Below are 144,179 nucleotides of genomic sequence, written 5' to 3'. Positions count from 1 at the left end.
GATGCTTTATGATGATATCTAGTTATTTTGTATTTGGACATATATATTTTTTTATGATTATATGATGGACATATTGGATTCTGGATGCTTTAATGTGATATTGCAGTTACTTACTCCACTCTTGCTTTGGGATGTTTTATGATGCAGTGAGTGATTTAAACAGATTATTTTAATGTGATTAAATAAATGGTTATTAATGTGATTTAATGAATTTATTGCTTCAGCTATATTGTTATATGCAATTACACTTGATCGTGTTGTTTACTGTGTAGGATTTATATGCCTAGCAGTGGCACATGGAGTTAGTGATTTGACTATCCTTACCTAGTCAATGTCTTCCCTCTATTGTTGACATATCCTAATTAATTGATTAATTAAACCCTCTAGTGATTTAATAAGTCTGGACTTGTTTGCATTATGTGATTAGACCCATGAGCATGTCTATGTATTTAAAGGTTCGCAATTATTGTGAAAGTTATTAAGGAATGTTGTGATTTAATAGTTTTTGGGAATTTTATATCTTAAATTTAATTATTTTAATTACTGACAGCTTTTGCTGTAGTTGAATTCCATCTAATTGGAATTGCTCAATTTTTTCTGGGTTGAGAAGGGTTGTTTTAGTGAGCCAGTTAATTTCCTAATATTATTTTCCACTTTTGAAAGTGAATATATATCCCAAAAGTGAATTATTTCCTCACTTCTCACTTGCGAAAAGAAATTTAGAGAGCAAATTCCAAAATCCTCTTTGAAAGATTTACTATTTTGTTCAATGTAGGAGCTATGGGCGTGGGATCATCACGAGGTTGAGCTCGTTGGATCCAACTTGAGGAGACCTTCATTTGCTGAGATTTTCGACAGTGACTGCGGGTAAACTATTTTATTGCATGCATTCTCGTTTTAACCCTTTTGGCTATGAGGTAGGGATCTCTCATTTTATTGTTATCCTCTATTTGAGTGTCTGTTTCTAGTACTAAATTTTTTGGAGGCTGATAACTAGTGTTCCCCTCCATTTCTACATGTTAGCTCTACCTGGTTGGGCGAGTACAAGCGTATGTCCTTTTATGGACGTGAGGGTTTGGGGTTTCGTACTGTCATGCTAGTTATTTTTGCATACGGACTCTGAACCCATATTTTATTTGATATTTATGATTTTTATACTCAATTACATAATGGGTTTTACTTTTGAGATTTTTTTCATTTTTGGTTTTCACCTCAATTTGTGTGCCACCTAGTTTTCTAAGGTTTTCTCTACATGGAAGTTGGTCATGGATCTAAACTATTCATAGGGGGATATCTATTTGACCCTTGATCTATTTCATTTGTATTTGATGTGTTTCTCATCTAGCCCTTGTTGGTTATGATCTTTGTGTAGTTGGTGTGCCCACACACAAGCATGTGAGCATGCATTGGTCAGGTTCTTGCAAGGCCCAAACTCCTAGTTGATATCGTTGGAGTCACATTCATTCAGGGGTTTTCCTACAAGCACTCATCATGTGATGACCATGGGTATGTAGGGTAGACATGGAGTGGCTTCTCTAATGTACCCTAGCTCAAAAGTGGTTGACAAGGTAACGTGAAGAGGTTTTTAACAAGTGATAAGAACAAAATTAACAAATGGAAAAGAAATAAACTTAATGAAATATAAGATTAAGGAACACTTGGCCTCCCTAGGGAGTTGATCGAAGGTGTGTGTGTCTGGCTTCCTGACGGAGCTGATTGAAGGCATAGTATGTGGCCTCCTGCTGGAGTTGATCAAAAATACATTCTGAGTCTGGCCTCTCGAGGGAGTTGATCAAAGGCTTGAATTACTTACGCTACCCGATGGCACGTAATAACACTCCACTAGAGTCCTTGCATAGTTATCCTTAGTAAGTCTGACCAGTGACCTATTGTACTACATTATCTTCTAGGTCATATAGACATTTTGTATCATGTAACTATTGATTGGCATGTGTGTTATCCATGGGTGATTGTCTTTTGTGATTGTGGTAGGATCACTATCACCATCAGCATGGTGGGAGTGGGCCTATGGGTTCGATGTGGTTGGGAGGTATAGCTACCTTTACTACTAGGAACCAAAGTACAGAGCTGGCCTTTCTCCATGTTTTGTTTTGGAGTTCGATGCTCACATGGTTCTTTGTATCTTCTCGAGTATGTTTTCATGTGATTTCTATCATTTTAGTTTATAGAGATAGTTGATTTATGCTCATGTATGTTCACTATGAAGTTTCTTTCTGCATGATTACACTAGATTCTTAGATCAGATGTATGGTTGAGATGTTAGTTTTATGTGATCTCCTTAGGCTTTCAAGTGTTTACTCCTCAACTATTGTGGATCTAGTATTCCCTAATGTGGAGGTTCTAACTCTTTTCCCCTTTAAATTGTTCATCGGACTACTTCTTTGTAATCTTGGGCAACAAAAGTTCAGCATTGGTTGATACAAGAAATGTATCACACACCTTAGAGAGAAATATCATGCAATACTAGAAAGTATCGCACAGCGGTAAGAAGTTCTATCATGCGAAACTAGTAAAGTATCACATGGTAGTAGTAAGTTATATCGTTCAATACTAGAAAGTATCACATGGTAGTTATAAGAAGTAGCACGTGATATTAGAAAAGTATTTCCCGATAGTATTGTGAAATGTTGTATGACACTAGAAAAGTATCGCCTAATTTATTTACAAAAACCTCCTCAAGAAAAAAAATAGGTTTCTCTGAACTTATTGGTGTAAAGTCAAAGGGTGTTTTGGGTACCCTCTGAGGTTGCGCCCCTTTCTAGGCCTCAACAAGTCAAAGATTATTGGTTTTGTGGTTGTGTAAAATTTCATTGTTGGTTTTGATCATGATGGTAAGTAGTGATGCTTGGAGAGTCGTTGGATGTTGGGATTGCTTGGTTAAGTCTTCTGCTGCGATCATTTGATAGATTGCATGTTGATGTTGTTTGAATCCATGCTTATTACTTCAAAAAAAATGTTTTTCCTTTTATTTATCCTTGTTCCAAGGATCTCCAGGTGGGGCATTACATATATGTATTAAATTTCACTTGCAAACATTCCCACTAACCAATTAATAATTTTTATGCTTAATACTCCATCTCCTGGATCTTAATGATATCCTTTTGATCAATCGACCTAGTGAATCCACTAGAGAATTTTCTCTCAATTCTACACCTCCAACTATATTGTCTAGTAGGTTCTCATTTCATATGGGATATACTTGTTGTGATACAATTAATTTTCAATTATTAAATGACTAATAATAGTTACCACAAGTAACTTTGTAATAGATTATTATAAATAGACAATAAAGAAAATTTGGATAAAAATATGCATAAAGGACAAAATGTTTAATGATGGTAATGGAGAAGGTAATTTAAATTTATTATTATTAGCTTCATAGAATATTAGCTCAAGGTACCACTTGAGGTTTTTAATCATGCAAAACAAATATCACTAAAACACAAATATGGATGGAAATAATTTAATTGACATAAATGAATGAAATTAGAAATAAATGCACTACCCATGAGATACAATTTTAGAAGAGTGGATTAAAATAAATTTCACAACGATAGACAAGTAGGCTTGAGGAGATATTTGGCATTTATATTCGCCAAAATTAAAACTATTCTCCTATGGTGTGAAAGTATTAGTGATATTGTCCAAGGGTTTAATTGGTTGAAGCAATGAGTTTTGGTAGTGGAGGCCCCAATAAAAATCTTGAGAAGGGCATCTTTATGGAATTCTAAGTTGTGACTCTTCATCTTCCAATTGTTGTTTGTAGTGTGGCTCCCATAAGGAGCTTGGATAAGTTTGTATGTCTCGTGTTGTTTCTCGAATGAGCACAAGAGTTGTAAATGATCTACAATATATATTTTTTTAAAAATTAGTGATACTGAAGAAATGGTCATGATTTAGTATATAATATAGATGGATCTGTTGAGTACTCCTTGTCAATAAGGTGATGTATTGACTCATGCATTATTTACATAGTACTTAGACACTACTAATTACCAAATGTTGATAAATAATCCATAAATTTAAAAAAATGAATAAAGTTATTTTGCAAAGAAGAGAAGAAAATGAGATAAGGTTACAAGATGATTGAATAATATGGGAATGAAATATGAAAAGAGACAAGATATGATGCATATATGAAAGAAACATGATGAGAATGTGACAGATACATGATGAGAATGTGAAAGAGTAAATATTGAAGAGTAATTAAGTGTATATCATGCAAAAGTGTGGAGAATATAAATGAGTGAATATAAGGGTGATAAGAAAAGAGAAAATAGAGAGAGAAAATATATGTTAAAGCAATAAATTTAATAAAGGAATTACAAGAGACATTATATATTCTCTTGAAGAAAGTATGTATATGATCCCATCTTATATTGTCTATTTTTCTATCATTATAACTGTTATTTTTTGACTTAGAATATTATTTCACATTAAGAGTTCAATCTACTAATTAAGGTCATCTCATATATCATATTATAGTAGAAAATATTTCACCTTAAAAGTAAGTGAAAATAAAAACCAATTTTGATGTTTATTTAACATTGTGGATGTGTAGCATGTTATGAATATTTATTTCCAAATATGACTTGCTCCATGATCATCATCAAACATTACAAGTTTGCGGTATATTATTGCTTCATGTATATAACTAATAACTTTACAATGAAATACAAATTATTTAGTATGGTCCGAACACTTTTTGCTAATAGATTATACTTTTCAATAGAAAAAAATAGTCCCTCTTTCAACATTAACTTCTAAGATTCTATAAAAAATTCTTTCCCAATCTCATATATTTATTATAAATACTATATTTTGAAATAGATATTTAACTAGGATAAATCAACCATTATTACAACACTCTGATAGGATAAGATAAATTAATTAACTTAAAATAATTAATCTCACTCAAGCTAAACAGTGAGATTAATAATAAATGTTTATCCCAAAATAATAACTATTAATCAAACTAAACCCTACAAATAGCATATTAATAAACATGGTGATCAAAGAATTGAAATATAGAATCAAATGGAAACAATTTAATGCTCCAAAGCATCTATTGGTTTTATGCACTTTATTGAGTTGTGGCACTTACAGGTGATTCTAGTGGCATCTTGACACAAAGATTGAAAATTTTGAATGTAATTGATTACAAAAGACTTTGATAAAAAAATTGCATAAATTTGATGCAAATAAGAGATGAAAGATGATGGAAAATGAGAAGTTTATATAGAGATTCAATCAGTCAAGATTAATCCAAAAAAAATTAAGATTGATGTATAAAATAATTTGAGATTAGAGAGGTTTTGTTGGGATAAGGTGACTCAGCCTTACCACACTTTATTGCTTTATTTTTGCTTTCCTGGAAAGTTGCTAAATGAAGCTAGATTCTTCCACAAGAAAAGACTTGGAGTAGAAAAATAGAAAGCTTCTATTTTTTGGTGATTTATTCTCTTATGCTTTTTTTTTATGCAATGGTTGTGCATAAGGAAATTTCTCTAATAATTGGTAGATGCATTTAATGTAGACACTTTAGAACCTGTTTCCTCTTGTATGAAAACTCTATAAGTACAAAGCATTGTTGCAGAGAATGTAGAGAGAGATGAGAAGTTATTTGCACAGCATTATGCTGCCAAATTTTATCTAGAATGGAGCAAGATGTAAATCTCCATGTGAAGGCTGAAAATGTATTGTAACTTCTTGTTGAATAATACATTAGCTTGATGGTTTGGAAGGTGGGGTTTTTTACCTGGAAAAGTTTTCCCCACATATATCTGTGTTCTCTATTCTGTCTCATTATTTTAGTTTCATGATTGTAGAATAATTATCTATATTTGATAATGCTGTTGAAATTTATTTAGATTGGTAAATTGCAATCACTTTCCTTTAAGGTTTTAATTGTGGGAAATCAACTATGTATGTTTCTACTTTTATGGCATAGTAGTATGCACTTGTATTTGCTCATTAGAAGTTGTTCAATGAACTATTGGATACAGGATGTGCATACTGATCTTAGATGAATTCCTGGGATGCTCTCATTTCCCTTCAATTAGTATCAGAGCTTAGTTTTGTGAATTGCATGTTGCTTGCATGTGAGGATTCACAAAGTATTTGGTTCTAGGTATTTCTTCTATTAAGATTTCTTAGCTTGCAGAGCGTAAAGAAGTTTGTTTTGAAGAAATTAACTAATAAATAATCCTTTGATGAGTGGAAGTCTTGCAATTGATTTATTCTTTTAGGAGACAATAGACATTTCTTGAAGGATGGTGAAGGTAGAGAAAATAGAGTTGGTCATATTCAAATGACATTGATTTGGAGCTTTTGGTTGACAACAAAATAACTTTTGATGCATGGGTATTTGAAGGTATCTTTTTTGTTACCTAGAATGCATAGAGGCTATGGAGTTGATCATTGGATGATCTGGAAGCTTTTGGATAGCCTATATCTCTTAGATGCATGTACTAGTAGTGGTTGTGGAATTGGTCTACAAGTAGGCCTGGAGTTCCAATACTATGTTCTCCTCTTAGATGTTCATACATGCATGACTTGGATTCTTGTTTGTTGGATCTGAGGGGTTTATAGATTTTCCTTTTTTAAAAATCTATGGTGATGTTCATCTATGATAATCCATTATTTTGGTTTCAATTGTTTGGTATTTTATTTAGATTTTGAGTCTTCCAGATGAGAAGTGGGTGTGGATGTGCATGGGTGTTCTTAAACACAATGTTTTTGCATATTTTGCATGCTGAAATAAAAACTTCTAGTTTTTTGTGGATCTACTGAAGAGCTATTTTCTAGACTCTTGTTCCTTTAGAGTGGTACCAGATGAGATAGTTGTAGTTCTACATGCATGCATTCTTTGTGCATGGTGAGAGGAGGTTTCTTTCTTTCTCTACATGGAGATGTTGGTACGTGATCATTCACTCAGCATTTTTGTGGTGATGCTTTGTTGGACTCATGGACTATGGTGCTTGATGTGGACATAATTGGCAAATCAGATTTGTGCTTGATCTAGTGTTTGATTCATGTTGTCTACATGATTATTCTCTTTGATCTCATTTGTCTATGTCACTAATGTGACAGTGGTTTGCATGTTGCAGTGGATCTACAAGTTATGCAATCAGATGGGTAGGCCACCCATTTAATTGTAGTGGGATAACTTGGATGTGGACTATCTATATCCACTAGATTTGATTCAATGTTGGTGCAGACTGGTTAGCTAGCCTTGTTTTTGGTCACTTGTACATTTGTGTGGTTGCTTTGAGATGAGAGGATGGATGATATTTGAGTACTTGGATAGTCAGTTATGGAGTCCTAAAGCATTGTGAATTTCCTTAGTGTGAAGATCTTGGTTTCACCTAGTGTTATGTGTGGACCTAGATGATTTTCAAATTTGGAGGATGGGGTGTCATATGCTTGGAGAGCTTGGTATCATGCTTCAGTGGGAGCTTTAGCAATGGCTGTATTTTTCTATCATATGGTGATGGATGATCTACTTTAGTGTTGCAAATGTTGGAGGATGCCTTAGATCTTGTTGCTGCAAAACGGTCTTTCACATTTGTTGGTTCACTAGGTGGAGATGTTATCTTCATGTGATTGGATATGTTGACATCTTTAGGATCCAAGGGGTCCTTGGTAGAGATGTTGTTTATGCTTTTATTTAATATGTTATCATGGTGGCTTTTATGTCATGATTTTATCTTTATTACCAGTTTAGAGTTGTGACATGATACAATTATTTGATATGATTAGATGAAGCATGTTATCTCTTTGGAGGAGATGGTTTAGATGATGATGTCATGTTTATGTTCCTGATTGCATGTTTGGAGCTTTGACATTGATCTTGTTTTAGTTTCTTTGTATTGAGTACTTTGATCATTTTCCTGATACTTCATGACAATGCTATGTTGCAATGGAGTTTTGCATGGAGTGATTGATTATAGGTGCTTGTGGATACTTAGAGACTTAGGTTAGGCTAGAGTTCTCTTGAGATGAGAGACATGTTGTTGAGATGTATACTCTTGATGAGATTTCAATAGACAATCCAAGGAGCCTACACTTTTTTGGACATGAGTTCAATATAGACTTATGAGGAGATTGTTCTTGGATAAGTCACAGGGTGACTTGCATATCTTGGAGGAGCATTCCCATTCCCCACTCTTGGTCTACTCGGTAGTTTATCACTTGAGAGGTATTTCCCAATGTTACTTTCAGGTGCTTTTTCTTTTCTTCCATATTCATGGATCTTGAGCTATAGTTAGATGGTTTTGGAGGATTCATTATGAGAGATGGATAACCTGATTATCTCCTTGAGGTGTATTTTCATTTATGATGGAAATAGGAGATGGTAGTGGGCTGATTTCCTAAAATGGGAATGGAGTTATTTGATCTTCTTTGAGAGGCTTACATCCATGTAGATTTATGATATCATGTTATGTTTGACCTCTTGAGGTTGAACAGTTTTAAATGTTGTTGTGGCTTTTCTCTTGGGATTGTGAAAGAGATCATACTTGGCATAGTTGACATTTAGAAGTTTTTGTAGAAGGACATGTTGCATGCTTATGATTTGTAGTTTCTTTCTTTGGTCTTGGTTATCTTCTTTTATGTTTTGGTTCACATAACATTGTTTTTGAGATTTGTTGAAGCTATGGTGGTCACTCTTTTGTGGTCATTTGTTATCACTTGTACTTCATTGTTTTTGTGATGACAAGGTGGTTCCTTTATCTCTTTTCTTTTTTGGATGTGGAGAACATAGGAGAGTTGTGGAGATTGGATGAGAGAGATGTTTCTTGTAGTGCTTTTTCTACAAGATTTGCATATCTTTGTGGATGGTCCTTGGTACTATATGATTGCACTTTCTTTGTGTTGTTATCAGTAGACTCAGTATGCTTTTGATTTTTCAAATTTGACATTACCCATGCAATGAGAGTTCTTGTATGTGTTTGGTCTTCATCGACTGGTTTGCACATAGAGCTTGAGGTTGCAGTTTATGGGTTAGTTATGTTGTTGGCATGAGTTTTCTAGTGTTGGATACCTTTGAGGTATGGGCAATTGGATGGGTTAGCATTTACTATGGATGTTATTTTCAATCTCATGGGTTTATCAATTGGATTGGACAAATTAGTTTAGTTGTTGTTCTGGCTGATGTTTTATCTTATTTTCTAGAGGATGACTTCACAGTTTTGTTGGGCTAAGAATTTGATGTTTTTGGTGCTTCTGTGTAGCTCATGAGCACAATGGAGTGGTGGCAGTGTGTGTAGCCTTTGTTATCACATGGATCTTATGCTTGTATTATTTGGACAAGTGTCTAATTGGAGCATAAGAGCATATGTCATGATTTATGTTGTTTCATGGATGGTTGTGATTATATAGTTTCATCAGTTTGAATCCTGTAAGGTCCTCATCAAGTGTGAGATTGTTGGGACAAGGTGACTCAACCTTACCACATTTTATCACTTTATTTGCACTTTCCTATAAAGTTGCTAAATGAAGCTGGATTCTTCCACAAGAAAAGACTTGGAGTAGAAAAATAGAAAGCTTCTATTTTTTGGTGATTTATTCTCTGATGCTTTGTTTTTATGCAAGGGTTGTGCATAAAGAAGTTTTTGAAATAATCTGTAGATGCGTTGAATGTAGACGTTTTAGAGCATGTTTCCTCTTGTATGAAAACTCTGTAAGTACAAAGCATTGTTGTAGAGAATGTAGAGAGTGATGAGAAGTTATTTGCACAGGTTATGCTGTTGGATTTTCTCTAGAATGGAGCAAGATGTCAATCTCCATGTGAAGGCTGAAAATGTATTGTAACTTGTTGCTGAATAATACATTAGCTGGATGGTTTGGAAAGTGGGATTTTTACCTAAAAAGGTTTTCCCCACATATATCTGTGTTCTCTATTCTGTCGCATTCTTCTATTTTCATGATTGTAGAACAATAATTTGTATGTCGTAATGCTGCTGAAATTTATTTAGATCGATAAATTGCAATCACTTTCTTTTAAGGTTTTAATTGTGAAATATCAACTATGTTTGCTTTTGCTTTTATGGCATAGTAGTATGCACTTGTATTTGCTTATTAGAAGTCGTTCAATGAACTATTGGATATAGGATGTGCATACTGATCTTAGATGAATTTTTGGGACACTCTCATTTCCCTTTAGGTTTTGGGTAACATTCTAAAAGTGAAAACTTTTAGTACTTGCTAGTAGGTTAAGTACTATTGTGATACTTTTTTGATTTTATGCTTTAACTAGTGATTAAATTTTTTGGTTTCTACAGCTAGAAAATTAATTGATTTTAAAAAAAATTATCGAACTAATATGTTGCATAGCATAGATGCATGATTGTTAACATTACAATTTTAAGAAATTTTTTTTCTAAGATTTGATTGGTTGAATTCATTTAGCTCTTATACTGGCTGGTGGATTGTAAAACTAAAAATCTTATATTGGCTCGGTAGACTGAAAAACTTAAAACTTTTGAGAGTTAGTTTTTATTAAGCTGAATATGATTCATTAATGTTTAATATTTTTTAATCTAACTAATTTGGTTTAATTTTTTTCATATTTTAATATTGTATTTTTTTTCTAATATAATATTTGTCATTTAATTAAAAATACTAAAAAGATATCTTTCGTATATTTTATAATAGTTTAGGAAATACTATTACATATTATTATTATAAAAAATATTATTATTTTCATATTTTAATATATTTCTAATATGATATTATGAAATGACATATATACAATAGAAAATATATATTAATAATTATATTTATAAATAAAATTATAATTATAATTATAATTAATATCATCATAGAAAACTATAATTATCTAATATTTTAATTAATTAATATATTTTACAAAATATAATAAATTTATTAAATTAAAATTATGTTTATATAAAAGCTAAAGGCAAGTACTTTTCATTTTGAACTCAAGGTTGGTTTTGGGAAATAGGAAAGAAGATAGAATTTGAGGAAATATCTTGGATTTCAAGATGAAGTTTCCAAAGTGCATATGGGGAAAAGAATTTTAGTTTTTATTTTGGAGAGCTATTTAATTTAAAAAATTTGATTCTTTTATTTATGAGGAATTTTTTTATTTTTAGAAATTGTAATTACTTTATACTTTTTATTTTCTAATTTTTTGGAATCTCAATTGAACTAAAAATTGAATTAATTAGAAATATGGAAATATTATGAAATTAACTCAAAATTAGATAAAATGGAATTAATTGGAAATTGACAAGAAATTGAATTTAATTTGGAGGAATAAATAGATTATTTGAGTTATTAAATTCAAACTATAAGACTTAGAAAATTGAGCTTAATTAATCAATAGAGATTAAATACTTAAGGTTAATTGATTAAACAATATTAATTATTTAATTAAATTTAGGAAAATGATTGAGTGATGAGAAGATTAGGTTTTAGTTTAATAAAGGTGATTTATTATTAATTAAAGAACCATCATTTAATAGAGAAATAATTAATTATTGAATATAAGCTCGTGAGCATGTCAATTTTTAGGTGTCTACAATTTTTAGGACCTCGTAACTAAATGCATAGTCTATTCTATTATATGCACATTTAATTTATAATTTATGACATCTATGAGCATGTGATTTTTTGTGAACAATCTAATCATAATTGTGTGCATGCACTAGTATTATCTTCAAATATATGAAAGTTTTGCTAGTGTATTAGCAATGTTAAGTTCTATCAAAGTGATTTAGAAACCACTAATATTCTAATTAAAATATTTGATTTAGTTCATACTTCTAAAAAAATTAATGGGGTTCATTAAACATCATGACATATTTTCCCTATATATTAGGTTGATAATGATTTCATTATTGGATTTCTTGTATGTAATGAAGTGTGTAAACTTGTGTAGGTTTAATGGACAATGGGGTGGCTCGTGGGAATGTGATCATGGATCTAACTTAAAATTACTTTGCTTCACGTAAGGAAGCAATGAGATTCTTTGTTTTATCATCTAGGCATGTAGACTCAAAGTGTTTAGAAGTGGTCAAATGTATTTCCATATATGTATTATTATTTATTCTATATTTTTTGAAGCATCTCATGATTCAGTTGTTTATTTTAACTTCTCTTGGGGGAATGTAATGGCCTTTATATTATTTGAATGACTTTAAATGCCCGCATTCATAATTAATTATCTTTTTATTAGTAATGTGTAGCCAAGACTACCATAAGAATGTGTGTGTGTGTGTGTGTGTGTGTGTGTGTGTGTGTGTGTGTGTGTGTGTGTGTGTGTGTGTCTATGTTTGTGTGTGGAAAAGTAAAATAAAAATGTGTTAGCTCATAACTAGGGGTGCATTAAGATGGTCCCAAATTAGGAACAACTATAGAAAGGAGTATTTTTGCCAAAGCCAAAATGGTTACCATTATCATTTACAATAATATAATCTAAGATATTGTAAAGGAAAACATAATTTCTTACAAAATCTTGCGAGCACAAAACTAGCTAAACACCATGCCTTGTGGATGAATAAAAATAATTAATTTTCTATATTTTCTTCTTTATTAGATGACCTCAAACTCATTTGATGTTGATAATAGTGTTTCCTCCTTTTTAATTTCACCTGTCAAGAATATTTTGTATTGCATCTCTCTATTTATGGACCTACTTGGTTTCCCACAATCACAAAATTCTCCAAATGATTTGGAGAGAAACTTGTGGTGCACTATGTTTGTGTGTGTGCTCCATTATCATGTAATTGATCCATTATCAAGGTGGAAAGTATGTGTAAACCCCCTCAAATGTGGGAGAATAGGCCTTTGTGTCTTTAGAAGGTTCTTGAGATTGATTCAAATCTTGAGACGTACAGGGAATGACATAATGTTGAGGTTCAACCCCAACCCACTCATAAGGTTGAACACGTGATGTTCTTTGGAAAAAAGAAGCAACAAGAGGGTGTTGGCTTGTGATACAAAGAACATACTAATACAAAGTCCAACAACAAATCCAACAACAACACAAAGTCAACTCAAGGGGTTCTGACGGAAAACAAAAATAAAAGAAAAAGGAAAAGAAGCCATTGCTCAAATAGAGCAATTCAAAACTAATGTCATAGGGAAGGCAAGTGAGAAATGACCAAAGCCTACAAAGAATAGACAAAAAGGGAAAGCCCACAAAGAGGGTCGACTCACACCACAAAAGACAGAGGGCATGAGTTCCTTCTTCGCCTTTGGAAAATTTTCCAAGCGATATAATCATTAGATTCCCCAATAAAGGAGACACTAGTAGGGTAATCAACAACACACAAACTACTAAAGAGCTGAAGATGTTGAGCCACATTAGAAAAACCATGATGCAAGGCCATAGAAGAAGATAGAGTATAAGTACCCACCTAGCTAGAGGATCGAGCACAAGTTATGTTGACTTGCCCATGAAAAGATATTATTGACATCAGGATGTGAGGTGATCCATTGAGAAGCATCTTCTATATTTGATGGAAATTTTCTTATAGTCCAATTGCTTACAACCTCTACTACTTATCTTCAATAGCATTTTAGCATGACAACCTTTGGAATAATTCATTTTAGCAAATATTTAAGCATGGGTGGTATTCTAGAAATCAATATTTCCTTCAAGATGAAATGATATTTCCCCTATCTAATCTCGATGGGCCAGAGGCAATCAAGTTCCAAAAAAATCAGATATGATGATTGTACCCAAAAATAAGTTGAAGTAAATATTTTTAATACATAGATCAAAGGTGAGTAACCATGGTTCCATAAACAAGAAATTGCTTTGGAAGATCCAAGGATAGTTCTATAGTACCAACTTTTTAGTCAAATTATAGAATAAAAAATCGCATGGCATAGGGGCTAATCTAATTTTCACCCTCCATATATTATTCTACTTCTTAGCAATCCTTGAATGCAAATCACATGATTTTGGCAACACCATGATGAATCTAAAAATTAGGTCGTAATCTTATAGAAATTCTTCCTAATCCTTGGCCAATTTATCTAGACTTACCTTGAGAATCGAGAACAAAGAATGGATAGGAAGAAGGGACATGGTTGGGAAACATTGCTAAAGTTTGAGTAAGTCAACCCATTAATGGAACTATAGAAACCATCACCACTAAATTGTTGTGCAACCTTGAAGTTCCTATTGGTCACATAAATGTTTAGCAAGTTTGTTTTACACTTTGGAGGGATTAAAAATTAGGGACTTTTTAATCCCTTTGAAACTAAGGCATCATGCCTCAAAGACTCCCAAAACTTCAATTCAGAGTATTGAATTGAATTAGGGAAATCATTGAAATGGATCACTATATCTTAAACACTAATAAATCCCCCTCCACATTTTAAAATCAGACTATCCAACATTGTTTAAAACTCCTAAATTTGTACAAAACAACCTTGATTAGTTAAGTTGTTGGAGTAATAGGCATCATTTGTAGTATAAGAAGCAATATACCATAGAGAATCCCCTTATGTTTTCAAACCTCATGGAAGAGCACAACAGTCATCGCCCCAATTCCAAAAAATATTTGAAAAAAAAAAATGTGTACAAAGGCATAGCAAAACTATGTAGTATTAATCAAATTATGTCTTCTCATAATTATCTTATCGATCTTTGTAAGGAAACTTGCAACCAAAAATATTATTGTTTCTGCATAACTCATAATAGATCTAAAATAAATATGTAAATAAAATTCACATGCAAGAGAATAGATAACATACCCACACAAAAAAATTGACACAAGATATACCCTAGGAAACCCTCATTGAGGAAAAAACCCAGCCTCCAAAAGCATCCATCACCATGGGTCAAAGCACAAACTTGTGTCACCCTTTTTTGAAGGAAAAGGCTAACAAAAGTATAGTTGTTCACCTTCAATGATATAAAACTAGTATTATTATTTAGAATTTAAAAATGAAGTAAACTAATGAAATGTATAGAAATTGATCAGGTTTAGGATTATAATTTTTAGCAATTATTTGGATATAGAATTGATATATTATCATAATTTTTATAGAGATTTTTTTAGTTGCTAAAAAATACTGAAAATTTGGGGTCTAGTTCCCACCACAAAACTATATGAAAATAAACTTATTTCTCTTTGATCTCAAACTATGTTATAGATAGCATATATATCTAGAACATTCAAAAAAAAAAAATTTGTCTTTAGAATTATATATTCACTTTTATAATCATTCAAAGTTAACTCACCTGAAATCGATAGTTTTTATCTCCCACCACATTTTTCAAAACAAATCTATTCTACCTAGAATAAAAATTATACATTCTAGAAGAGGACTCTCTTTTCTAAAACGTCATATAAGTTTTAAATTTTTATGATATGATTTACAATTTTTTTCTTTCTCAAAATTCACATCTTTTCGAGTGTTAAAACATGTGCTTGTAGAATTTTTTAATTATAATATACCATATCTAATTAAAACACTATAAACTCTATATGAAAATATTCTTGACTTTGGGCTCTATAAAATGGTGTTTCTAAGTTATTAAAAATATATAATAAAAATTTGTAAAAGTTATTGAAACATCAGTTTTTTGAAATAATTATATTTCTCTAATAATTGGATTAAAACTAGTATAAAACATTAATTTAATAGACATTTCCAATTGGAAAAGTGTGATACCATATATAACTTAGCTAGAATGAATTTATCTAAATCATATCTTTGAACAAATTGATTTTTAGATAGAAATACTCAAATTCAATCATTTTAATTAGTCATACTGAAAGGTGACACAGCTTTGTACTTTTACCCCCATGTATTGTTCAACAAAAATATCATTGCAATACAACAATGGAAGCCTTCAAATCCATAGCCACAACCAAGAAATCCATGTGAACAAGCATGAGTCCAAACATTCCATGTCATGCTTCCAACCTTCACAAATGCTCCCTTGGCTAACCTATCAAGCATTGTCTTGCTCAAGTTTCTTTTTTGCCTTCTTATCCTTATCACTATAACTACCCTTGTGGTTATTTATATAGTAGCAAGCTCCCACAAAACCACCAAGTGGTATTACATAACCATGTGCTACCTAACTCATTGATCCCACATTTAATATTGAAAATTTACTTTATTCCCCAATATTAAATAATTACATCAAATATTATCACAATGTTACAATACAACTCATCAAGAATATCCCATGAGAATATCTACATGTTGCACATCTATCTAGGTTCTCCCAGGTGCAACATTACATAATAAGATAAAATAATACAATATAAAAAATATTAAGCAATGTATGCAACACTCATTATCTCAACAATCTTCTCTATTATAATTTAATGAATTTAATCACTATCTTATTTACAAAATAGGGTTTTTATATTGTTGGCATTCTTTATATATTCAAATTTCTCAAGTTAGATTTTTAAGAATTTTATTTTTTTGTAAATACAATTAAATATATGGTTTTGAGAGAATTGATCTTAGAGAAAACAAGCATTGGCTTCCATTACTACCTAGGGTTGATTATTAGAGGTATTTGGGCATGCTGAAGGTAACATAATGGAGGGTTTTTGATATATTTTTATGGAAATGGACATGTTCTTTTTGCTTCATGTGATTTTCTCGCAAGATATCAATTCAAAATAAAATAGGGGTTAAAATTTATTCAAGCAAGAAGAAATATGAAGAACGTTCATCAAATTGCCCTATCAAGATCCAGCAAGTGATCTAATTTTGAGACAAGGTAATTAATACTTATCCACAATATTCTAATTTTACATTTGATCAAAATCCCATTTGGCTAGACATTCTACTACATTGTTGCACTCCTTAGAGATATGAGTGAAAGTAAAAAAATCTAAAGAAGCATACATATTAAGGATTTGGTTAACAACCAAAGATAAACTACAAGCTAATGTGTCAACTAGTTTCTCTAAAGTTGAACAATATATGAAGCCTACACTACCATTTCATGTTATATAAAATGAAATGGAATTTGGTAGCTTATGTTTTGTTTATTTAAGACATAACACATTTCATTGAATACTTATTGTAGAAGTGTTGTGCTATTTCTATTAGGATTCTATCATGCATATTTTGAGTAAAATTCAATAGCTTGTGTTTCTTGGGTAGTGATTCACAAGAACTCATCCCTCATAAGAATGAATGGGAAATGTAGTGCTCATTGCAGCTAGATGATGCTCCCAAAGATAAAAGATTAGGCCTTCCAAAAATGTCCCCATCACAATGGGGTTCCAATTCAAATATGTTTAACAATCAAGTTTACTATAAGATTAAACCCGCTTAGCTTCCTATCTTGTTTTTAAAACCTTTAGCAAGTGGTGTGGCTTGCAAAACATTCATTATAGAGCCCCTTTAGCTAATCGATTGATAAGTAGAAGATATTTAAAGTGTTCAATTTTCAATACAAACTCATTGGCTCATGTTTCATGCCTATAGGTCACAAGAACCCATATCTTATCTCATGAGAATGAACAAAATATTAAGAACTCATTACATCTAGGTGATGATCACATAACTGAAGCATTGGTCCTTCTCAAGAGGTTATTCATCCTAACATAACTTCAACTCAAGCATGTTTAATCATTTTTCTCCCAAGGTTAAACCCACTTGTCTGGCTACCCTATTTGTGAGACATTTAGAAAGTGTTGTGTCCTATGAGCATTCATCATAGAACCCCTTTAGCTTGTCAAATTAAAAGGGGGAAATATTTTTCATAGCATGTCAAGTTGTGATATTTCTATCATGATTAAATTTTGTAAAAGTGTTTTTGACTCTGAATGGTTTTGATGAAACACATTTTTCTTGAAAACACTTAAGAATCGTACTAATCCATAAATTTAAATTGTTAAGCTCCTCATTCATGATTGTTACTCCTAAATATCTAACTAGTTTGAAATTTCCCACTCTATTATAGATTAGCCCAAGATTTAAGTTCCCTTTAGATATTTAATATTTCTACTTGCCACTATTGATTGATCTCTCTTAATTGTTATATGAATCTAGAGAGAAGGTCAATAGAAAAATATTTGGCATAGTTATGGTCACATAGATAAGAATCCATAATAGTTCTATATTACATGCATGTAAAGACTCTTTAGCATCATCTAATATTAACAACATATTTCAATTTGTGAATTTTGTGTTGAATGATATGCCATTTTCATTAATGTCAACCATCAACATTGTAGAGATTGTTAGAGATTAATGTTATGGTGGTGTGATCTCATCATTGTCTAATTTTCAAATATATTTTTTGTGCTAATGTATCTTATGGTTGGATGTCAACCATCATTACTATCAATGTTTTCACTAACTATGTTATATTTTTATTGATAAATATAATGGTGATGTTTTATGTTGAAAAACACACACATTGGTGTAGAATGTTGATGATGAAATTCATGTCTGGATGTCATGACTTATTGGTTGTCAAAGAAGATGTTCTCATGATGATATTATATTAAGATAAGGATTAGAAGTATTAAGAGGAGGCTTAGAAGCATGTTGATGAAGACAATATGATGTTGAAACAAGATATTTTTTATTTCTCCCATGTGAGAAGATGATGTTACAAGGGTTTGTAGTCCTTGTAGGGTTGATGAAGTGTAAAATGCAAAAAACTTCTTTGAAGACTCTCTAAAAGAATGATTTATGTCCTTCCACACTTAATTTTATGGTTGTGTGGTTTGGTATTAAGATTTTATATGATGTTGATGTCGCACTTATACCTTTTCACGTCTTTGTTGTTAAATAAAATTGATGAAGGGTACTCCCCTTACTAACACAAACACATACAATAGAATAGAGAAATAACAATAAATTAAATGAATGGGAAATCAGCTTCTTATTATCTCCACAAAAATGAAATTACAAAATTTAGAAATATGACATGCAAAGTTGCATGGGTATTTTTTTTTTTACAATATTATGCAAACAAGAGCCACCATATGCATCCCAAGAACTTACCTATACAACCCTAGAAGTCTTCCTTATATAAGCAATTGTTTACTGCCTAAAAAGGTTCTAGAATTTTTAACCTTAAACTTTGAAGTCAAAAAAAATTTAAAAATATTATATGCCCCCAAAAGAAATTCACAAATCAAAAGAAATTTTGAAGAAAAATCATTTTCATCCATTTCAAGTGGCACAACATTTGGGGACCATAACTCATCGCTAGTTTCTCTAATCGACTAATGTTGTGAACTACTCTACAACATCTAAATTGTGCAAGCTCTAGTCATCTAAGGTTTGACTCCTTTTTGGAGCCTCTAAATCCTTTGAAACTAAGTTTAAAATTATTACACCATGTTGTGATACCAAAAAATTTCAATATCTTCAAAAATCGACTTGATCTTACAATGAAACTTTAATAGTTGTATAATATATCCAAAGTGAACCTTTAGGGAATATATCACAATATTTGAGTTCAAATGACTAACTAAAAAAAGTAAGCTTCCAAAAATATTAACTCTACACTAAGATAACCCTTATTGTAAAAAGGCAAACCAAAAATATTTTTGGGTGAAGCAAGATTTTCCTTTCACTAATATTTTCATGCATCAAATAGCTCAGATAATTTGAGAAGTGACCTTGTCACAGCTCAAGTGTTCAAAGGAAAATCAAGATAGATGACCTCTGCCCTTATCAACCATGATGAATCTACAACAACTCTTCCTTTCCATTTGACCAAATAATTCTCATATGTCCTACTTCTTGTGCCTATGCCAATATGACTATCTAAAATGTCTTAATTCTATTCTTTAGTTGAAGTAATTATTAGAATATTTTGTTGTGTTCCTATGACCTCATCTTCAACACCTCCTTCATGATCCTCTATTAGATCTAAAATGTTAAACATTGGTCAATTTATTAGACAAATCTACTTCATAGGTACTTCTCAATTCATGCTTTTGCAATAACTTGCATGGTCCAAAATTCTTCATCTTCTAGTTATTGTATGTTCACATAGGTAATCTCCCCCTCCTCAAATGAGCCATGACTTCATCTCCAATATAAAATTCTTTATGCCTCATTTTCTCATCTTCAATGGCCTTGTGTGCTGTGTATTCATTTTGGCAATGTGTTTCCTTATCTCCTTGTGCAAATTCTTCTAGTGTTGTACAAAATTTTTAGCTTTGGTACTACTTGTCTCCCTCTTGTCCAACTTCCTTAATTTGGAAGCATTTATGGGACTACTTCAATATAATATATGAAATGGTGATTTACCACTACTCCTATTGATAGAATTATTGTATGTGATTTTCACTAACGGTAAAATTAGATTCCATCCCTTTGGCTTCCCCAACCAAACATCTCAACAAGTTTCCCAAATTCCTATTCACCACTCATTTTTGTCCATCAATTAGTGGATGATGTGCTCAACTAAATTTTAAATCTACTTATAACTTCTTCGACAATGTTCTCCAAAAGTACCCAAAAAACTTGGTGTATTGATTTGAAACTATGCTCTTTGGTTGACCATGCAGAATCACCACTTCTCTGCAAAATTATTTTGCCACATGAACAACATCATTAGTCTTCTTACAAAGAATGAAATGTGTCATCTTTTTGAAACTATCAATCACCACAAGAATTAAATCATGCCCTCTTGAGTACTTCGTAAGCCAAGAACATAGTTCATATTGATATTCTCTCTTGGTTTCATTGGTACATGTTGGCTGATATAACTTTGTATTCTACTTTTTCTCCTTTTTCCATCTGACATACTCTATGGCTTTGTACAAATTTATTATCATCTTGTTGTAACTATGACCAGTAATAATTCTCACTAACTAGGTAAATAGTTTTATTTCAACCAAAATGTTTAGCCAACCCCCCATTATGCTTTCCCTTGATGAGACTCTCCCTCATTAAACTCTTTGGAATGCACAATTGACTGCCTCTAAATAATAGACCATCCTAGATGATGAAATCCTACCACATAATTATGGCTAGAGTAATGGGTTTTATACAAGCATTCCAAGCTTAATCAAAATCACAATCCCCTTGATACAAATTTAGAAGTTCCTTGAACCCAACAACCTCAATCAACATCTTTGTTAGAAATATTTGTCTCTTGCTAAGAGAATTTGCAACGTGCTTAGACTTCACACTCTTATGTTTAGAATAAATGTGTAACTCTACAAAAATTGAACTCATTTCAAGTACCTATGATTCAACTTTCCTTGACTATTCAACTATTGCAAAGCTTGATGATGAGTATATATGAAACACTCTTTAGATAAAATGTAATGTCTCCACTTCTTCAATTCTTGAACTATAGCATAAAACTCTTTGATCATAAACAAAATATTTACTTTTGGCATCATTTAATTTCTCACTTAAATAAATAATAGGTCTACCCTCTTCACTCAAAATAGCTACAATGACACTACTACTAGCATCATGGTGATGAGGGCACAACCCAAGACAAAATGAACATAACAGGAAAGGAGACTTTTATTATCAAAAATTATATGCTAGTACATTCATTATAGAAAAAAAAGAAAACTCAACTATATGCCCTATAGACTTACAACATAGTCATATTTTGGAGAAAAACCCTTCTAATAGTACCTTCTCCCAAACTACACAAAATTGCCTTTACAATGCAAGAAATGACCTTAAGTAACCCGAATTGGGTTTAGGTTAAGAATAAATTTTATAAGATGTCATTTGGCATCCACCACCAATGTAGAAGGTTCTAGAAGACACATCAAAAGTCTGTACAAAATTAGAAGAATCCAAAAATGGTAGTCCAAATTCCAGGAGGCATTTATTTTGATCTGAGGCTCTAGTCGACAAACAATTTACATTTGTGGAAATCTCTTTGAGCATTATATATGTCTATTTCTCGTCTCCCATTTTTCAAGCCTGTATGAGGCCATTTAGTGCCTTAAATCTGACTTTGAAGCAATATTAAGAGGTCTCCAAGCAACTAAAAACTATAATAACTTTCAAATCATAAAGCCTTTTGACCAGGTTCTCTTTCTAGAGTGCTTGAAATTACAAGTACAATCATTCCACCAACTTACACCCTCTGAATCATCATAATTATGGCTCAATTAAAAAATAACTCATTTTCTACAATAGCACATATCTCAAGGTACTCAAAAACACTAACCCATAAAACTAATAGTAGAACTATGAGAGGTGGAATCTCTATTTGGCCCAAATGGGCACCTAGAGTACAAACACATTAAACAAAAACTAACACTTAGCATATTTTTGGGTGATAGAGGTTTGCCCATACACTACTGTATGCTCCTACATCAAAAACTGAGTTAAATTGAAAATTGTCTTTGTCACATTATAAATGGTTAAGGAAAACTCAAATGGACAACCTCTATCTTGGATAACCAGGTTGAAGTTTCCACTAGTCGTCCCTTCCACTTTATCGAGTACTCATGCTGCATGCTTCTGGTAATCTAGCCCACACAACTGTTCATAATTTCTTCAATCTACTTCTTAGAAGTAGGAATGGGACATGGCTCCAATATCAACTCCTCCTCTACACCATCTTCATGATATTTTGTTAAGTCTATAATATTGAAAATAGGGGAAATATGGATCCCATCTAGCAAATCTACTTCATATGCATTCTCTGAATCAGGTTTCTTCAAAATCTTGTAGGGGCTAAATTTCTTCATCTTCAGCTTATTGTAGGTTCCCATTGAAAATTATTCCTTCCTCAAGTACACCATAACCAAATCCCCAACCTGGAACTACTTATGTCTCCCCTTTTGATCTTCTCAAGCCTTATATTGCAGATTCATCTTAGTAATATGTGCACATACCTCCTCATTTAGGTTTTTGACACATCAAAAAAAGTCTTCTACCTCAACACTAATACTCTCTCCTTGCCCCATATTTCTCAACTCTAGTGCAGTCTGTGGACTCACTAGTACATTTGGGGGTCATTTTTTACCTAAATTTTTGAGAGCATTCCAATTTGACTTGTCAAATTCATTTTTTTAAAATATGATCTTGATAACGTCAAAATTTTGACGATAACTAAGTTTATCATTGAAATTTTGATGTTGTCAGGGATATAAACAAAAAAAAGAAAGGTAAAAATGTATTTATTCATGTGAAAAAGTGTAGGCATGAGGCTTTAGAGTCATGACAAAGACCTTTATAGAATCGTTCAAGGTAAGGGGTAATGGATTAACTTTCATTCTCATCCTCTTTTGTTTGGAACTTGCTTTCAAGGTAAGGGTTCATGGATCCATTTTCATTCTCATCCTCTTATGTTTGGAATTTTCTTTCAAGGTAAAGGTTCATGGATTAACTCTCATTTTCGTTAGATACATTACCATAATCATTTTTTTAGCACTTGCTTTCAGTCCAATAGGAGGAAAGGACAATTGCCCAACTAAAAATGGCCCAGTGGCCAATTCCTCTGCTCTATTGTATTTTTTACAACAATTGCACCAATCTACATTGCAAACATTAGGCTCCTCTGGCTTTGATCCAAAGATTTATGTCCATTTGCCTCTCCACTATACTTTGTTTGTCACTACACAGGCTTTCTTAGCCTTTCCTTGGCCCATACCAAAAAAAACCCTCTTTGATTTTCTTAGCAAGTATTTTGGATAGGCAGAAGATAATGTGGGTGTTCATTCTCTGCCAGATTTTGTCACAGAGTTGGATGGATTTTTAATGGGCATTAAAAAGTTGTGGAATATATTAAGTAGGAAAGTTAATAAAAGTGTGGGCAAAGAACCTAATGTCCATACCCTTCTATTGTTACTAGAGGCTCTCATTATCCCCGGCTCATGCTTTAATGAAGTTTATTACTAGGACAATTACTGGATAATAAGGTATTTCTAAGATTTCTATGCTTCTATCTTCTATAATGTATAAGAGTTAATATTATATCCATAAATTGATAATCATTCATAACCACAATTTTTTTAAATATTTGCTTGACAATCCTCATGATTCACTATTTTCTTTCATTTAGTTAGTTGGGAGACTATCACAACCATGAATATATTTTATTTAGTATCTTCATAAAATTGCACACCCTCAATGAATCGGCATGTCGATTAATCCTGACTTTCACAACTAACTATTAAGTTGATAAACACTTTCAACTGCAATTGTTTAAGTGTCAATCATAGCAAGCACACACTATTAAATTAACATTAAGTAAACCTTTCCATCCTCAAAATTTTAAACAATAAAATTGAATATATTGTTAAAGCCCAAAGCATTGGAAGTGTAGTAGCAAGCCTAGAACATGGTTAAGGCCATGAAGCTCTTTAGCTATTTGTAAGGTGCTTGCTAACATGCCATAACTTCATCTTACTAAATGAATATGGTCTACTACAATAGTAGGTGGCTAGTAAATAGACAATTACCGAATATGGTCTACTAGACCAGTAGAAGGCTAGAAAATTGACAATTAAGGAATGACACATGATTTTATGGATTTATGAAAATTTGGAGTTATTTAAGAAGACAAAGTTTTCTCTAAACAAGTTCAATTTATGTTGTGTCAGAATACCCACCAACTAAAATATGAATGGAATATCTTCTAGCTAAGTTATCAGTCCTTATATGGGTTTGGTTACATGTGTAGGAATATGATATGGTGGTTTGCTAATGGTTTTGTCCCATGTTCCATAGGACTTGGTCATGGTTGTACACATATTTATAAATATTCTAGCCATGTAAACAAAATTAATCATATTATGGACTAAATAAACAAATTCAACCATAAAATAGCACCAAAGGATGACAGTCTAATGCTATGAGCCAAAAAATTAAAGTGATGTATAAAGTTATATCTTCTAGTAAATATAAGATTATAGATAGTAGGATAATAAAGGAAAATTAGTCACAATAATGCTTCATCTCCATCTACAAAAATAGCTAATCATCATAGACTTACAGACAAATAAAGAAATTGAAGCTAGTTGTAATAAGTATCACTCCCTTCTTTACAAGATACAAGACATGCTTTCATTCACACAATTTTTGGGTATCAAATCAAATGTAAAAAGTAAACAAAAATATAAGTATAGTAATGAATCATTGAGAGAACTAAAGAATTAATTGTGCAAGAACAAGAAAAGGAAAAGGGTCGTTGTTTGCAAATTGTGAACTACAACTCATCCAAAATCAATGTAAAAATCAATCATCATGTGGTATCCCTAAAGAAGAAAAAAAACCTTCGATCAAAAGGAGGAACATAGTACACCATTGAGACTTCATGTTGATCACAAAATGGATCAAATTACAATCATGGCCTAGCCCATTATAGATGTTGAAAACATGTAACCAAGGTATGACATTTATTCTGATTTTTTTTTTAAATAGTTTTGATCATGAGGTAGCATCCATTTACCATGAACTCAATAACATGGTTGAGTCTTCCTATGTTCATACTCAAGTTGATAGTGGTGCACATGAGATATATATTATGCACTCAAGGTATAAAGGTCATGATTTTGTTCATTACACTATCGAAGATGTTAAAGGGACACAAGATATGTGTATGGGTGGTTACAAAAAGTTGAGAAGGCCAAACAAGAGATCTAAGAAGGCCAATTTTACATGTTTTTATTTATGATTGTTGTATAATGAATCTATCATTGTAACTAATGGGTTTTTCAATTCATCCTTTCATAAGGATTTTGACTAGAGGGAACTATATGTCTTCGCAAGAAGGCATCTGAAAACATCTTAGGTGGCTTCATCTCTTGCACTATCTCTACTTATTTGCCCTTGAACTAGGTACTCCAAGTAGGTAGATGTTCTATAAATAAATAAAAAACATTCATCTTCATCCTATACCCCTTCTACACAACAAAAATTATGGTTTTCCTCTATAGGGATTAGGAAGGAGACTCCATTTCAATTAAAACCCTAAGCACAGATTAGGGTGATCAACAGACACGAAATAAATTAAAAGTACTTCAAGATTAACTTACACACATAAAACTAATTAGCACCTTTTCTAGGAAGGAAAAATACAACTTTTCATAATATAAGCATGTACCTATTGTAAAACTATAAGATCTTAAAATTGTACTCGTTGTCTACACATATTTTCCCACCCAAAATTGCTTTCTTATTGATTTAAATCCATATGTAGCAACTCCAATGCTTTCCTAGGTTAAATAAAATTCATTTATAAGCTATATCTCTTGACCTTACATATTCATTCCTACTCATTTGATCAAAATAAAACTCTAACACTTGATGTTCCAAATTTGCAAAAAAAAATTCTCAAATTCTCAACCACAATATTTGTTGCATGACAACTTTTTGTCAACTTTTGAAACTTTTCCATATTTCTAATCAAATGCCTTTGAATGCCTTCCAAGGTGATAAAATTTTATATGTAGATGTATGTACGTAAGTAAGTATGTATGTGTATATATGTATGTATGTATATATAGAGAGAGATCTTGTGGATTGTGGACATCAGTGGAGATCTTCCAATTTTGTTGTTGTGCCCTTGTGATGGATGTATATGTATGTACATACATACATACATACATACATACATACATACATACACACATATATATATATATGTATATGTATATATATATATATATATATATATGTATATGTATATGTATATATATGTATATGTATGTATATATATGTATCCATATATGTACATATGATGGGGACACAACCCAAGCATAGAATGGACACAATAGGAAAAGAGAAATTGTATTAATTGTGAAAATAAGTTAGTACATTCAGTACAAAGAAAATAGACTTCAAAACATTCCCTAAGGGTTTACAATAGCACAAAATTAGAGATAATTTCTCCTTTTGGTACCTCCTCTCAAACTCCACTCCGAACTACCATTTACAATGCCAAAAATGTCTTTAAATAGATCCCAGAGGGTTAAGGACTAGGAGTACATTCTAGAAAGTGCTAGTAGGCATCCACCGACCTAGTAGAAGGCTCCAAAAGCCACGTTAGAAGTTGGTGCAAATCTAGAAGAATCCAAAAATGGTAACCAAACTTTCGGCAGGCATAACTTTTGAACCGTAGCTCCGATTGACGAATTGTTTACATTTTTGAAAAGCTCTCAGAGTGCTCTATAGCCCTATGGACTAGATTCCCTTGTCCCCAATTCTTTGGCCTTTTTTGAGGTCATTAAATGCCCCTAACCTGACTTTGAAGCATTCTTAAGAGGTCTCCAAAAATTGAAAAACAGCAATAACTTTCAAACCGTGGGGCCTTTTACCCTGATTCTTTTTCTAGAATGCTCTAAATTACAATTACATTCATCTAGCCAATTTAAAACTTCTAGTTCACCAAAATGATGGCTCAATTACATACTCTCTTTTTTTTGGCATTTACGTATCCCAAGGTGTTCAAATACTCTATCCTAGAACACTAATAGTGGAACTGTGAGAGTTGGAACCTTTATTTGACCCAAATGGGTATCTAGAAATGAAAACACATGAAACAGAAACTAAGTCTAAGTACATTTTTTTTTGGGTGACACAGGATTGCCCTTATACCTTTGGATGCTCCTGCATCAGACACCCAGGGTAGATTGAAAAGTGACCCTGTCACTTTATGAATGGTAGAGAAAATCTCAAATAGAAAACCTCAGCTGCTAAAATCCAAGTTGAGTCCTCTATCGGCCATTCTTTCCACTTGACCAAATACTCTTCATATTGCCTATTTCTGGCACTCCTACCCACACGATGATCCAGAATGTCTTCTATCTTCTCCTTCTTGAAAGCAAGAATTGGAAATGGCTCTAACATCAGTTCCTCATCTGCACCATCATCATGATACTCTGTTAAGTCTATAATGTTGAAAATAGGAGAAATGTGAATACCATCTGGCAACTCCACCTCATATGCATTTCTTGAGTCATGTTTCTTCACAATTTTGCAGGAGCCAAATTTCTTCATTTTCAGCTTGTTGTAAGTGCCGGCTGGAAATCTTTCTTTTTGTAAGTGGACCATGACTAGATCCCCTACTTGGAATTCCTTATGTCTTCTCCTTTGATCAGCCCTAGCTTTATACTCTTGATTTATCTTGGTAATGTGTGCTTGAACCTCCTCATGTAGATGCTTGATATGTTCAGCAAATTCTTCAGCTTCAGCACTTGTCCTCTCCCCTTGCTCTATCTTCCTCAATTCTGGTGCAGTCCTTGGGCTACTTCCATATAAAATTTAGAATGGTGATCTACTGGTACTCCTATTTATAGAGTTATTGTAAGCAAACTCAACTTGTGGTAGAATCAAATCCCACCCCTTGGGCTTATCCCCAACTAAACATCTCAGCAAATTGCCCAGACTTCTGTTTACCACTTCTGTTTGGCCGTCAGTCTATGGGTGATGTGTGGAGCTGAATTTCAAGTCTATTCTCAACTTTTTCCACAGTGTTCTCCAGAAATACAACACAAATTTAGTGTCTCTGTCAGAAACTATACTCCTTGGAAGATCATGTAGTCTTACTACCTCTCTGAAAAACAAGTCTGCAATATGGACAACATCATGAGTTTTGTGGCATGGAATGAAATGTGCCATTTTGGAGAAGCTATCAACCACCACAAATACTAAGCCATTACCCCTTGGTGTCCTCAACAATCCAAGAAAAAAATCCATACTTATGTCCTCCCATGGCTTTGATGGAACAGGCAATGGCTGATATAGTCTAGTATTGTGGCTAAATCCCTTGGCAACTTGACAAACTTGGCAACTCTGTACAAACTTCTTCACATCTTGTGAAATTTGAGGCCAAAAATAAAGTTCTCTAAGAATAGTAATGGTCTTATCTTGACCAAAATGTCCTGCCATCCCTCCACTGTGTTTTTCTTTAATCAAATTTTTCCTCACGAAACTCCTTGGAATGCACAATTGGCTGCCCTTGAATAACATACCATCCTGAATCAGATGGTCTAACCATTTAGTTCTGTCTACAGCAATAGGCTCTTTACAAGCTTTCCACACTTCAACAAAATCAGGATCTTTAGGGTATAGATTCTTGAGTTCATCAAACCCAACTACTTCAACCTGCATTACTGTAAGCAACAACTGTCTCCTGCTTAGTGCATCTGCAACACTGTTAGATTTTTCACTTCTATGTTTCAAGACAAATGTATAGCTCTGCAAGAACTCTACCCACTTCATATGCCTCTGATTCAATTTACCTTGGCTATTTAGGTACTGTAATGCCTGATGATCAGTATACAAAACAAATTCCTTTGGCAATAAATAATGCCTCCATTTCTTTAAGGCCTGAACTATTGCATAGAAATCTTGATCATAAACAAAACAAATTCCTTTGGCAATAAATAATGCCTCCATTTCTTTAAGGCCTGAACTATTGCATAGAACTCTTGATCATTCAATTTTTCACTAAAATATGCAATAGGCTTACCTTCTTGGCTCAATACAGCCCCAATAGCACTGCCACTAGCATCACAATCCACCTAGAACACCTTTCTAAAATCTAGAAGTGCCAACACAGGTTGCTCTGTCACCTTCTTCTTCAACATTTCAAAAATTCTCGCAGCTGTTGCAGTCCATTTGAACTCTTTTCTATCCCCTCTTATTGTGTCAGTTAGGGGTGCACATATTCCACTAAAATTCTTAATAAACTTTCTGTAAAAACTAACCAGACCATGAAATGATCTTACCTCAGTAGCAGACCTTGGAGTAGGCCATTCCAAGATGGCTTTTACCTTCTCTAGATCCATTTTAAGACTTTTAGGTGATATAACAAACTCCAGATAGACTAGCTCCCTTTTTGCAAAGATACACTTCTTCAAATTAATTAACAGTTTCTCTTCCCTTAACCTTTCAAGGACACTATGAATATACAATAAATGTTCTTCCAAATTCTTGCTGAAAATTAAAATATCATCCAAATAGACAATAACAAATTTTCCCAAGAACTTCTTAAGTACCTCATTCATAAGCCGCATGAAGGTGCTTGGGGCGTTTGTCAATCCAAAGGGCATGACTAACCACTCATAAAGACCCTCCTTGGTCTTGAAGGCTGTTTTCCACTCATCTCCTTCTCAAATTTGTATCTGGTGATAACCACTCTTGAGATCTATCTTTGTGAAGTACTGAGCTCCACTCAAGCAGTCCATAAGATCATCCATTCTTGGCAAAAGAAATCGATATTTGATGGTTATACTATTTATAGCTCGAGAGTCTGTACACATCCTCCACTCTTCATCCTTCTTTGGTGCCAATACTGCAGGTACTGTACATGGACTCAGGCTATCCTGAATCAAGCCCTTCCTCAATAGTTCCTGAACCTGTCTATTTAGCTCCTCAGTTTCAGTAGGAGTCATCCTGTGAGTAGCCTTGTTAGCCAAACTAGCTCTTGGGATTAAATCTATCTGATGACTAATTTGCCTTACTAGTGGCAATCCTTTTGGAACATTATCAGGGATAATATCTCCAAACTCACTTAGTAAATCTGAAATTTCAAGTGGTATTTCACTACTACCTTCTTTATCTTTCCTAGGGATCAAAGCATATCACATATGCTGATGCTTCATTCCATCTAAAAACTTTCTTCCATCAACAAGACAAATCCTAACACTGCTACATACCTTTTCACCTTCCTTTTTCATGGGCTTCAGTTTGTGGAAAACTCCATCTTTTGTTAGAGAGTATGTGTTTGCATGACCATCATGTACTACATGCCTATCAAACTACCACAGTCTACCCAAAAATAGGTGGAAAACATCCATTGGAATAACATCACAGAGAACTTCATCATGGTAACTCTCAATTTTGAATTTCATGAGACATTGTTCACTTACGAGGACCTTATGATCATCTTTCACCCAAGCAATCCGATAGGGCTGGGGATGTTTCTCCCTCTTGAGCTTCAGCTTAGAGACCATCTCCTCTGATACCAAGTTATTAGTGCTACCACCATCAATGATCACATCACAATATTTATCCTCACACTTGCATCTAGTATGGAACAAACTCCTCCTTTGTCCTGGTTCAATCTCACCACTTAGTAGGACGCTTTCATTCACTAAAGTCTCTCCTCTTTCTACATCCTCTGAATGTGATGACTGTGCATCCTCATCCACATGAGCAACCCTAGCTTGACCCTCAGTTCTCCTATCTATCCTTTCTTGTCGTTGAGGGCATTCAAAGGCATGATGACCTTCTTCATTGCAATGGAAATAGGTACTGGACGGAAGCCTCCTCTTCCTTATCCACGTCCTCTACCTCTTCCTCTCTGATTTCCAAATTTTTGATCACGGGAGTGGTTGAAACCCTCATTCCTATGGTTCCTACTAGTACCCACATCTTCATTTTTCTTTTGGGTTTCATTTTGGCCTCTAGATGACCTACCACTTCCCCTTCCTCGTTGAGCATGCCCTTTTTGTCTCCTTTCAAACCTTTTATTCAACTTCTCTTCAACTCATAAGGCAAACTAGTATGCCTCTTCAACGCTGGTCATTCTTACCAGACTTAATTCCTCCTGGATGCTAGGTCGCAACCCACTGATATAATGAGCAACCTTCTCCTTATTTGCTTTTGCATGCCCTGCTCTAATCAAAAGTCGATAAAATTCCTCTGTATATTCTTGGACTGATCTTCTTGCTTGCTTTAGCCCATGCATCTTCTTAAACAAATCAAGCTCATAATCCACAGGAATGAACTGCTTCTTCAATTTGTCCACCATGTGATACCACCTTGTGATCTTCTCCTTTCCTCTTCTATTTCTTTCCAATTGAACCTCTTGCCACCAGATTTTGGCATGGCCTTTGCAAACTTAACCCTATATGGGTCCCTGATATCCTCATACTCAAAGTATTCTTCTAGTTCATTGATCCAATCGATCAACTCATCTGGTTTCAGATTTCCTGAAAATACACCCACATCAATTGTAGGTCTTTTCCCAAACTTAGTAATGGCCATAAAAAGCCTTTCCTCTGCCTAATTTAGAACTTCCCTGTCAAATTCTCCTTCTAGTCCAATTTCTTCTTCTTCATTGTCATCTTCACTGTTGTCACCTGCAACAACATTTGTTCCTCTACGGAGCTCCTCCTGCAATGCTTGTACCTGCCCTTGGAGGGCTCTAACCTCCTCAGGATTAATAGCTCTGGCCCTTCCACCACACTCTCTTCATGGAGGCATCTTCTTAACTCAAACCCACAACCACACAATCCTAGTGCAAACTGCCTCACAGTCGGCACTCTGTCTACACACTCAGAAAAACTTGGCTCTAATACCACTTGATAGAGACACAACCCAAGCAAGAAATGGACACAACAGGAAAAGGGAAATTGTATTAACTGTGAAAATAAGCTAGTACATTTAGTACAGAGAAAATAGACTTCAAAAACATGCCCTAAGGGCTTACAATAGCACAAAACTTGAGATAATTTCTCCTTTTGGTACCTCCTAACAAACTCCACTCTGAACTGCCATTTACAATGCCAAAAATGTCCTTAAATAGACCCCAGAGGGTTAAGGACTAGGAGTAAATTCTAGAAAGTGCTAGTAGGCATTCACCGACCTAGTAGAAGGCTCCAAAAGCTACGTTAGAAGTTGGTGCAAATCTAGAAGAATCCAAAAATGGTAACCAAACTTTCGAGAGGCATAACTTTTGAACCGTAGCTCCAATTGACGAACTGTTTACATTTTCAGAAAGCTCTCGAAGCGCTCTATAGCCCTATGGATAGCTTTGCTTGTTCTCTATTTTTTGGCCCTTTTTGAGGTCATTTAATGCCCCTAACCTGACTTTGAAGCATTCTTAGGAGGCCTCCAAAAATTGAAAAACTGCAATAACTTTCAAACCGTGGGGCCTTTTGACCTGATTCTTTTTTTGAAATGCTCTAAATTACAATTACATTCATCTAGCCAATTTACACCTTCTAGTTCACCAAAATGATGGCTCAATTACATAATCCTATTTTTTTGACATTTACACGTATCCCAAGGTGTTCAAATACTCTATCCTAGAACACTGATAGTGGAACTGTGAGAGTTGGAACCTTTATTTGACCCAAATGGGTATCCAAAAATGAAAACACATGAAACAGAAACTAAGTCTAAGTACATTGTTTTTTGGGTGACACAGGATTGCCCTTATAACTCTGGATGCTCCTTCATCAATATATATGTATACATATATGTATACATATGTATACATATATGTATATGTATATATACGTATACATATATATATATATATATATATATATATATGTCTATATATGTATATGTATATGTATATGTATATGTATATGTATACATATATATACATAAATATATATGTATGTATGTATGTATGTATGTATATGTATATATATTTGTATATGTATATATATTTGTATATGTATCTATCTATCTATCTATGTATCTATGTATGTATGTAAGTATATAAACAGAGATATCTTTGCACAACAAAGAGATTAGGCCATGGGAGACCATTTGAGTTGTGAACATAAAATTGGGAATGATTTTATCGTGTTTACTTTTTTTTAAAATCTAACATCAACTTCACATTGTGTTTTAACTCTAGCATAGGTGTTTGAAGTGGTTCCAAATAATAAAATAAAATAATGACATTACCTCTAAACCATGCAAGGGATGTTGAAGTAGTTTCAAATAATAAAACAATGAAATTCGCTCTAATCCAAATAATAAAACAATGACATTCCATCTAATACAAATAATAAAACAATAAGATTCACTCAACCCATACTAAGTGACAAGCCATAACCTAGTTCAATTGGTCTAGTTTCTGATTAGCTACATTGATTACAGATTCCTATAGAATTGTAATCAGACTAGGTACAATAAAATGAACAATTAGTTGTTCCCTGCTAGCATTAACTTGACTGGTCTATTTAGACCCATTGATTATTGTCACAAGCTTTTAAAAATAGTTATATAAGTAGTGAACTAGGACGTATATAGGTTAATGTTACATTAATTGTAAACTATAGCAAAAAGGTTGCACTAGGGTATTACAGAATTGTAATTATAGAAAATCCCCTAATTTTCCCAAGATGGTGAATGATGGTGAAGAGTTGTATTAGATGACTAAAGCTCACCAATGGTTATAGGAATATAGGTACATCAAAACAATTAGAAATTAGTACTACATATTCATTAGAGTGGGTGGTTCAAGGGTCATGATCCTGTGTATACAGGTATGTAGGCAGCCTAGTACATGGTGTATGCCTCCACTGTGTAGATACTTTGGACATAGTTAGGTAGCCTTAGACATAGTTAGGTATCACTTAATCATGTATGTATGTAATTATTCTCTACTTAAGAGTGCCATCGACATGGGGGGGAGGGGGCAATTGAGCATACACCTTTTGCAATACTTCATTTCTATTATTTGCACTCTCTAAAGCAAAGGTATATAACTTTATCACTTGTAACTATAATTCTCAAATAGTACAAACCACAATAGTTTCTTATAATTCTATGGTTATGTATCATCTTAAAATGGAAAAAATTCCATCTTAAGAGCATTTAGCCCTCCAGGAAAGTGGTTTGAGGTCATGTCATGTGCCTTGAATGGGTCTTTGCATGGATCTAGTAGTTTTCCCCTTGTTCTGCTTCTCTCTCTCTATATATTTTCTAGCCTATTTTTGAAAAACTACTCTATGAAGCTGAGGACTTTGGCCTCTAAGTCAAGGATGAGCTTCTAGATCAAGGTCAACCTTGACCCTGACCTAGTTCAAGGAAAAACGTGACCTTGACTTAGTGTAGGGTCAACCTCATCCCTGACCCTAGGTCCTATTTTCAATTTCTAGAAGTTTTGGGATCTTGGGCTTCAAAAAGTTTCTTTTCCCACTTTCAAGTCAGCCATTTCAGGTTTTGGAATGGTAGACTCTTAAATTACATTTAATCTATGTCTATTCATAAGGGTTAAGGTTAAATGGGATTTTATGCTCCTATGTTGGCCTTTTCTAGGATTTAGTACCCTAGATCTCTATATAAGGAAGCCTCCCCTCCCATTTTTCTCTAAGTGAAAAGATGCATTGTGATATTAGGTGAACTATTACCTTTCTACATTCATTATTCCATGAAGTGAAGTTTTGTTAAGCATTCAAGTGTTCAAGCACCCAATTCATTAAGGAGATCTATTGTTAGCCATTGAAGGATTCAATCTCTATGGATCCCTCTTGTTGAAGATTTCTCTATCCATATTCATCCAAGCCTTCTTCTATGGAAAGATACATTCAAGATCAATCTTGGAGATATAATGGCATTTATTTGAGACATCCTACATACATTCTACATACATTTGGAGCATCCATACTTGTGGATTCAAGGATTCGAATCCTCCACAAGGATTTCCACATAAGCAAGGTGAATAGTTCCATTTACTTTGTTTATGCATGCATATTTATTTTTCAATGTTAATTCCAAACTAAGGTTTGACTGAGGAAAACTCTCCATCCAACAAAAAAAACCATTTTCTTGGAGATACATGTGTGAAACAACAAATTGGAGAGCAGAGTTGGATACCCTTTTCATTAAACTTGTGAGATCAGGGAACAAAAATTTTGTCAGAGCAATGTAGGTCAAGGTGGAATTTTTGGGGTATAATTGTGTCTTGGGGTAAGATTGTACCCCACCAATAGGATCAAGGTCAACTTCCCTTCAAAAAGATAAAATATTTATGGGTTTTCTCTATCTTAACATTTTCAATCCTGAATAGGTTGCAAATTTTCCATAAACTACATACAGACATCAAAAATTAGCATTTTCCACATTCAAGGTTAGTATTTATCTTTTATTTATTTTAGGATTTAAGCAGGTACTCTACCATAATAGAAAGATCATACATAACCCCCCCACCTTTCTCCATATTTTTTATCACTTGATCCTTTTTTGCATTGAACACCTTCTTGTGTTTAATCAATTTGGACCATTCCTTTTGAAAATTAAGGTTCTAAGGAGGCTTCCATTTTCTTTATATTCATTTTGGTGAACCAAACACACTTAACCTCTTTTCTTTTGTGTAATTCGATATCCTATTGTGCTTTGTGGTGTTGTATTTCCTTTCATATCATCAGGTATTTTCTTGCATTAAGATTAGATTTAGTTTATGCTCTTGCATTTTAAATTCTAAAACACAAAAAAAAAGTTGCAAAATCTCTTTCAAAATACAAAAATATTGTTGTTTTATAGTTTCTTTCATTTTCTTTGCATTGGTTTATGAGATTTATTACTTATAGTCCTACTTCTAATCTTAGATTTAGATGTAGTCGTAGACTTATGGGCACCTTTAAGCTTGAGTCTTCTTCTCCTTTCCTGAAGATTCTGAATGAAAAATTGATTCTTCCTGATTCTAATCCTCTTATGGAGAAAAATTATTCTCATTCATCTCATGATGAGGATGATGCTTTAAGAGTTCCTCCTAAACAATGTAAAGAAACTCAAGTTTAGAAATAACTTCCTACAATAATCCCTTAAGGAAAGTATTGTGCAAATTCCTATTAAATCCTTACAATTTCATATTCAATATTCTATAAACAATACTATTGCAGTAAACCATGAATATAAAAAATAGATAGAGAAAGAAAATACATAAACACAAAGATATGCCGATGGGGAAAAACCTTTCAGTAAAATAACCCCACCCCTCCAAAACTTGCACAATGTATTATCTTCAACAAAAAGGTTACAACACACTTGCCACATGTCTTGCTATTTTCACCCATCATCATATCTTCCAAAGATAGCTCTTACGCATCATAGGAATCTCTCATAACCATTTTAATCATGATCTCCTTGCACACAATTCAAGATGCCAATACATGCAAGTGGAGTGACACATCAATATGCCAACTAGACATGTACACTCACATTTAATTACATTATTTTCAAAAAATACATTTACAAAAAAAAAAGAATAGGAATTATCCAAGGTTGAGACACCTTATTCCTAACAAACAAGTCAAAAAAATTTCAAACAAACTTGATAAAATGGGTAATTGGCTTCTTCAAGAAAACCATAATCAAGATTCTATTCAAGCTATAAAAGCTCTTAAGAAAGTTCTTCATGATAGTGACCAAGGTGTTAATCTCTTGGATAGTATTACTCACCTTGTGCATTCTAATGATAAACCTTTAGCTCAACAAGCTGAAGATTTAGGGTTGTTTCCTCCTATCACTAGTGTTGAACCTTCTTATGTTCCTCTTCCTAGTGTTCCTACTTACAAACCTTGTTTGGTGACTGCAATGATTCCCTCTATTCCTATGAGTGTTCCTCCTATGTCCCTTCCTATTTCACAACTTTTTAATTATAATGTACCTTTTACTTATTCTACTCCTCTACCAACTATAGTTTCTAGTGTTCCTCTAGTTGTGTCTTCTAGTCTTGCACCTTCTTACACTTTACCTAGTGTATCTAATGTTGTTATTCCTCCTATTTATTCTCATGATTCTACAATTATTAGTTTGGGTCAAACCATGTCATATTTTCAACAACAACTTGCATCCTTGACTCAAAACAAGTTTAGTATCCCTACTTGTGACATGGGAAGTCCTTTGTCTTTAGATATTATTCATACTCTTGTTCCTTAGCAAGCTGATATGTCTCATCTTGAGAATTATAATATTAAGGGAGACCTTGTTCATCATTAAAACATTTAAGATCCTTTGTAGTGATTATGCTCCTGATCATAGGATTTTAGTGAAGTTGTTTTCTTGAACTTTTCATGACAAGGCTTTACCATGGTTTTGTTCTTTGACTCCTTATTCTATTCATTCAATTCCTCAACTTGCTAATGATTTTATTCAACAATTTCAAAACAACATTGGATTGCAAGTATCTTTGACTAATTTGATGCATTCTAAACAAAAATATAAAGAAATTTTGACTAAATTTATTTGTAGATTTCAAATTTACAAAAGGATATTAGAAATAAGATGTCACTTACTGAATTTACCTCTTTTCAAAAATGTTGTGCAGCGCCTCATCATTATCAATTACAAGAGAGTAATTTGAGAGCACCACTCCAATGGGTCCTATTGTTGTTGATAAAAGTGATTTTGCTTCTAATGAAAATAAAGTTTAAAAATTTAACAACTATGTCAAAATAAATACATAGTCAAATGTAGTTTTCGATCAAGTTATTGTTGCATCTCACAATGTTACTTCTGCATCCACTACTTTTTGATTGAATCGTGCATTTACTCCTCTTTCTAAATATTTGTATTCTATAATGAATATGTTGTTAATTACTAATATGATTACTTTACCTCATATTCATCCTCTTTTACCTACTACAATGGCGGCTAAATTTTTTGATCCAAAAGCTTTTTGTCAATATCATCACCAGAATGGTCATGTAACTAAAAAATGTTATTCTTTAATACATAAGGTTCAAGACTTAGTTGATTCTAATACTTTATCTATTGATCATTTTGATGGTAATGGGAATAAATATGTTTCTCCTCCTAATGAAAATTTCCAAATCTATATGAATCATTTACCTACACATAATACTAATACTATTTTTCAACCATCTTCTACGGATATTATGTATGATTCAAAGATGGATGATCTTAATCATGTGGTTAATCAAGTGGAGCATGTGGTTTAATCTGTATCTCCACCTCAATCTCAAGTTTCAGCTCTACCTCAATTGAAACCTTAAGCCTAAATTGAAGCCTCAACCTAAGATTCAACAACAACCTAAGAAGAAATGACCTTGGAAACTTTTGATTACCTTTGATGATTCTAAGACTATTAAATCTTTTGATGGTCCCCTTTATATATATGCTACAATTGTTGAGATACCTACTCGTGGTTGTCATGTTGATCCTACCTCCTTAATCAATGTTATTACACAAGAAAATATTTTTTATGAAAAGTTTACAATGTGATTTTTATGATAAATCAGATGTATGGATTCAAACTTGTAATGGTTTTCTTTATCCATTATTTGGTCCTATTGATTAACTGGTTCAACTTTGTGGAAAGAATGTGAAGACCACCTTTGTTGTTGTTCCTAATTCTGATCAATTTCAAGTTAATCTTTGTTTACCATGATTAAATATCATGCATGTTGCTGCTTTGCCTATTCATAAATGTCTCAAGTTTTTTAATGATGATGAAGTGAAGATAGTTAGTCATAGCTTATATCATACTTCTAGGCTTGGGGATGTTTCTACTATTGACTTCTTTTGGCCTTCATTACCTAATTCATGTCCTCATCGGCCTGATATTCTTTTCCTTTCATATTCAGTCTATAAGTAGCAGAGGATTCTTAAATTAAGCTTAACTCCTAAGGATCTTAATTGTGGTCTTTTGCCTACACCTTTTATACCTCCTTTATCTATGGCTTCTACAATTGTTAATCAATCTTCTCCTATTTCTTTTAGTTTTCTAGTAATCCTGTTAATCCTCCTATAGAACCTATGAAGGATCCTGTAATTATTCGTCCTAGTTCTCAACAAATTTCAAGTAAAGCAAAACATAACCGATCTACTAACAAATGTCGTAAGAAGCGATGTGCTCAGGCTATAGCTTGTAATTCTACTATTCAAAAATAATTATCTTCTTTGGATACAACTATGCATGATGTGCTAGAAGAAGTTGTTGTTGATAATAAGTTACCTGATTCTAATAATTCTATTTGTATCTTATATCCTAATTTGATTAATTTAGATTATGAAGGTACTCTTGATGATACTAATGATGTTAATGATGAATATGAAAGTATTGACATTGATGTTGATTTACCTAATATACTTTCCTCACAATTAACACTTATATAGCATTGAAAAATGTGATTCTCAAAAGGATCCTTGTTTGGAACTGGCTATTATTCCTACTATGTTGGATATAGTCCCTCTTGTGAGTTACCCACCTTCCATAAATAATTAAAAATGAGATGGGGAGAGTAGGCAGTGTGCTTGATTGGCTAGTTCATCATGGTAGCCTTTCTTGTGTGTTTGTCTTTTGTATTGTTCTTCTCTCGTAATATATTTACTAAATGTTGTTAGATTCTTTTATATGATCTTTGTTTCTTCGTTGGTGCAAGGTGATAAAAGAATCAAATTTTTTGTATTGTTCCTCTATATGTATCTCGTTTCTTCTATATGTTGTTGTACTTGTGCTATTGTTCATACATGTTTCCTTATGTATTTTTCTTGGATTTGTGACTTGGTAGCACTTATTATTTTTGGTCTCTAGTTCATGGTTCGAAAATATTCTTCTTTGTATTTCTAATGTGATTTTTCCTCCTTTGTAATTGTAGTTCTACTTTCTTTGGGAATGATGTCAATTCGTTTGCAATAATATCATATATATACATATATATATATGTGTGTGTGTGTGTGTGTGTGTGTGTATATATACATATATACATATATGTATATATGTACATCTATGTATATATGTATATATGTACATCTATACATATATGTATATATATACATATATATATACATATATCTATACATGTATAGATATATACATATATATATCTACATGTATACATATGTATATGTATACATATATATACATATATATGTATTATATATACATATATACATGCATATATATATATACATATATACATGCACATATATATATATATACATATATACATGCATATATATGTATACACGCACACACGCACACACACACACACACACACACACACACACACACACACACATATATATATATAATCTTATGATCATATTGACCCCATAGTAGGTAGATCCCTTTTATGGTCTCTGTATGATAATGTATTATTTCCCATGATTTGTCTTCATCTGGGGGCATCTCATAGTGGAAATGTAATCAGTGGAATTTTTTATGTTTTTGTTTAATCCATTGCTCCTGTTAAAGTGTTAGCAATGACTTTAACATGGGGGCATACGCTCTACTCACTTATTGCACACACGCACTTTTCCATACATATATAGTATTAATTTTAATGATACTTTTTCTTCTTTTTTAGATTAGTGACTAATTCTTAAAGCATGGATTTATATTTTAGGATCTCTTGATCCTTCTAGTTTCAAATATTGTTGATCCCTTAATGTCAAAAGTTTCCTTAATATTGGATCTCTTTTGGTTTTATTCGTATAGAATAGAATTTTCTTAAGAGTGAATCCTAGATGGGTTCGCTAGTGAGTAGCCACATTCACTAGGCAGTTCAATTCCAACTTTCTAGTTGCATAGTTTCCTTGTGTGGTTCACAATGGGACATAAGTTCTCATTGGGCAAGATAATCACACACTTTTTCCTTTTCTCTTTTTTTCTAGAGATGTCTCTCTTACTTTGATCTTGAAGTTGATGAAGACTTGAGTCTCTAGATGCTTGAGGATTTCTTTGTCCATTTTTTTTAATAAGATTATCTTTTTGTTACGATCTACTTTAGCAAGAGTTTTCATTGAGTCCATACTCTTGATAAAGTGGGGGCTTAATGTATTGATTCAGGGAGCTTCCTTTAAAACCATAAACTTGTAAGAAAGAAACAACAACAAATGCGAGAACAAGATATGGACTTCTTATTTTTGTCGCAAATGCAGAATTAAAAAATTCATAAGTACAATATGCTAACCCACATGGGTGCCTTCATTACATTAATCTGCAAGACAAGTTGTGAACTACCACTTTGAGTTGTCCTAGACAATGTTTGGACCTTTCTTAAATAAGAAATTTTATGTTGCTCGACAAGGTTCTAGATGCTCAAACATAATACCTAGGGCTGACAGACCCTATCAAAACATATAGAGTCGGCTAAATACAACTTTGACAATTATTTTAGAAATTTTAGATAGCCTAACTTCAGAAGGCCATAACTCACAAACTGTTGACCACTTTTCAAAAATTCCAACCCATGATCTAGAGGCTCAGAACAACACTGATGCCCTTATGTCAAGTTTTTGGACCTCATCCGTGCAATCTAGGGCCTCCAACTGTGAGCCTAAAGATTTTTCTGCAAATTTTTCCATTGAAAATCTGCAATAACTTCTCTGATACTTAAGCTGGAGCAATGAGATTCTTATGATAGGCTTATATCTCTAAAATGAACTTTCTTGTAGAAAATGAAAACATTCTGAGCTCATATGACAAACTTACTAAAAATAGCAAGTTCCCATAAATAGTAACCACCCTATCTACTAGTCCTTATTAAAATAGAAAAGACTGAAAATAAAATATTTTTAGGTGATGCAAGATTGCCCTTACACCCAGGATGCTCCTGCATCAAACACCCAAGGTAATTTGAGAAGTGACCTTGCCACATCTCAGGTGTTCAGAGGAAAACCAAGACAATTAACCTCCTTCTTTTCTAGCCATGATGAATCCTCAACTAGCCTCCCTTTCCATTTGACTAGATATTTCTCTTCAATTTTGTTTCTTGTTCTTTTGCCAACACGACTGTCCAATATCTCCTTAATCTCTTTTGTAGCAGAACTAGCTGCTAGAATGCTCGACTGCACTTCTACAACTTCATCTTCATCACCTCCTTAATAATACTCTGTCAAATCTAAAATATTAAATACTGGTGAAATATTCAATTTAGCAGGCAATCCACTTCATATGCATTTCTAGAATCATGTCATTTCACTATCTTGCACGATCCAAATTTCTTCATCTTCAGCTTATTATATGTACCCACTAGAAAATGCTCCTTTTTCAAATGAACCATGACTTCATCTCTAATTTGAAATTCCTTATATCTCCTTTTCACATATGCCTTAGCTTTATACTTTGTGTTCATCTTTATGATGTGCTTCCCCACCTCCTCATGGATATTCTTCAAATGTTCAACAAAATCTTCTACTTTAGCACTGCTTATCTCACCTTTGTCTAACTGCCTCAATTTAGAAGCATTTCTGGGACTACTCCCATATATAATCTAGAATGGTGATTTACCAGTACTCCTATTGACAAAATTGTTATATGAAAATTTTGCCTATGGTAAAAGCATATCCCATCATTTTGGTTTATCTCCAACCAAGCATCTCAGCAAGTTTTCCAAACTGCAATTCAGAGGTTCTGTCTATCCATCAGTCTATGGATGATTTGATGAACTAAACTTCAAATTTGTCTTCAACTTCTTCCATAATGTATGCTAGAAATATCAAATAAATTTGGTGTCTCTATCTAAAACTATACTCTTTGGTAGACCATGTAATCTCACCACTTCTCTAAAAAACAACTCTGTTACATGAACAGCATCACTAGTCTTCTTGCAAGGAATAAAATGTACCATCTTTGAAAACCTATCAATGACAAAAAAATATAATCATGCCCGTAGTATGTCCTTGATCCATGCTGACATCCTCCCATGGCTTCTCTAGTATAGGTAATGGCTGATACAACCCTATATTCTACTTCACTCCTTTTGCCATCAAACATACTCGACAACTTTGTACAAACTTCATCACATCTTGTTGTAATTGTGGCCAATAACAATTTTTAACAACCAAGGCTATAGTTTTATCTCTGCCAAAATGTCTAGCCAATCATCCACTATGCTTCTTCTTGATGAGGTTCTCTCTCTTTGAACTTTTGGGAATGCACAATTAGCTTCCTTTTAACAACATATTATCCAAGATCATAAAAATCTAACCACTTTGTCCTGTCATGTGTAACAGGTTTTGTACAAGCCTCCCACACTTCACCAAAATCAAGATCATCTAGATACAAGGTACTAAGTTCCTTAAACCCAACCATCTCTATCTACATTTCTATTAGCCAAAGTTTTCTTCTACTAAGAGCGTCTGCAACTTTGTCAGACTTCCCACTCCTATGTTTCAAAATAAATGTATAACTCTACAAAAACTCAACCCACTTTAAATGCCTTTGGTTCAATTTTCCTTGACTATTCAAATATTGCAAAGCTTGATGATATGTATACAAAAAAAAACTCCTTGGAAGAAGATAGTGTCTCCCCTTCTTCAATGCTTGAACTATAGCATAAAATTTCTAATCATAAATAGAATATTTTCTTTTTACATCATTCAACTTCTCACTAAAATAAGCAACAAGTCTACCTTCTTGGCTCAAAAAAGCTCCTATTGTAGTACTACTAGCATCACAATCTACTTGAAACACCTTGTTAAAATTAGGAAGTTCTAAAACAGGTTGCTCAACAAGTTTTTGTTTCAACAAATTAAAACATTTATCTACTCCTACAGAACACTTAAACTCTTTCCTTTCCCCTCTCATTGTTTCAGTCAAGGGTCCAAAAATGCTGCTAAAACTTCTTATGAACTTTTTGTAAAATGTAGCTAGTCCATGAAAAGATCTTACCTCTTTCACACTCCTTGGAGTAGGCCATTCAAGGTTAGCCTTCACTATTTGTGGGTCTATTTTTAGACCCTCTCCTGAGACTACAAATCCCAGATACACCAACTCTTTCTTTACAAAATTGCACTTCTTCAAGATTATCAACAACTTTTCTTCCTTCAACTTATCAAACACCTTGCAAATATGAATCAAATGCTCCTCCAATGTCTTACTAAAGATCAAAATATCATCTAGGTAAACAATGACAAACTTACCTAGAAACTCCTTCAGTACCTCATTCATGAGCCTCATGAAAGTGCTCGGTGCATTCGTTAGCCCAAAAGGCATGACTAACCACTCATATAGTCCTTCCCTTGTCTTGAAATCAGTCTTCCACTCATCACCTTCTCTTATACAAATTTGATGGTACCCACTCTTCAAATCTATCTTTGTGAAATACTCAGCTCTGCTTCAACAGCCTATAGTATCATCCATCCTTGGAAAAGGAAACCTATACGTGATGGTGATCTTGTTGATAGCATGAGAATCTGTGCAAATCTTCCATTCTTCTTTGGTGCTAACACTACTGGTACAACACAAGGACTCAGACTCTCTCGAATCAACCCTTTCTGCAACAACTCATGATCTTGCATGTTCAACTCTTCACTTTCTACAAGTGTCATTCTGTGCACTGCCATGTTTGACAAACTAGCTCCTAGAACCAAATCCATCTGGTGATTGATCTTCCTCACTAGGGGCAATCCATCAGGTACATTATCTCATATAATATCAAAAAACTCTCCAAACATATCTGTAACTTCTGCAAGTACCTCCTCTACTTCTTCTTTACTATCTTTAGGAATTATAGAAAAACACATTTTCTCATGCTTCATACCTTAAAGAAACTTGTTTCCATCAACAAAACATATTCTACTAGCACTACATATGATGCAGGAGCATCTAGAGCTATAAGGGCAATCCTGTGTCACCCAAAAAAAATGTACTCACACTTAGTTTTTGTTTCACGTATTTTCATTTTTGGATACCCATTTGGGTCAAATAAAGGTTCCAACTCTCACAGTTCCACTATCAGTGTGTTTGAAAACCCCAAAAAAAAAGGAGCATGTAATTGGGCCATCATTTTGGTAAACTAGAAGGTGTGAATTGGCCAGATGAATGTAATCGTGATTTAGAGCATTCCAAAAAAATAATCAGGTCAATAGGCCCCATGGTTTGAAAGTTATTGCAATTTTTTGAGTTTTGGAGACCTCCTAAGAATGCTTCAAAGTCAGGCTAGGGGCATTAAATAACCTTGAAAAAGGTCAAAAAATGGGGGATGAGAAAAGCTTTTCTACAAGGCTATAGAGCGCTTCGAGAGCTTTTCGAAAATGTAAACGGTTCGTCAATCGAAGCTACGGTTCAAAAGTTATGCTTCCCAGAAGTTCAGTTACCATTTTTGGATTCTTCTAGATTTGTGCCGACTTCCACCGCAGCTTCCAAAACCTTCTATTTGGTCGGTGGATGCCTACTAGCACTTTCTAGAATGTACTCCTAGTCCTTAACCCTCCTGGGTCTATTTAAGGAGATTTTTGGCATTGTAAAAAGCAGTTCGGAGTGGAGTTTGAGAGGAGGTACTGAAAGGAGAAATTATCTCCAAATTTATGCTATTGTAAGCCCTTAGGGAATGTTTTGAAGTTTATTTTCTCTGTATTGTTTGTACTAGCTAATTTTCTCAGTGAATATAATTTCCCCTTTTCTGTTGTGTCCATTTTGTTCTTGGGTTGTGTCACCATCAAGTGGTATCAGACCAGGTTTTCCTGAGTGTGTAGACAGAGCGTCGACTGTGAGGCAGTTTGCACCAGGACTGTGAGGTTGTGGGTTTGAGTTAAAAGATGCCTCCATGAAGAAAGAGTGGTGGAAGGGCTAGAGCTATTAATCCTAAGGAGGTTAGAGCCCTCCAAAGGCAGGTACAAGCATTGCAAGAGGAGATCCGTAGAGGAGCAAATGTTGCCGCTGGTGACGACAGTGAGGATGAAAATGAAGAAGAAGTTATGGGACCAGAAGGGGAATTTGACGGGGAAGTTTTGAATCATGTAGAGGAAAGGCTTTTTAGGGCCATTACTAAGTTTGGGAAAAGACCCACAATTGAAGTCGGTGTATTTTCAGGAAATCTAAAACCAGATGAGTTGATCGATTGGATCAATGAACTAGAAGAATACTTTGAGTATGAGGATATCAGGGACCCAGATAGCGTTAAGTTTGCAAATGCCAAACTGAAAGGCCATGCCAAAATCTGGTGGCAAGAGGTCCAATTGGAAAGAAATAGAAGAGGAAAGGAGAAGATCACAAGATGGGATCGCAGGGTGGACAAATTGAAGAAGCAGTTCATTCCTGTAAACTACGAGCTTGATTTGTTTAAGAAGATGCATGGGTTAAAGCAAGCAGGAAGCTTAGTCCAAGAATATACAGAGGAATTTTACCGACTCTTGATTAGAGCGAGGCATGCAGAAGAAAATAAGGAGAAGGTTACTCATTATATCAGTGGGTTGCAACCTAGCATCTAGGAGGAATTAAGTCTGGTAAGAATGACCAGCGTTGAAGAGGCATATCAGTTTTCCCTACGAGTTGAAGAGAAGTTGAATAAAAGGTTTGAAGGAAGACAAAGAGGGTGCGGTCAAGGAGGAAGGGGAAGTGGTAGATCATCTAGAGGCCTCAATGAAACCCAAAAGAAAAATGAAGATGTGGGTACTAGCAGGAACCAGAGGAATGAAGGTTTCAACCGCTCCCATGATCAAGACTTTGGAAATCAGAGAGGAAGAGGTAGAGGACATGGACAAGGAAGAGGAGGCTTTCGTGGTACCTATTTCCATTGCAATGAAGAAGGTCATCATGCCTTTGAATGCCCTCAACGACAAGGAAGGACAGATAGGAGAGCTGAGGGCCAAGCTAGGGTTGCTCATGTGGATGAAGATGCACAATCATCACATTCAGAGGATGCAAAAAGAGGAGAGACCTTGGTAAATGAAAGAGTCCTACTAAGTGGTGAGATTGAACCAAGACAACAGAGGAGTTTGTTTCGTACCAGATGCAAGTGTGAGGATAAATGTTGTGACGTGATCATTGATGGTGGTAGCACTGATAACTTGGTATCAGAAGAGATGGTCTCTAAGCTAAAGCTCAAGAGGGAGAAACATCCCCAGCCCTATCGGATTGCTGGGGTAAAAGATGATCATAAGGTCTTGGTAAGTGAACAATGTTTAGTAAAATTCAAAATTGGGAGTTACCATGATGAAGTTCTCTGTGATATTATTTCGATGGATGTGTGCCATCTATTCTTGGGTAGACCATGGCAGTTTGATAGACATGCAATACATGATGGACATGCAAACACATACTCTCTGACAAAGGATGGAGTTCGCCACAAATAGAAGCCCCTGAAAAAGGAAGGTGAAAAGGTATGTAGTAGTGCTAGGATTTATCGTGTTGATGGAAGGAAGTTTTTAGATGGCATGAAACATCAGCATATGTGTTATGCTTTGATTCCTAGGAAAGATAAAGAAGGTAGTAGTGAAATACCACTTGAATTTTTAGATGTACTAGGAGAATTTGAAGATATTATATCTGATAATGTTCCAGATGGATTGCCACTAGTAAGGCAAATCAGTCATCAGATAGATTTGATTTCAAGAGCTAGTTTACCTAACAAGGTTGCTCACAGGATGACTCCTATTGAAACAGAGGAGCTAAATAGACAGGTTCAGGAGCTGTTGATGAAGGGCTTGATTCGAGAGAGCCTGAGTCCATGTGCAGTACCTGTAGTACTCGCACCAAAGAAGGATGGAGAGTGGAGGATGTGTATAGATTCTTGAGCTATAAATAGGATAACCATCAAGTACCGATTTCCTTTGCCAAGGATGGATGATCTTATGGACTGCTTGAGTGGAGCTCAATACTTCACAAAGATAGATCTCAAGAGTGGCTATCATCAGATATAGATTCGAGAAGGAGATGAGTGGAAAATAGCCTTTAAGACCAAGGAGGGTCTTTATGAGTGGTTATTCATGCCCTTTGGATTGACGAACACCCCAAGCACCTTCATGTGGCTCATGAATGAGGTACTTAAGAAGTTCTTGGGAAAAAAATTTATTATCTATTTGGATGATATTTTAATTTTCAGCAAGATTTTGGAAGAACATTTACTGCATATTCGTAGTGTCCTTGAAAGGCTAAGGGAAGAGAAACTATTAATTAATCTGAAGAAATGTATCTTTGCAAAAAGGGAGTTAGTCTATTTGGGGTTTGTTATATCACCTGAAGGTGTCAAAATGGATCCAGAGAAGGTAAAAGCCATCTTGGAATGGCCTACTCTAAGGTCTACTATTGAGGTAAGATCATTTCGTGGTTTGGTTAGTTTTTACAGGAATTTTATTAAGAATTTCAGTGGCATATGTGCACCCCTAACTGATACAATAAGAGGGGATAGAAAAGAGTTCAAATGGACTACAGCAGCTACGAGAAGTTTTGAATTGCTGAAGAAGAAGGTGATAGAACAACCTGTGTTGGCACTTCCAAATTTTAGAAAGGTTTTCTAGGTAGATTGTGATGCCAGTGGAAACACTATTGGGGTTGTATTAAGCCAAGAAGGTAAGCCTATTGCATATTTTAGTGAAAAATTGAATGATGCAAAGAAGAAGTATTCTGTTTATGATCAAGAGTTCTATGTAATAGTTTAGGCCTTAAATAAATGGAGGCATTATTTATTGCCAAAGGAATTTGTTTTGTATACTGATCATCAGGCATTACAGTACCTAAATAGCAAAGGTAAATTGAATCAGAGGCATATGAAGTGGGTAGAGTTCTTGCAGAGTTATACATTTGTGTTGAAGCATAGAAGTGGAAAATCTAACAGGGTTGTAGATGCACTAAGTAGGAGACAGTTGTTGCTTACAGTAATGCAGGTTGAAGTAGTTGGGTTTGATGAACTCAAGAATTTGTACCCCAAGGATCCTGATTTTGCTAAAGCCTGGAAAGCTTGTAAAGAGCATGTTGCTATAGATAGAACTAAGTGGTTAGACTATTTGATTCAGGATGGCATGTTGTTCGAGGGTAGTCAATTGTGCATTCCAAGGAGTTCCATGAGGGAAAATCTAATTAAGGAGACACATAGTGGAGGGATGGCAAGACATCTTGGTCGAGATAAGACCATTGCCATTCTTAGAGAACATTATTTTTGGCCTCAAATTTCACAGGATGTGAAGAATTTTGTATAGAGTTGCCAGGTTTGTCAAGTTGTCAAGGGGTTTAGTCACAATACTGGCCTATATCAGCCATTGCCTATTCCATCAAGGCCATGCGAGGACATAAGTATGGATTTTGTTCTTGGATTTCCAAGGACACAAAGGGGTAATGACTCAGTATTCGTGGTGGTTGATAGGTTCTCCAAAATGGCACATTTCATTCCATGCCACAAAATTCATGATGTTGTCCATATTGCAGACTTGTTTTTCAAAGAGGTGGTAAGACTACATGGTCTCCCAAGGAGTATAGTTTCTGACAGAGATACTAAATTTGTGGGGTATTTTTGGAGGACATTGTGGAAGAAGTTGAGAACAGACTTGAAATTCAGTTCCACGCATCACCCACAAACTGACGGCCAAATAGAAGTGGTAAACAGAAGTTTGGGCAATTTGCTGAGATGTTTAGTTGGGGATAAGCCCAAGGGATGGGATTTGATTCTACCACAAGCAGAGTTTGCTTACAATAACTCTATAAATATGAGTACTGGAAAATCACCATTCCAAATTGTATACGGGAATAGCCCAAGGACTGCACCAGAGCTGAGGAAGATAGAGCAAGGGAAGAGGACAAGTGCTGAAGCTGAGGAATTTGCTGAACATATCAAGCGTCTACATGAGGAGGTTCAGGCATACATTACCAAGATGAATCAAGAGTATAAAGCTAGGGCTGATCAAAGGAGAAGGCATAAGGAATTCCAAGTAGGGGATCTAGTCATGGTGCACTTACGAAAAGAAAGATTTCCAGCCCGTACTTACAACAAGCTGAAAATGAAGAAATTTGGCCCCTGCAAAATTTTGAAGAAACATGACTCAGGAAATGCATATGAGGTGGAGCTGCCAGATGGTATTCACATTTCTCCCATTTTCAACATTGCAGATTTAACAGAGTATCATGATGATGGTGCAGATGAGGTGTTAGAGCCATGTCCGATTCCTACTTCTAAGAAGGAGGAGATAGAAGACATTCTAGATCATCGTGTGGGTAGGAGTACCAGAAATAGGCAGTATGAAGAGTATTTGGTCAAATGGAAAGGATGACCAATTGAGGACTCAACTTGGATTTCAGTAGCTGAGGTTTCCCATTTGGGATTTCCTCTACCATTCATAAAGTGATAGGGTCACTTTTCAATCTACCCTGGGTGTCTAATGCAGGAGCATCCAAAGGTATAAGGGAAATCCTGTGTCACCCAAAAAAATGTACTTACACTTAGTTTCTGTTTCACGTGTTTTCATTTTTGGATACCCATTTGGGTCAAATAAAGGTTCCAACTCTCACAGTTCCACTATCAGTGTGTTTGAAAATCTCAAAAAAAAGGAGCATGTAATTGGGCCATAATTTTGGTAAACTAGAAGGTTTGAATTGGCCAAATGAATGTAATCGTGATTTAGAGCATTCCAGAAAAAGAATCAGGTCAATAGGTCCCACAGTTTGAAAGTTATTGCAATTTTTTGAGTTTTGGAGACCTCCTAAGAATGCTTCAAAGTCAGGTTAGGGGCATTAAATGACCTCAAAAAGGATCAAAAAAATGGGGGACGAGCTAAGCTCTTCATAAGGCTATAGAGCGCTTCGAGAGCTTTTCGAAAATGTAAATGGTTCATCAATTGGAGCTATAGTTCAAAAGTTATGCCTCTCGAAAGTTCAGTTATCGTTTCTGGATTCTTCTAGATTTGTGCTGACTTCCACCACAACTTTCGGAACCTTCTATTTGGTCGGTGGGTGCCTACTAGCACTTTCTAGAATGTACTCCTAGTCCTTAACCCTCTAGGGTCTATTTAAGGATATTTTTGGCATTGTAAAATGCAGTTCAGAGTGGAGTTTGAGAGGAGGTACTGAAAGGAGAAATTATCTCCAGATTTATGCTATTGTAAGCCCTTAGGGCATGTTTTGAAGTTTATTTTCTCTGTACCATTTGTACTAGCTTATTTTCTCAGTGAATATAATTTCCCCTTTTCTGTTGTGTCCATTCTATTCTTGGGTTGTGTCACCATCAACATACATTTTCTTCTTTATCCTTCAATGACTTCAACTTATGTTTCACTCCATCCTTAGTTAGAGTATATGTATTTTCTCGCCCATCATGTACAGCATGCCAGTCAAACTACCACGGCCTACCCAACAACATATGACATTAATCCATAGGTATGATATCACATATTACCTCATCCTGATAGCTTCCAATCTTGAACTTCACTTAACACTACTCATTGACCATGACCTTATGGTCATCTTGTACCCAAGAAATATGAGATGTACGGAGGTGTTTCTGCCTCTTCATCTTCAACTTGGTGACCATCATTTCTGACACCAGATTGTTAGTACTTCCACCATCAATGATCACATCACAACACTTATCTTCACATCTGCACCTTGTGTGAAACAAACTCCTTCCCTTCTCAAGTTCATTCTCACCACTCAATAGGACTCTTCGGTTAACTAGGACTTCTCCTCTTTCAGCGTCTTCGCAATATGAGGATCTAGCATCTTCATCAATATGTGCAACTCTAGCTTGGCCTTCTATTCTATGATTTTTCCTTCCTTGACATTGGGTACATTCAAATGCTCTATGCCCTTCTTCTCCACAGTGAAAATATTTCCCACGAAAGCCTCCTCTTCCATATCCTTGTCCTCTACCTCTTCCTATATTATCTCTATTGTTTTGATCATGAAAATGATTGGAATTGTTTCCCCTCTAATTCTACTTGCTACTTCCACCCATCCTTGTTCTTTTGATCATCATTACAACCATCATAAGATCATCCACCAGATATTCCATCACGACCTCCTCCACTATTCTTATTGTCAAACTTCTTTCTTAGTTTCTCCTTGACTATTAGGGAAAACTAGTATGCCTCCTCAATACAACTCATTCGAACCAAACTCATCTTGTCCTAAATGCTAGGCCTTAACCCATTAAGATAACTTGTGACTTTCTCCTTTCCAGCTTCTGCATGGCCAATTCTAATGAGAACTCAGTAGAACTCTTTGGTATACTCTTGAATAGATTTTCCTGCTTGCTTCAACCCTTGCATCTTTTTCAACAGATCAAGCTCATAATCCATGGGAATGAATTGTTGCTTCATTTTATTTTTTATCCAATCCCATCTGGTGATTTTTACCTTTACCTTTCTATTTCGCTCCAACTGAACCTCCTGCCACTAGATCTTTGCATGTCCTTTTAGTTTTGCCTTTGCAAACTTGACCCTATCAGGATTTTTAATATCTTCTAACTCAATGTACTCCTCTAGTTCATTGATCCAATCAATTAGCTCCTTTGGATTAATATTTCCTGAAAAAGTGGGAACTTCAAACCTAGGTCTTTCTCCAATCTAGGAGATGGCCATAAAAATCCTCTCTTCCTCTAGGTTTAGAACTGCCTCTTCTCCGACATTTTATTCTACTTCGTCCTCATCCTCACTTTCATCTCTTATAGGAAGATTCATTCATCTTCATATTTTTTCTTCCAATGCTTGCATTTACCTTTGGAGGGATCGAAAACCCTCAAGTGTAACATCTACACCTCTTTTGCCACACTCTCTTCATGGAGGCATTTTTTCATGCTTCTACTAAAACCCTAGTGCAAACTGCCTCACAATTAGTGATATTTCTACATGCTGAGCCCAAACCATGCTCTTGTTGTGATCTCCCTCATAGTTGGCAATCTTTACATGCACTCAAGTACTCTAGCTCTAATACCACTTGATGCAAGGAGCTTCCCTTAAAACCATAAACTTGTAACAAAGCAACAAAAAAAAATGTGAGAATAAGATATGGACTTCTTATTTGCACCGCAAATATGGAATTATAAAATTCACAAGTACAATATGCTAACCCACATGGGCATCTTCATTACATTAATTTGCAAGACAAGTTGTGAACTGTCACTCTGAGTTGTCCTAGACAATGTTCGGGCCTTTCTTAAATAGGTAGTTTTATGTCACCTGGGAAGGTTCTAGATGCTCAAACTTAATACCTAGGGCTGACGAACCCTAACAAAACACAGAGTTAGCCAAATAGATCTTTGACAATTATTTTAGAAATTTCAGGTAGCCCAACTTCGGAAGGCCATAACTCACAAACTGCTACTTTGATTAGCTAATATAACCATTTTTTGGAAATGCCAACTTGTGATCTAAAAGCTTAGAACTATGCCAGTGCTCTTCTATCAAGTTTTTGGACATCATCAGGGCAATCTAAGACCTCCAATGGTGAGCTTGGAGATTCTTTTACAAAAGTTTCCACCAAAAATCCGCAATAACTTCTTTGATACTTAACCTAGAGCAATGAGATTTTTATGATAGGCTTATATCTCTAAAATGAACCTTCCTATAGAAAATGAGAACATTTCAAGTTCATATGACAAACTTACTAAAAATATCAAGTTCCCACAAATAGTAACCACCCTATCTACTAGTCCTTATTAAAATAGAAAAGATTGAAAATAAAATATTTTTGGGTGATGCAAGATTGTCCTTACACCTAGGATGCTCCTGCAACATGTATCATCTTAAAATATAATCACTTTCATGGTAAGAATTTTTAGCCAGAGTAAGTGGTCTAGGTCATGTCAAGCACCTTGAATAGGTCTTTGTATTGATCTAGTAGTTTTCTACCTGTTCTACTTCTCTCTCTCTATTTTCTAGTCTATTTCTGATAAACTACTCTATGAAACTTAGGACTCTGGCCTCTATGTGAAGGACAACCTTCTAGGTCAAGGTCAACCTCGACCTTGACATAGGTCAAGGATGACCTCGACCCTAACCTAAGACAAGGTCGACCTCATCCCTAACCCCAGGTCCTATTTTCAATTTCTGAAAGTTTTGGGATCTTAGGTTTTGAAAAGTTTCTTTTCCTGCTTTTGGGTCATTTGTTTTAGGTTTTGGAATGGTAGACTCTTAAATTACATTTAATATTTGCCTATTCCTAAGGGTTAAGGTTAAATGGGATCTAATGCTCCTTTGTTGGCCTTTTGTAGGAGTTACTATCCTAGATCTCTATATAAGAAATCCTCCTCCTCTCATTTTTCTCTAATTGAGAAGATACATTGTGATATTGAGAAAACTATTACCTTTCTACATTCATTATTCCATGAAGTAAATTTCTATCAAGCATTCAAGTGTTCAAGCATCCAATTCATCAAGGAGATCCATTGTTAGCCGTTAAAGGTTTCAATCTCTATGCAACCCTCTTGTTGAATATTTCTCTATCCACATTCACCCAAGCCTTCTTCTATGCAAATATACATTTAAGATTGGTGTTTAAGATATAATTACATTGATTTAAGACATCCTACATACATTTGGAGCATCTGTACTTGTGGATTCAAGGATTCAAATCCTCCACAAGGATTTCCACATAAGCAATGTGAATAGTTCCATTTACTTTGTTTATGCATATATATTTATTTTTCAAGGTTAATTCCAAACTGGGGTTTGACTAAGGAAAACCCCCCATCTAATAAATAAATAAAAATCTTGGAGATACAAGTGTGGAACAATGAATCGAAGAACAGATTCATGTACCCTTTTCATCAAACTTGCAAGATCTGCAAACAAAAATTTTGTCAGAATAGTGCAGGTCAAGGTCAAATTTTTAGGGTACAATTGTGCCCCGAGGTAAGATTGTGCCTTGCCAACAAGTTCAAGGTCGAACTCCCTTCAAAAAGATAAAATATTTATTAGTCTAGAACAAGTTGCAGATTTTCCAAAAATTGCATATAGGCATCAGAAATCAGCATTTTCTACATTCAAATAGTATTTATGTTTTATCTATTTCAGGATTCAAGAATGTACTCTCTCATAATAGAAAGATCACCCATAATCCCCTCCCACACCCCCTCTTTCTCCTTATTTTTCATCCCTTGATCCATGTCTACATTGAACACCTTCTTGTGTTTAATCAATTTGGATCATTCCTTTTGAAAATTAAGGTTGTGAAGAGGGTTTCTATTTTCTTTCTATTTAGGTTCTCTTTGTAAGTTTATAAAATTGAAATTTAAAAATTAATAGCATTTATGTACATCTTTTTCAAGTTTGATATTTCTCTTTTTCCTAACTCACAATCCAAGAATAATTTTTCAAAACACATACTGACCAGTTGGAGATTGAGCCAAAAAATTAAAGGAATGATTGTGCCAAAAGAGCTAAAAAAAAAGTGATTGTGCACGATAATCATCTTTTTACGCTCTTTTTGACGCAATTGCTCTTACATTTTATAATTTTTGGTGAGAACAAAATTCCAAACTAATCAGGTAGGTGATCCAAAATTACATCATAATTGGTTGAGGCATGTTTAAATATCTTATTTCACATGTTATTGAATGTTTCTTGAATGTTCGGGTAGTAAATCCTTACACTCAACTCTTCACTAAAGTTATTCTCACTACCACAATGACATTACCTCTAGACCATGCAAAGGATGTTGAAGTGGTTCCCAACCTTCAAACACTCTTATAACTTAAGAAATGGTAAAGCAAATGTAGATGCAATGCATGAAAAATTGCACAATTTGTAGTCTTTATAAATATAGAGAGATCTTTTTTAAGGTGCTTATTACATATTAGTGCAATAGAAAAATTGTTCCAAATGCATACATATTCTAGAATCCAAATTAAAAAATAATAAAACCCACTCAATTAGTTCAGTTGCTCTAGTTCAGTTGCTCTAGTTTAGTTGCTCTAGTTCAGTTGCTTTAGTTGTTAATTAGTTGGGTTGATTACAAATTCCTATAGAACTGTCATCATATTAGGTACAATAAAATGAATAATCAGTTGTTCCCAGCTAGCATTAACTTGACTGGTCTATTTAGACCCACTGACTATTGTCACAAGATTTTAAACATTACTATATAAGGAGTGAGTTAGGATGTATATATGTTAATCTTACATTAATTGTAAACTACAACACAAAGGTTGCACTAGGGTTTTACAAGATTGTAATTATAGAAAACTGCCTGATTCGCCTAAGTGGGTGTATGATGGCAAAGAGTTGTATTAGGTGAGTAAAGCTTACTAGTGGTTATAGGAATACACCTACATCAAAACAATTAGAAACTAGAACTAAATATTTATTATAGTGAGTAGTTCAAGGGTCTTGATCTCGTATATACGAGTATGTAGGCAACCTGGTAGGTGAAGTATGTCTCCAGTGTAGACACCTTGAACATAGATAGGTAGCGCTTAACCATGTATGTATTTATGTAACTATTCTCTACTTAATAGTGTCATCCACATGTGGGGCTAGTTGAGCTTGCACCTTCTACAATACTTCATTTCCATTATTTGCACTCTCTAAATCGAATGTATATAACTTTATCACTTGTAGCTATAATTATCAAATAGTACAAACCATGAAAGTTTCTTATAATTCTATAGTTTTCTTTGTAAGTTTATAAAATTGATGTTTTAAAATTAATTACATTTATGTACATCTTTTTCAAGTTTGATATTTATCTTTTTCTTGACTCATAATCCAATAATAATTTTTCAAAACACATACTAACCAATTGGAGATTGAGCCAAAAAATTGTAAGAATGATTGTGCCAAAAGAGCTTCAAAAATGATTGTGCACAATAATCATCTTTTTACACTCTTTTTGGAATAGTTGTTCTTACATTTTATGATATTTGGTGAGAATAAAATCCCAAACTAATCAGATAGGTGATCCTAAATTAAATCATAATTCATTGAGACATGTTTAAATACCATATTTCACATATTATATAATGTTTCTTGAATGTTCAAGTTAGTAACTCCTTACACTCAACTCTTCATTGAAGTTATTCTCACTGCCAAACTGATATTACCTCTAAACCATGAAAAGGATTTTGAAGTGGTTCCCAACCTTGAAACAATCTTATAACTTAATAAATGGCAAAGTAAATGCAAATGCAATACATGACAAATTGCACAACTTGTAGTCTTTATATATGTATGTATGTATGTATCTATACAGAGAGATTTTTTTAAGGTGCTAATACATCACAATAGAAAAAAATTTCCAATTGCATACATATTCTAGAATCTAAATAATAAAACAATAAAATTCACAAAACCTATTCTAAGTGACAAGTCATAACCTAGTTCAATTTATCTAGTTATTCACTAGTTGGTTTGATTACAAATTCTTGTAGAACTATCATTAGATTAGGTACAATAAAACAAATAATTAGTTGTTCTAAATTAGCAATTACATGACGAGTCTATTTAGACCCATTGATTATTGTCACAATTTTTTAAACATAACTATATAAAGAGTGAGTTGGGATGTATTTAGGTTAACCTTACATTAATTGTAAACTACCCCACAAAGGTTGTACTAGGGTATTATAGAATTGTAATTATAGAAAACTGTCTAATTCACTTGAATGGGTGTATGATGATAAAGAGTTGTATTAGGTGAGTAAAGCTCACCAGTGGTTATAGGAATACAACTACATATAAAACAATTAGAAACCATAACTACATATTCGTTAGAGTGAGTAGTTCAAAGATCTTGATCCCGTATATATGGGTATGTAGGTATCCTAATAGGTAAAGTATGCCTCCAATGTGCAGAAACCTTGGACATAGTTAGGTAGCACTTAAACATGTATGTATGTATGTAACTATTCTCTACTAAAAAATATCATCCAATGGAAGACGGGGGGCCTACAATACTTCATTTTCATTATCTACACTATTTAACTTAGAATCCAAGAAAAAAATTCAAAAGATATACTGATCAGCTGGAGATTGAGCCAAAAACTTGTAAGAAAGATTGTGCCAAAAGAGATTAAAAAAACATGATTGGTGCACAATAATCATCTTTTTACGCTCTTTTTGGCATAGTTGTTCTTACATTTTATGATTTTTGGTGAGAACAAAATTCCAAACTAATCAAGTAGGCGATCCAAAATTAAATCATAATTGGTTGAGGCATGTTTAAATACCTTATTTCACATGTTATTGAATATTATGTGTTTATGTACTACTTTTCATGAATGTTAAAGGATGAAGTTTGTAGGTTTTTGTACCAGTTCTTAAGCCCAAAATAGATAAATCATGATTTGAAATGCAAACTTGGGTGCTTAACTTAATGAATTAGCACACCAAGTGAAAGACCTTGTGTGATGAAGGATTATATGATTTTCTACATATTTCACCATATAGTAGTGCATTATAGGTTCACATAAATTTTTAAGTAGACATTTGTGAGCACTAGGTGTGTGAGGACTCCATGCAAAAACAATTAGAAGCAAAAAAGGTCATGATGAACATTTTTGATGACATGTTTGCCAAGAGTGTACACAAGTTCCTCAAGGTGACTTTGTATTATTAAAGTTTCATGTTTGTCAACCCCACTACTCTTCCTCCATATCCTACATAGATAAAAAAATGCTACCTCCAACATTGCAACCATATGATGAATGGGAATAGAACATGCCCGATCAATAACCTAGTTAAATTGGTCTAGTTGTTGATTAGTTGGGTGGACTACAAATTCCTATAGAACTATCATCAGATTGGGTATGATAAAACAAACAATCAATTGTTCCTAGCTAGCAAGATCAAATACACTTTTTCAATGTGATAAAATTGCATATGCAGATGCATCACTTGATGAACTAATTACATAAAGGATGCATCACTTGATCGACTAATTCATTATGTTGATGGAAAACCAATTGTGCTTTAATCAAGAATTATAAAGATACTTTTCAAACTCACCTCCACAGCTTCAAAACAAGTTTTCCAATGGACATTTCTATGAAAAACACACAAACAAACATGTATGTGAAATGTGGGTTTGTTGATTACGCACAGCAGATGTTTGATTGATCTATGAACAGAATGTTGTCTTTTGGACAATAATGATTTTAGGATATGCTTAGAATTGGCATGGGGAGGAAACCCTTGAGCTTTATAGGATGTTTGTGCAAATATGGTATTGATAGAACATGGGAAGAAGGTCCAACTGATGCTATTAATCTTGGTTTTGCATGGATCGCCATAATGTAATATGCACTTGTCGCCATGTATTTAAAATGTGGAAATATGGAGAATGCCCTTAGTGCTCAACAACAGTTGAGCATAGGTTCCTTGTGCCTCAACTGCTTGAATGGTAATGGTATCCTCTAGTCTTCCCTTGGCTTACTTAATGATTCTATTGGTTATGTCAACCTTCTTTTTATTATAGAGATACATGAGAGCCTCATGCATCCTCTTCCCAGTATTAATGGCTACCAGTGGCTCTCCTCTTTTAGAGATGAGGTCAAGTGCTCTAGTGGGGTCAGAGGTTCTAGTGGGGTCGCCTACCTTATTTAGGACCACCTTTTCAGTACTATTTCTTTGGTTTATTCTGACAGCTATGCTAGGTTCATGTCAATTCGTATTGATCGAGGGTCTTCACTCTACAGAGATACTTATATCATTGTCTGCTACTTCCTGCCAATAGCTTCGTACTATGTAGTTCACAACACTAAGAGTGGGGACTCCTATAAGGACATTCTTGAATACACTACCAACTTCTCTACTATGGGGGACATCATCATTTTGGGAAGCTTTAATGCATAGACTAGAGACCTACAGCTTTCCTGCCATGATCATAGATCTGATCCCATGTGTATGACTACTTTTGATCCAAGTTTTATGGGTCTGCACCTACTCCCCGAGGACTATCTGAGGCCCTTCACTTGGTATGGTCATAATTTTCTACAGCTTTGTGAGTCCTTGGACTTAGTGATCCTGAATGGGTTCTCTTATTTTCTCGGCTCTGAGCTCTTCACTTGTTAACCACATTGTGGTGGTGCTATGTTATGGACTATGTTCTCTTTATTGCCTCCTTCATCCCTCTCATTTTTTCACTTTACCATCTCTTGCCTTCCTCTAGCCGACCATGCCCTCCTTAGCTTCACCCTTTGGGGACCCCTAAGACCTTCTCTCCCTTGCCCCTTTGCTTCTTCTTTCCCCCCTCTTTTGGTGGCCTCCCCTCTCTCCTCCCCCCATGCTCTCACTTATTTTCACTTCACCAATGGTGATGCAAAGCTCTTCATCCACCACCTCACACGTCTCCAATAGGATCCCTTATCCAACACTAGGGATGCCACTTCCATATTCCACTCAATTGTGCCTGCCTTGTGGGAGTCTTCCCTTCTCTCCATTCCCCACTACACCTTCTCGCTCACCCCTCACCTCACTCGTAGATCTTGGCCCATGAACTAGTGGTTTGATGAGGACTACAAATCCTTTCACCACATTCTTTTCTTTGCTCCATGCACTTCTTCCTCCTCTTCCTCTCAATTGAGGATTGACTTTTCCACAAGAAACAAAATTTCACTTTGTTGCAGTGTAGATCCATTTGTGCCATGTTCTTCCAGTCTCCAAAGCTCTTTTGGCACACCATGTTTCCTTGCCACCCCTCCTCCATCCACTCTATACCTTCACTCACTATCCTCCCACACCTTCACCCTCTATGATATTCCTAGCTTGCCCCATCTCCATCTCATCCTCTCCACCACCCATTGTCACCTCTTCTCCTTCTCCCACATTAGTGAGGTAGTTAGAGTTATGAATAGTAGTAGAACACTGAATGAGAAAGGATTCCAAGCTAAATTCTTCAAGTTGGGTATCTCTATCCTTGGCCCCTTTCTTTCAGTGTTATTTAATCAAGTGGTTTGCATCGGCTTCCTCAACTCTTGCTCATGACATATTATCTATCTAATCCATAAGTCTAGCCTATCTTCTGATCCCAAGAACTACAGGACCATCATGGTTGGGCATAACTTCACCAAACTCTATGCAACTGTGTTGAATGGTATCTTGTCCAGAGAGCTCGATCAGTAGCATTATCAAGCTAGGGGTCAGGCTAGGTTTCGTACAAATTTTTAGACCATTGATCACATTTTGACATTACGAGCCATCATTGAGGAGGCTCACCACCACTCGATGAAATTTTATTGTTGTTTTGTTGATTTTCGCAAAGCCTTTGACTCTAATCCTTGGGACGCTCTCTTTCAGCATCTTAGAGACATTGGGACCTCAAAGATGCTCCTTGTAGCTATTATGGTGTTATACGAGTGTGTTGTGGACAGATTCAAGACTCCACAGAGCTTCTTTGACCCTATCTAGAGCACTATCAGGGTGAAATAGGGCTTCCCTCTCTCCCCCACTCTCTTTGGCATCTACATCGATGATCTTGAGGCATTTCTCCATGATTACTTGCTCTGTGGCGATGGTTGTTACTTACATCAGATGTTGATCTCTATTCTCCTATTCACCAATGATGTGATTCTCCTAGCATCTTCCCTTGATGGTCTTCAGTGACTCCCTAATGGCTTGACCTCTTTCTGCAACTCATGTGAGCTAGTTGTAAATGTGGGTAAGACTCCAGTCATGGTCTTCAATTGTTTGAAGACATCACACCTCCATTTTTACTTCCAGGGTACTGAGATCAAGATTGCATCTTCATATACTTACTTGGGAGTCAAGTTTTATGGACCTCAATTCAGCCTGAGACTAGCATGCAGCCCTGAGTCAACAAGGGGCTTGGCTCCCTTGCTATTCTTGAGTGATAGTGCTTTCAACACCTCTTCCAAGATACCACGACTAAGATGTCCCTTCTTGACTCCCTGGTCAAGCTAACTATCCTCTATGGCTCTACTATTTGGGGCCCTTCCCTCTTGAAGTCCAACTGAGCCTTTGTTGAGAGAGTCTAAACTCTTTTCCTTCAGTGCATTATCAGATGTCACTAGTCCACACCACACAACATCATTCTGGCAGATTTTGGAGCTCACCCTTTCAGATTGGGAACCATTTTTCATTTAGTTTGGCTTCTTCACTAGCTTTGAAGCTTCGCTAATTCCCCTGATGGTCATCAAAGATATTCCTACTTGGCTTACTCTTCCTCTAAGGAGGTTGCAATTTCAGACTCTGGTCATAGATCTCATTACTGGTACACCTAGGTCTTTTCTCTATTGGGCTAGATTAGTATTAGTGTGGATGATCTTCCCCCCTTTTAGTTTTCTTTGGACACTCCAACCCACCTTCCATCTCAGTAGGAGTTGAACAAGCATGTTAAACTTGACATTTATGGACACTATGTTATCATGACCTGGAGGAATTCCCTGAGTGGGCTCCATCCATGTATGGCATTTTATGTTGAGCACTTCCTTGATATCTAGGACAAGATCATCTTATGCCCCTCATACCTTACTCATCATTGGATGCATGCTTTTCACATCTCCTTGGGATCTCTTAGAGTAGGATCTCACCAGCTCCATATTCAAATTGATCACCAGACCAACAGGGAGGACAAGATCTATCGACTTTGTCACCTTGGGGAGGTTGAGACCAAGTCTAACTTTATCTTTCAGTGTCCCATTTACTATGAGATTTGGGGGAGATTCTACTGTCTATTCAGAGAGTGTCAGTCTCTTCTCTCATTTTTCGGATATATTGACCAGCATTGTCTTGCACTCTACCTTCAGGAGACCATGCGGCTTTGTGAGCACACTATATAGCTCCATCTTTTCTTGACACCAACCCATATGCATCTCATCACCTCATTTTTTAGTCCTATAGTTCTTGCCCAAGGACTAAATTGGCTTCTCTGCACTACCTCAATTTACACCAAATCTATGAGACCCCACAGAGATCACACTCAACATCGTCTCTCACTACTACTACTACCACTAACACTAGTACTACTACTTTTTGTAGACCTCAGAGGCAACCTTCTAGAGTGCCTAATTTCTCTAATACACACATTTCCATTTTGGACTTCTCACCTATGAGGAGTTCTTAGTTGTTGATCTTCCTTTGCTTGGTTCTTTTGTTGTTTTTCTTTCATGCTCTTTCTAGGGAAACCATTTGGTGCTCCCCTTGCTATTGTTTTCCCTTTGTATTGTTTCTTGTCCCTTAGACCCTTGTTGGTCTCCTAATGGACATTAATAAATTTATCTTATCTTTCTTATCTTATCAACTTGTTTGACGGAATGTCTATTTTAGATAAAGTTTTGTGGTAGCATTCATTGCAGGGTATGGTTAGAATGGACATGGAACTAAAGCCCAAAATCTCTTCTCATAAATGCAATTGTAAGGGGTTGAATCTAATAAGCAAAGAAAGTCCACTCTTACATCATTAAAATGGACTATGAATCAAATTTTTTTTAGAAAGTACTCTCATAACTATAGGTATGCAAAGTGTGATGCTATGGAGAGTGAACACAATCTTGTTCAATCAAATGCAAAGTGCTAGAATCAAGCCACATCAGGCTAGGATCAGGATAGGGAATGCTTATGAAAACATAAACCAAATTAATGAAATAACATGCAAACAAGCATGCATCAGGTATTTCTTTTTCATAGTTGTGATCTTTAGCTTTCTAGATAATCTAGGAAAAGTAAATGGTACCAAAAATGACTTTGTCAAAGTATACAAAGAATATCCAATTCGATGTCATCAAAGTATTAATTAAAGCTACCATAGAATATATCAAAACTAGCACTGGGGTTTCCCATCCAATGTTGCCATTATTGCCTCTCATTATTCCATACACAAGAAACCTCTACACAAATGTCCAACTAAAGTTTACAATCACTTTTATAACCAGACTAATCTTGGTCTTCTTCCCTACATAGATAGAAGCCAGTGAGTTGAATATTGTTGCCCTATCAAGCAATGAAATTGTGAATACAATAGGAAAAGAAAACAAGAATGAAATCAATGTCTTTGAGAGCTTGTGATATATGACATGGATATGGTGCCAATTGGAGAACCCAACCACCTAAACAGAAGCCTAAATTTGTATTGGGTTTGGGAAAAGAGGGCATGACAGATAAGAATTTCAGCATAAATAAGAGATACAAGCAATAGTGTAATTTTTGTCAATACACCAAAATTTTTGTAGATGTCTCATACATCAGTTTTGATGCATATTCTATTACATTTCTAAAATGACTGACTACTATTGGCTATACCTTGCACCTATTCGTGGGGCAAGCACTAGTTAGCCTAATATACAATGACACTATTTCTTTTTTTTTGAAAAGTCTGGCTCTCATCAAAATTTTGATGTGGCCTATTGTTGATGGTATGAAAAACCTATCGAACCATCTTTGGTTGGCATTGATAGTTCAACGAGGTTTGTCATCGATGGTATAACAAACCTGTCGAATCATATTTGGTTGGCATCGATAGTTTGACGGGGTTTGTCATTGATGGTATAACAAACCTATCGAATCATCTCTCGTTGGCTTTGATAGTTTGATGTTCCAAATTAGTTGTTTGAGACTGACATGTGACATAGATGGGGATGATTTTTGACAAAATTGTACATCAATAAATAGATGACCATGGAGTGCATCAAATTTTTGATGCAATTCTAGTGACATTGACTTTCGTCGTTTAAGTGTCAAAATTTTGACCAGAAATGTGTCAAAAATAAAGTGCAAATTTACTAGTGACTACTCTCATACATCACTTGGAATAGTGATCTACTAGTACTCCTATTGACTAAATTATTGTAAGAAAATTATTCTTGTGGTAGAATCAAATCCCATCCCTTGGGCTTATCTCCTACTAAACACCTCAACAAATTTCCTAGACTTTTATTCACTACCTATGTTTGTCCATCAATCTGTGAATGATGTGCAGAACTGAACTTCAACTCTGTCTTCAAATTCTTCCACAAATCCTTTGGGAATACACAAGAAATTTTGTATCTCTATCAAAAATGATACTTTTTGAGAGACCATGTAGCCTCACGACCTCTCTAAAAAATAAATCTACAATATACACTACATCATGGGTTTTGTGACAAGGAATGAAATGAGCCATCTTCAAAAATTTGTCAACCACCACAAATATCAAGTCATTACCCTGTTTTGTCCTAGATAACCTAAGAACAAAACTCATGATTATGTCTTCCTAGGGCTTTGATGGAACTAGCAATGGCTGATAGAGTCCATTATTCTAACTAATTTATTTAGTTGTCTGACACACTAAACAACTCTACACAAACTTATTCACATCTTATGACAACTGAGGCCAGAAATAATGTTCACTTACAATAGAAATGGTCTTCTCTTGATGAAAGTGTCCTGCCATCCCTCTGTTATGTTTCTCCTTGATCAAGTTCTCCCTCGTGGAACTCCTTGGAATGCACAAAAAAACTACCTTTGAACAACATACTATCTTGGATTGTATAATCCAACAACTTAGTCCTATCTATAGTAACAAGTTCCTTACAAGCCTTCCAAGCTTCTATGAAATTAGGATCCTCAGGGTACAAATTTTTGAGATCATTAAATCCAACCACTTCAACATGCATTTATGTCAACAAAAATTATCTCCTACTTAATGCATCTATAACCCTATTAGACCTTTCACTTCTATGTTTCAATACAAATGTATAGCTCTACAAGAACTCTACCCATTTCAAATTGTCACTAATTTAATTTACATTGGCTATTTAGGTATTGCAATGCCTAATGATAATTGTGCAAAAAAAATAATGCCTCCATTTCTTTAAAGCTTTAACTATTGCATAGAACTCTTGATCATAAACATAATACTTCTTCTTGGCATCATTTAATTTCTCACTACAATATGCAATAGGCTTACCTTCCTAGATCAATATAGCTCCAATGGCACTACCACTAGCATCATCACAATCCATCTAGAACATTTTGTTAAAATCAAAAAGTTCCAACACAAGTTTCTCTATCGCCTTCTTCAGCAACTGAAAACTCCTTGTAGCTCATGCAATCCACTTGAACTCCTTTATATCCTCTCTCATTGTTTTGGTAAGGCTGCACAAATATGACTAAAATTCCTAATAAACTTCCTATAAAAACTAGCCAAACCATGGAATGACCTCACCTCAATGGAAAACCTTGGAGTAGGCCATTCTAGGATGGCATTCACCTTTTTTAGTCCATTTTGAGACCTTCATTTGATACAACAGGCCCCAAATAGACTAACTCCTTTTTTTAAAAGCTACACTTCTTCAAATTAATCAACAATTTCTCTTCCCTCAACCTCTCAAAGACACTACAAATGTGCAACAAATGTTCATCCAAAGACTTACTAAAAATCAAAATATCATCCAAATAGACAATAACAATTTTTTCGAAAAGTTTCTTTGGTACCTCATTCATAAGTTGCATGAAGGTGCTTGGTGCATTGATCAGTCCAAAGTGCATGACTAACCACTCATATAGACCCTCCATGGTCTTGAATGCACTCTTCCACTCATCCTCCTCTCTTATTTGTATCTAGTGATAGCCACTTTTGAGATCTATTTTTGTGAAGTAATGAAGTCCACTCAAGCAATCCATAAGATCATCTATCCTTGGAAAAGGAACCAGTACTTGATGATTATCTTTTTTATAGCCAGAGAGTCTGTACACATCCTCTACTCTCCATCCTTCTTTGGTTTTAGTATTGTAGGTACTGCACATGGACTTAGCCTCTCCTGAATTAGACCTTTCCTCAACAACTCCTAAACTTGTTTGTTCAACTCCTCAGTCTCAATAGGAGTCTTCCTATGAGAAGCCTTGTATGGAAAACTAGCTCTAGTGATTGAATTTATTTAATGACTAGTTTGTCTTACTAGAAACAACCCTTTTGGGACATTATCAAATATGATATCCCCATACTCACTTAATAGACCCAAGACTTCAAATGGAACTTCACTACTACCTTCCTTATCCTTTCTAGGAATTAAAGCATAACATATATGTTGATGTTTCATGACATCCAAAGTTATCTTCCATCAACAAGACATACCCTAGCACTATTGCATACCTTTTCATCTTCCTTCATCAAGGGCTTCAACTTGTAATGAACTCCATCCTTTGTAAGAGAATAGGTGTTCACATGACCATCATGTATAGCATGCCTATCATACTGCCATGGCCTTACCAACTAAAAATGGCATACATAATTGGTATGATGTCACAAAGAGCCTCATCATGGTAACTCCTAATCTTGAACTTCATTAAACATTATTAACTAATCAGGACCTTATGATCATCTTGCACCCAGGCAATCTGATATGGATGGGGGTGTTTCTCCCTCTTGAGCTTTAGCTTTAAGACCATCTCCTCTAACACCAGTTTCTCAATGCTCCCACCATCAATAATCACATCACAACATTTACCCTCACACTTGCACCTAGTACAAAATAGAATCCTCCTTTGTCCAAGTTTAGTCTCACTATTCAACAAGACTCTTTTATTAACTAGAACCTATCATCTTTCTACATCTTCTAAATGTGATGACCTAGAATCATCATTCATATGAGAAACCCTTGCTTGACCATCATCTCCCCTATCTCTCCTTCCTTGGTGTTGAAGGCTCATAGGCTTGATGGCCTTCTTCATTGTAGTGAAAATATGTGCCATAGAAGCCTCCTCTTCTAGAACCTTGTCCACATCCTCTACCTCTTCCTCTTTGGTCTCCAAAGTTTTGATCAAGTGAGCAGTTGAAACCCTCATTTCTCTACTTTCGGCTCATAACCGCATCTTCATTTTTATTTTGGTCCACATTTTGGCCTCCAAAAGACCTACCACTGCCCCTTCCTCCTTGACCGCACCCTCTTTTCTTTCACCAAACTTTTTGTTTTGCTTCTCCTCAACTTGCAAGGCAAAATGGTATGCCTCTTCAATGTTGATCATTCTAAACAGACTTAGGTCCTCCTAAATGCTAAGTCTTAACCCATAAAGGTGACTTGTGACCTTCTCATTGTTTGCTTCTACATGCCCCATCCTAATAAGGACTTAGTAAAACTCCTATGTGTATTCCTGGATAGATTTACCACTTTCTTTTGAACAAATCAAGGTTGTAGTCATTAGGAATTAACTACTTCTTTAGTTTGTCCACCATGTAATCTCATCTTGTTATTTTCTCCTTTTCTCTTCAATTTATCTCTAACTAAATCTTTTACCAGCAAATTTTGGCATGGCCCTTCAATTTAGCCTTCACAAACTTAACCCTATCATGGTCCCCAATATCCTCATACTTTAAATATTCCTCCAACTCATTGATCCTATCAATCAACTAATTCAGATTTAGATTCCCCAAAAATGTGTTCACCTCAAGTTTAGGTCTTTTTCTTAACTTGGAAATGGCACTAAAAAGATTCTCCTCTACTTGGCTCAAAACTTCTTCTTCTCCTCCTTTGTGCACAATATTTCCTTCTTCATTTTCCTCCTCACTTTCATCCCTTACAACAAGATTCATCCCTCTACAGATCTCCTCTTACGATGCATGAACTTGTCTCTACAAGGCTCTAACCTCGGGGGGAACACCTCAAGCCCTTCCACTATGCTCTCTTCTTGGAGGCATCTTATCACTATCTCAAAACTCACAACCACACAGTCTTAGTGTAAATTATCTCACAGTTAGTGCTCTATCTACATACTTAGGAACTCCCGCTCTAATACCACGTGATGAGGGCACAACCTAAGACAAAATGATCACAATAGGAAATTATAATTTTATTATTAGAAATGGTATGCTAGTACATTGATTACAATGAAAAAAATAGACTCAACTAAATGCCCTATGGGCTTACAACAAAATCAGATTCTAGAGAAAAAACCCTTCTCACAATACCCTCTCCCAAAGTCCACAAAACTACCTTTGCAATGCAAGAAATGACCTTAAGTAACCCAAATTAGGTTTAGGGTTTCAAATACATTTTAGAATATTTCATTTGGCATCCACCACCAAAGAAGGTTCTAGAAGAGACATCACAAGTCGGTGCAAACTTAGAAGAATTCAAAAATGGTAGTCCAACTTTCGGGAGGCATAACTTTTGATTTGCGGCTCCAATTAAAGAACTGTTTTCATTTCTAAAAAGCTCTCTAAGGACTCTATATTCCTCTAGATTAATTTTTCTTGTCCCCCATTTATGGGATCATATACAACCATTTAGTGCCTCAAATCTGACTTTGAAGCATTCTTAGGAGGTCTCCATGCAACTTAAAACTGCAATAACTTTCAAACTGTAAAGCCTTTTAACTAGGTTCTTGTTTGGGAGTACTTGTAATTACAATTACAATCATCCTTCCAACTTATACCCTCTAAATCATCATAATTATAGCTCAATTACAAAGCAACCCATTTTCTACATTGACATGTATCTCAAGGTGCTCAAAAATACTAACCCATAAAACTAATAATAGAACTATGAGAGTTGGAATCTCTATTTGGCCCAAATGGGTATCTAGAAATAAAAATACATTGAACATAAACTAAAACTAACCATATTTTTGGGTTATATAGGATTTTCCTTACACCAATGGATATTCCTACATCACACAGTCTACTTGAAACACCTTATTAAAATATGGAAGTACTAAAATAGGTTGTTCTATAACTTTATGTTTTAACAATTCAAAACTCTTGTCTTCTTGTAGTCCACTTAAACTTTTCCTATCCCCTCTCCTTGTTTCAATCAAGGGTCTAGATACACTATTAAAACTTTTGATTAACTTTCTACAAAAGTTAGCCAAACCATGACAATATCTTACCTCACTAGCACCTTTTGGAGTAGGTCATTTAAGGATAGTCTTTACCTTCTCTAGATCTATTTTAAGATCTTCTGTTGAAACTACAAATTTCAGATACACTAGCTCTTTCACAAAACTACATTTTTTTCAAATTAATCAATAATTAATCTTCCCTTAACCTTTCAACTTCCCTATGAATATGCATCATGTTCTCTTCCAATTCCTTATTGAAGATCAAAATTTCATCCAAATAAACAATGACAAATTTACCTAGAAACTCTTGTAATACCTTGTTCATGAGCCACATGAATATACTCGATGCATTGGTTAGACCAAAAGGCATGTCTAACCACTCATACAAGTCATCCTTTGTCACAAAGGTTGTGTTCCCTTCATCTCCTTTTTTTGATCTAGATTTGGTGATACCACTCTTCATATCTATCTTTTTGAAATGCATAGATCCACTCAAACAATCCATAATAGCATACATCTTTGGCAAGGAAAATTTGTACTTGATAGTGATCTTTTTTATAGCTCAAGAATCTCTACATGCCTCTATTCTCCATTTTTTCTTTCGTGCTAATACTACTAGTATATTATATGGACTCTCTCTCTCTCTCTCTCTCTCTCTCTCTCTCTCTCTCTCTCTCTCTCTCTCTCTCTCTCTCTCTCTCTCTCTCTCTCTCTCTCTCTCTCAAACCCCTCTTATAATTGACCTTGCACTTGTCTATTGAAATCTTCACTTTATGTTGGTTTTATTCTATGTGTTAACTTATTTGGAAAATTGGCTTCTAGAATCAAAGCCGTATAATGACTATTCTTTCTCACAGGTGGAAAACTATCAGGCACATTGTTAAATACAATTTCTTGGAGCTCATCCAACAAATATGAAAATTATGTAGGTTTATCCTCTACTTCCTCTTGACTAGATTTTAGAATTAAAGAAAAACACATATGTTCATACCTCATAATTTGTAGAAACTTTCTTCCAACTACATATTCTAGCATTGTCACATACCTTTTCCTCCATCTCCTTCAATGGCTTAAACTTGGGTTGAACTCCATCCTTTTTCAAATAATAGGTATTTTCATACCCATCATGTATTTCACAGGTATCAAATTAAGAGGGTCTCTCTAATAGAAAATGAAAAATATCCATAGGCATGATATCACATAGAACCTCATCATGGTAGTTCTCAATATTGAATTTTATCAAACATTATTCATTAACCAAGCCTTATAACCCTCCTACAATGAAGCAATTTGGTAGGGATTCAAATGCTTCTTTCCTTCTAACTTCACCTTATTAACTATTTCCTTCGAAACAATATTATATTTACTACCACTATCATTAATGATATTTCATACTTTACAATTGCACTTATAACTTGTGCAAAACAAATACTTCCTTTGCGCAGGCTCATTTTCATCACTCAGTAAGGTTCTTCTAGTAAACAAGACTTCTCCACTTTGAACATCTTCAAAATGTGATGATTTTGCATCTTCATCGACATGTGCAACTCGTACATTGTTTTATAGTCCTCTATTGGTTCTTCCTTGATGTTGAGGACACTCATGAGCTCTATTTCCTCTTCTACAATGGAAACATGTCCTACAAAAGCCTCTTCTTCCTATTCCTTTCCCTCTTTAACTTCTTCTTTGATTCTTGTTATTTGAATCATAGGAATTATTGAAATTATTTTCCTTTTGATTGTGACTGCTACTTTATCATCATCCTTTTTCTAGTCTTCATTTTGATCTCCATAAGACTATCAATTGGATCTTCCACCATGACCTTTTCCACCTTGCTTGCTTTCAAACTCTTTGTTCAACTTTTCTTTCACCCTTAAGGAAAAGAAGTATGCCTCTTCAATATTTTTCATCCTAACCAAATTCAACTCCTCTCTAATATTGGGCTTTAACCCATTAAGGTAATGGAGAACATTCTCCTAGTCAACTTCTACATGGCTTGTTCTGATGAGGACTGAATAGAACTTTTTTCTTTACTCTTCAATAGATCTTCCCTTTTGCTTCAACCCTTGAATTTTTTTAGTAAGTCAAACTCATAAAAATGGGAATGAATCCTCTACTTAATCTCTCCACCATATGATCCCATTTTGAGATTTTCTCCTTGCCTCTTTGATTTTGCTTCAACTAAATCTCCTGCCACCAAATTTTTGCATGACCCTTCAAATTCGTCTTTGCAAATTTGACCTCTAGGGATCTTTGATATCTTCATACTCAAAATATTCTTCTTTTCCATTCATCCAGTCGGTCAATTACTTTGGGTTAATATTCCTAATAATGTAGGGACTTTAATCTTGGATATTTTTGCAACCTTTGAAATGGACATGAAAAAACTATCCTCCTTAAAATCCCTACCTGCTTCTACTCCTTCATGTTCAACATGGCCTTTTTTCAAAAAAAAATCAGTTTCATCTCTTATTGCGATATGCATTTCTCTACAAATTTCCTCTTGTTATGCTTGCACTTGTCTCCAAAGTGTTCTAAATCCTTCTTTTGTCACACATCTAGCTCTTTCACCATAGCTCTTTCTTAGAGAAATTTTTGGACTTATCATTCAAACCCACAACCATAGTCCTAGTGAAAATTTTGCCACATTTGGTGATTTTTCTACACACTCGAGAGCTTCTTCTCTGATACCACTTAATGGAGGGTACTCCCCTTATTAACACAAACAAATACAACAAAATCGAGAAATATTGCAAGAACAACATATTGACTTCTTATTATCTTCACAAAAATAGAATTACAATATTTAGAAATATGACATGCAAAGGCATGTGTGCATTTTCCTTTACAATATTATATAAGCCAAACCACCATATATGTCCTCTAGAATTGTCTTATACAACCCTACGAGCCTTCCTTACGTAGGCAATTTTTAACCACCCAAGAAGGTTCAAGAAATTTTAAACCTAAACTTTGAAGTCAACTAACCCTAAAATATTATTATTTATATTTATTACATTAGAGTAGGCCCCTAACAACTTTGGAACTCAAAAGAAATTTTGAAGGAAATTCATTTTTATCTATTTCAAGTGGCGCAACTTTTGGAGATCATAACTCATTGTGAATTTCTATGAGTAGCTATTATGATCCCATTTTGAAAATGGCATTAACTACTCTATTAGTGCCTCACTCATGCAAGCTCTAATTGACTAAGGTTTGATCCCTTTTTGGACCCTCTAAAGCCTTCAAAAATGAGTTCAAAGTTTTCATACCCTATTGCCAATACTAAAAAAAAAATCAATATCTTCAAAAATAGGCTTGATCTTGCAATGAAACTTTACCAATAGGATGCCATATCAGAAGTGAACCTCTAGGGAATAAATTGGAACATTATAAGCTCAAACAACCAACTTACTAAAAATAGTAAGCTTCCAGAATGGAAACTTATGCTAAGATAGTCCTTTATTAAAAAAAGACATACCAAAAATATTTTTGGGTAATGCAAGAATGCCCTTACACCCAAGATGTTCTTGCATCAAAATATTTGTGGTAAACACAACATGTAGATTTGGTTGTCTGTCAAGATTGGTCAAAAAAATGGTCCACATTGATGTACATTGTTGTTTCTACTAATATTGGTCAGTGGACATTCTTATAGTTTTTGTGCAATGTCTCAATTCATAGCCCAATTGATCAAGTATGATTGATAATGTTCTATCTTGTAACTATGTTCCCTAACTTTTTGGATAAAAATAGTTATATATCTATTACATTGTTCAATCATACGCTAGTTTGAATATATGAAAGGAATATATAGAAATAATTTTGGATATTTCATAAATGCCTTTATGTGATCTAAATTAAAGTGGTTGATATTTGGATGAAATGGTCTATTTTCATTTTTGTGCTATGTATTTGAGGGTCTGCACCACATTGGAGGCTATAACAAGTTGTCTCTAGGGTGCTTCATGTGTTACTTTGATATGTATTGTGCAAATTTATTTGCAAGTTGTGTTTTAGGATTAACAACTAAACTACTACATGTTTCTTCTACATGTTTTGTTATATCATACAAGGGATGATAGGAACTTGTATCTTTGATGTTTGAGTATATAGAGTCTTTTTCTTTGGACGTCTTTCACTACAATATATTTTTTAAGCAAGTTCATTATGTATCATATGTTCTAGTCAACCCAATTTGAAGTTTTCTTATTTTATGGAGTATGTTTATGGTCCTAAATTGGAAACATGTGTGTGCTTTGCAATTGTTTTGATTGTTTAGCACCCTCCTTAGTGTATTTGAATTATGCATTTATGTTTTAACACTATGTAAGCACACTTAATTCAATTTTAGTCAATTTTATCTTTTCACTTAAGTGAAACTAAGGTAGGATCTGCTACATCCTCATGTATTTCTTTCTCAAACTTGTGCAAAAATCAAAGGATCTAAGCTCTATGTATCCTCCTCTATTTTCCTCCAATCAAAAAAGTTATTTTTCTATTTAGCCCTATTTGGCATTCAAATTTTATTTTCTCACTTATCTTTCCATTTAATTATGAATTTATTGTATACTTACCTTCTTAGGCATAGGTACCACAAGTCAACCTATACTAGTATAGACTAATATTGAACTATCCCTAACATTCTGAATTTGCATAATTTCAGGGCCCATTTCAAATTAATTCATTTTTCTTGCCTAGAACAATCGGCCCTTGTAAATTGTAACCCTAAAATTGGTATAAAAGAGTTTGTTTGCTTCATTTTGAGATAACAATAACTTGAATGAGGACAAGACAAGAAGATTTGGTGAGATCACAATTTGACAAAGAAAAATCGCAAGGTGGGAGTCATAGCTTAGAGTTATCCATTGAAGAAAAGGAATTGATCGTTGAAGATTCGTCTCCAATATTTCAGTCAAGCATCTATAAATACAATTAGGCATTCAAGACAACATAATGGAATTGAAAATAGATTGTCAAGATGGCTAAGATTACTTTAGCCCTTGGGGACTTGGTATGATTTACATGTTATTTTCATATCTATGTTTTTTTCTTCATATTTACATATTTATATGCATTCAAGCACATATGGAAATGCATTTGCATGCTAGGATTTCACTCTCTAGGGTTAGATCTTGGCATTTGCATTTACATAGCTCCTTGTATTCTAGATACAAATTCTAGATTCATGAGCACTACACAAATACATTTCCTAACAGTTGTCTATGGAGGTGGAAATCACCAAAATAGGATGTTGACTAAGGAAATCTCTTGTATATCCACCCACACACACACTTTCTCAAAATTGTAGGATTTGGAAGTACAAGTCAAGTTGCAGACCCAAGGATCCTTTTGGAAGAACTCAAATCTGTTTTTCATTCTGATTTATGACACTATTAGGTTTAATTCATGTTCAACCTAGGCCCCAGCTTTCACTACAACATTTGGGGTCAAATTCTGATGGCAATTTGCAACAATGATGTAATTTGTGGTGATTTTCAATTTATCCTTTTTATATTGTCCCCGACATCATTGCAATACTAGTGTTTGTGTCATAATCGTGATGCCCGCATGAATATAAACCAAAAAAAAACATGACATAAATAATTCCCCATTTTTCTTGATTATGTAGAGTTGTGCGCAAAAGAGGGTGGAGAGCTTCAAACGAGGGTGGAGACCACTCAACATTGTCATGCCCTTGTGATCTTTGCATTTCATTATTGTGCCCTTACTTTACAATTGTGTTGTCATGTCATGCCATTGTGATATTTGTGCCCTTGCTCTACGATTTCATTGTCATGTCATGCCCTTGTGATCTCCATGTGCTTGTTCTGAGATTTTCTTCAAGGGTTATGTAAATGTTCTTTAGTTTTCCTTCTAAACATGTATCTCTTTATAGTTCCTTTTATACATGTATATTTTAGAGATCTTTTTTAAGTTGCTTATTACATCTTAGCACAACAAAAAAAATTGATTGAGCTGCATGCATATTCTAGAATTCAAATAACAAAACAATAAAACTCACTCAACCCATGCTAAGTGACTTACCTCAAGATCCTGCATAGAAACAATGCAGATCGGGAAAAATGGGCAGAGTTCACAAGAAATTTTACAAAAACATATCGTAGCAGATATTTTTAGAAAGAAACTAGCTATAACCCAATTAAATGGGTCTCGTTTCTAATTAGCTGGGTTGATTAAAAATTCCTTGAGAACTGACATCAAATTAGGTACAATAAAACAAAGAATCACTTGTTCCTAGCTAGCAGCATCAAATACAGTTTTTCAAGGTGATAAAACTGCATATGCAGATGCACCACTTGCATGTCAAGCATGAAGTGCATTCCCCAACTTTTAACAAATGGTTGGATATAAAGGCTCCATACATTGGCCCAACAATGGAAGCCAAGGGTGTAACCATGCATGTATTGGCACACTCTCCCTGCGAGAATCCCAAGTATCTATTGATGTTATTAATTTGGGCATCACTATATGATCCAAAATGTTATGAAGTACTAAAGCCAATAGTAAATTATCCCATGTCTCCAAAAAATGTAGCATAGGTTCAGTTTTCCTTAGCTCCCAGGAATTTGTAGCAACTATTCTCACTACTAGAAGAATAAGTTCAGTGAAGACTTGCATGTAAGGAATTAAAGAAGCAAGTTTTGCTTCTATGTAAATGTCGTAATCACGAGGCTCATTCCCTTGCAGAAACCTCTACAAAAATGACATTACCTCTAAACCATGCAAAGGATTTTGAAGTGGTTCCCAACCTTGAAACACTCTTATAAGCATTTGATACTTGGGATCATCGCAAGGAAACTATGCCAATAGTTGAAACACTCTTATAAGCAAATGTAGATGCAATACATGACAAATTACACAGCTTGTAGTCCTCCCAATATTTGGATTGTAAATTCTCAATGACACTTGCAAGTGATTCCAATGTTATAGTACCTACTGCAACACTTTCTTGGATTCTATCCAGTGGCTCCCATAATATCTGCTATGTTGTCTAGCTATTGTTTTTATCATGTAGTCTCTTTCTTAAGCTGCTCCTTCTCCTCCTCTTTCTAAAATTGATCCTACTCCTCTCTCATGCCTTAAATTTTGACTATTAAGCTTTTGAATATCTTCCTCTTAACATATCTAAAATCAACTTTACATAGTGTTGTAACCCTGGCATAGGTGTTTGATCATCAATAGCTTTCATTTCAGCATTCAAGTTTTCAAGACTGGTCATCAGCCTCACTTGCGGACCTCCCATGTCAAGCACTTTTTGTATTATTTCAACACCATGTTTTTATTTCTAAGCTAATAATTCTTTAGATAGATTTTCTTGTATAATATTAATTTTGTTAAACAATTGTGAACTCTTAGAAAGTGCATCGTTGTTTTCATATATATATGTATGTATGTATGTTTTATGTATGATTATATGTATGTACATATATTTGTGTGTATGTATATATATAGAGAGATCCTGTGGATTGTGGATTGTGGATTATTAAAAAAACAAAAAATTAATCATTCCCTATTTATTTTGATCGGTTGTGGAGAGCTATGCACGGAAGAGGGTGGAGAGCTCTGAACGTTGATGGAGATCAGTGCAGATGTAGGGTTTTGTTGTCGTTCCCTTGTGATCAATGCATTTTGTTTCTATGTCATGCCCTTTTGATCTTTGTGCGCTTGCTCTACAATTTTCTTCAAGGGGAGATTTTTTTCCTTCTAAACATGTATCTCTTGTTGATATATAATAACTTTAGTCAGATTCAAGGATACCTGATTATGATGATTGTATGCATATGTGCATGTATGTATATGTATCAATTCATTATGTGAACTACTTTACATGCATACATACACACTTGCATACTACTTATGCTACATTAAATTAATCATACATGTATTGAATTCACACAAGCAATTATCCTTGCATTCAATTGAAACTATTCATACCAAAGTAAGTATGCAAAAATATGTGATTATAGATTATATTATCTCTTGGTGATTGAGTAAAGATTTTGTGCATAATACCATCCAGGTAATGATTGGATGCATTAACATTAAGTCATAATAGGATCGAGAAGATGATCCATTTATGTTTATACATATCAACAAGTTAATATCAATCATGTTTGGTTAAGCATTAATTAAACTAATTAGTATAAGGTTAATAATTGTTTATATCAATAGTCATGTCATGAGTGGTGGTGCAAAGCACCAAGGCACTATTATGGATTATGGTTTAATGTTTTGTTTTCTCACCTAACCAGGCCATGATAAATAATTCTTGGATGAAAAATACATGGTTGTAATGAAAAGGCACCTTCATGTATGCCTAGGTCACTTTGGGCAAGTTATAAGCCAATGTTGCTAGTTGGGCAAAATTATGTCTTTTTGAGTTTTTGGTTAAGATGGCCTAGGATTAGGTGTTTTTAGTTGTTTTTGAATCAGTTGGAACCTTTTCCAAGTCTTAGAGTTGAAAATATGTGAAAATTACAAAAATTGCACTTTTGGACAAAATTGCTAATTAGCAAAATTATAAACGTTGCTAAAAAATGCAACTTAGTTGAAGAGGAATTGTAACTATTCAAACAATACTTACAACCATCGGGATGGATGTAGGAAGGATATATACCTCATTTGTGATGTCACAAAGGGTAGATTGTATGGATTGGGAGAAGTTGCATTGAGAGATATTTCAGTTTTGAAGCAATTTTACTGGTTTCTTGTACTTTGTATGCATTATATGGATTGGTAGGTGTGATCGGATGATTTTTTAAGAAGAGTTTTTGTCTTCCTTTCCATTTCTTTTGGTTTCATCATTTTGTGTGGAGTTTTGTTCAAGTTATTCCATTTTTTGTATAGGAGGGTTTATAGGACACCAATTTTGTCCAAGCCTCAAAGATGGGCCCATAGCCATGACTACCATGCTTGGTTTTTGATGGCCTCTTGGGGAATGACAGTTAGATGGGTCCTCTGACTAATTCCAAGGTTTCAAGATTGGGCAATGTGTTTTTCTATTTCTCCTAACCAACCCTAGGTCAAGTGCCTATGAGGATTTGACCTTATGAGTGTGTTTTTTGGTGTATAATAGAAGAAGGAGACCTGTTGGAGGGTTGAGTGTTTGGAAGGAAGTTGGAGGAAGGTGAATAGACATTCCTAAGTGTTGGGTGTTTTTCCATGACCCCACTTTCCATAGTTGCTTTGCAAACCAATCCTAATTAGGCCAATTAGGATTGCATTTCTTAGTGAAGGAAAGGGAGTGCTGGAGTGGAACTGAGTCCTAGTACTTTGGGATTGGATATAACTCTAAAAAAGGTATCTAGAAGTGTGGGGATCAAACAAAAAACCTCTTAAGGAGGCCTAATAGGGCTACTAGGTGAATTTGGGTTTGATACATTGTGGAAGTGTGGGGATCAAACTAGTGATGTATTTTGTGTTATGTGGATGCCCTAAGTCCATTTCATGGAACCATTGGACCAAACCATTTTTGTGTTTTCCTCATGTTGGCATTTTTGTGGGGATTAGGTCTTGAAGCCATAATTTGGATGAATTTGATCCTTAGACCATGGATGCTTGAATAAGTTAGTAGTCTTATTTTCTTCAACATTTGGAGGATTTGAATAGGTCATGACCTTGTGAGAAGGCTAGTGATTTGGTAACTTGTTGATTTAGTGTTAGAGTGGGAAAGCCCATTTACAACTTTCTAGATGTGCACTTTGCATCAAGTGGATATGAGACATGTCCTCTTGTAACATGTTTTTTGGCTTTGTGTCTTTTGAAAGAATACTTATACCCAACTGAACAACCAAGAGAGGTATTGAAATCAATAAATGCCTTTCCATTTGGTGTTCAATAATTTCAAATATAAAGAGTAGATATTACTAATAATTATGTTCTAAAAATAGAAAAGACATTCATAGTCAAATCTGTAAGGAATCTACTCACCTTCAACATCTCTTTATATTTCCCTTAGCAGGTGAATAGAGAAGCTTCTCTTTATGTATATGTATGTGTATATATACATGCATACACACACATATGTGTGTCTATGTATGTATGTGTGTATATATAGGGAAACTTCTCTTTATGTATATGTATGTATGTATATATACAGAGATCTTTTTTAAGGTGCTTATTACATCTTAGCACAATAGAAAAATTGATCCAACTACATACATATTCTAGAATCCAAATAATAAGACAATAAAACTCACTCAACCTGTGCTAAGTGACTTACCTGAAAATCCTACACACAAATGATGCAGACCAGGAAAAATGGGCAAAGTTTGCAAGAAATTTTACAAAAACATATCATATATCATGTAGAACTATCATCAAGTTAGGTACAATAAAATGAATCATTTGTTCTCAACTAGTAGGATCAACTACAATTTTCCAAGGTGATATGTATGCATATGCAGATGTATGTATGTATGCATGTGTATATGTATGTATGTATATATGTGTGTGTTTGTGCATGTGCGTGTATATATATATATATATATACATGTATATACATGTATATATATACATGTATATACATGTATATATATACATGTATATACATGTATATATATACATGTATATATACATGTATATATATACATGTATATACATGTATATATATACATGTATATATGTGTATATATGTATATATGTACATATATATATGTATATATGTGTATATATGTATATATGTGTATATATGTATATATGTATATATATGTATATATATATATATATGTATATATGTGTATATATGTATATATATATATATGTATATATATGTATATATATATATATGTGTGTGTGTATATATGTATATATATATATGTGTATATATATGTATATATATGTCTATATATGTGTATATATATATCTATATATGTGTATATATATATCTATATGTGTGTGTGTGTGTGTATATATATATATATATATATATATATATATATAGAGAGAGAGAGAGAGAGAGATCTTGTGGATTGTGGAGATTAGTAGAGATCTAGGATTTTGTCATGCCCTTGTGATCATTGCATTTCGTTGTCATGCCCTTGTGATCTTTGATCGTGTTGTCATTCCCTTGTGATCTTTGTATATGTATGTATGTATGTATGTATGTATGTATATGTATGTATGTATGTATGTATATACATACATACATACATACACATAGATGCGTGTGTCTATGTATGTATGTATTTATATATATAGAGATCTCTATATACATACACACATACATACATATATAGACACACACATGTGTGTGTATGTATATATACACATGCATATACATAAAGAGAAGCTTCTCTAATCACCTGTTGGGGGAAATATAAAGAGATATATGTTTAGAAGGAAAAGAAAAGAACATTGACATTGATACCTCTTCTCCCCTTGAAGAAAATCACAGAGCAAGAGCATAGAGATCACAAGGGCATGGCACGAGAATGAAATCGCAGAGCAAGGGCATGAAGATCGCAAGTGAACAACAACAAAAGGCATATATCACAAGGGCACAAAAATGAAATGCAGCGACAACAAGGGTATGGAAACAAAATCCTAGATCTCCACTGATCTCCACCAAGGTCACAACAACAAACTGCAATGATCACAAGAGTACGACAATGAAATCTCCACCAATGTTCAGAGCTTTCCATCCTTGTTCAGAGCTCTCCACCCTCTTTCACGTGCAGTTCTCCACAATCGATCAAAACAAATGGGGAATGATTTATGTTTATACTCACATGGGCATCACAATTGTGACACAAATATCGGTATTGCGACAACATCGAGGACAATTGCAAAAAAAAAAATGAAAATCCACAAATTATGTTGTTGTCACAATTTGACCCCAAATGTTGTAGTGAACTTAAGTGTTTTTAAGACTTTTAGTTTGAAGATAGAAAATTATGTGGTTGAGGTTCCTATTGTTGAAAGACAGTTATCTGATCTTGTGATTAAGTAGCAGAGGAAGAAAAAATAAAATTCATAATTAGATGAAGGCTTGCAACAAGTATGATTCGTTTGATCCTGGTAGTTGCAATAGCAAGAGAAGAGAAGCTTGTTTTTGAAACCTTGGGTGTCTAATGTAGGTGCATCCTTGGGCTATTGACAATCTTGCATCCTTGGGTTATATTACCTTAAGCCCTACTTATAGTATCCCCTTAAGAGAAGTCATAGACTCATGACTTACTTTGATGAAGATTCCTCTTCTCCTCTTTTTAGGAACCTTAGTGATCATATGGTTTCTCATGACCCTAATCCTCTATGGAGCATGACTCTCATTCATCTCATGACGAGGATGAGGCTTTAAGGGTTCCTCCCAAGAATCACAATAACGATACTATGGTTGCTTTTGATTCTCTTAAGAAAGTGATTTGTAATGATGGACATGGATCTTTTGTGTGGTCTTACTCACTTTGTCCACGTTAAACCTTCAGCTCAAGCCACATCTAAAATAGGAATGGCTTCACATATCACTAGTGTTGAACCTACCTTGTCTCTTTCCAAACCTATCTCTAGCATTCCTTCTTATGTTGCTCCTATTGAGACTACTTATATTCAACCATTTAATCCTCATATTAGTAGTCTTACTATTTCTTCTCTACATGTGAGTGTTCCACCTGCTTCATTTCCTATCTCACAACCTTCATACAATAGTGTTCCTTACACTTATCCTAATCTTCCTACTATGGTTCCTAATGTCCCACCTATAGTACCTTCTATTTTAGGTAATTTTTACACTCTTCCTAGTGTGTCAAATATGTCATTGCCACCTATTTCCTCTATTGATTAAATTATCTTTAGTATTGCTCAAATTATTTCTTCCTTGCAACAACAACTTGCTTCCCTTACTAAATCTGAGTTTAATGTGCCTACATGCGATATGGGTAGTCCTGCACAAAAATAATGCAGACTAGGAAAAATGGACAGAGTTCGCAAGAAATTTCACAAAAACATATAATAGTAGATATTTTTAGAAAGAAACAAGCCATAACCCAGTTAAATTGGTCAAGTTGTTGATTTTAACTAGGTTGAATACAAATTCTTGTAGAACTATCATCAGATTAGGTACAATAAAACAAAAAATCAATTGTTCCCAGATAGCATGATCAAATACATTTTTCCAAGGTGATAAAATTATATATGCAAATGCATCATTTGCATGCCAGGCATGAAGCGCAATCCCCAATTTATAATGAATGGTTGGATATAAAGGCTTTATACACTAGCTCAACAATAGAAGCCAAGGATGTAACAATGCATGTATTGGCACACTCTTTGTCTGAGGATACCAAGTATCTATTGGTACTATTAATTTGGGCATTCCATAATGTTATGAAGTATTGAAGTCAGCAATAACTTCTCCCATGTCTCCTAAAAACATAGCATAGGTTTAGGGTCCCTTGGCTCCTAAGAATTTGTAGCAGTTATTCTCACTGTTGGAAGAATAACTTCAATGAAGAGTTGAGTGCAAGGAGTTGAAGAAGCAAGTTTTGCTTTTGTGTAAATGTCATAATCACGAGGCTCATTCCCTTGTAGAAGCCTCTACCACAATGACATTACCTTTAAACCATACAAAGGATGTTGAAGTAGTTTCCAACCTTGAAACACTCTTATAAGCAATGGCAAAGAAAATGCAAATGCAATACATATATTACTATTATTTATGTATATGTATGTATGTATGTATGTATAAATGAATGTATGTATGTATGTACATACACATATGTGTGCACCTATGTATGTATATATACAAAGAGACCTTGGCACAATAGAAAAATTGATCCAGCTGCATACATATTATAGAATCCAAATAATAAAACAATAAAAGTCACTACTCAACTCGTGTTAAGTGACTTACCTCAAGATCCTACACAAAAATAATGCAAACCAAGAAAATGAACAAAGCTTGCAAGAAATTTTACAAAAACATATCATAGTAGGAACAATCAAGTGTTCCCCGATAGCTGGATCAAATACAATTTTCCAAGGTGATAAAATTGCATATGCAGATGTATGTATGTATGCATGTATGTATGTATGTATGTAGGTATGTATGTATGTATTGTGTATATGTATTTATGTGTATGTGTATGTGTATGTGTATGTGTATACATACATACATACACACACATAATGTGTTTGTCTATCTATGTATGTATGTAAATATACAGACAGATCTTGTTGATTGTGGAGATCAGTGGAGATCTAAGATTTCGTTGTTGTGTCCTTATGATCATTGCATTTCGTTGTTGTGCCCTTGTGATCTTTATATATGTATGTATGTATGTATATACATATACATGTGTGTGTGTGTGTGTGTGTGTGTGTGTGTGTGTATACATAGACACACACATGTGTGTGTGTCTATGTATGTATGTATGTTTGTATATAAACAGAGAGATCTTGGCACAACAGAAAAACAATAAAACTCACTCAACACATAGCATGGCCACTTATGTGATGGCAATGCCTACTGTTGATGAATTTCTCATGAGCAATGAAGATGGACTTCCCTTGAGAGTAATAGGAGGCGATAAGGACATTCCAAGTACTTTAAAGATTGATCATTTCTTAAAGATTTTAGATGTTAATGGGGAATTTAGATGTTAGTGGGGGTGGGGCCAAATGAGCTTCCACCTTCACATGGTTGGCCCTGATTAGTAGAGAATATTAAACTATTCGTGAAACCAAGCAAAGTTCAACATTAACCTATGATTGCATGACAACTAAGTGTGTGAATCTCTTGGTTTCAAGCAATGCAAAAGGACATCATAGTTCAATATGCAATCTCAATTCATATGCATACGACATCAAGTGGAGCTGAAAAATGCAATAGGTTTGCATTTTTGTTAGAGGTCTTTAATTGGACATTTTAAGTTATAGACCATCATGAACATTGTAACTTTGACTCTTATAGGCAAGGGTAATGTCCTTAGCATGCAAGCAAATCAAGACTTTCTATGTGTTGGCTTGTTGAGGACATTATCTTGGCCATAGCAACTAGAGCTCTAATGTTCATGATGGTCTATAATTTTAAAAACTTAATAGACCTATTAAATAAATGTAATCATGTTCTATTTTGTCATCTTCACCTATTGTCCATGCATATAGAATGTAATTGCACGTGCATTCTGGATTTAGAGTGGCAAAATTTGTTAGCATGAATGTTGATGATACTACATTTGGGAGAGTATCCTGAGCATTGGAGAGTATTGACATGTTGCAGTCATGATTGTGTTTTTCGTTGATGTCCATATAGCATGGATTCTGTAAAGACTGGCTGACTAGCAAACAAAGATATTAATGGTACAGACAATGGTTTGATTGTTTGGTCATGCGCAATTATGGACATGTGTGGCACAGTGTCCTCATGACATGGTCAAGTGCGCAGAGTCTGAGTCGATGGCGTACAGAAGTTGTACCTAATTTATTAAGAGTAGTTTAAAGACAAAGTATTGGGAAAGCAATTCCTGATGATTGATGGCTATCTTACATCTGGGATGTAATGAAGAGATGCGCAGTTAGGCAGTGATAGAGGATAGTTAGATGATGATGTTAGCGAGTGCGCAAGCCTTAGTATCACACATGTGAAGTTTTGTATAGACTGTGAGCCGTCAGTGCTATTGTAAGTGTAATTAATTAATTATCTTGTTTTAATTAATTGGGAAAGCCTCAAGGCCAACTTAAGGAATTATTATGAAGATATGGAATAAAAGAAAGATGTTTTCCTTGATTGAAAAGTGTGATCAAGTGTATAATGTGTATTGAGATTGTTGTAAAAGTGCAAAGTGCAAAAAGGAGCAGAGTGCTTACTGAATGTGTGCAAACGATCTGAGGGATTATTGGATGCAAGATTTTAGATTTGGTTACAAGATTCGAAGGAGAAAAAGCATGGTTAATAGGATAGAGATAGAGGAATAAAGTACATTTCAGTTTTATTATTCTGCAAGGAATAACATAGAGATCATTTGGATAGTGGATTCATCGATCTTGCCCTTGAAGTTGTTTGGGCAGTGGGTCCAGCTGTCTTCCACAACTCGAAATCTCCTAACAAGGATTCAAAGTCTCCTAACACGAACTCATATGTACTGAATGTTGTAACAGACTCCTAACAAGGTCTATCCTCTAACAAAGAATATTTATATTAGTACATCATCTTATGGGTACCATCCCCACTGGGGTTTTCCCTCTGATCAAGGGTTTCCCTAGTTAACATATCTAGTTTTATTGTGTATTTGTATCTTGTTATGGTTTCAATTTACATTACTCATATGGTTAAGATTGTTTAAGATTGTTAATTGTGATATTAGTTGGATAACAGATTCACCCCCGCTCCCCCGCCCGCCCCCCCCTCCCTCCCTCCCTCCCTCCCTCCCTCTCAGTTATATAAGAAAACTATATATTCTAATAGAATCTTATTTTGGATGCGACAAAAGATGGGAAAATGATGTCACTTTTGCAAGTCTGGAACCTTTTTTTGTACTTTAAAGATTGATCATTTCTTAAAGATTTTAGATGTTAATAGGGAATTTAGATGTTAGGAGCGGAGGGGTGTGACCAAATGAGCTTCCACCTTCACGTGGCTGGCCCTAATTAGTAGAGAATATTAAACTATTCTCGAAACCAAGTGAAGCTCAACATTAACCTATGATTGCATGACAAACAACTATGTGAATCTCTTGGTTTCATGCAATGCAGAAGGATGCCATAGTTCAATATGCAATCTCAATTCATATGCATACGACATCAGGTGGAACTGAAAAAAGCCAATAGGTTTTCATTTTTGTTAGGTCTTTAATTAGGTATCACATATAGGATGTTGATTCTATAGGTATCATCATTGTTTGCAAGACTAGCCAAAAGAGCAATGAAAGATATAACATTGAGAGGGTAGCGTTTAGTGAGGGCTGAGTGGAAGAGGTCCCAAGCCTTTTTTGTGTTTCCTATTTTACTGAGGAAATGAATGGACTGGGTGAAATTCACAACATTAAATTCGTGTGTGATGTGAGGAGCGGGTTTCTCCTATTAGTGGTTGAAATTCAACTAGCCATTGCACTTGGTGTATAGTAGGGGCTTCTACGACGAGTATAAAATATGAAAAAAGTGTAGTTCTCTTAATGTGAAAACAAGAAAGTAAATACTAGTAATTGCTCTTTGGTTTCTAATGGTTATGTGGAAGATATGTAGAAGGGTTATAAAATGTGAAGTTCATTAAAAAGCTCCTTAAGTTCGTCAATTGATAAGTGTTGTGCTTCACCTCTATCAGCATCACCTAGATTCAATGAGTGTTAAGCATTCCATTTATTCTCATAAGAGATGGATTCATGTTGAATCACTACTCATGAAACATGGGTCAATTAGTTTGACTCAAAAACTACATAGCTAAATCTTGATAGCAATATCACAACTTGACTTGCTGTGGAAATTATCTCCTACTTATCAATTGATAGCCATAAAAAGGCATTGATTTCACCTTTTAAGGAGGAAAATCTCGAGACCAAAGGTAGAACCATGCCATGACTAATAAATCCATACAAGAAGGCATTGACTTCACCTCGATAACTTGCATTGGAGACCCATGTCCCTCAAGTGATTATGCATTTTTATTTGACCATCTTCATCCTCCTCAATAAGACATCTATTGAAAAGAATTCCCCAACCAAGTGTTCCATAAAACTCAACATTTCATCCTGCAATGGTCGCCCTTCTTCTTTCTTCGATGAAGAAACATGTTGCATCCAAGAACATCTCCTTCTCTTGATTCCCTAGAGCATCATAGCTGACTTAGAGCCTCTTTGTGATGTCCTCATGGAGAATCTAGGAATACCTATTCAACATTTGCCACCAATTTTTTTTTTAAATAATTCAGCAAGTTTTCACTCCCACAACAATGTCATCACATACCCATCACAATTGCGACAAACTTTTATGATAGATAGTCATCATTCCCACGGTACTATTGTTGGAAACCTGTCACACTTGCGACAACCTACTCCGATGGATAGTCGTCGGCACTAAAGCATAAATTTTGCAATTGGGACGACAAATTGAAAACTTAAGTCATCATATTTGCTACAGCCTACTGTTGCAATTGGGATGGCATGAAGATATCTCTCTCACAGCATTGTCATCACATACCCGTCACAATTGTGACAGATTTTTCTGACGGATAATCGTTGCTCCTACAACACTATTGTCGCATACTCATCACGCTTGTGATGACCCACTCCAACAGATAGTCGTCACAATTGCAATGACAGACTGAAAACTTAAGTTGTCGTATTTGTGACAGTCTATTTTCGCAATTGGGACAACCTGAAGATGAACTCTTGCCATTTCCTACTTCCAAATTACGATAGCTTTAAGCGTCACAATTGCAATGTAGTGGCTCACACCTACCATAGCTAGAATAATCCTCAACCTACTAATATGATTCTTCCTCCTTTATCACCTTCTCAACTGGTGTTTTCTCTAGTACCTTGCTTACCTTTCAATCTTAAAAAGGAGTGTGATTTGGTTGAACAACTATGTTCAACACCAGCTAAGATCTCTTTATGGAAATTGCTTCAAATGGAGCCTAATAACCTTGAAAGACTATAAAAATTTGGCAAATGTTTAGATTAATATGTAGAGCTTACTTCTCTTCTTCTTGAATTTCCTAACATCTTTTCTTGGGTTTATTTTGATATGCTTGGCATTGACTCTAAGATCAAAACTCACAACATCGTTCTTATTCCTAAGGCTGAACATGTTAAACAAAAGATGTGAAAAATGAATCCTAGTATCGCTCTTCTTGTAAAAGTTGAAATAGAAAAACTCCTTGACATTGGCTCCATGATTCCTATAGACTACTCTCCTTGGATATCAAATATTTTAGATGTATCTAATGATGAAAACAAAAATAGGATGTGTATTGATTTTTGTAACCTAAACAAAACTTCTTTGAAAGATGATTTCTTTCTCCAACCATCAATATGATAGTAGATTCTACAATGGAACATGCTTTGTTGTCTTTCCTAGATTACAATCAAATATTCGTCCCTCCTCAAGATCAACATAAAACCACCTTTACTACTCCTTGGGGAACCTTTTGTTGGGTTGTTATACCTTTTGGATTAAGGAATGTGGGTGTTACATATCAATGTGTTATGATGCTAATCTTCCATGATTGCATTCATAAGATTATTGAAGATTATGTTGATGATATCCTTTCCAAGTCTACTACCCATAGGGATCATGTGCATGTTTTTAAAAATATCTTCAAAAAGAATACGTTAATATAACATGAACCTAAACCCTCGAAAATGTTTTCTCATGTCAAGAGTGGAAAATTTCTTGGATTTATTATCTTTAATCAAAGCACCAAGAAAATTGATGTTGTTAATATTCCACCTCCTTGAAACATTTCACAACTTTGCAATTTGCAAGGAAAGATACAAGCTATTTGTAGGTTTGTATGAACCCTCACACATTCTACAATTCCTCTCACTTCCTTGTTAAAGAAAGACATTACTTTCTCTTGGATTGAGGAATGTAAAAATAAGTTGAACAATTCAAAGAATATCTTGCTAATCCCCTATCTTACAACCTACTAAGCCTAATCAAACATTCTTCCTTTCTACTTCATCTTCTTTGAATGACTTAATTGTTGTCCTAGCCCAACAAGATAATAATGGAAAAGAATGACTAGTGTATCACATTAGTCATACCTTGGTTGATTATGAGATGTAATAAACTAAAAGTGAAATATAGAGTCTTTCTTTAGTTTCTTCTTGTCAAAAACTCTAACATTATCTTCTCAATTCTAAAACCAATACTGTTAAATTTGACCCTTTGAAACACCTTTTCTAAAAAATAGACTTATCAAGATGTCTAACTAAATGGGTTATGCTCTCAACTGAGTTTGACTTCAATTTGTCTCTCAAAAATTGATTAAGGGATGGGCTTTAATTGAAATATATTGTTGAGGCTTATTCTCATCCTATTACCTTTCCTAACAAATTTGTGTTAGAAATTGACACTGATGGTACTTGGGAACTATATTTTAATGGGTCTAGATATAAAATTGGCTCTAGTGTTAGTATTATTCTTATATCTCCCTCAAAGAAGTGTAGTCCTTTATCTTATCATCTTAATTTCTCTTTCCCTAATAAAATGACAGAATATGAAGCCCTTATTTCTAGACAAAAAGTGATTTTATCCCTCGAGACTAAGAATATCAACATCTTTGGCAATTTGCAAGTCATTAGCTAGCTAGAAAGCTCCTTCGTATGGGATATTATTGGAAAACTATAGAACAAGATTCTCTTACTTTTGTCAAGTGTAGTCCTCAATGTCAACATCACAATAATCTTATCCATGCTATACACATGAACTCTAATCTCAAGTAGCTTTCTGTCCTAGGGGCTTGTATTGGAAAAATATCACCTCCTTCTCAATGGCTTACCAACATTATCACTACTATTGATTACTACAGTAAATGGATGAAAATTGTTCCCCTTTGTTCCACTACCATTGGTACTATTTGTGGACTTTATTCTTCAAAACGTTGTTTCTAGATTGGTATTGGTCTTCAACAATAATTTCAAATATTGGTACTCCTTTTAAGAATAACAAAGTAACAAAGTTCTTGGAAAAATATTGTGTTCATCAATGATTTTCTAATCCTTATTATCCTCAATCTAATGGTCAAGGTGAAGCATCTAACAAAGTTATTGGGAAAATTCTCAAAAAGACTATTAGAAAACATGCTAAGGATTAGCATACATAGTTAAATTATGCTTTATGAGCCTATAGAATGAGTATTCACACTACAACTAGAACATCCCCTTATAAGTTAGTCTATGGTGTTGATGTTATTATCCCTTTAGAATAGGAACTACCTTCATTAAGAGTTTCATTTAATGGTATAATTAATAGTGACACTTTTAGAGAACAATGTCTATAAGAGCTTGATATATTGGATGAACAATGAATTAAAATCTTTGAACACATCAAAGCATAGCATAAATCTCTTCAAAAAAAAGTACAACAATAAAGTGAATGAGTGTACATTTTCGATTGGAGATTGAGTTATTTAGAAGAAACTATGTAATGTTAATGCTCTACTTGGTGAAAAAAGAAAGTTTAGACCTGATTTACTTGGTGTGTGCATCATCAAGAAAGTCTATGGCTCGAGTGCGTACAACATAACTAATGTCGATGGTGTGTAGCTCAAAGATACTATAAATGCCACACACTCGTGTCACTACTATGTCTTGCCCTCTCTTTTCATCTACATCTTTTTATGTGCTTGTATTTTCTTTACATTTAAAGCATTACATATCTTGCCTCATTCTTGACAAAGATATTTCACATTTTGGTCTTGAATATTATGTGTAATTTACAAGCATAAATAAATGTAACACATCATGTGTGTGTGACACACACACGCACGCACGAATGCGCACACACGCACACGCACACGCGCACACACACACACACACACACACAAAATGTGTCCTATATATCAAACCATGTATCGAAGTCGTGCTACTCCACAGGGTGGCGATTTTCTAATCTCCCAGGCCCACAATGAGAGGAAGATGCTCAATATGTATTGGATGGCCTATAGGATATCATAGATCATGAATGGCTCCTCAATGAGTTCCTCTTTGACTGAACCTATAGCCTACCTTGTAGCTCTTTGTAGTCATGTGCAACCTTCTCCAATTCTCTCTTGAGCCAATCGTTTTCTCTCCTCAACTATAACTCTACTGAAACTAATGAGAAAATGTCCTTGTGTCCCTCAAGATCTCGCCATGCCTCGTATCATAAATGTGAAGTGGATGGCACCCTTAATGCTATAGTCATTTCCCTAAAAATATCACTCACAAAGTGTCTCCATTCCCTCAACATCCATTGTAACATAAATACTCTTAATCATATCTCACGTACATATTCAAATTTTCATTATTATTAACAAATATCATCTACTGGTTTGTTGGATACTAGTTTGGGAGGATTTTCAGGTTGCTTTGCTCCAGTCTGTTGTCTTTCCAGGTTCCAGTGTTTTTATGGTTATTTTTTCTGGTCACATCTGTTGGTCTTAGGTCCCTATAAAACCTGGTTTAGTTGTTTAGCTGGTTTCATGTCCTTTTAAAACCTGGTTGTGCTTAATGGTTTATCTTTCTTTTTGATGTAAAGGGTTTCAGGGCCCCTTCAAAACCTGCTTTTACCTTAATCTAAAAACAAATATCATTTACGCATACCTAGATCTCCCTCCTAGTAGATAGGATTGTCAGTAATTGAAGACATTGGGGTCTTCTCTAGTGATGCTACCGGGGGCATGGACTAGATTGACTCTATGCTTTTGATATCTAGTAGCTCTTGGAGGGCATCTTTGAAGAGGCCTTCAGTGGTTGTGAACATACGAAAATAGCCTTCGATGTGAATATTGGCTCCCCCTCTAGTGCATTATGAATGGTGCCTCCTCTAATGTGTCTCATGGTTGCTCATCCTCATCCATCTCTATCATTGTTGGTGCCTCATCACCATCACCAACAACAGTTAGTTCTTCATCATCATTGTCCTCATCATCATCACCCTCATCCTCTCCATTGGTTGTTCTACAATCTGCTCTATAAAATGACCCCAAATCTCCGGTAGGATAATCCATTGGGAAGATGGGTCTAATACCCTACCACCCAAGTATCTAAGCTAGTATCTCAACACATCAACACCCTCTGATGTTGGTGCTATCCTGATATCCTTCTCTCCCTCTACATCCTTCCCTACTACATTGTCAATTGTAGGTCATAGCGCAATCTTGAGCCTCTATATCTCTACGCATGTGAATATTGCAGTACAGGTACAGGAGGAACCTGTTGAGACCAAACTATAAGATGACCACATCAAAATAGTAAGGCACTACTATGTGGTTGTACCTACCCTCGAGAAATGTAAATCTCTACATACACCTTATCTGAACACCTATATATCTCCATGCTCGCATGCATCTGTGTGGTCTCCATATAATCTCGATACCTAGTAGTCAGTCCAAGGTGACCCTTGAGTATAGAGTGTCTCCATACTACCATATATTACTCAAGGACTAGGCAAATGCTTGTGGCATTCCTTCAACTAAATCCATTGAGTACCCCATTGGTCTGGTGCATGTGATGTGCTAGAACATCCACACCTTTAGAAGTGTGCATACTGCCAAACTCTATCTTTGATGCCTCACAAACTTCCTAAGCTCATAGTATAAATAGGTAGCATACTCTGATCCTACAAATATAGTATATTTGGTATACATCCATCTATTGTAATATATGTGCCAAAGGTATAGAAAATAGTGTCCTCTTCATATTAGACATTGTTATGCTAGCAACTGTGCAAATCAAGATCTTCCTTATCAAGGGTACGTCACCTATAGCATGTAGAATGGCGTTCAACTTGATCTAATTTTTGGCTATGTAGAACTGAGATAAGTCAATGCAATACATCTAATCTCTAGCCACCTATGCATTATCTCTATCTATATGCGATCTCACTATATGTCCACGGGCCGATTATCACAAGATCCTATACACATCCTCCAATGTCACAATATCTCTTCTAATGGAAGATGAAATGTACAAGTATCCTCATCTCATCTCTCCATCAATGGAGTAATATCACCTTATGGAATCAGATTTGTGAGAGGTGGTATACCCAAATACAAGCCCAAATCTCTCATGAGATGGACCTCTTCTGGCTGCATGTAATGAAATAACTTGCACAATAGAAGAAGTAATATGAAATATTATATAAATACTTGATAATAACTAAGAGTAATATGCCACTTTGAGGGGGCAACCTCCAAATATCTCCAATGATAACAGACTTCATAATATTATCTTGAAATAAGACTCACAACCTCCTATTTATACCTAATTATGCTTAGGTTGAATAGACACAACCCTACATAACACCTAGGCCGACCTACCTACCTAAATAATAATATAATAATGATACCATGACTTAATTAAGGATTAAGATAGCCGCAAGTTGACTATTCATAACCCTATATACACCAATATTATGGGCGTAGCACATGCCCCCCCTCTCTCTTGAAAGAAGCATTGTCCTCAATGCTAACCAAGTGTGGATTCTTTTGAATGAACTCCTCATCCTCCCATATGGCCTCTTCAACTAGTAAGTTCTTCCATTGGATGAGATACTGAGTGAGGATTCTATTCTTTAGCATCTTCGTGCATGTTTGAAGAATGCACTCTGGTTCCAAAATTATTCTTCCTTCTTCATCAAGCTCGAGTATTACTGTTTTAGTAGGAATATTCTGCCCAATTACCTTCTTCAAACAAGAAACATGAAAAATTGGATGTATCTTTGTTGTTGGTGGCAACTCAAACTTGTAGGCAACACTACCAATCTTTTGCATGATTTGGTATGGTCCATAATCCCTCTTAGGAGGAAGTCCTTTAGGCATATCTCCAAGAATCATTGAGTGACGATCAATTATTGCTTGTAAATATGGATGAATAAGAGCATTAGATTGAGAGACTTATAATGAACATAGTTGGGCCACAAATCCATCCACTCCTTTCTTAAGAAACTTTTGCATTTGATGAGACCTTACCATCTATGGGGATTTTGCCTTCAATCCCTGTAGCTCCACTACCTTTCCTTTTGATTGAAATTACATGAATAGTGCTTGGAAGTTCATCTCAATTGTTCCCAATGTAGTAAGTCATTGTACTCCCAAAAAAATATTTACCGCACCCATGAATATCACATACATTAGGGTATCAAGTTGATAATCTCCCATGGATAATTTGATGCTATGACACTTCCCTAAACAACTAATTGTGCCCCCATCTGCAATCAAAACCTAAAACTTTGGGGTTGGATATATAAAACAATTTAGAAGAGTTGTCAACTTTTTGTTGATGAAATTATGACTACTGCCTGAGTTGATCAACACTGTTACTTTTTGCTTCTTTAAGAAACCCACTACCTTGAGAGTTTGTGGTGTACTGAAACTTGAAAGTGCATGACAAGAAATGATTGGTTGAGAATCATGTGATTCCTCACCTGACTCCCTATCCTCTCTGATATGGGCTCATCCTCTTCTTCCTCACTTGGACCTTCAATATAGAACAATTTCTTTTCACTGCATTTATGTCCTCGACTGTATTTGCTATCACAATTGAAACAAAATCCTTTTGTTCTTTTCTCCTCAATTTGTTGTGGGGTCAACCTATTAGGTTGAGGAAGATAAGGTGTTGAATAACCTTTTTCTCTTGTCACATTAGCCCCTTACTTTCTAGGAATCAAGAACTTCTCCTCTACCCTATGTGCCAATAAGACTCATTTACTGAGCTAGGACTAAACATGTGTACCTCATGTTCAATGTGATCTTGAGACCACCCAAGAATAAATCATTCAAATTCTCCTCTATAATTGTATCCACTCTTAAGGATAGATTTTGGAATTTTTGAATATAATCCATAACTGATCTTGTTTGTTGAAGCTTAGCAAATTGGCTAAAGAAATTTTCTGCAACACTATTGCTATATTGTGCTTGGAGTTCTTCTGTAAAAATTGGCCATGACACGATGAGACCCTTTTTCCTCCTATGAGTACAAAACCAATGATACCAAATGAACTTGATTTGGTTCTAGATATAAGGAAGCCATTGTGATCTTTTGTCCATATGGGGTTTGATGTACCTCAAAAATATTCTCCATTTGATTTATCCATGTTAGAGGATCCTTGCCACCGAATTTGCACATATCCACCTTTGGAAAAAAATTCTTAGATCCCATAGGAGTTAAAATTTGTGTCATTATTAGTCGATTTAAAAGTTAAACCTTGATTGCTTGAAAACTTCTTCCTTGTTTCATTCATATAGGTGCTTAACATACTTCGTATATCTGATATATCTACTCGTAAGTCACACATATCCCTCTTAACCTCTTCCTTGAACTTATTTCCTCATTGGAATTACTATCCTTTGTTGTTTCCCAATCTTGATCAAAAGATTTCCCTAGTGTGGTAGCATTCTTTTTGCCTCTTGTTGGAGGCTCTATCATGATGGAAACCAATATTTTTGTAATATATCACACAAATGAAATATAAATTCTCTTATTTTTATTTATTTATTTATTTACTGTAACTTATTAGGGCCAAGATAACCTTACGAAAAATCAAAAAAAAAAGGGCAAATTTGCTACCTTGAAAGCGAATTTTCCTAATTTTGTAATAACTTGTTTATTTTCGCTTCAATTCCTCCAAGCTTTGAAATGTAAGCTCCTCTACTATGTATTCAAAAACCCAATACAAGTTATACTTCAATTCGGCAAAATGTGAGAGATATGTATATCTAAAATAAATTGTGTAGAAATAGTAATTCAACAATAATTTGCTCAAAATTGCTCCAATTCCTTTGAATTTTGGACTATAGCTTCTTTAATATAGTCTTCAAAAACCCTTTAAAAATTTTTGAAAAAATCACTAAAATCTAATAGTTATGCTCTTCTCAAAATTGCCCCAATGTTGAAAAAAAAATCTTGCCTCTATGGTGCCAAGATCATGCTCTGATACCACTTGTAATGAAATAACTTGCACAATAGAAGAACTAATATAAAATATTATATAAATACTTGATAATAAATAAAAGTAATATGCCACTTCGAGGGGGCAACCTCCAAATATCTCCAATGAGAACAGACTTCACAATATGATCTTGAAATAAGACTCAGAACCTCCTATATACCTAATTATGCTTAGGTTGAATAGACACAACTAGGCTGACCTACCTACCTAAATAATAATATAATAATGATAACATGACTTAATTAAGGATTAAGTTCGTCACAAGTTGACTATTCATAACCCTATATACACCAATATTAAGGGCGTAGCACTGCAATGAGGAAAACTGCCCACAAAGATTAATCATGGTCTTCATCAAGTAATGGTCTCTTAAAGGTCATGTAATGTCGAAATTGGGTCAAAAGTTGTCAGACATCACATCTAGAAGAAGCAATTAGATTATACTAAGGTGGCCTTTGATGGAGGACACATAGCAGATTGACCGAATATTATGTTTCGCTCCTTTAGTCAGGCCTCTTCGTGAAATAATGATCAGCTTTATCATCTGTATGTTTATGGGGCTGCTGCTGCTGTTTCTCGGGAGACTCCTCAAAATATCTTTCTTCTCTCATGGGTGTTAATCCCGCTCCTATTGTTCCTCCTTTGGATGCAAATTCCGATCATTCAGCTTCAATGGATGATGTGGTGCTTGATGGTGCTGTGGATTCTTCCTCTCATGCAGTGTTCAAGCCAAGTTCAGCAGATTGGCCCTCTGCAATTGGGCCTAAGCAAGCATTGATTCTGCTTCTCTTTGCCTAAAGTGGTGACTCTGCTCCTCCTATGGCTACTCATCTTACACCTTGCCCTCTTCCTCTTTCAGCTTCAATATTTTCAGTTTGGGTTCTCTTGGACCTGCAAGTTGCCAGAATGTGATCAAAGACACTGAAAGTGGATCCTCAGAGTATGATGTTTGAACTTTAAATCTTGGAAGCAAATCTACGAAAATTTCTTACAATTGGTTGGCTTTCCAAATCATATGCAGGATATCGTCTTGATAGTTTGATGGTTGTACTGAGTTATTTGTTGCTTTATGAGCAAGGGCCCCAAGAGAACCCTCGCTAATTTTATTTACAAAAAGATGCCCTCTGGAAACACCAAATATATATATATATATGCTCAAGATTGTCATTGCATGATTTGACTTCAGTCTTTTAGGATATCCTCTATGTGATTTATATTATGCATTTCAATATTTCCCGACGATTTATAATCATCCATAAAGAGTATTTCCAGAACTAACATGATATGCTACTGTGCTTATGCTCCTCAAAATTTTGAGGTTGTATTTCAAGAACCCTCTGGCCTGCTTAAAAAGGACTGCCATAAATTGGAAAGTTAAGGTATTACAAGCAGATGGGTTAGAGGAAACACTACTGCCTTTCTAAACATGGGTGCACATTCAATGAAAAAAGTTAAAATGTAACTCCCTCAAAAAAATGGATACGTATGCATATATTTGGTGCTCTAGCAGATTTGTCAGGGGATTGAAATATTTTCATTGATTAGATCAATATTTATTTGAAAAGAAAAGACAGGATTTTCACTGAGCAGAATGGCCTGTTATTAATCCATGTTGTGTCTGAATGCCACATCATTTATGGTAAGAATACTCATCTTCGTCACACCTTTGTTCCCATCTATCATTATCAACCTCATCTTGATTTGAGTGCCTTCGATGATCAGAGCTTCTATCTCTCTTTTTTCTATCATGACGTTGTGTGGTATGCCTCTCAATGTGACTGCTATGTCTGTGGTGACGTTTACTCCTATGTTTAGAGTCATCCTCATCAGTATCTGCATGAGTTCTACCTTCCCTGTCACCTTTTCCTATCCAAATATCACCAGAGTATCCCCTTCGGTCTTTTGAACTTGACCTGCCACCTTCGTCTTGTTCATCTTTTACCAGAAGTGATGAGCCTGACTGCTTGGTAGGTGTATCTCGGTTTAATTTATCATCTATTAAGGATGTATCTAATGCATCCCTTCCTTTGTGAGAAAGTCCTGTTAACCTGTATGCAGATCGTTTATGATGATAATCATCTGAGCTACGGCGCCTGGGTGGTGGTGGAATCTGAATTTCGTGAATCAGTAGCATTAGTTATTAGAATATCTCTATAACATCTGCAATCATGTTATGCAATTACAGATATAGTACAAGAAAGCACCTGAAACCTTCGCATGTATCGCCCTTCTGGAGGGAGTGGAATACCAAGCTTCTTCAATTCATCATGCGGAATAGGCCGCCTGCAAACACAGAGAGTTAATCATAACATAACATGCTTAAAAGATTCATCTTACAGAAGGAATACAGGTCTCAGAAGTCAAAATGATATAATTTCCATGACGGGGAGAAACTTTTGTACAAACGACTGAGATGATAAAAGAAATCAGATTCAAATTACTGATATTGCAAAGTGCTTACAAAGGAGCACGGAATGGTCTTTCTCGGCCTCCAAATCGTAGCTGTCCTGATTCTTTTCGTCCCCCCAAACCACCTCCTGCTCATATGAAAATAAAAGATTTAGTAATGTAACTGAGCCTGTTATCATGTAAGTATACAAAAGAAAAATACTACGTATAAAAAAAGAAATGGTTGGACTAAAAGTTTTCTCCATATTTTTCTTATAACTTAAACAACTTACCTAGCCTGCGTGGAATCCAACCTGGCATCAGCTGTTGTCGATTGTAGTCTACAATCACTTGACTCCCATCAATAATGCTATGGTGAGCAGTCTGCATACCACAAATATTTGACTTTCTTCAGAAGAGCACTCATGGTAACGGTCCTGGTTGTCATTATCATAAGGATATTCACAGAAAACTCACCTCATAGGCATAAAGCATCTCTTTATCAGTTTCAAACTCAACAAATGCATAGCGTCGAGAAGCCCCAGTCACTGTAACAACAATGTATAAAATTGAATAACCAAATCACTATGCAGAAGGGTCCACTTAAACATGTAAAACACTAAAAAGATGAGCAGTTAAATATCACATCACAAGAATGATACAATTTCCAATGTTAAAAGCCATCTGAAAGATTACAGGATACAATGTTTATTTCAGCTTCTTAAGACTAACAAACCAAACCATAATACAGACTGAGAGTAACTAAACGAAGGATTTAATTCCAGTGTCACATGTAAGAGAATCTCTATAAATAGTTGACAAACCATTAATCTGGAGTTCAGTAAAGGTCCTGCTGTGGTTAACCATCACTTTAAAATTTTAAATCACAAATGCATTTGATTTTTGATGCTTTCCATTATATAGATACTAGATTGGTCAAGATCCATCTCATCAATGACATACTTAAAAATATGTGATACTTTGTACAAAGAACAAACAGAAATGAATTTTTTTTGACTAAAGAATCATTTAAGCTTTCAAATCATTCAATGAGTATAAAGACGTATTCCAAAAATATCTTCACTAGTATTAATAATATAATTATATAAAATATGATTGATGTCTCCTCCTTGATTTACCCTTGATACGTGTGTTTTTTCATTCATAGAAATAACTCTTCATATGCCTTTTGACTTTTATGAAAAATAAACATCACTTTCACTTTTAGTTATATTATTACTAAACCTTGTGTTTTTTCACTCATAGAAATAACTCTTCATATGCCTTTTTAACTTTTATGAAAAATAAACTTCACTTTCACTTTTAGTTATATTATTACTCATCTTTCCTTGAGCAAATTGCAAGCATCAATAAACTTCAGCATTGCATGCTAAATAAATTTTAGTTATTTTAGAAGGATTGCTGCTGCCTAGAATCACCAAATAGTATTTGTATTTTTTTTAGGGGCCATTACAGTCTGCCATTCCAAAGATTGCTTGTCCTCAAGCAGAAACAAATTAGGATGCTGAATGGTTTCCTCATCCTCCTATGTTGCCTCATCTCTTGGAAGACCTTCCCATCGAATTAGATATTTGTCATTGTTTTATTTCTTAGCTTTTTCCTGTCAAGCATTTTAAATGGTTTCAAGAATCAGAATCAGTTTTCCTTCATCATCCAATGGGGCTAGATTTAACAAAATGAATACTCTTTTCTTGTAGTAGTGATAGATGTTACTAAAATTGTGTTGTCCACGCTACTTGTTGATGCAGGAGCATCCTTGGGTTGTTGGCAATCATGCATCAACCAAAAATATCTGCTTGTTTTTAATTCTTGTTTGTTCCACTTTAAGTGTTTTGGGAGTTGATCCTTCAGCTCTTCTTGCTTTGAATTGCATAGCTGGGGATTTTCTCTAGCCATCCAGTAGATTCAATGGTCTAGATTCACATCCTGATCCATTCTTTCCTGATGGAGATTTCTTCAATTTGGGTGTGGTCTTATTTGTTGTTCCTGTTCTAACATTCAGATTGGATTTTCTGATCTGGTGAAGCTGCTTCACGATTGGCAAAGCTTGATGACACATTGTTTGATGTTCCTATGTTCGTGGCTGACCTCCTTGTACGATCTCATGACGTTTCATGCTTATCTAAGGGAGTTCTTATGGATTTAGGTCCCCTCTATATGTTGTAAGACATTTTCTTCTTTCTTGGAAAATGTGATCAGTTTGGTCGACTTGTGATTTACGATCATCTATACATTTGTGCTAGTTATTCCCTTGTAAAAAGTGGTGGTTGGGGGGTAATTAGGAGAGGAATAGCATCCAATTTGGATCTAGATTTCTGTTGTAATCAGGCATGTGTGTCGTGATAGTGTAAAATGCAAGTTGCAGGCCAATTTCACGTAAATCCTCTATTTTGAGACAATGAGAAGATTGGTTTGGCATTTCCACTGTGTTGTTTTGTGTCTGAGATTGTTATTTCCATTGTGTTGACTCATGGTGCACGGTTTGGACCATCTCCTTCGGGAAAACTTCTGTCATGACTGCGTCAAGTGGTATCAAAGCAAGATTCATGATCTTGTGTTAGCCAATCAGAGTTCCTGAGCTTATGAAGCCCTACATCTATTGGTTGTGAGGTGGAAAATTGGGGATCCGACTCGCAATTGCATGGGACTTGCAAAAGGGGATCACAAAAGGACCGTTGGCCAGTTTGTAACTTGTTTTTGAGTTGGGGCATTCCAGAGATGAACAAATTGCTGAGTAAGAGACAAATTGCAAGTGTGCTTGATAGATTTCCAAGTGAAAGGTAATTGCAACCTGCTAATCAGATCGCAGAAGTTGAGGCAATTACACAAGGATTGGAAGAATGTCACCTAGAAGGATGAACCCTAAAAGGCTAGAACAAATGATGGAGGAGTTCAAAAATTAAATGAGTGAGATTCATAATGTTTTGACTAGATTACAAAGGAATCCTAAGGCAATTACAAAGGAATTCTAAGGCTGAGGACGAATGTGAGGAAGCTACTGAAGATCTTGAGAATGTTAATGTTAAGATCCCTGCAAAAGAAGAAAGATTGTTGAGAGCTATGGCACATATGGGTAAGAGTCATAGAATTGATGTTCTTTATCTCTTTGGTTCATTGCATCCTAAGGATTTGATAGACTGGATTGCCTAGGAGATTACTTTAAGCTTGAGGATATTAAGGATCCACAAAGGTTTAGGTTAGCACAGACCAGGTTGAAGGGTCATCCTACCTTATGCTGGAAAGAATTGTACCTTAATTGTCTTTGGAATGCTTGAATCTACAAAATGGTTGCTTAGAGGTTCGTAGTTGAGCACAATGAAAATGAGCACACTGTAGATTACAACATGGAATTTGGCTTAGAGGTCCTAACATAGCCACAAGCCGAACAAAAACTATCATAGGGGGCAAAATTTCAAATCTTGGAGCATACGGAGACCTATTGAGTCCCCATCCTACACACAAATACTAGGCAAAGATTGTGTTTCGAGTGTTGCAGGTATATGTTTGAGTGTCACAAGTTCAAACTTGTAGATAAAGGATCAATCAGTCTATGCTACTGCAAACCCCTAGCATAGATGTCATTTCTTCCACCAAACATGCCCCAACCAAGTAGGATATTGAGGAAACCAAATCTCCATGATTGTCGAAATTGGCATGCTGAGCTTCAGGTGCTACTGTAGCCACTAGTTATGGATAGATGTCACCACATAGGTCATGGGGAGAAGCCTAGCATAGTGACCATAATACAACCATAGATTGCGATGAGTGCCACAAATAGAATAAGCCCTGTGTAGCATCAACTAAGACAATATGGAATAAGGGAGGAATTGTGATTGGAACTCACATATAAACAAAGGTATTTGTTTATGCAACCAATTATACGTTGATAGTACAATTAGTATAATTGTCGAGCCAGTATTCAAAGATGAAAAAATCACCATATTAGTATCAATTGATTCAATGGGATACAACAAACCAAATAACCCAAACAACCCAAACACATAAATGCAGCCAAAAACATTGGATGCTTGTTGCATATTAAAATTTGATATATTTGGTGTGGTTTCTTGCACCAGAATGGGGACAAATATTGAAGTGACAAAGCTATTTGCCTATTCCCCTACTCCTTATAGAAGAAGCCAATCCATTTACAAAGGTTGGAATATATTTTAAACTATAATAGAGAGAATCGTTGGTGTGCCTTTGAAGAATAATATAAGTATTGTCGTCTGTAAAGGAAGAAGAGTATTGTACTTACTATCCAAGAAAGAAAATGGCATTCATTTGCATCTACAGGAGGGATTATTAAGTCTATTGTTGAAGGATTTGTCTTCAGCCCATATTGTATACTGGTCTTAAGACTATAGTTGGTAAAGGATCGCATTCATCCAAAACTTGTCCAAACTCTCACTTTTTGATAACCTCTGATGAGAGCTTGTTGTTACCATATCAAGAGTTGCAACAGTTGTTGTGAAGAGTCTGAAAAGACTTTGGAAGTGGAAAGTGTCATTATTGTTAATAAGGAGGTAAAGTCATGGTTGCTTGCCTAGAAAGGAGGAAGCGATCTTAGATTTCCAGAGTTGTTGCATTAAAGAAAGACATTGCAAGGAGACTCAGAACTGTGGGACCAATTTGTGCCTGGAAGCTTGGCCATTTGTTGGTTGTGGCTTGTATAGTGGCTGAAACATGGAGCTTTGCATCCATTTAAGCAGGTCACATACTTCATAGGCATATATTATATCTGCATTCATATTGCCACGATCAGCCATTGTCATCCCTATGCATGTAGTGCAACTATTGTTTATAATGTAGACAACGTAATAGATAGATCGAGGAAAACACGAAGGATGAGAGATTGCATAAAATAAGATAAGATAATGTTATTAATGTCCAACAAGAAACTGACAAGGGTTTAAGGGACTGAACGATACAACAGTTCAGTAAAGAAAAGCAACAAGCATGAGTGCCAAACTATGACCAGAAAAAAAAAGCTACAAAAGGGAAAAGAAGCAAACAAAAGAAAGAGAGAAGGACCATCAGTCCTTTCTCGGTACAAAGAAATCCCATATACAGGGATAAGGACCAGGACAAGCAAGGGTCAAGGTCTCGTTCCGCCTCTGTCTCTGCCTCTGCATAGCTGTGGGGGTAGGGTGCTGCTGTCCAAGGAACCCAAGCCGAGGTCTAACCAATCTGGTGTGTCCGAAGACTGGCAGGAGGGGTCATTCCCTAAACCCAAAATTGTGCTTGGATGGAAAGAAGTTCATGATGAGCTGATCTGAGGTCTGGTGCTGAGAGAATCAGAGCTGTAAAGTGTGATCTTTGAGCTAGAAGGCCTCCCGAAGATAGAACGCTAGGCACCTCTGGTTGGAATAACTGAAAAATGTCAAGAGCAATCTGCAGTCTCTGAATAGGCAATGGAATCTACCTCTGATCTCATAGTAGATAGGATATTTGAAGATAAAATGGGTCTTTGTTTTCGTTTCAAATAGAATGCAAAGGCCGCACAGTCGTTCCTCTCTAGTCAGGTGGTGATCGGTCTGGCAACAAAGTCAGTGGGCTCCAACTCTAAAAGACCCCAAGGTGATGCGGAGGGCATGACACCAACGATGGCTCAAATAAGAAGGGCGAACAATGATACCATCCCGGATCTCCAAAAAATGCTCTGAGTAGAAGGCCATCTGAGGGCATAAACCGCCAAGAGGGCTGATCCAAGTCGTGAAGATGTACTAACTCTAAATGTCAAGTCTAATGTGACTGTTCAGCTCCTTCTGTGAGGGGAGGAGGTGCGCAGGAGCATCCAATGACAACTGGTATGGTGGAAGATGGTCAATGTCAATCCCAATCGAGTTCAGTAAGTTCAGTAAGATAGTGGCCTGGGTATACCAAGAGCGAGCCCTAGTCGTCTCTGTCGAGTTGGCTATGTCCCATGAGGAGCAGTAAGCAAGGTATGAGTATTTGTGTCGGCCCTCAGATGAGTCCACGAAGCCTCTAAGGTGGTGAATAAACCAAATCAAGTCAAAGATGGTGCTAAGTCGGAAAGGATGAGCTCCAAACTTGGCTAGAACAATGATGTGCGGAGTGAAATGGTGGCAATGGATGATTTGATGGAGAAGTGTTTGTACCCGCTCGATTGAGGCCCACTCAGAGTCAAGAAGAGACGGACCCCAAACCACCACTCCGTAGAGAACTGTGGGTCTAATCAGAGAGTCCATGAGAGAGCTTGGACTTACTGTCTTGGAAGTGGTGTCGGAACCACTATCTCTCAAGGAGGGCAAGGGAACCCATGCCCTTTGCCACTCTAGGAAAGTGCGTCGATCTCACGCTGAAACGGGAGACAAAGAACTTGACCCCTAGATAAGTGTAAGAGACAATCTCAATCTGCTGACCCTGGAAGCTTAAGTGAAGATGTGAAGTCTTTAAATAGTTGAAGACCATGACCCACGTCTTGCTCAAGTTCACTGTCAACTGGCGCTAATCGTAGAACGAAGCAAGCCTATCAATAAGCCTCTGGAGCCCCTCGGGAGAGGAGGCCAAGAGAACCACATCATCTGCGAACATGAGAATGGAGATCAAAACCTGGTGCAAATAACAACCATCATCGAGGAGCGAAGCCTCACGGAGGAAGGACTCAAGCTCATCAATATAGACACTACATATTGTAGGGGAGAGTGGACAACCCTACTTCACCCTGATGGTGTTGTGTATTGAGTCAAAAAATCCCTCTGGAGTCCTAAATCTCCCAACCACTATCTCATAGAGTCTCATGATTGCCATCACAAGAATAGTTGGAGTGCTAATATCTCTGATCTCTGAAAGAGAGCTGAAAGAGAGCCCTCCTAGGTACCAATTCAAACGCATTACGGAAGTCTACAAAATAATAGTAGACTTTTGCAGAGTGGTGGCGGGCCTCTTCAATGATAGCCCGTAAAGTCAAGATATAATCCATGGTCTAGTAGTCTGCACGAAAGCCAACCTGTCCACTAGCACAGCACTGACCCCTGTCAATCTGTCTGGTAAGGATAATGTTCAGCATCATGGCATAAAGCTTGGCAAAGGTATGCCCAATCATGATAGTCCTATAGTTACCGAGGTCCAAAGCCAGCCTGGATTTATGAATCGGGTAAATCATATGTCTCAACCCAGAAGCAGGAAAACCAGTACAAACCACCAGGTTGAAGAGCACCTGTATAATGGGATACAAGACCGGAGTACCAAGCTATAGGACCGATATAATGGGGCATAAGAATTTTATATTAGAAATAGATAATACTGAGGAGGGGTGAATTAGTATTCTACAAACTTTAGCCCACAACTGAATATCGTTAATTACTTTATAAATTGCATATGAAAGTAAACTAACAATGTTGAATAGTAAATATAACCATACTCATAGAGAACTCATAACACCATCATTTGTTAACTAGGGAAACCCTGGCCAAGGGAAAAACCCGGTGGGGATGATACCCACAAGATGATTCCCTAAACAAAAGGATCATGTTAAGGATATTGACCCTATTAGGAGTCTATAAAGTACATAAAGTGTCTCGAGTCCTTGTTAGAGGACTAGGCCTTGTTAGAAGCCTCAAACTTGTCAGGAGTTGGTAGATCAAATACAATGTAAGCAAGAAGAGCCCACTACCCTAACATGCACTTATACAATAAAGTTCTTCACAAGAGTAGATATACATACAATACTTTTTCACTGTTGTAATTTGCACTTTCTTTGATCATACATCCGATCTCACATCACATGAGGCTCATATATCTTTCAAGTTGTTCGTACAATAGTCTGAATATCATACAACTTGCACATCAAGCACACTTATCTGCACAAGGTAAGATCTTTACTTATACTTCGCAAATTAGTAATTCTTTGCTCAATCAGCCTTCATGTCTTCACACGCTTGATATAATATAAAATAACTTATGCATTAGTATCCACAAAGTTGGCTCATCATGACTTAGTAATTATTTTGTCACCAAAATTATTCCTTTAAGTCGTACAACTCAATTCTCTGCTATGCTCTGTTCTGCTCTGTCAAATACTCGTACTGGTATTTCAATTGTAACTTGAGTCGTACACATCTGCGCATTGGCATACGTCATCATGACTCTATCATAGAGCTATCCTCACTTGTGCATAAGCTAATTCAAAGTGTCGTCCGTACACATCATATATGTCACTATGTTGCTGCAAACTGTCTAACACTTAAACAATTTTTTGACTCTAAATGCATAAATGAAATGCTCAATATATGTTGTCATAAATGACAAACACTCAAGAAATCTGACTAACCATATTGCCAACAATCTCCCCCTTTGGCATTGATGTCAACATTTGGAAAAATTGGCTAAGTCCCAAAATGATGTCATACATAACAAAAACAAGTAAAAGTAACTACACAAAATTGCCTTCAAAACATAACAATTTTATTCATGTTTTGATGGATCATTACATTCCTTATCACTCCTTATATCGATACATAAGTATACTCCCCCTTACATATACATTACAATCATACAATTTTCCTCGCATTAATACTCCCCCTTTGATATCAATGACAAAGGTGCGAAAAAAATGTATACAAAAACTTCATGGCCTACTGCTGATCAACTTGATATCCTAGAAAACCAATCTGCATATACAAGTTTTAGTCTTTCCACTTCCTTCTTCCAGTTCTCCTTTACTGTATCAGAGATACTAATTAGTGCGCATAGCGCATAAGATGCCACTTCAACTGCGCTCAAGTTAGTATAGGCAAACTTATCATAGAAAGTCTTTGTTGCAAGGCATTCCTCCAGTTGCCTCTGCAAAATGTTGATCTTCGGTGACAAGATTTCTCTAAGAGTAGAGAACCTTTTTGTTGCCTTTTCCTTATCAGACTGCAAACCTCTAATCAAATTATGGATCTTCTCCACTTTTGTTCCATAGTCATCATTACTGGTCTCAAGGAGCTGTAATTTTGCAGTGAGTGTGTCAAGATCACTCAACTTACCCTATCTAACTCTCAAAGTCTGTCAGGTTCTTGTATGACAATGTGCACTGTTCATACAACTTCTTCCCTTCATCAATGTGTTTCCTTAACTCCTTGATGCTTACATCAAGTGCCTTCATGTCATTTCTCACATTCGTGCACACTGAATCAAAAAGTGTTGCATCATGCTTGGCATGTGCTTGCACTGAACCTACCTCAGATAATGTTGTGAATTCCTCATCAAAGGTCTTCACCAATTCCTATGCTTTCGACTACAAGTCTGGATTAGCTACAATTGTGGTAATTGTCTTTTGTATTCTATCCAAGACTTCAGTTAGTGTCTTCTCCAAAGACTTCACAAATTTGTTCTTTTGGAGCAACTTGCTCAAAGAACTCATTCGTCCCTTTTGATCATCATCATCATCAGATGGTACTGCTACTATTGTTGTTGCTGCTATTGGAGTTATTGCTGGAATGAGTGTAACTGCTTTTATGTAATGGGCACCCCTGGATGTCCCAAAAAACTAAACCAATTTGCTGAAAGGAATTTTGTCAAACAGTTTGCATTCAACCTCTTATTTCTCCGTTTAATGTTTTAAACCCCTTATAACTCCGGAAATCAAACGTTTATTTGTTTGTTGTGTTTTGTGCATGGAATTGGTATCATACAACATAAACAAGAACGAAACTACAATAATATGCAAAGTGGAAATGAACTACTGCTAATAAAATGTTATTTTCAGAATTCATAAAACCAAATACATGGCAGATTTATCAACTCACTAATTACTTCAGCAGTATTGACATAATACTCCAGCCCATGCTTTCGAACTTGCTGCTACAGTGCTTTGTCCTTCAATCAGTCCACTACCTTCGTAATATCATTCCCTCAAAGCGGCATAAGTGTCGGAAAAGTAGTGAAGAAGATATGAGCAAAATACCAAATCTGCCTGTAGCTGGAAATGCAACTAAATTGCCTGATAATGAAGCCAATAACAAAGAATTCCAAAGGCCAGACCCCAAGGGAATGACGTCTAGAATGTTACAAGAGAGGATAGACGTCCTCAAATGCCAAGAACGGAGCTGCAACTCACACACCAATTTCTTCTCATATTCAACCTGGCTAATGAAGCCACAAATGCTTCCTTTTATTCTATTTCCAAGGGTCCGCTCAACTCATATGGGCAATGTCGGATAAAAGATGTGTAGTATATAAAACATATATTAAAATATCCCTTATGTCTCCCTTGGGTACACATCCCCATAGAATAAATATTAAAGTAACACTTTAATATTTTACAATTAAATTAGACATTACTTTAATAAAACTTCAGGCATTAAAATGTATTAGCAATCAGACTCCGAATAATGCGAGTGATAGCTCATCGGAAAGCTCTCACTGAGGAGTATCAAATCCAATCACCAAAATTGACCTGCACTATGTCCTGCCGACTTACTAAAAATAGTAAGTATGCCTGAAACTGAGTAAATCAACTTCGTTTTGGCCCAAACTGGAAATGACTAGGCCAAAACACTCCAGGATCCCATTAAACCCTTCGTTAGCCCTCGGGACCATGTAGAACAAGGCTAACGCACACACACTTGGTCAACTACTAAAATGGGGACATTACAATCCGCCCCCCTTGAAATTGCTTGTCCTCAAGCAATCTCAGTCCAAACTGCTAAATAACCTGCTCACTCTCCCATGTAGAATCTTCCTCCGGCAGGTCTCTCCATCTAACCAAATACTCCTTCACTATCCTGTTTCTAAGCTTCCTCTCTCTGGTGTCCAGAATAGCCTCGGGTACTAACACAAGCTTCCCCTCCTCATCCAAAGGGGGTAAATCTGCAGAAGGCACTACATTCTAACCGATGGCTTTCTTAAGCCTAGACACATGAAACACATTGTGCACTCGATTTCGACTTTGCCCACTTTGCGAATCACCCTGTAGGGACCATAAAATCTAGGTTTCAACTTTTCAGCTCCGCTCTTCTTGAGCGATGACTATCTATATGGTTGTAGCCTCAAATAAACCATATCCCCTACCTCGTAGCTACACTCTATTCGGTGCCGATCAACATACAATTTCTGTTGATTCTAGGCCTGTTGTATATTCTCTTTGAGCACTTTCAGGATGTCCTGACTATCCTGCAATAAGTTTTTGGCTTTCGGCACTCTACTGTCCCCCAAAACTAAATCCATGAAGCTAGGTGCTTCATAACCATAGAGTGCCATGAAAGGAGTCATCTTGATGGACATATGATAAATGGTGTTATAACAATACTCTCCCACATGCAACCATCTGATCCAAGCCTTTTGTTGTGCAGTTACATAGTTCCTCAAATATCCTTCCACCGATTTATTCACAATCTCTGTTTGCCCATCTATTTGTGGATGATAACTAGTGCTAGGTGTAAGATCTGTACCACACAACCTAAGCAACTCTTGCCAAAAAACATTCATAAACTTACTATCCCGGTCGCTGACGGGCAGCCCATGTAACCTAAATATCTCTCTAAAGAAAAGATCTGCCACCTGTGTTGCTGTGTAAGTGGACGGAATAGCAAAGAAGTGAGCAAACTTCGTCAAGCGGTCCACCACCACATAGATGCAATCTCTTCCCTGCACTCGTGGTAAACCAATGATGAAGTCCATCAAAATACTTTCCCATTTCCTATCAGGAATGGGCAAGGGCTGTAATAAACCTGCAGGAAATGTGTGCTCTCCCTTATTCTATTGACAAACCACACACTCCCTGACATACCTCTGAACATCATCCTTGAGCCTTTTCCATGAAAACCGCTCTCGGATCTACCTGTAGGTCTTGAAGACCCCCGGATGTCCAACTGTGGGTGCATCATGAAATGCCTTCAATATCGCCTCTCTCAAATGTGATGACGGAATCAAATAAACCCTTTCCTGAACTCTGATCAATCCATCTATCACCTCATAGTGATCATCCTCTATGGTACCTAAAATCAATCTAGAAGCCCAAGCATCTCCGACATACTCTACTATAATCCGATCTCTCCAATCTCCTGAAATCTCTGCCAGAGCACATAAGTGAGGTCTCCGAGATAAGGCATCAACCACCACATTTTTCTTACCTTTGACAAACTCTATGTCAAAGTCATAAGCCTACAATTTAGTCACCCATTTTTGTTTCTGGTCATTAAGATCACGCTGGCTCGTGAAGTATTTAATACTGTTGTGATCAGTCTTGATCACAAAACGTCCACCTACCAAATATGATCGAAATTTGGCCAATGCATGCATTATGGCCAACATCTCCCGATCATAGACTGAATAACTCTTCTCAACTCCCCGGAGCTTCCTACTCTCGAATGCAATGGGATGCTTTTCCTGCATCAATACTGCTCCAATCTCATCACCTGATGCATCACAATGAAGCTCAAAAGGCTTCGTGAAATCCGGTAGAGCTAGAACTGGACATGAAGACATTACCTGCTTGAAATGCTCAAAACACTTCTATGCTGCCCCTATCCACACGAAGGCTCCTTTCCTTGTAAGATTTGTCAAGGGTGTAGCAATCTGTGAGAATCCCTTAACAAACCTCCTATAAAAACCACATAAACCAAAGAATCCCTTAACCTGTGTAAGGTTTGTGGGAGTAGACGACTCTACAATAGCTCTAATCTTTTCGGGATCAATCCGAACGCCATCTGCACTAATGATATGCCCAAGGTAAAGGAGCTCAATCATGCCAAACTCACATTTAGATTCCTTGGCATACAATGACTCTCTCTCCAGAATAGATAACACCTCCTCCAGATGATGTAAGTGCTCCTCCCAGGTCTTACTGAAGACCAAGATGTCATCAAAGAAGATCAAGACAAATCTCCTCAGCTACTTCCTGAATACGTGGTTCATACAACTTTGAAATGTAGCGGGTGCATTGGTTAGACCAAATGGCATAACCATGAACTCAAAGTGGCCATAGTGACATCGGAAGGCTGTTTTCTCAATGTCCTTTGCTCTCATCCTTATCTGATGGTATCCGGATCGCAAATCAATTTTGGTGAAGAAGCATGCCCCATGCAACTCATCAATCAGCTCATCAATCCTAGGAATGGGATACCTATTTTTAATTGTTTTCTTATTCAGTGCCCTGTAATCGATGCACATGCGCATCATCCCATCCTTCTTCTTTACCAATACTACTGCTGAAGCAAAGGGGCTCTTACTGGGCCTGATATGCCCCATCTCCAACAAATCCTTAATCGCCTTCTCTATCTCATCCTTGTGTTTCTTAGGATAACGATAGGGAGTAATCATAACTGGTTTGGCTCCCTCCTCGAGCTCAATAACATGTTCCATCCCTCTGTCAGGAGGAACCCCATAAGGAATATCGCTAAATACTTTAGCGTGTCTATCAAGTATCTTCTGGATATCTGGTGGATGACTCTTTTCTTGTGGCTCTGGTGAAGTTGGCATAATGTAGCACTCTGCCGCCCACTCTATGTCATCATGACAAAAAAGTCTCTACATTCTCCTCAAGGACACTACTCTGCAACCTCCATCTGAAAGACCTCTAAGTACCACAGTTCTACCCTCATGCTGGAATGTCATCTCCAATTTCGCTAGGTTGAGTGTGAACTCCACTAGTGAAGCCATCCATGTCATGCCGAGGATGACATCATAATCTTCCATGTCCACAACATAGAACTCATCCTTCAACTCGTAGCCATCTCCAAACTTGATGTGAAGATTAGATATCTTCCGAGTGCATAATAATTTATCACCGTTAGCCACCATGACTCTAAACCCATCATGCTCCTCTGTCTGTAACCCTCTCCTAGCTACCAACTGTGCATCTATGAAGTTATGTGTAGCCCCAGTGTCAATAAGAGATATCACTTTCTGCCCCTAGATAGTACCCTTGATCTTAAATGTGATTGCATTTTGGGCCCCTGTTAAGCGTGCCAACGATCTATCATCCTTAGGAATGCTACTCTCCTCTATAGTGTTACCCTCATCTGAATCGGAGTGCTGATCCTCCCCCTCTGACTCTGAATCTTCTGCTGAAAAATACTCCATTTGATTTGCCTTAGCCTTGAGAGAACATTTATGAGATAAGTCCCAAGGCTCTCTACAATGGAAGCACAACTTCTTCTTTCGAAGTTCATTCAAGGTTTCATTGTTTAGTTCTTTTGATCCTTCTTTGGGTTTGCTATACTCTTTCTGAAACGGATTTTTGTCTTTGTCCTTGCGGTAGGAAGAATCTGTTGAATGGTTTTTTCCTTTGTATACCGAAGGGGCTAAATCTCGTGCCTTTTTAGTTGCTTCAGCTAAGGTGAGTGGATCATGTCCCTTCACCCAACCTCGTAATGGATCAGCAAGACCATCACAAAATAACACCACCAATCTCCTAGGAGAGATATCAGTAACAAGTACAGACAAGCGCTGAAACTCGGCAATGTATGCATCCACAGAACCTGACTGTTTTAACTGTGCTAGTTCCTTGAAATGTAACTCGGGATCCCTAGTGTCAAATCTCTCAATCAATGTTTCGGTGAATTCCTCATAGGATGTAATCTAATTATGCCCCAAAGTCACCATGCCATGATGCCACCATTCATGTGCAACGCCATCCAAGTGCATAGCCGAATACTTGATAGCCTCCTCCTCAAGCATAGGATTTAGCTGCAAGTATGTATCTACCTTCTGCACCCAAGCTCGTGCAGTCATCTTCCCTGAAGCATCATAATAAGGTAAGGAAAGTTTTCCAACTTTCTTTCTCAGCTCAAAGTTTTGATTCCTCCCTCCTGCTCTAGGCATATGTCTCATCCTCAAGTCCATATAATCTCTGAGGGAAATATCCGCCTGAAACTCCGGTCCACTAGCCTCCCAGTCCCTCCTGAACTGATCCTGTAACACGGTAATCTGCAGTTCGCTTACTGGTTGAACCGGATCTCTGGGTGGGAAGGTGGGTAGAAGAGGTCTCGAGCTCGCAGTCTGCGCTGGGCGTGCAACGTGTCTAAAGTTATCAACCTCATTCCCATTGTTGCCGTGTCCATTATTACCATTAATGTTATTCTCAAGACCATTGTTGTTGCCTTGGCCTCCATGGTTATTGTTTCCCCCATTGTTATTGTTTCCCTCATTGTTATTGTTTCTGTTGTTGGCATCACCTAGATTAATATTGAAACCCATCTGTCTAGCCATGAGCTGCAACATCATGTCCATTCGCCTATTCTGCTCCTGCTGCATACGCTGCCCCTGCTCTAATGTATCCAGTAATTGTCTGAACATTACGTCCCCCTGATCTGGACCGGCATTCCCGCCTCCGCCTAATCCTGTATTCCTGTCATCTCGATCACCCATATTGTTGTCCTGATCAAAGAATATCTCCTCTGTGTCTGTATGGTTGGATTCAATGTCCCCCTGCACGGATGTACTAGACTGTTTGCTTTGCAAGTCTGAAATCCTATTTTGTCTTGCTCTGGTATCGCGGAAATTATAAGGCCCCTGTCGCATGCTCAAACATAAATGCTTAGCCTGTGTTTTTTTTATTTCTGATTTTAGTGTTTTGACATTTCGTCAAACACTTTTCCCTCTATCCGGCTGTTCCAAATTCCCTATAAGACCTCCACAGGATGGCAGGACTTATAGCTCTGATACCACTGTAATGGGCACCCCTGGATGTCCCAAAAAGCTAAACCAATTTGCTGAAAGGAATTTTGTCAAACAGTTTGCATTCAACCTCTTATTTCTCCGTTTAATGTTTTAAACCCCTTATAACTCCGGAAATCAAACGTTTATTTGTTTGTTGTGTTTTGTGCATGGAATTAGTATCATACAACATAAACAAGAAAGAAACTACAATAATATGCAAAGTGGAAATGAACTACTGCTAATAAAATGTTATTTTCAGAATTCATAAAACCAAATACATGGCAGATTTATCAACTCACTAATTACTTCAGCAGTATTGACATAATACTCCAGCCCATGCTTTCGAACTTGCTGCTACAGTGCTTTGTCCTTCAATCAGTCCACTACCTTCGTAATATCATTCCCTCAAAGCGGCATAAGTGTCGGAAAAGTAGTGAAGAAGATATGAGCAAAATACCAAATCTGCCTGTAGCTAGAAATGCAACTAAATTGCCTGATAATGAAGCCAATAACAAAAAATTCCAAAGGCCAGACCCCAAGGGAATGACGTCTACAATGTTACAAGAGAGGATAGACGTCCTCAAATGCCAAGAACGGAGCTGCAACTCACACACCAATTTCTTCTCATATTCAACTTGGCTAATGAAGCCACAAATGCTTCCTTTTATTCTATTTCCAAAGGTCCGGTCAACTCATATGGGCAATGTGGGATAAAATATGTGTAGTATATAAAACATATATTAAAATACCCCTTATGTCTCCCTTGGGTACACATCCCCATAAAATAAATATTAAAGTAACACTTAAATATTTTACAATTAAATTAGACGTTACTTTAATAAAACTTCAGGCATTAAAATGTATTAGCAATCGGACTCCGAATAATGTGAGTGATAGCTCATCGGAAAGCTCTCGCCGAGGAGTATCAAATCCAATCACCAAAATTGACCTGCATTGTGTCCTGCCGACTTACTAAAAATAGTAAGTATGCCTGAAACTAAGTACATCAACTTCATTTTGGCCCAAATTGGAAATGACTAGGCCAAAACACTCCAAGATCCCATTAAACCCTTCGTTAGCCCTTGGGACCATGTAGAACAAGGCTAACGCACACACACTTGGTCAACTGCTAAAATGGGGACATTACATTTTAGTTATGCACTCTTCTCTTCCTCAGCTTTCTTCCTCTCTTCTTCCAGTCTCTCAACTTCCTTCGACTTTTCTTCTTCTTTCTTCCGCTCCTATTCCTCTTGTTTCTTCTTTCTTTCCGCTTCTATACTCTTTTCCTCTCCTAACCTCTCTTTTCTTTCTTCTTCTCTTCTTCTTGCTTCTTTTCCTTTCTCCTTTCTTCTTCTCTCCTCTCTACCTCTCCTTTTCTCTTCTCAACCTATTTCTTCTTTTTCTCTTCTTTATCATCATCATCAGAGCTAGAGTATGATGTGATATTGCCAACAATGGATTGGCCAAATGCTGCAAAAGCATTCTCCTATGTATCCACAGTTATGTGTGTATTGTCCACTTGCATGGATTCAATACCCATAATAATATGCAATGGTGAGAGTGTCTTCTATGTCTCTTCTACTTCTTCCTCATCACTGGAAGGTGTACTTGCTTGTACATGAACTGGGCTCTCAGGTTTGGACTGGGTACTCACCTCTACTGCTATAGGTACTGAGGTCGTGTATTTCACAATGGCCTCCTCAGTTTCCTTTTTCACATCCTCATAGTTGCCTCCCATTAAAAGAATTGGTCTTCTTTTGTTCCTCAGCAAGGGCTCAATACCCTTCAAAATTCTGCCTAAGTCCTCCTTAGAGTTAGCTTCACATAACTTGTTGATCATAGTCTCTCTTAACTTAGTGTCCTCTTCAATCACTCTTTTCTTTCTATTCAGTAACTTATTATATAGGTCCTCTAGAATTTTATACTGAATGCTATCAAATCTCTTATTCTGCAAAATCATATTCCTCACTATGGCATTTTCTAGTTGCCTTCTATTCATATTATTGTACAAACTATAATACTTATTTAACTGTACAAAATTGTTAGCATTAATGATTTGCATATTAAGGTTTTCTACCTTTAGCTTCCATGCTTTCTTTTGTGTTGGTGTCCTCCCTTCTCGCGCGGCTTGCTCTACTGGACTATCCTTGACTTCCTCCTCAAAATCACTAACTTGCAGTGTCTTCCTTCTCTTTCTTGGTCCACTGGTGGTCTGCTTGACCCTTTTCTTGGTGGATGGTGTTGGTTCTTGCTTAATCTTCACCAGTGTTTCTGACTTTCTCTGCGCAACAAGTGTCTCAACATCTAGTTGCCTCTGAGCTCTCACGGGTTGCACTTGCGCAACTACTGCATAAGGTGCTTGCATACTCAGTTCAGCAATAGTTACACCTACTGAAGGTGCTGCAACAGCAATAGGTGTTGCTGCTATCACCTTTGATTGCCCACTTGCCTTCATCTCTAGTGCAATTCCCTTAACTTCATTGAATTCTTCTCGAGTCATGCTTGACTCCTTAAGGATGGATTCAATTATTTTTTCTACTTTCTTCTTGCTTTCCTTGTTGTGAAGTTCAAAATGAACTTCTCTCATCTTTTCTTCATAGGTTCCTCATCTAGGGCACTCAGTGTCCTTCTCAGATTGGAGTATGATCTGCACATATCCTTCAATAAGTTTTGTGCTCATCTCATATCCAATGGGCTCAATGAACTTTACCCTTGGTTCCACAGCTTCCATGCAGGTGTTATCAATTTCTACCATGAAGCATATATCATCCTTATACTTCTACACCATGGAGGGAGGTATTTTGTACCTCTGTTTCATTTCAGTCTAGAAATTCTTTATCATTCTGCCAATGTCATTATCTCTGACATTCTTCATCTTTGATCTATAGCATTGAGTTACCAACTTCATTGTGCACTCACTACTCTCCCAATTAGTCATTCCTGGGAATTTCTTTGTTGCATAGAAAAAACAAATGAGCGAATAAGGACTCAAATCTGAATACTACGTTCTTGGTCTTCTTCAATTTTTCAATGTTATCAAACAACAGTAATCTGATTATCTCACACAGATTCACTTTCCTTCCCTGAACTGCCATTACATAAGATGCATGCAAGAATTCGGCCGGTACTGAGTTAACCCTTGAACCATGGCTAAACTTGTATCCTAAAATCTTAATAACTTTACTCCTTTGTCCTGAATTGTATCAAACTTCATGTTTCTTACATCAAATCTTGTATTTTAGGTCTTTTTCAACCATCTTCCTTACATTCTTTTCATTTATAGGATTGCATCCCTCATTACTTAGTCCTATGACCTTGTGAATTAGGTCATTATCAATTGCGACATGTGCATCTCCTAACCAAAACATTTCATCATGTACCCTACTCAGAATGATTTAGGTCCAATCATGATTATCAAACTCAGTATAAAACATATACTTCACTAGGTTCAACTCGTTCAGGTGCACATACTCCGACTTCAAAGTTAGGTCATTGCTAGACATGACTCCTAAGTCCTTGTGTATATCCTCATCTCCTATACTCTCAATCTTGCAGTGGATATAACTTCTAATTACGTGAAGCACATTCTGTGGGACTTGCAAAAATGTGCCTAACGGATCATGGACAAGAGAAGCAAATGGATGTTTCTTGAATACATATCTTGGTCTTTCACTAACATTATAAACCGACTGTCTAGCCATTATATCTCTAAGTGTATGCACTAAAAGCTTAGTTCAAGCATCATAAAATACTTTAAAATCGAGTTTAGGGCTTCTGAATTTCACGCTTCAAGAGTTTCGTTTCGCACTCCAAATTGCTATCAAATCGCTCTTCAATTTGCTTTAGGCACTTCGCATGATCAAATGGTACTCACAATCTTGTTTGCAATCCTTAAATCATTTCAAATTGCACTTTGCATTAATTGCGTATCTACCACAAATTCACAAATTGTCTTTGTTTACCATTAACTTTGTTTTCTTTCTCAAATCTTCCTAAGATCAATCATATCTTTGCTTGCGCACTCGATCACAGCTTCCTTTCTATGTCTCGTACCTTCTATTAATTGCGCAACTTCTAATCTTTTCTTTAACATCAATTCTGACCAACTCACACTTTGTCTTTGCTACAACTACTCAATTCAGATAGGATGAGTCACAAACAATTGGTGACTTCAATTTCCCATCAGGTGCATCAAAATGCTGTTCCTCTAAAACGGTATAAGAACTTTCTAGATCATTAGCTTTCACAAATGCTTCCTTGAATTCATCAACATGTTCCTTGATTGCTTCCTTCTAACTATTATCACTACCATTCCCATTCCTTTTGTCATTTCTATTATTGTTCCTTCTGTTATTAGTATTCCTGTTGAAATTCCTTTTGTCCATTCTGCAATATCTTGCTATGTGTCCAAAGTTATTGCATAACTAACATAGAGGTGCATTCCTTCTCTGATTGGTTCCATTCTGACTATCAGGTGCTCTACAGTACCTTGCAATGTGTCCAAGATTGTAACACTTGTAACACAAACTATTTCTTTTCTCCATCAGATCTTCCTCCATCATTAGATCTGCTCTATGATCTCCCTCTTTCATTACCTGCAAGGTTAGTGGTTTTGAACATTCTACTATTTGCATTATTACCATGAAACTTAGGTTTCTTACGATCTATTGCTTTATGTCCATAACCATGACAATTATAACAATAGAAATTAGTAATAGGTTTAAAAGACTTAATTGTGCAATCTCTTTTCATATGACAAACTTCATTACATATGAGACATCTATCTCTAAACTCGTGTCTCACTTCCTTGGGTTCATCTTGCTTAGGTTTATAACTTGCTCTATTTTCTTAGGTTCATCATGTTTTGCTGACAAATCAACTAATTTAATCTCTTTTGATACTTCAGTAGTTGCATTTGATTCTACTTTACTCAAATTAGATTCTTTAGGGGGTTCAACAACTGGCTCTATTTCTCTTCTAGTTTCAACTTTCTTGGCTGATTTCTCTCCAATAAGATATACAAATCTTGTCTTATCATAAGGTCTCTAGTGAAATATTTGTTCGTCAATCTTCTCACTACTGGAATAAAGTTTCTCTAATTGTTGCTTAGCTTGTGCCAATTCTCCTTTCACACTGATATTGTACTTTTCTAATTCTGCATGCTCAATCTTAATGGAATCTAATTCAGATGTTACTTGACTCAATTGGGATCTAAGGTCTGTATTCTTAGATTTCAGATCAGGTTCACTCTTACTACCATCTTTCTTAAGAGTCAAGTTCATCAATTTTCAATTCATGTTTTAGGATCTCATTTTCTTTCTTGAGATTTCCTACTTCATCATTGTCACTAGTCTACACAATTGATTCCTTGCCAAATTTCATATCATCAATCTTGTCTTTCAATTTGCCAATGTATAAACTTTTGCATCTTCATACCTATCTTTCAAGTTATCTCTTTCTTTTGTAAGAAGGTCAATCTGTTCAAGAGCTTCTTCAAGGTTTCTCTTTAACTGTTTCATATCCATAGGGATCTTACTCAAGTTGTTAAGCTTCTTTAGAGTAACTATGCTCTAATACCAATTGCTAGAAATAGATAATACTGAGAGGGGGGGTGAATTTGTATTCTACAAACTTTAACCCACAACTGAATATTGTTAATTACTTTATAACTTGCATATGAAAGTAAACTAACAATGTTGAACAGTAAATATAACCATACACATAGAGAACTCATAACACCATTATTTGTTAACTAGGGAAACCCTGGCCAAAGGAAACCCCGATGAGGATGATAGCCACAAGATTATTAATTAAACAAAAGGATCTTGTTAAGGATATTGACCCTGTTAGGAGTCTATGAAGTACATATAGTGTCTCAAGTCCTTGTTAGAAGCCTCAACCCTATTAGGAGTTGGTAGATCAAATACAATGTATGCAAGAAGAGCCTACTGCCCTAACATGCATTTATACAATAAAGTTCTTCACAAGAATAGATATACATACAATACTTTCTCACTTCTGTAATTCGCACTTATTCTGATCAATCATCAAATCTCGCATCACATAAGGCTCATATATCTTTCAATTTGTCCGTACAATTTATCTGCACAAGATAATATCTTTACTTATACTTCGCAAATTAGTAATTCTCTACTCAGTTGGCCTTCATCTCTTCACATGCTCGATATAATATAAAATAACTTATGGATTAATATCCACAAAGTCGGCTCACCGTGACTTAGTAATTATTTTGTCACCAAAATAATTCCTTAAGTCCTACAACTCAATTCTTTGTTATGCTTTGTTCTACCCTGTCAAATACCCGTACTAGTATTTCAACTGTAACTTGCATCGTATTGTCTGTACACATCTGCACACTGGCATATGTCATCATGACTCTGTCATAAAGCTATCCTCAACTGCGCATAAGCTAATTCGAAGTGTGTCGTCTATACACATCATATTTGTCTCTGTGCTGCTGTAAACTGTCTAACACTTTGACAATTTTCTGACTCTAAATGCATAAATGAAATGTTGAATATATGTTTCCATAAATGACAACACTCAAGACATCTTACTAGCCATATTGCCAACATTTTAGCGAGGAAGAGACTATTGCATCTCATAAGGAAGTTCCACAAGATGAAGAAATGTATGGAAATACAGCTTGCATGGCACTAAGTTGAGTTATCTCCCAAAGAAGAACATATACAAATTGCAATCAGTTTTCTTGAAGAGGAGTTAACATTCAAAGGGAGTTCAATGATAAACCATTAGAGGAAACCTTGGTCGAGGAGGTTAGGAGGTTGATGCAAGAACTTGAGCTTCAAATGAATCCACATCATCATGAAGACTTGTTAATGAATTCTACTTTGTGAGGCAGAAGTTCAAGGTGCAATCCCTTGTTAATGAGTTCTTCTCTATGAGGGAGAAGCTTGAGGTACAATCCCTTTTTAATGAGTTCTTCATGAGGGGAGCATTTCAAGTGCAATACTTTGTTAACGAATTCCTCTTCGTGCAGGAGAAGTTTGAGGTGCAATCCCTTGTTAATGCATTGGTCTCCGTAAGATACATTCGAGGTATTAGCCCTTATAGCATTCTTCTCTGTGAGAGAAGTTTAAGGTATCATCCCTTGTTCCATTCATGGAAGTAGCCATGATGGATACACCTTCTAAGAGTATCTATAGTGACCCTTATCATGAGATGACAAAATCACATGAGTGATTTTGTGATTAAGACTTGTGTTTGCTTGCATTTCCATTCATGGGAGTAGCCATGGTGGAGGTCATGTCAGTGACTCCATGACTAAAAACTTGCATTGAATCACCCTCTGGGAGTAGCTATGGTGACCGTCATCATGAGATGATGACATTACATGAGTGATTCTGTGATAAACACTTGTGTTTGCTTGCACTTCCATTCATGGGACCAACCATGACAAAGACACCCTCTAGGAGCAGCCATGATGGAGCCAACCTCTGGGACTAGCCATGGTGGACATTATAACTCAAATATTTGAGTAGATCATTTCTAACTTAGAGGAAGTGTTGAAGATAGCGTCAAGAGGGAAAACCTAAAGTTATCAAGAAGGATTTATGACGCAGTGCAAGGTGAGAGAATCCCCAACAAAGATGTCCTAGCCCCCAGCAAATAACCACATAGTGGAAACACAACAACAATGCAACAATAATGCACTATTCGATACCAAATCACAACTCTTTATACATAAAATAACTGATCACATGCAATATGCCTAGCTGTAAGGCCTTCTGGGATAGGGCCAAATACAACAACAATTACAATAACAGTTGTGCAAGATCCAACAAGATCCAACTTACAAACCCAATCCCAACTAGTCTAGAATCACAATGGATAAGAACACCGAGAAGAATCCACACTTGTACCCTCAGGTCCACCAGGCAATCCTCTGGTTCTTAAGCCGCAGCTACTAGCTCTTCAAAGTTCGCATCTAGCCTTCATCCTCTTCTCCAAGATGGATGATAATAATAATGCCAAAAGACTCCACAAAACCCCCTACTTATACCCAACTAAGCCACAAGTCGGCCCAGTTCATTACAAATTAAATTAAATCCCTCACATTAAATATATGTCGAGCCACAAGTTGACTACAACATAAATTAAATACCCATACATAAATTAAATGTCAAAAGTCATCTCACAGACAACTCGGCATCAACAGGAACCAAGACCAAGCCAACTGCTAGAGAAAAACCAAGACGAGCATTAGCCAAACCATAAGCAATGTCAAGCTCCTGAGGCTTGCCAAGCTCCAAAGAGTATGCTGAGCTTCCAATGTCTATCGAGCCCCATAGAGTCTACCGAGCTTCCAAGCCAAAACTATGCCCAATAATGACCGAGCAACACTCCTTTGCTGACCGAGTTCCCAAACTCCAAAGTCAAACTGCACCATCTTGCAGGATTCCAAGCCAACCAAGGATGCTCTTGCATCAATTCCTCCCTATAGCTACTAGAAAGTGTTAATTTTATTGTAGTTGTGGTTGGAATCAACGAGCAGAAATAATTATCAAAAAGGTTGTGATGATATTATTATTGTGATAAAATAATCATATTGATAATACAATAATTATATTGATAACTATAATTATTATATTATTGTGAGATAATATAATTATTTATAATTATTGTGATAATATAATTATATATTATTATTGGAATAATAATATAATAATTATTGGGGCAGGGGCCCTAGCTCGGTTGGCTAAATCTTCCCTGTTGCAGGGGGTTGGTCATGGGTTCTAGTCTCCCCCGTCCTCGTGGTACCAGTAGGCGTATCGCGCCAGCGCTACCGGTCACGTTAAAAAGTTTACCAGGCGCACTGCAATTTATAGGGGGGCCGTGTTGCACCGATTCCTGCAGTCTAAAAAATTTTTTTTAAAAAAAATAATATAATAATTATTATGATTATATATATTATATATATATATATATATATATGTATGTATGTATGTATGTATGTATGTATATGTATATATAATTAATATTCAAACAAAGGAGCCACATTTGAAGAGTGGTGACCCTTGGTGTAAAGAAATATCTCTGATATATATATGATGAGATGTATGATCTCATTCAATATATACACATAATATTGAACAATAATATGCAATATATATCACTGTGTTCGGGGGAGGCAAATATATCATCTATGGTTGGGAGGGCAATAATAGCTGTTCTTCGTCGATAATCAAGCAAACAAATAAATTCAACAGGGTTTTTTAACAAATTTTCCCTCAGAAATTATCTGGTGGCTTTTCCCTTGAAAATTTTAGTTGGGTTTCGTTGTTTTTCCCCACAAATGGAGTTTTGTAGTCTCCGATCTGTAGCTTTGTTTCTATTGGTTTTTGATCAACTTTCCACCTCAAAAGTTGTGTTGGGTTTTAATCAATTTTTCACCTCCAAAATTATGTTTGGTTTTTGTCAATTTTTCTCTACAAAAATCATTTCTTGTTTCTGTAATATGCAAAGTTTGCGTAAGATTTCACAAGTGTTCCTTTTTTCAGGTTTTTACCATTTTTTTCCCAAAAAAAAATGATGCTTTGTACACTTCAAATCATAGTATCTTAGATTCGTCCTTCTCATCTACAAAGTTGGGAGAGTTCGCCGATTTTACCTCCAAATTGCGAGAACTGTTCTCAGCATGTATCTTTGTTTCCAAGAAATGGTGGCTCAATTATCCACCATTAGGTTGATGTTTTTGAGATGATTTCAGGTCAGTGATTTTGCAGATTTTGGGAGGGTTAGTGGAAGAGCCTGTAGTGGACTCTACTCTCAAATCATTCTAAAGAAGGGGACCACCTTCCCTATTTTTTCTAGGCTACACTTAGTCATTGCCATTTTGCAAATCCCGGAAGAGTCTCAGTAGCAGTAGAATGTTCTGAATGATTTGTAACTACAAGACATGTATTGTCTTCTACAATGTAGTTCATAGAATGACCATTAAGGGATGGTATATTAGATTATTTTTAGTATGTGGGTTCTTGCTATATTAGCCTATTTTTCTAGAACCTAGTTAGTGGTCATTTAGCCCATCTTTTTAATTTTTCTTAGTTAAGTCTATTTCTAGACTATGCTATAATTAGTGTCTATAAACTCTATTTAAGAGTACACTGTTAATGCAATATTAATTTCATTTTTAACAATTTCACATTTATCATCCTCTAGCTCTAAATGACAATATGGAACAAAAATGTCAAAAAATGTGATACCTTTCAACTGCACTAGCTCTTTATGGTGAGCATTGTGATCTAAGGTTTGATCAATTGAAAGACAGGACTGCGCAGGTGATTTTGTCAAACTATTCTGATCTTTCATTATAATTCCATATTTCCAAGCATGTCAAATTGGGCACTTACGCTTTGATGGTTGTGCGCATTCTTGCAATCATCACAATCCATGAGAAGTCCTCACTTCATTACACTGTCAAATAGTTCACATGACTTGCCTATCCTTCCACTTTCTACACACAAATCTTGCATGGCTTTTCAAACTAAAATTCTGTGAGAAACTTCTTTGACGAGTCCATTTTTGTGCATATTAGGTGGTTATGACCATACAGCGAGACCGCGTTTCTTTGAGAATATTTTTTAAAAACAGTTCATGTGCCATGAAACATTTCAGGAACAGTTCATTGCCTTTTCAACAAGTCCATTGTCAATAACCTGTAACTACTGCATATTAGACAACCATATTTCTGTGTATTGTAATGCCAAACCATTCAAGAGCTTTGTCTATGATCCGACATTATGTATACTTCAGGCATCCTTTGAAATATTCGTCAATCCATCGTGTGAGGGTCTAGCAATCATTAATTCCATAAGATGAAGTCTCTATGAGGCATTAAGACAAACAATTTGTATGCATTTCAATGGTTCCAGAGCATTTCTAACCATAGTATTTGACATAAACCGATGTTCATTGTGCTTTGATGATTGCCCATTATGTTCTTGTACCTCACGCAAGCATGCTAGCTAAAACCACTTGGAAATATCTATTACCTTATAAACATATTCATTAGCTGTAAAATAATGCCTTCATTGCATTCAATGAAATGAAATTTCTTTACAGTAATCTCTCAATCTGCTCAAGTGCCTTGTTTGTGACTCATATTTTGTATACATGTTGACCCAAGCGTTTCCTGTAATGTCCCCCATTGGGACCTTACAATGAAGTACCTTCACTCTGGAAGGAAAATTTAGGGTCTACTATTTTTACCATATGCCCTTGCCTAATCACTTCCGCAATCAGTGTATTATTTCATTTCTGTTTTTTCTCCTTCATTCCGTAGAAAATTTGGTTAAGGAGGCAATGGGCTCTGCTAAAAACCAAGGAAAAAAGTCCATCCCCCTCTGCCAAGGTCTCGTTTTGTGGCTTTACCACTTCCATGTGGCCCTTTCTCCACATAGGTCTATTGTTGTGAAGGAGGCCCCTAATCCTACTACCCCTCCCTCTGCTAGCCTATCAGACATACCAGGGTCCAGCAAGAAGAAATGCATCAAAAATCCTAGGTTAAAGTCCCACCATGGTACCCCTGAAACCCCTATCCATGCTGGCACGGAGATGGAGTCAAAAGATAACAAGCAGAAAGCACAACCCCTAAATAAGAAGGAAAGGCCTCTAAGAAAAGCTATGTTTACAGTAAGAAATTGATTCAGACATTAAGGTTACTAAGAAAACCAGTACTCCCAAGCTGTCTTCTAGGCTTGCTACTTGTCCCACAGGCAAGGCCAAAAAGGCAAATGTAGATATGGAGTTTGAAGAGGAAGAAGATAGTGGGCATGAAGAGAAAAAAGGAAAAGGCAATGAGGCAGAGACTGGTAATGAGAAGAATGTGGAGATGGAGGATAACTCAAAGTCTGCAAATAGCTCCTCTCATGTGTCTAAAAAAATAAAAATGGGTGCCATAGACCTCACAAATAAATTGGTGATGCAGGAAATCAATAGTAAATATTACCAAACCTGTTGTTGCCGGGACCTATAATGACCTCCTCTCTAGGAACTGTGACATATGTGCTACCACGCCTAGGAACTCAAAAAGCTTTAGACCAGAGTTACAGAGCTTGAAAGGAAAATAGGTAGCATATCCATATTTTCCCTAAGGGTTATGCATAGTTCAAAGACATCACTTTGTCTTCTGCAAAAGAAGGTTATTGGTGAAGATAGCAATGATGAGCGCAATTATAAGGAACTCTTCAAGTTCCTAACAGAGGATTGATCAGTTGCACTCTACCAAGTCAGATGCAACTAAAAGGGAGCTCAATAGGATCTATGCTCCTTGTTTTGTTTATTTTTGTTACTGCTAGCTGTCACTATAGATATGCTACGAAAACTTTTTTATGTTTTTTTTAGTTTTTAGCTATGATAATATTACTTACTAATTTTGTGTTTACAGGGATGGCCCTAGGTGACCTTATTATCAAACTATTAGTATTATAGATGATATACTAGGTAGTAGACTCAGAGACACTAACTCCTTTTTTATGGTATGGATGATCAATATATGTTGATGTTTTTGATATTAGTTGTTAGTTATTGTGCTGTTATTGTTAATCTACTGACTGTACACCCTCTAGGACATTCTATCTAAGGACAGCACTCTAGTTTTTGCTGCTTTTAATATCAAAAACAATATTCATATCTTTGCACCAAATATCATACCAGCAAAGCTTTCCAATGTGTTCTATGTCCAAGGATTTCAACAAGTTTAGATCTATGAAAGGCCATTATATCTTAATTCACTAATTACTTGTCTATACCAACAATCCATGAAAGGTTCAAAGTTCAAACATATCAATAAAACTTATTGACTTCAATCGGAAAAGACTTTAATAGTTCTAAATGTGCATATGCAAACCATGAGGTTTACATGAATAATTTGAAATCATTTATAATTGTGAATCAACTAATGCCAATGATTATGATGTATTATGATGTTAGGATCACAAGTTTATGGTGTTTTTGTTGTTTATATGATACTATGTTACATTGTAGCTTAATACACACACACACACACATATAGATAGATAGATATACATATATGTATATACATACATATATGTATATACATACATACATGTATGTGTATACTCTATATACATATAGACATATATGCATGTATGCATAATAGATATATATTATATGTTTTTGTAATAAAAAACTCGAACCCTATTTCAAACTGTTGTTGTATCAGCAAACCAGTTCCTTAAACCCATGTCTAAACCGAAACAGGAACCAGCAACTCAGATTTAAATAGATATTTCATTTTTTAAATGAAAAAAATGGATAAAAGAGTATGAGCATAAAATAACCAAAACAAAAAACCAGAAAGCAATTTACCAATGTCCCGTACCAAACGTAGGTTCTTCACTCTGCCATATTTGCCCATCTCCTGCAAAACAAGCAATTGATTTATAAATGAGCCACAAGTTAAGAATGCATTCTTTCTGCATCATTTAATAAACCGGGTTTAAATACCTTCCCCAAAGACTCTTCTGTTGTGGTATGTGAGAGGCAACCCACAAATATGGTACAATAGGGATCACCAATAACCTTGGGATCACCAGTTGGATCATCTGAAATGTGTGAACATAGCCAAGCTTAGCAGAACACATTAATTCTTCATCGCAGACAAATGTCATTAAAACAAGCTTAAAAAAGCTAATAAAAGAAACCCATAAAGAAGATTTTTTAAAAATACTAACAGAGCCCAGCTGTAGCACAGAGGACTGCACGATATACGCCATTATCATGAGGAGTGATATCAGTGCCATCGATACTGCCTGCTTGAATGGGATGATATGAATCTGCATAGAATACTGCATTTATATTTGCAATTGAGCTCATTCTTCATGAATATGACTCTGTACAATGAAAACACAAACAATGCCAGAAATCTTCAGAACCATAGGAAAGAAAAACAGCTTATGTGACAAGAAAATATTAGTACTTACTTTCAATGGCCATATGATATAGAACACCAAAAACAATTTCATAGCAGCTGACTAACAAGAGATTAACAATGCAACAATACCTTGGAATAAATCTTTATGAATCCCATCTGAAGCTTTGTATTGGTTGTATATGTTATTATATTTAGAGGCATGAATACGGATATCATCACTTTTACACCAACCAAACAAGATAACTAGTTTAAAAAATTAAAAACATATGTGCACATTTTCTTGGTTGCAATGGTGAAGTAGCTCATTTCACTTAAATAATTTTCTTTTGTAACAAATAATTGTAAAGGAAGCACAGAAATTTAGCCTACTGAATGTAACCAACCAAGCTTCATTAGGATGTTATCTAGACATGACTGATTCCTGAAATTTCCTGACCTGTTCTTCTTATGCACACACTTCAGATTGTGTCACTTGCCATCCAGTTCATATCTGTTCTTATTCCTGCTACCTGAACAATCCAACATGGTCCCCACATTACAGAATTTACAGTCCTCCAAGAAGTGTTTCAACTACTCTTGCTCCAGATTTCTAGTTTGGAGGAACATTTGACAGCTTCTATCATTACTATTATTGTTAGAGCATGCATAATAGTTGCTTTAGGCACACTTGCATATGTTGCTTTAATTAATTAAGCACATGTTAAAGAATACTCCCATGTATATTATGATGCATATTTAAAGCACATGTTTGCACATCCATGCTATAGCTTAAGTTCACTTAGTGACCTAAATTTAGCTCAGTCTAATTTAGTTAGGCTCTAGTTTACATATTGTGCATATCGTGCACGTTTGGTTTGCATATCTTAGCTATAGTTTTCTAATTTTAGATTGAGTTAGCTTTTTTATTTTTAGCACTGTTACTTTCTATAAAAGTAATGGATCTCTTTATTGTAATTCATGCTGCAATTATTTGATCTTGCAAATTGTAATCTTTTTCCTTTTGAGGAATATAGCAATTATTTCCATGCTACCCTTGCTCGTAAAAGGTGTTTCCCTTTGTTGTTTGATCCTAGGTGCTTGTGTTGCAAACTTCAACAATTATGACCCATGACTGCAATTATAAAATTTATATCTAGTCTACGAGTCAATGGTGGGACATGTCAAGACCCCCTAGGGGTTTTGTGAGTTCATTCAGAATACCATTGGGGTGAAACTGGGCTGCCTTCTTTCCCCCACACTTTTTAGACTTTACATTGATGAGCTAGAGGCTTACTTGCAGACACACTACCTCCCAAGAAACAGCTACTCCTTGCATCAACTCTTGATCTATATTTTGCTCTTTGTGGATGATGTGGTTTTCCTAGACCCCTCCTCGCAAGGGTTACAAAGACTTCTTGATGGACTGGCCTCTTTCTGCAACTTGTGACAACTTATGGTGAACCTGAGAAGACCAAGGTGATGGTCTTCAATTGCCTCAAGACATCTCATCTCCATTTCTTCTTCCAAAGTTTTGAGATTGAGATCTTGTCGTCCTATATGTATCTAGGGATCATGTTCTTTGGTCCTCATTTCAATACCACACCTGTGCTCTAGCCTTGGATCAACAAAGGGTATGGTTCTTTGGCCCCTATTGAGAGATAGTGTTTCAAGCATCACTTTCAGGACACGGCATCCAAGTTGACTCTTATGGACTCTTTGATTAAATCAATGGTAACCTATGGATCTGTGGTGTGGGGACTATCGTTGCTTGAGAATGATTGGGCCTCGGTAGAGCATGTTCATATGCTCTTTCTTCAATACATTATCTATTGTCGGCAAAAGTCTAATAGCATTGTCTAGGCTATTTTTGGAATCCATCCTTTCAAACTTGGTATTAGATTTGATCAAGTTTGGTTTGTACATTGCCTAAGGTGTTTCGCAGATTCCTCGGAGGGTCGCCACAAGTATACCTACCTTGCATATTGTTCCTCGATTCATATTGTGCGGTCGGACCCCATTAGGAGGTCCCATTGTTGGTTTGCTCAAGCCTCGGCTCTTTTGAGATCGATCGAGATAGACATCAACCTTCTCCCTCCTTACGAGTACTCTTTAGATGACTCGGCCCATCTATTGCCTCCTCATTAGGAGTTGAATAGACACATCAAGATAAATATTTACAAGTAGTATATTCTCACTACTTGGGTCAACCCCCTAGGGTGTTTGAGGCCAAGAATAGCCTTCGATGTTCAGCATTCTTTAGAGAATTGGGACGGGATCATTCTTTGCCCCTCCTATCTTTCCTGTGGTTGGTCTCATGTGCTTTGTATCACCCTTGGGTCCTTAGAGTTGGCTCCCAAAAGCTTTGTATCCAATCCGACCATCACTTACAAAGAGAGGATACAATCTACCAGTTGTGTGATTTGGGGGTGGTCAAGACTAAAGCTCATTTTATTTTTTGCTGCTCCATATACTATGAGATCAGAGGAAGGTTCTATTGTTTATTCAAAGAGACTTAGTCTCTCCACTCCTCCATTTGGTACATTGACCAAAGGTGCCTTACCTTCGACCTCCAGGAAGCTTTGAGGCTCCGAGACCACTCTCTCTACTAGCACTCCCACATTGGACCACACTAGGATCAGCTCATCACATATTTCTATATTGTTGTTTCCGCAGTTCATAGAACCAAGTGTCCTCTTCATTCTCCTCCTAGGAATCCCTAGGTCATGCATACTCGCACATCCTCATTACAGTTGCAACCCTCCTCAACACCCCCCCCCCCCCCCCAAAGGTACTCAATGGCAGTTTGGCGTCTCTTCCTGCCCTATGGCCTATCCTTTGGTTCTAGACTTCTTCCCAATTATTTGGGATAGCTAGTAGGGTAGTATGACTTCTCTTCTCGGTTTCTTGATTTGGTTCCTTTTTCTGTTGTAGTTTTTGTTTTTTTCCTATCTTCAGTCACCATTTGGTATTCCTACTGTTGGCTTGTCTTTTGCCAGGCTGTTGTAGTCCCATGGAGTTGTTGGTCTTTCAGTCAACATTAAAATAACTATCTTATCTGGTTAGATCCTACTAAGGTTGTATGTCTTGTTATGGTATAGTTGTCCTTCAAGTTCAACTCCTAAGCATCACAATTTCTACCATATCCCAAGAGTTACAAATCAAAGGAATATAAGAGGCTCCAGCAATCAAACCCCTAAAAATGTTAACATGTCTGCTTGTCTCAACTAGAGCTCGTTGAATTGGAAATCAACGAGAAACAGAAACCACATTGACACAATAAAATATTTTTAATTGGTAAAACTCATATAGCTCACAACAATTGGACACTCAATTGAAATAACAAGGAACTCCTGGAAAAATCTTTGAACATTTCTCATGTCTACTTGCCTCTACCAAAGGAGACAAGATTGATAATTCCAGACAAACACATAACCAAATTGCTACCATCTAGGTACTTCAATTCAGTACGATTCGTGCTTGATCAAAATGCACCAATAATATATAAGAGAGGGTTATTTGAGGAAACCAAGCATAATCCACTATGATCAAGCCCACGTATCTGAAGCATGGCTTTGGATGAAAATTGAAACACCCAAAGTATGCCTTTGGATTGAAGCTACTAACCTTTATTGGAAGCTATTCCAACTCATGGCATGCAGTTTCGATTGTTTTTTAAATTTTAAATAACAGTCCAAAATTAAAATAACAGGAGCTTAATCAAAAAGCTACTCCTGACTTAAGGACTAAGATTTTCCATTTTGCTGGTATGAAATTTTAGCAATAATACTTCTCTTAAGCAAAATAACTTTACCTTAATATTAGACTTAAGTTTCGAATTCCCTGTGTCAGAATAATCTAAATTTCAATCGTAAATTTTATCTACTTATGGCATTGGGTCTTGTTAATGTTAGTTTTGTACCACTACATAACATGTAGCAATTGAATACTTGATATGGACTATCAAACACTCAATCCCTCTCTTAAAAAGTAAATACTCATGAAGAACATGAGAAAAACTCCAAGGTTCCTTACACCTATGGATACTAACTTGGTTATATTAATGTGATTTGTTGGTTAACCGCGTAGGCGGCCTTACGTTGTTCATTCAAGGATTATCGAACTCGCATTGTAATGGTGATGATGTATGGTATTGTAAAGTATACTAGTGCCAAATGATGTTGATGGTGATGATGATGGAGGGTGTGTCTACCAATGATCCTTCTCCTTTTCTAACTTTCTAAGAATGAATTCCAACTACTCAACTACTCGCTGCTTTACTTCTACTCCTATGAATGGAAAGATTAGTAAATGGATGGGGATCAAATCTGATGAAAGCTTACCAACGGATTTACCTCCGTAGATGCAATGATTCAAGGGAAAAAGACTAGATTACCACGCAAGGCTTCCTAACTAGCCGCTAGGATGCTAGTGGCCTTGTTTATAGATCCCTATCAAACATCCACTAATATCACCATGCAACTATCCATCTATTCTTACTCTTACTTAACAACTTTCTTGAAATAAAATCTACTTTAACAACTTCAATGAAATTTAACTCTAACTATTGGAAGTAGAAACCATGCAATAACTCCAAGTGTTCTTAATCACCATGCAAGTGACAACAATAATAAGAGAAGCAATTCTGGTATTATCTTAAGCAACAGTTTTCTTCAACCCTTTACAAATGAGAGCAAATGGCCTTATATAGGGGCCAAAATTACAAAAAAAAGTAGAGATTAAGAGGCAAAATCAACGATCCAGATTGAATCCTAGAAACCCTAATTAGGGTTGCCACCCCATCAGCCAATGAGAAGATGCCACCTCAATAATGGACCAATGAAAAAAAAGAAAAGTGGCAACCAATGAGAAGGCACCAAAATGGTAGCCAATCAAAATCAGACACCTATCCCACTCAAGAAGAAAGGAGAATTTGCCACTTGGGCTTACATCAAATGATCCTCTAATATAATTCCACCAATTTTTTTCATCTTTTTAGCCAAGGCAATGAACTTGGCTAGCCTGTCATTGACTTCCTTCAAGGGAGGGCAAAGAGTATGCTTTATCTTGAGCTCAGTTGAATTCATCATGTTGCTTGTTGCTTGTAGTGTCTTCTCATGATCCTTCTCATATTCTTTTGCATATCTAATTAAGGCATTGAGGGAGGAAAGGGTGCCCAAATGTTTCTTCTTGATGGTCACCTTCCCCAAATATCCAATCTTGATCCAAATTATGTCTCATTGACGTTCTCCTCTTTGATATCTTCAAAATCAAGTGCAGCCCCAACATCGCTTAGCATGGTTAAAATGGAAGTGTCAACACCTGGGTTGTGTTGTGCAATCTCATTTTGTATCTCTCCAAGTATCCTCAATCTAATAGTCAAGGCAACAAACTAAGACTCCACCATACTCATTCCTCCTTCATCTACCAACTTGGTTCTCTCCAAATATCTCTCCGGTAGCTCAATAAATGCATGTAGCCTCAAAATAGCTAAGTCCTTGACTGGAACGAAATCCTTCCACTCCCCTTCAAATGTTCTGAATTTGTCTCTAATAGCCACCAATGACCTGAATGTCGAGATAAAAGAAAGCAAAAAATTTTGCCCATCTTGAATTATATCATTGACCCAATCTTTGATTTCGTGCAGCTAAGCCGATATTTCTTCTATGCTGCTCCCGTTGTCTTGTGGAAGGGTTGCCTGATGCAACTGTTGGATAGGCTAGCAATCTCTCCAATTCTTGTTTTCAGCCTCCAACTTTACAATCCTTTCGTTTTCCTTCCTCAATCTTTCTCTAATTGAAACCATGCCTTCTTGGATCTCCTCACATTTCATGTCATCTGTGATTCTTCCCAAGTTATGCTCTACTATCTCATATTCATGGGCTACAACCTCATCTACTACCTTGCTAACCTTTGGTATAGCAATCTGAACTTTTCGGTGGCCCTCATCAACGTTCTGATTACCTTTGCCACCGTTTTTGCATTTTGTTTTTGTTTCTCGCTATCTTCCTTTTTCCACTAACCCTTGAATATCTTCAACTGTTCACCTCACCTCTTGACATAAGCATTTTCCTTAACCATAGTGGTTCAATGCATCTCTCGAAATCTGGATTTAATTCAACTAGTAAAGCATCACCAACAGCCTCAGGCGCCTGGCTTACTTCCTCAATATCAATTGGCCTATCTTCTTCTTCACTAGTGACTGTCACATCATCTCCATATTGGTTCTTTGAGAGAGGGGAGTACTCGATACTATCACTATAACCACTTGATCCTGATCAGGGCTCACCTCTACCGCTACCCCCTTGTCCACTTGTATTATCCCCTTGGCTTCTAGCCCTTTAATTATGCTCTCCCTTGACGGATTTGCATTTTGTCTCTTGGTGTTCTTTACTTTTCTCAACCTCCAAATTTCTCTTCTTGCCCATAACTACTCTTGGTTGCTAGCTACTGCCTTCACCTCTCTGTCTAATTGACTCCGCTGAACCTTCTTCCTCTGGTTTCATCTTCTCATAAGTAAGGTGTACCCTTCGACTTTGTAATTGCCTTAACTTCTCATTGTATCAAGATTCCGTCTGCAGATCAATTGTCCTTGTAACTGCCTCTAAGGAAGGATCTTGATGATCATCCCAATTCACTGGACTCAACTTTGTTCCATCCACTATCATAATCTTCCCTTAGCATATTTTCATCATCTTTCAGTTGATCAGGAATATCAAGGCCTCTCCATCTGATTGCCCTGATCATGCTCACTGACAACCTTGAGAAAGCTAGCTTTCTCACATGAAAATCATCCTGTGCATTAGCCCAAAAATCTTCTATAGTAGGAATATGTTTGAATGCATTTTCGTGAAATGCCTTGATAACACCATTAGGATCGAATCCTTGTCTCGCTCTATACCATCCTAGACGATATCGCTCTAACTCCTCCGCAACTACAAAGGCGACGAGATTGAGGCAAGTATCATTGCCTATTCCAAATGAGAAGGTAATCCCTATCTCATCTTTAAGTTTCATCATCTTGTCATAATGCTCAAGTTGCCTAACCAACTCCATCAAAACTATCTTGTCAGGTGGGTACCTTGGAAGTCTCTTGCAACAAACTATACTTCCTGCTACTCTAATATATGTGAATTGCAGAAATTGGATGAACCAACTCCCATACTTCTTAACTTTTACTTCTGCTTCTGTTGAGAGCCTTCTAGCAGGTGTTCCTTGTAATATCCTTACCGTCTTCATGGCAAAGGTGTCATAAAACATCTTTTAATCTTTGGTGTTGTGCAAATGAAGCTGTGGATAGCACTCATGCACCAAATATTGCCCCAGCCCATTGCCAATCACTCGTAAGGCCTTAAGTCCAGGATTTTCATATAGTCTCGCAATCAGATAGAAAAGATAGGACCCCATGTAGAATTGTTTTTGAATTTGTATTGTCCTTAGTTGCAACTCTAAATTTTCACTTATAATTCTAACCCAATCAAATTTTCTCTTTCCATTTTCAATTTCATCAATAACGTAGTACATCCAGTGCTTGAATTGCATACCTTGAGCCACACCCATGATCCAGCTGAGAAGCACAATGAGGTCACCATACTCTGATTTGAAATCTGACTTGGTGAGCTTTGACGACTTGGTCCCTCCCTTCTTACCTTCGTGTAACTAGTTTTGTTTTAAATGAATGAAGTAGGCCTCCTGGTTACCCTGAAAGAACTTGGTTGTTTGATCCATCATTATCATTGTCATGCCTCTATAGTGGGGAATATTGAATACTTCTTCGACCACTTGTCCGTTGATGTTATAGCCAACACTCTCTTCCCCTCGTCAAAAACGATGGACTTGGAAACAATATCAAACTGGGATGCACACTCCATTACCAATTCTGAACAAGACAAGGTAGGAGGGAAAGCCGCCACGTGTACAATTCCGCTCTTGTAGATCTTCTTTGCCATGGGGGATTGTCCTTCCTTCAATTTATTCTTCAATTATACCATGTTCATTGTACCAATATTGGTATCACTTATTCGCCTCAATTTCAAGAAGGTGGTCTTAGGCATTATGTCTTCCTTGTCTTTTTTGGTATTCGTTCCCTTTCGGTTCTTGCTTGCACTAACATCTACCATCTTAAACATTTATTTCTGCTCCTTCGTTCTAAATGATATGGACTACACTTATCAATCTCCAACCTTCTTTCTATCGATGGAATCTAGCTTATTTTTGCCTCTCCAAGTCTTATCTCTACACTTATCAATCTCCAAATTTTTTTCCTAAGGATGGGACTACCACTTATCTCTGCCTCTTCCTTACCTTAGGATGGACTACAATTATCAATCTCCAAACTTCAATCCTAGGGCGGTCTAGCTTATTTCTGCCTCTCCAAGTGATGCAGGAGCATCTTGCATCCAAAATAAAGGGGGGCCATGTTGAATGTAAAATTTAAAAATTAAAATTAAAATTAAAAAAAATTGTGGAGGAGAGAGAAAGTGACGAAAATTAGAGGAAATAAATAAATAAATAAAAAGGGAAAAATGAGAGGGAAAAAAAGGAGAAATTTCTATTTTCGAGGTGCATAGGTGGCATAAAGTAGAAAAATAAAATAAAAATGGTTGTCATTCCATTTATTGAGGTATGATTGGTGGAATTCTAGAAAGTTATGGATATTGTAGAAAGTTGTGGATATTGTAGAAGGCTATGGAAGTTGTAGAAGGTTGTGGATATTGTGTAGGTAGAATTCTAGAAGGTTGTGGATAAATCATGCATTAGGTGGTAACTGCCTATTTAAGCAATGTGTATGAGCATTTCTAATCAAGCTAGAAGGTGTGAAGACTTCAAGGTGTGAAAGCTCTAAAGGTGTAGCTCTTCAAGTAAAAGTTCTTGGTGAAGCTCTTGGTGTGAAGGCTCTTATTTGGGATTTCTCTAATGTTGAAGAATTTGTAAACTTCTTTTTGAAGAAGTTGTATCTATGATATCATCTTGTGGGTGTTATAAGGATTTTCAAGTATAATAAAATTTCTTGAGAAGCATTTTATCTCTCTTGCCTCCATATTGTTGCATTCTTGTTTGTGAGTTGGTAAGGGTGGTGTGGCCCTCCATCAAGTGGTATCAGAGCGTACTTTCATCACCAAGTGTTCTATCATGAAATTTACACTTGTATCTCCCAACTTCAGCCTATCAATGAAAATGATGAAGTGGTGGATGAAAGGTGCAAGAAGAAGGTTTGAGAAACAAACCAAGCAAGAACAAGGAATAGAATCCGCTTTTAAAACCAATCTTTACCTCTAAAATGAATAGAATTTTACCTTAGATCTGCCTTTATCAATAACCAGGCCTCTTCACATTCAGATCAGATCTCAAAAATTTCAATCCTCCTCCAAAATATGATGCCCTAACAAATGAATTGCTTGCAAAATCTGCTCCTACCACTAAATTTTGACCTTAAATTGCCTTGCCAATTCACCAAATAAAATCGCCAAGATGAAGAAGGAAATTGCAGCCCTTGGAGGAAAAATCAGGCTTCAAAATTGTTGCCAATCTCGCAAAAATCAGGCCTCTTCACCACAAATTCAACCTAGGGCAGAAATCGCCCAAACAAGGAGGAAAAAGAATCACTGCCAAAATAGGAAAAATCAGGCCCCAAAAATCCCCTTAGCTGGAAATTTGCTCCCTAGAAGAAAATCGCTCCAACTTGCAAGAGGAGGGGGAAAAGATGAACGAGGAAATAAAAGGGGGGAAGCCCTTCTTATACCAACTTTTTGCCTCTCCAAGTGGGCCAACCTACCTAGACGTAAGACAAAATTAAGTTAGCCCCTTGATTTATGGCCCAGATCTAAATGCAACATTAAAATTACTTAGCCTTATAGTGAAATTGGACCATTTAATTGCCAGTTTTGATCAGAAATTGCAAAATAGAAACAAAGTAAGCCTAGGAGATGCCAAAATTTTCATTTAACAACGCTTTGGCAATAAAAATATCATTAACATCAAACCTAGCAAGCCAAAATCAATTTTCAATTCCAAATTACCAATTTCCTTTAACATTTCTAAAATCCTCTTGGAAAATTTTCAACTAGATTAATGTGATTTTGCAATTTAATTCAATTTTAGTCTTGCAATGCAATTTCAATTTTTAACAAAATTAATCCTTTTCCTGGCACTCGAAATTCAAACTCCATTTCAATTTCATCATCAAAAGAAAATTTCCTTTTAACCAAAAAATTCAAGATTTTCCAAAACGACTAATTCTAAAATTCATTTTGAAAATGCTCAAGTTTATACAATTATATCAAATCTTCAAAAAATCCTTCTAAGTTCAAAATTTGCAATTTTATCCTATCAGATATCGTTTTAACTATCGAAAAAATGTTGTTGAATTTTATTTGGCCTAAGGATAAAATTACACATTCCAAAAAAATCAAGTTTCGCACCGGGTGAAAACAAATCAAATCCCCTCCTGGCCCAAAGGCGTCCAAGGTGTAAAAATTGTCAATTCGAAAAAAACCTCTGGACAACTCCAAATTTTGCTAAGGTGACCGAAAAATTAAGGGGGTCCCCAAAACTTTTGGGGCAATGGTGTGAAAACCTCACAACAGGTCCCAATCAGAAACGTGGATGGAAGTCCATCTAAATTTTGAATCATTGGATTTGGCATTGTAAGCTTACAAAGTCCATAAGCAACTATGGCCTGATAGGAAGTGGATTCCCAAACTGAAGTTTGAAAGAAGAGAATTCGGATAGACAAGTCTTACTGTTTCAGTAAACAAGTATAATGCAAATCGTTCTTTAGGAATGGTAATATAGGTATGATATTTCTATAAAAGATAACAATCCAATAGAGATTAAAGAGACATCAAAATGATTAAGATAATATGTTGCAGATTAGAAGACTCCAGGGAAAGGACATATCATGGACTTCCAGACCATACATAATGTGAACTCTTCATCAGCATCAATAAATGATTTACAAATACAGAAAACTGCAACACATGTAATACAATAAACAGAATGTGAATATTCTGTGACGACACCTGTTAAAATGTACAAAATTGATAGGTGGGATGTGTCATCCATAGTGTAGGAATATTCCTAGACTTCATCAGCCAGCGAGACAACTACATTTTTTAGTATAAGTTTGCAATTTGCACTATTTCCTCCATGTTTATTTAAATTTGCCCTCAATTTCTACTGGAGATGAGAAAATGCCAGAGAAAAGCATATTAAAATAGCCACTTTTCCTGTATGGCATTCCTTTCCATCCAACCAGGTAAGTGTTAGCTGTTTAGTGTCCAGTAGTCCTGGTTAAGGCGCCATCACCAAAAGGAAGTTTGAGAAAGAAGATAAGATGAGGCAATTTGGTCAAGAGTTAAATTTGCATAAGAAACTAGCTTGTTTGAATAAGAATTACAATTCTCATTAGAGCCTCGAGATCTTCAACAGCAGAACACTACAAGGCCATAGAGATTTTATTTCAGGTGGACCATAAAGCTAGGATTTTAATCCTGGATTTTGTTACTATTCCTATATTCCCTAAACGTATAGCTTAATCATTTAGAGACATCTGCTATTGCGAAACATCAACTTTGCAGTCAACGCCCTATGCAACTGTGCCAGTGGTGGTAAAAACAACAACAGATACTGAACATGTATGATACCTTCCACTTATTTTCCATGGTATATTAGATCGCAATTGCAGGGTATACAGGAGTTGGTCTCAGATTCCTCCTCAATTCAAGCCATACCAAAAGAGAATTGAAATTGACTTATACCAAGTCATTCAAGGCGACTAGTAACTTCTGGGTGAAACCAACAGTGAATTCAGTAAGACTTGTACCTTGTCATTCAAGGCTACTAGTAAACTTCTGGGTAAAACTAACAGTCAATCCAATAAGACTTGCACCATATTTAAACCCGTTCCATACAGTTTCCTTTGAGTTTGCACAGTGTTGTAAGCTTCTGGGTAAAACTAGTAGTGAGTCCAATAAGACTTGCACCGTGCCATTGAAAGCTACAAATATACTTCTGGATAAAACCAGCATTGCATCCAATAAGACATGCACCATATTTAACCCAGTGCCATACAGTTTACGTCAAGTTTGCACAAAATTTCTTCAGAACTAACATGGATCAGAGATAGCTTTTCTGGAACTTTCAAGAAAAGAAACTAGTATATATCTGATCAAAAATAAAAACCCTAACTGGACATTATGAAATCTAGAACGGTTTCAAAAAAAAATAGCATACAATTATCTCGTCTGTGGAATTTTAAAAAGCCGAATAATTGGTCAGTATTGTTTTATTTTACCGTTTTTCATTTGAGTTTGTGAATACCGTACCTCTCAAGGCAGATAAACAGGTGAGTGAAGCAGAGGAGAATTATTTGTCAACCATATGGAAGATCAATGTCATCCATTTACTGAGCCCTTATTTCCATTCGTATTAAGGAAGCTTGGAAGTAAGCCCCTGACCCTGACCCTGACCCTGCCTCTGCTATTGCTCAAACGGCGCTTTGCATTGCAAAACCAGTGAGGCGATGTATCCTCAATCAATCCGATCCGCTTTGTTGCGTGTACTGAACCAAGCTCGTTTTATACCACTCTACAGATTGAATAAACGCTTCTCTCAGTGTAGGAACCAATTTTCTCTATAACAGTGAGCAAAGAAATCTGCAATTTACTTAATGAATCAGAGAACAAGAAAATTTACATTGAATACATCTAACTGTAACCGACCATTGGCACCACCTGAAGTTTTTCTTTACAATTCAAATTTGTCAAATTAATCAATTGGTTTGCCAATATTAAAAAGTGATTTTTTTTTAGTTTGTGAAGTAAGGTTAACTTTTATAAAATTTATTCATTATTTTTTAGTTTGTGAAGTAAGGTTAACTTTTATAAAATTTATTTGTGAAGTAAACTTAACTTTTATAAAATTAAGATTTATATTTTTAAATTTAATATCTTGTGAAAAAAAATATTTATGATTGATTTTTTTAAAAATAGTGTGTAAAGATTTTTAGATTCTTTTATAGTTTTAAAAAAATGTTTATTATAGTTTTTATTTATTTATTTATTATTATTATTAATGTGGATAGGCATTCTATAATGGTAGAATGGTAGAGTGAGATGGTGTGAGCATGTTAATGTTAACTTTTATTTTTAGGTTAAATTTGACAACCATCTATATGTCAAAAGTTTAAATTTTATTATAAATAGAATATACTTTTAAAAACAATTTAATAAATACCACATATCCATTTAAATTATAATATTTGGAGATATAAATCATCCATTTTTTAATAAATCAAAATAAAAAGCTTAATTAGTAAAAACCTAAATAAATGAAAATAAATGAATGTAAATAATTTCAGATGTAGTAAATTAAATTATAATTATTTTGTAGTGGATACCTATCGACATTTCTTTAGATATATTTATTTGAGATATCTATACTAGTTATTAATTCTTGCATATTATATAAAGGTAATTATTTTTATTTAGTCTATATTTATTTGTTGGAGCTTTGCTCTCTATATTTTATTCTTTAAAAAAATATTGTTAGTACTCCTTTTTTTTTGTTTTTTATATATTCTTAAAAAAAATTCACATTTCTAAAAATTAAAACTTTAATTCTATAGAAACTTTGTGTTTTTTCAATGACTCTTTATCGGTATATTCTTCAAAACATATTATATCTAGGAAAGCATTTGAAGACAATTTTTTTGAAACTCATCAATCTCACAAAAAGAGTAAAATGGGTGAGTTGGAAAATACTTATTAGAAAATTGTGTTTGCATGCTCTAAATTCTATTTTATATTTCATAAATTTAGATAAATGTTTCATTTCTTAAGTTTTGTTTTACAAATCCATTCATGTAATTGACACATATAAGATATTATTATTATTTATTTTTTGTGACATCTTGTAATAAAGATTTTTTTAAAGATTTTATGGAAAAGAATTTATTTACAAGTGAAGGTGAAATGCAAGAGTAGCTATCAACGAGATATACTAGGCAAAGATGTTTTCAGTATGAATATTGAATCAAGCTTCCGTCAGATTTTATCTTTTCTAACTTCACATATTTTATTATATTTTTTAATTTATCATGATTAAAAAATTTAAAGATATTTATAGATACTATTAAAATTTATTTTTTAATGAGATCATGATAGGTCTAATTATTAAAATCAATTTGAGGCAAGAGCCTATAACACAAGGTAAATTGTGAGCCTCTTAATTAGGAGGTCCTTGGTTCAAATCTACTCAAGCTTAACTAATAATCAAAATGATTAATCATAACAAGTAATAATAATTAATCTTGGATTCGGCCTCTTACTGAGTAACTATGAAATCACAAAAAGAACTTTTTAAAAAAGTACCAAAAACATATAAATTATATCATTTTTATATTTTTGATCATATTTATTATGAAACTCTTTATTGATATTTCACAATTGTTTTTATAACAATAAGTCGACTAAAAAGATTAATTATAGAAATTTTTTTAAAAATGTTGAAAATAAGCTATTATATGAAAAGTAAAAGAAAAAGGAATAAAATATATTTTTCAATATTTTATAATTTTGTTATGTTTCTTAATTTATTAGGAATAAATTATTTAATAAAATTAAAATATTAAAAAACTAAAAAAATCAAGTGTGCCCAGAATTTTGATTTATTTTGAATTTTGGATTTTGGATTTTATGAAGTTTCATTTTAAGTTTTTTATAAATTTAAGAAGTTTCATAATGATTTTTTTTTTGGCTTTTTTATTTTATTAAAAAAATATTCTAAAAATTAAAACACTATATTAACAAGAGTTTTAATACAGTCCCACCTATTAAAAAGAATTAAGAGTAAAAGAAATGTACAAATTTTATAAATGATAATAATAAATAGTTAATATTCATAATAAACTATATTATATATTAAGACCTGCTATAATATTAATATCTTTCTTTATGATGCAAAGGTGTATTGAACAATCGTAAATCTGTATATTCTCACTTCATTTTATAATACTCACTTTACTTTATTGTAAAATCGACAAGCTCATACACATTCTTAAAATAGACCTAATTTAATTTCCAATATTGTCATATGACTTTTGATTAACCAAATCTTGAATTTGGTGCCTTTTAAATATAAGCTTATGCAAGTTTGTCCCACTCATCCATCCTAACTCATTGCAAGTCAAATACAATTAGAAACAACTAATGGAATGAATCGAATCTTGAAATTGATCTCTCTTCAAACTTATTTTACACCCAATACCTTTTAAAACATAAATCAGATCCAAACACTCAACAATAACAAGGAAGACAAGCGTTGAGTAATAACTAATACATGTCCACCCAAGGAATTCCAACCATGTAACCAATGGTATCTTTCAAGCCCAATGATGTACTCCATCCAAATTCATTCCTAACCAAACTTGAATAAATGTTCATACATTTATGAGTCGATTTAATTCAACTAGGATAGTACAAAATTTATTTAAAAATTAGGTCTATGTAATTATATGGACAATCTTGCATTCTCCCAATTCTTGAATTGACTTCTATGTAGAACACAATACAAGTTAATGCAAACTATTTCTTGAAACATCTATTGTTGGTCAAATTCT

The 144,179-nt window shown here is 35.6% G+C and overlaps 1 protein-coding gene across 7 annotated transcripts; it reads right to left on the bottom strand.

Moving 5' to 3' along the window:
- Positions 1-96,638: 96,638 nt before the first annotated feature.
- LOC149551579 (RNA-binding (RRM/RBD/RNP motifs) family protein) lies at positions 96,639-141,369 on the bottom strand. Of its 7 annotated transcripts, XR_016352775.1 has the most exons (12): positions 140,887-141,237; positions 129,021-129,093; positions 128,385-128,543; positions 128,158-128,255; positions 128,020-128,071; positions 99,490-99,560; positions 99,306-99,396; positions 99,086-99,161; positions 98,829-98,907; positions 98,108-98,734; positions 97,617-97,980; positions 96,639-97,515 (listed from the first exon to the last, which is right to left on the bottom strand). XR_016352775.1 is itself a non-coding variant. In XM_089787088.1 (11 exons), exons 3-11 carry the CDS (start codon positions 128,524-128,526, stop codon positions 97,452-97,454), a joined length of 1,119 nt encoding a protein of 372 aa, XP_089643214.1. In that variant the 5' UTR covers positions 128,527-128,543; positions 129,021-129,093; positions 140,887-141,016; the 3' UTR covers positions 97,303-97,451. The 7 variants fall into 7 exon arrangements, 5 of the variants coding, with proteins under 5 accessions (XP_089643214.1, XP_089643213.1, XP_089643215.1 ...); XM_089787088.1 differs by lacking the exon at positions 97,617-97,980 and having other exon boundaries at positions 97,303-97,515; positions 98,289-98,734; positions 140,887-141,016; XR_016352774.1 differs by lacking the exon at positions 129,021-129,093 and having other exon boundaries at positions 96,639-97,980; positions 140,887-141,325.
- Positions 141,370-144,179: the final 2,810 nt, after the last annotated feature.

This window comes from Cupressus sempervirens, chromosome 6, assembly GCF_028749045.1.
Source record: "Cupressus sempervirens isolate cs-2001-9-10 chromosome 6, ASM2874904v1, whole genome shotgun sequence".
NCBI classification, from domain to species: domain Eukaryota; kingdom Viridiplantae; phylum Streptophyta; class Pinopsida; order Cupressales; family Cupressaceae; genus Cupressus; species Cupressus sempervirens.
This window is presented reverse-complemented; position numbering and strand designations above follow the sequence as displayed.

Excerpts from the sequence above, each read along its gene's own strand:
- LOC149551579 (XM_089787087.1), bottom strand. The coding sequence starts at position 128,526 with ATGAGCTCAATTGCAAATATAAATGCAGTATTCTATGCAGATTCATAT. Across the intron at positions 128,072-128,157 it reads CAGAAGAGTCTTTGGGGAAG|GAGATGGGCAAATATGGCAG; the intron begins GTATTTAAACCC and ends CTTGTTTTGCAG. Across the intron at positions 98,908-99,085 it reads AGACCATTCCGTGCTCCTTT|GCGGCCTATTCCGCATGATG; the intron begins GTAAGCACTTTG and ends CTGTGTTTGCAG.